This window comes from Protopterus annectens, chromosome 17.part0 (assembly GCF_019279795.1).
Source record: "Protopterus annectens isolate FY-2018-M chromosome 17.part0, PAN1.0, whole genome shotgun sequence".
Classification (NCBI taxonomy): domain Eukaryota; kingdom Metazoa; phylum Chordata; order Ceratodontiformes; family Protopteridae; genus Protopterus; species Protopterus annectens.
The window spans coordinates 449,546,131-449,690,309 of record NC_056751.1 but is presented as its reverse complement, the minus strand read 5'-3'; positions in this window follow the sequence as shown (position 1 = coordinate 449,690,309).

Here is a 144,179-nt window from a genome sequence, read left to right as displayed (position 1 = left end):
TGAACTTCACAGAAACTACACATACCATTTCATAAGCAACATGTTGGTCTTTTGAATCTATATTGATGTTAAGACTTTTACCTCAGACGGTAATTACTACAGACACTACTGCTGTTATCTAACATGTAATGTGTAAAATAGTAACAAAGTGTAGGTGGGCTTGTATGCTGAATTACTCAGGTAAGTTAAACAGCTTAATAAGAACTGTAATTTGGTGTATACAGATATTAGAAGAATGAAAACTGAGTTTAAAACCTTAATATATAATCTGTGTTTAGACCACTTACAAGTCTAACAGTTAAAATGATTTCTAGTGAGTGAATCACACTCACTCTAAGTCTCTCAAACAGCAATGATCTTAGGATTTACTCTGATTTTTTTTTTTTTTGATAATTTATACAATTGATTCATGTCATCAACAAGAAACTGGAAGCTTCTACAGATAAAATAACAGAGGATCTTTAAAAGGTATATTCCTCAGTTACACAGAAAGACCATTGACTTTGATGTGACTGTTCCCTGGAAAAGGGTGTAGTGGATGGATGGACAGAAATAATAAGATATAGGTAGACAAATCCATGTTTGCCAGGAAATGATGAGAGAATATCATGGATAAATGAATACAATAAAAAGCAAAATGTTACATTTAGAAAATAGATAGTCAATTTGGTTTGTAAATAACTGCTGAAGGTCCATAGTTGATTAATTTCTTGTAAGATAATATCCCTAAAGCCTTAAGACTAACATGCAATATGTCCCTACAAAGCAAGACAGTACACAGGGAATTAAAGCCACTGATCTCTGGAGCAATTCAACCAAAATTTATTATGTTTAAATTGAGGAACTGGCATGAGCGATGGACTTGGAAGAATGGTTGAGGTATTCACCTCATAGGCACCAGCTGCAGGGCTTGATTCTGATCTTGGGTTATTGTCTAGGCCTAAAATGGCCATTGAGAGCAGTTAGCCTACAATTCACCTGTGAACTAAAGAGATAATATACCTCTGTTAAGGTCTACATAAGAGGAATGAGCCTTTTCATCAACTGCTCACACTATTATTTTTTTCCTTGACTGCCTCCTAATTAAGACATCTAAGACAGGTATACATTAAGTGGGTAGACGGCTTAAAAAATGTAACCCAGTTGCTGCCATGATTCTTTTTTAAAGTGCCTTTATATAGGAGAAACTGAACAGTCAAACTAAACTAGATAAACAGAGTACCTTATTGTAGGAGAAAGTGAGCAGTGAAGTACTTTGGATTAAAAAAGAGCTGGACAATCAAGTACATCAGGAAGAGACTGATACATGATATACACAACTAAGAAAATAGGTGTCAATGATAAATGTTTCAAACTGTATAAACTTCCAATGAGTGGCAGAAAGTATCTAGTGCAAGATAAATGTTTCCACCTGATGGTCTATTAGTTCCAATGCCCATCATATTTGAAAGGCTACTATAAGAAGAGGCTGAGGTTGTGGATGAGCAGTCTGAGGCTTCAACATGGACAGAAAAATAGGAGCAATGCTAGGACAACAATAGCTGGGGCCATAGGATACTTGGCACCAAACCACTTTAAGCAGACACTTTAAAGTTATTGCCACCCTTTTTAAGCTCTTAATAGTACTTTCCTATAAAATCAAGGAGAGCCATAAATTATAGACCTTACAAAATGTGTCTAGCAATCCAATCAGTAAGACTAGTCTTAACATTAGTCAAAGTAGCACTTTGTTCGACCTAAAGTTTCTTAGTCTATTAGCTTTGTAAAACTATGTTTAGTCCTGAAATGGAAATTCTGTATTAATGCAATAAACACCAAAGGATCCATCAAGCTGCCCAATGCAGTTTAAAATTTGTTAATAGTACCAAGTCTTTCACTGAAATGTATATAGATTTTGTGTGGGTCTATATTACATCGAACTAAAACAAGTTTGAAAGTTGTAATATTGAGCCTTAAAGTCCGAAAGTGGAAAAAAGCGAAGGCACTGCACATCGACTTTTTTTCCAGGGAAAAAAATCAGTGGGCTGTTTTCAGAGCTTTGCTATTTCCTCCAATGTGGTGTGATATTGGAATTGGTATATTTAAGTAGGGGGTGTGTGGGGGTCGAAGCCCCTCACTTCAGTTAAGGTTTAAGGTTAAGTTTTTTTTTTGTCACGGAACAGCGATTTTTTTCCCGTGGGAAAAAAATTGCTGTTCTGTCCTTTCGGTTTTGTTGAGTTTCAAACATAATGGTTCGATATTACAACGATCGATCTTTTGTAAGTTCGACGTTGTGATATAGACTCATTTTGTGTCTTGTCATTCATTCTATTTAGAAGGTCATGTATCTATTTACCACTGAGCTGAGAATTAATTGGTCCAATGGAATCAATGCTCTACCATGGCTGACAAATTCAAAAGAAAGAAAGAAAGAAAGACAAGGTATATAATTCCCTCTCTGAGCCCCAAGTAGGTAGCCTTATTTACAGGTTCACAAAAGTCTACTAAATTAGTAAGTGTAGATCTATTTTTATGAAGACATGCTGGAATAAGTGAATATATGCCATGGAGTTCATATCCCTGTTTAGTAAACCCAAAGGCAAATTTCAAAATATTTACCTAAAATAGATTTGAAACTAATTGATCTTTAGTTGGCCCGCAAATCAGCTGTTCTGCCTTTGTGAACTGGATTCACATCTGCCATCTTTCAAGTCCTGGGTGCAAACATATTTTTCCAGAAGGACTTGTATGTAAAATGGGTAACAATTTGTTTTGGTGGAGTAACCAGGAAGCAACCCGGAACAGATTCAATGCCCATGTTGTGATTCCTTTTAATCTTCTTCAGTATTGCACTATTAGATCAGTGATGCTTAGTATGGTCAATAAACAGTTATCCATGTTTAGCTACTGTATTTGATTATTACAGAATAATTCAGTTGTGTCTGAAAAATGTAAATATAAATTAAATCTGCTCTCAGAGCCAAACAAACCTTTATAACTGGTGTAACCTTTAACATATTTTATGTACAAAAAAACATTTCTTGTAGTCCTCGCACCCAGACTGACTAAACTCATAGTCAAATTTTACTTTCCCAATAGACTACTTTAATGTTTTACTACCTGGTAGTTTGTAAATTGCCTCTGGACGGCCACGGTGTTGCAGTGGTTAGCGTTGTCACCTCACAGTAAGGGGTTCTCCGGTTTGATCCTCGGCTGGGGTGCCTTCTGTGCGGAGTCTGCATGTCCTCCCTGTGGTTGCGTGGGTTTCCTCCGGGTGCTCCGATTTCCTCCCACATCTCAAAGACATGCTCTAGGTGGATTGCACACTCTAAATTGGCCCTAGGTGTGAGTGTGTGCCTTCTGTGGGAGGTTGGGCTGGCAACTCGACACTGTAAAACTCTATTGCCAATCATGAGCAGACAGGTGATCCACTGTAGCAACCCCTAACCAGGAAAAGCCAAAAGAAGACGACGTTTGTGAATTGCCTCTAATACATACATGACATTTTCTCTATTTGGTCCTCAATAACTTAATTAATGGTTGTTCCATCATGCAAGGCACTTCTTTTTAGGGTAATAGTTCAGTTGTTGTGCATTCTTCCAGGGAATTAACAGAGTACTTTCCCAAACATTCACACCAAATAAATATTGTTTCTGCAATTCTTGATAAAATCAGTAGAGCAGATGTCCCAAAAGTAATCACCTTTATATTCTAAGAAGTTCTAGACATTTTGAAAGAAAATCAATTTATGAGAAATTGGGAACTGACAAGATGAATGATGAATTCAGCAACTTGATCTTAAAAAATGTATTTTTATGAAGAATATTTTTCAGCAGGAGGTCCAAGAAATGTCCATGTCTTGTGGAAAAATTAATATACTTAATATTGTTTTAGAAATGAGTAACTCATAAAATTCATGTCACCTAATGGATGCACAAGTGCCAGATTTCTAATGAAAATTTGGAAAATTCAGATCCCCTAGAAAATCAAATTCTCCCTATCTATATGTGCAATATTTAAAACGATGATTGCTCTTCACTGTTCAGTTTACGGGTCTTTTAACAAGACATGAGATTCAAAGTTAAAAATAAACAGACAAAGAAACAAAAATAATTATGTCATGAATAATTTAAATCTGTCAGCTTTTAGTACCAATACAGAAGATGATGAGTATATGCTTATATAGGCTGGGAATACATTGAGTTAGGATCCTATCCCTCCAGTAAGTTGTGTTTATTTACTGATGTAGCTTTAGATTTGTAGTGTGCATGCTTGTAAAGCCACTGTTTTGTTTTTTGTTAAAAAATAGGGGGCCAAATAGGATTGAGCTTTTCATGACTTGAAAAGGAATGCATAGGTCACCTCAGAGCAGCTGAAAGGCTAATGAGTGTAAGGACAGTCATCATAATCTATTAGAATGGTTGATGGATTTAAGATTTATTTATTATTTATTTATTTTATTGTACACTTGTTTACTGGGATAGCCAGTCTGTCTATAAGCCGTTTTCAGCAGAGTCCTGGGGAGAAAAGCTCCAGAAGTACAATTTACATTAATATACAGAAAAAGATACATTGATATAATAAGAGAAATACAAATATACACTGACTTTGAAAACATAACATTAAAAATCAGAGAATAGTATCATAAGCATTGTTTACAGAGTTTAAAACATTTTAAAGGTATGTATAATTATATTAGTCAGATTAGTATAGACTGAGAGAGAAAGAGATAAATTGAAGAGAGTGAAAAATTCTGGCAAGTTAGTAACATGTCCTAAAAGGCTACTGACCTGGGGGGAATAATTAAAACTGCACAACCACACTCCTTGACTCTCCACAAAATATCACAGCTACTATCCAAATGTAACAGCAATTCTGCTCTAAGTATAATACTCCAGGAAACCAAGTAGTAAAATGCAAATATTTTGTTCTAGCGCCTCAGTGTAGCCTCCTTCAAGGAATAGCACACATACAAAAAAGCACACCCTTTTTATATAATCTTAATTTACATTCAATTAATCAAGTAATTAATTAAAACCATTCACTTAAGGCAAACATTTTCAGTTTAACTCATTATTTAAAACCCTAGGAATCAAAGATTTATACTTTTTGTACAAGCATAGTAAGGTCTGTAGTATATCATATGTATGGGGGACTTTATCTACCCTTCTATAGACTAGGAAACCTACATTGTCTCAAACTCACAGGCACAATGTTTCCTGGAATTCATTAATACAAATAACCTGGACCAGAAGGTGCACTCTGCAAACAGACATTCAAACATACTGGACCTAGTACTAATCAGCATGAGGGAGCATTGCACCCTCTTGCCCATATCACACCCTAACTGGTGAGGTCAGATCACAAAGCTATCTCCTTTGAAATAAAAATGAAATGGAAAATGCTAAATAAACCTATAACTTTTAGGAACTATTTCAAAACAAACTACATCCTACTGAGTGACAGCTTGAAAAAATTAAATGCTTCCTACATACAACCCTGAGATCATTGTAACCTATGCAGAATTATTCACTGAAACCCTGTTCAAACATGTGAATGGCTGCACAGAGGCTGCTGTACCTATCAGAAGTAAGCCCATAACAAACAGTAAGCCCATAACAAACACCGAAAGCAAATCACTGGAGGAATCTCAACCTTAACAAGGTAAATAGCAATAGGAAAAAACAAGTCATGGCCAAAATCATAAACAGCTACTCTCATAAAGACAACAGCTCACTTATTAAACTCAACAAGAAACTAAGAGGATTAATTAAGTCCCAAAAGGCCAACTACAAGGTCAAGATGGGTCTATGTCATAACACTGAAAACTCATTTCACTGAAAATCAGACAGTCAAAACCATCTCATTGAAACCTCATTTAGCAGAAAAAGTACAGTTTTGTACCTACCATAAATGTAGATGTTCGAGGATCCACATTGCTGCAGTCCTAACTATTGGGTAGTCCGCTGTCCAGTCGGCCCGAATACCAAAGTATATGGCTGACGTCGGTCAGGGCGCATTAGACTGACGTCAGTACGTCAGGGTACTAATGCGCATGACCGACGTCATATCCTCAGTCTTTTCTTGCCCCAGATGTCAGAAGACCCTGAAAAGATAAGGCCAAAACCAAAAACTCCAAACATACCTGCACCAAAATATGTACAATATATACAAAATTACCAGAATATAACCTCACCTACACAACCACCCCTAAACACAGAGGGAAGGAGGGAGGTAAAGTGGACTGCAGCAATGTGGATCCTCGAACATCTACATTTATGGTAGGTACAAAACTGTACTATGTTCTTCATTCCACATTGCTGCAGTCCTAACGGTAGAATCCCAAAGCAGAGGTAAGGGAGGCTGGCAAATCATAAGGAAGCAGGAACTGACAACATGCCTTGCAAAATAGCTGTGGCAAAACCAGCCCTAGACTTAGAGTAGAGAGGAAGGTGATAATGCTTAGAGAAAGTATGCACTGAACTCCAAGTAGCTGCCTCCAAAATATCCTTAGTTGCCACCCCTTAGAAATGCTGTTGAAGTGGCAGTAGCCCTAGTGGAATGAGGCCTAATCCCAGCTGGAATCTCCTTGCCATGATGGGAATAACAAAATGCAATGCAAAACCCAATCCACGTAGAAATAGTTTGTTTTGACACAGGCTTGCCCTGAACCCAAAGCAAAAGAAACAAACAACTGCTGAGACTGCCTAAAATCCTTAGTCCTGCTCAAATAATAACGCAACTGCCTGTGTACATCTAAAGTGTGCAAAATCTTTTCCCCTTTATTTTGAGGATCTGCATAAAAAGTAGGCAAATGAATAGTTTGGTTTAAAGCCACACTAGAAACCACCTTAGGCATAAAGGAAGGATTAGTTCGTAAAGATACCTATCCTTATGAAAAATCAAAAAGGCTCTACCGCCATAAGGGCCTGCAACTCAGAAACCCTTCTTGCAGAAGTAATGGCCAACAAAAAGCAGTCTTCCATGACAAGTATTTCAATTCAGCAGTAGCAGGCTCAAAAGGTTGTAGAGTAAGTTTCTCCAACACAAAACTGAGATCCCAAGCAGGAGTAGGAGCTCTCGTGGGGTCTTATATTCTTTGCCCCTCTAAGAAATTGCTTGAACAAAGGATGCGAAAACAATGGTGGGTCACAATCATAGTGAGCTGAAATTGCTGCAGCATGAATCTTAATGGAAGAGAAAGACAAACCTTTGTCCAATAACTCAGTAAGATATTGAAGAGCCACACTCAAATTAGGCTCAGAAATCTCCAAATTGTTTGCTGCACTCCAAAATAAAAATCTCTTCCATTTTCGTACACTTTCCTTGTACTAGGTCTTCTGGCTTCCATAATCACATTTAAAACTTGTTGAGGAAGTTGAGACCTGCTGTCTTTCAAAACAGAATATGCCAGGCTGTTAGATGAAGAGAGTGAAGCTTGACATTGAGCAGGTGACCGTCCCTCTGAGACAACAGGTGTGGAATCAAGGGTAAAGGCCATGGAGGCTTCCTTACCAGACTCCTCAGTAATGGGTACCAGTGCTGCGAGGCCAATCTGGAGCTATTAAAATCATCCTTGGCTTGTCTTGTCTGACCTTTAGAAGCACCTTTGGGAGAAGAGGCAGAGGTGGAAAAGCATACACATGAAGATTTTTCCAACTGAAAGAAAGAGCATCCACTTTCCAAGCTGTGTGATGAAATCTCTTTGTGCAAAACTTTGGCAGCTGGTGGTTTAGTGGAGAAGCGAACAGATCTATGTCTGGAGTTCCCCATGACACTGTCAATTTCTGAAATACATGAAGATCCAGTTTCCACTCGTGGGGATCCATGATTTGTCTGCTTAACACATCTGCTAAGGAGTTCTGTGCTCGGCAGAAACCTTGCCTGAAGAGTTAGTTGCAAGCTGGCGCAGTCTCCCAGCCCCATAAAATCATTGCTTGCCTGCACAATGGGTAAGAATGTGCTCCCCTTGTTTGTTGATGTACCACATGACAGTTGTGTTGTCTGTTAGAATCAACACCTGCCCTGGAAGAAGTAACTCCTTGAAAGCCATTAATGCAAACTGGACTGCTAACATCTCTTTCATGTTGATATGTAGATGCTGTAGTCTGGCAGGCCACTTGTCTTGTATCCACTTTCCATTTAGATGAGCTCCCCAAGCACTGTCTGAGGCGTCTGTCGTTAGACTCTGACTCGCCTCTGGCGGGTCACAGAGAGTCCCTTGTTTAGGTGACATTCCTGAGCCCACCACAAAATTCCTTTTGAATGCAAGGTATTATTTGAATGACAGTGTCCAAATCCTGGCAGTGCTGTGTCCATACATTTTGAGATACCATTGCAGCTTCCTCATATGCAGTTTGGCATTGGGAAGCACCAGAATACAAGATGCCATGAACCCTAAGGCTTGAAGGACTGTCCTTGCAGTCAGCCTGGACTGAAGAGATAGTTGATGGAAGTAACTGGAAAGATTCTTTTGTTTGTCCGGGGTTGAAAAGGCCATCTGGGCTGCTGTATTCAGTCTCACACCCAGAAAGCACATGTCTTGAGAGGGTACTAGACTGGACTTTATTTCGTTCACAGAATACCCTAGGCATCTTAGCACTGCTATGACATAATCCAAATGCTGTAGAAGGTCTTCCTTTTCTTGAGCTAGAATCAGGCAGTCGTCCAAGTAAGGATAGATTTGAATTCCTTTTAGCCTGAAGTAAGCTATCACTGGAGCCAGAACCTTTGTGAATACTCTGGGCGCAGTGGATAAGCCAAAGGGCAATGCAGAGAACTGATAATGAGAATTTCCAGCTCGAAACGCAGATACTTCCTGCAACTTAGTCTTATAGGCACATGAAGGTAAGCTTCCTTGAGATCTAAAGTTACCATCCAGTGATCTTTGCCCAGCAGAGGTAAAAGCTGTTGTAACGTCAACATTTTGAACTTGGGAATGTCCAGATAAGTGTTGAGGATAGATAAATCCAAAATTGGTCTCCACGTGTTCCCCTTCTTGGTACTAGGAACAGGCGAGAATAAAATCCTAGGCCCCTTTCTGGCACAGGAACTGGCTGAATGGCCCCTATTTGGAGCAACAGAGAAATTTGCTTGTGAGCCTCTTTTCTTTGTAGAGGAGGAATGTCTGGCATGCCTTTGAAAGGAGGCAAGGTATGGAAATAAAACCTGTAACCGTGGTGAATGATATCCAGAACCCATCTGTCTTGGGTAATTAAATCCCAATTTTCTTTGAAAAGAGACAGCCTTCCTCCCAAAGGTGCTGCCAGGTGAGAATGTACTGGCAGCTGAAAAGGCAGGTCATTGGGTCTGCGAAAGGACTGACCCCTGCCCTCACCAGAAGTCTGAGCAGGGGAACTCCTGTCCTAGGCCTAAAAGAACCTTGAGCTCTGCCCCTACCACGTCTAGACCTACCCCTAGACTGGGAATCATAAGCAGGATAAGTCCATCCCTTAGTAGGCCAATTTCTACTAAACTTCGGAGGCTGCACCTGTAAAAAATCCTTAACAGTTTGCATAGACTTAGCCTTGTCCTCCATTTTCTTTAAAACTGCTTCCACAGGCGAACCAAACAACACATCAGACTGCAAAGGAGCATCCAAAATCCTTGTTTTAACATGCTCAGCTAAATTCTGATCTCTCAACCAGGCATGCCTACGAAGAACAGAACCAGTGGCAGCCACCCTCGAGGAGGCCTGCACAGCATCAAAACCACACTGCAAGGAATGTTTACCCACCTGTTCAGACACATGAACTAAATCCTGCAACTCTTTACACTCAATACCTTCTGCCAGAGCATCCACCTTAGATTTCAATTGTGAAAGGAGGTAATTCTGATATTTTAACATGTGAAACTGACAATTCAACGCCCTCATGGCTAAAGTGGAAGAAGTATACACTTTCTTTCCCCATCTATCCAAAGCCCTTGCCTCTTTATCAGGAGGAACAGGATTTTTAACAACAGAGGCCTTCACACCTTTAGGCCCCTGAGAGACAGTTTCGGGTCTGCCCTAGGACTCTTAAAAGATACTTATGAGCTTCAGGCACCCTATAGTACCTATCCGGTTTAACTGGGGCAGGAGGCAAAGAATCAGGATTCAGGAAGCCTCTGCAAAACATCTTCCACCACATTCAGAACAGGAGGTATAGCTAAAGGCCTATGCTGGGGTAAAAACAAGAATTCCCTAAGCCTCTTCCTGGAATCAGAGAAATCTTGGCCTTCCCATTTAAAATGCTCCCTCATGGAATGCAGAGTCTCTGAAAATGAAAAATCCTCAGGGGCTGAAGGAGTAGAATCATTCACATCAGAATCAGAATAAGGAGGATACTCCTGCAAGTCTTCAGCCGAAGACTCAAAAGCCTCCGAACAGTGCTCAAAACTCTCAAACTCAGGTTCCACCCTAGGCCTCTTATCAGGAGGGGGCATAGAACCTCTAATCATAGTAATCAAATCCTCTGCCATTTTAAGCATATGTTTCTTAGGCAAAGACCCTGAAGCACTAGGAGAAACCCCCACTGAAGCTAAACTTGGCCTGCCTCTCAAAGAAGCTTTGGAAACAGAAGGGAGGCTCTAACCACCTTAGGAAGAGAGGGAAGAACAGCCACCTGAGAAGCCCCTCAGCCTGGCCTACTTCCTGAGAGGATACATCCTGTAACAATAAAGTCTCTCCTGAGACTCCAAAGAAACACCTGGCAGAACCTCCGGCTCCACTGAGCCTTCTAAAGAACCGGCGTCAGGGACTGTCGGTTCTTCCCTTTGCTGCTTTGTCCTTGCGCTTTTTGGGCGCCGGGCCGGAGCATCCGGCGGCATTTTATAATGCTTCCCAAAACTAACCTGGCACAGTCTAACCTTCTCTTAATAGTGCGTTTGTTAACTCTAGCACAAGAGCGGCATCCAACAACGTCGTGCTCAGGCCCTAAACAAGGTATACACAAAGTATGGTAATCCCTATGAGGTATCTGTTTCCCACAAGAAATACAGTTATTCACTTTTTCTGACATCCGGTTAAATACTGAGGCAAGAAAAAACCAAAATATTCCCCAGCTTAGGTACCAACTTTGATTCGGTCTGAAACTCTGACTTCAGAAACTTTCAGAACGCCAACCTGCACAAAATTGCTTCTGCATCGGACCATGCGGCAAAAGACTGAGGATATGGCGTCGGTCATGCGCATTAGTACCCTGGCGTACTGGCGTCAGTCTAATGCGCCCTGACCGACCAGTATATCACTTTGGTATTCGGGCATACTTGTATGACCGGCCGACTGGACAGCGGACTACCCAATAGTTAGGACTGCAGCAATGTGGAATGAAGAACATCTAATTTCATAAAAAATCCTTCCTCACAAGAAATACAACATGTTTTCCCAGGGGGCAAGTCTCCCTGCACCTCTCACATACTCCTTTATTTATATATGTATCCATGTAAAACAAAGCTATTCAAGCACAATTTGGATCTATGGATAGGAAACAAAAAATGTACCCCAGGACTGCCTCCTGTCTTACTACTGGACAGAGGCAGCTCCTAAATGCTTTATTCTATACATGGGTCCTCTCAAATTATCTACGGTATGATCCCAGTTATTCTCATTAGGGGCAATATATAATTGTTGGCCATGGGAAGGATAAGGCCAATTTAACACCAAATAGGACAGGTTAATTCAAGCACCAAAAGGGAAACTGGCTGGGCATTAAATGGCCCACATGGTCAGCTAGTCTAATACTTACCTATGAACCTATAAAACTCAACATACATCTCAGATACATAGTCCAGTGTAACAAACTTAAGAATATTATATTGTCGGATGGGGTGTTATATCCTCTGCACTGAAACATCTACACAGGGCTGCCTCTGTCTACAGCTTAAAATAATACCCAATTTTGAGCCACATACTAATTTGCAATACAAGTCAATTACAGTTCAGCTTCATGGTGCTTGATTGCAATATTGCCATTTGATGCTCTCTAGCACCAGCTTGGCAAAACAACACTATTTCATCTTTGAAACCTAATAGTTTGGATTTTACTAAATCCACCATGTCATGCTCATTAGCTAATGTTGTTCTGTATATTTCTATCCAAAATGAAATGCTGAATGTGTCTTACTCCATGCAGTCCCCCATTGTACAGGAGTTGTAATTCACAGACAGACTGAGAAGACTATCAGCAGACAATCATCTGTACCAGAGCATTTTAATAGAAGCAGATGTAAGACTACTTGTCCATGACAGTGCAAACAAAAAAAAATGCTGTGTTTAACTATAGCTGTAATAAGCTAAACTAATACTTGCCTCTCTGCAGGCCATCATGGCTGGAGGAATGTTCCATATCCCTTCCATATCCCTTACCCTAAATATATACTGATAATCATACAGCTGCTTATTTACATTAAATAGTCACTCCAGAAGCAAATACTGTATTTAGTAGTTTTAGTTTATATTGGCAACAGTTACAGCAATCAGCAAACTATATATCATACTGCTCATTTTATATTGGAAGCTACACTAATCCATTAGCACAAGATAATCTATCAAATTATATTACATTGTGTTTCACACTTAATTAGAAGTTATGTACCTACCATAACGTTCCATGTTAGTTGTCTTCTCTCGCCTTCTTTCTTGCTGGATGGGTTCGGAGCCGATCCTCGGCTCCGACTCGGCACTTGCTAAGCTCGAGAGCTAATTTTACCAGCTCGAGGCAACCCTATATCCCATGATGCAAGGCGGAGATTACTCAGATCTCGTTTGGTAGCTAAACAAATAGCAGTATTTTCTTCCAACTTAAAAGGAGGAAGAAAATAAGGATACTAAATAACATCATAACCCTCTAGAAAGGATCAACATAATCTAGTGACACTAGGAGTTGAACAGCTAGAAAAAGGTAATAACCTCTTAATAGAAGATGTATAATCTTCCCAGTCTGACCAGGCTAGGAGGATGGAGGGCAGGACGCAAGAAAGAAGGCGAGAGAAGACAACTAACATGGAACGTTATGGTAGGTACATAACTTCTAAATGTTAAGTTGTCAATCTCGCCTTCATTCTTGCTGGATGGGACCGCGTCCCTATCACCTCTATCCTGGGCGGCTCAATGGAACAGACTCTTGAGAACGGTGGAACCAAAATTTGCTCTGTCTCTGGAGACCAAATCTAATTTGTAATGTGAAACAAAGGTATGAGGAGAGGCCCATGTGGCTGCTGCACAAATGGTGTCTATTGGAAGTCTAGCTTGAAAAGCTGTAGATGTAGCTAGAGCTCTGGTAGAATGGGCTTTTGGGTTAGAAACCAACTCTTTGCCTCTGAGCTGATAAATGTAAGTGATCACAGAAGACAGCCACCTAGATAAAGTTACCTTAGAAACTGTAAGGTCTTTCCTGTTCTCTGCATAGGATAGAAATAGTTGATCAGATTTCTTAAAAATTTTGTCTTATCCAGATAATATCTGAGCTGACGGTGAACATCGAGATAATGTAACTTTTGTTCAGCTCTATCAGAATAGTTCGGAAAAAATACTGGAAGATCAATGGATTGATTTAGGTTAGTTTGTGATGCCACCTTTGGTAAGAAAGATGGATTAGTTCTTAGGGATACCCTGTCTTTGTGGAATATTAGATAGGGAGGGCGAACACAGAGAGCATGAAGCTCAGATACTCTTCTGGCAGATGTAATGGCAACTAGAAAAAGTGTCTTCCAAGAAAGCAATTTCAAAGAACAGGCAGCTGCAGGCTCGAACGGGGGAAGAATCAAGGATGTTAAAATTAAATTTAGATCCCACTGTGGCGGGGGGTCTCTAATCGGAGGTTTCAATAAAAAGATACCTCGAAGAAATGCCTTGCAAAGTTTATGTGACATAATGTTGTGGTCCAAAAAGCCTATATGAAAATTTGAAATGGCTGCCAGTTGAACTTTCACTGTGGAAGAAGAGGATCCTGAATGAAAAATGTCAGCTAGGAAGTCCAATACCGAATGAATTGGAGCAGTATAGGGGTCTATGTTCCTAGCTTTTGCCCAGAAACAGAAACGTCGCCATTTACTAGTGTAAATCTTTCTGGTAGAAGATTTTAGGGAAGCTACTATGATATCCCGTACAGGATTAGAAATCACAGGAAGCCTGGCTAAGGATGGAAGTGGAGCAACCAAGCAGTGAGGTTGAGAGAGGGTATGGATTGGTGCAGCTGACCCGACTGGTGGGTCAGAAGATCTGGAACCGGGTCCAGATGCCATGGCTGTACCAAGAGGTAATGATGTAGGAACGGAAACCATATCTGTCGAGGCCAATAAGGGGCAATGAGTATCAACTTGGCTCTCAAAGCAGTTGCTTTCTGAATTAGCTGAGGTATCAGCGGAAAAGGTGGCAAGGCATAAAGAAGTCCCCGGGGTCAATCTTGGGTTAGAGCGTCTCTGGGGGGATGGCCTGGAAGGGGGAAGAGAGAGAAGAAGTCTGGGCATTTGCTGTTTTGAGGTGTAGCGAAAAGGTCACAGCAAGGAAGACCCCACTTCTGAAAAATCTCTTCCGTCACTGACTGTTTGAGAGACCACTCGTGAGCCATGAGAATAGCTCTGCTCAATCTGTCCGCTATGATGTTGGATTTCCCGGGAATGTGCATTGCTATCAGAAACCGATGAGAGGAGATTGCCCATTGCCAAAGTCTGAGAGCCTCTCGACACAGTGGATAGGACTTGGTTCCGCCCTGTTTGTTTATATACCATACTACGGAAATATTGTCCGTTTGGACTGCAATAGTTCCCAGGGGAAGAGAGTCGTTGAGGGCTTGCAACGTTAAAAGCACTGCTCTCATCTCCAGAACATTTATGTGCAGATGGTACTCGAAAGGTTGCCAAGTGCCATGGACCATTCTGCCCTGATAATGCCCCACCCGATCAGGGAGGCGTCCGATGTAACTGTGGCAACCGGGGCAAGAGGAACAAATGGTCTGCCTTGATGGATTTGAGGGGACGATATCCACCAAGTCAGATGTCTTTTGCAAGTTGGAGTTACTATGATCTCGTGACGCATGGGAAGTTGTTGAAAGGAACATTGGGTGAATAGCATCCATTGTAGAAGCTGCATGTAAAAGCGGGCGAGGGGAAAAAGTGTTATGGCAGCCACCATAAGACCCAGTACTTTCAGAGCAAATCTGGCCTGAATTTTTTTGCTGAATAGAATCACTTGGATGTGTCTTTGAATGTCCAAGATCCTTTGGTCTGTCAACCTTGCTGAAAGTTGTACGGTGTCCAATCTTGCGCCTATCAAAGTAATATATTGACAAGGCGACAAGGCAGATTTTTCGAAATTTATAGAAATTCCTAGCCCTCTGCAAGTGTGAATGGCGTAATTTCTGGCTTGGAGAAGCTGATGACTGGTGGTGGCAGTGAGGAGCCAGTCGTCTAGATATGGAAACACCTGGAATCCTTGACGTCTCAGGTGAGCCGTAACCACTGCCATGCATTTGGTGAACACTCTGGGGGCTGTAGTGAGTCCAAAGGGCAGGGCTCTGAATTGGAAGTGACTGGTCCCCAGCCAGAAGCGGAGAAATCTTTGGAGCATCTGTGAATTTTTATGTGATAGTACGCATCCTGAAGATCTATCGAGCACATCCAATTGTCCTTGCCCAGAAAGGGCAGAATGGACTGAAGCGTGACCATCTGGAATCTTGATTTCTTTACAAACTTGTTGAGTTTGCTGAGATCTAATATTGGTCTCCAGTCTCCTGTCTTTTTTGTAACTAAAAAGAACCTTGAGTAGATTCCGGATCCTATTTGGTCCACTGGGACTGGCTGGATGGCTCTTTTTACTAGCAGTTTTGATATTTCTAGTACTGCTAATTCCCTTAGACCGGGTGGAACATCTGGAAGGGTTCCCTTTTGTTGAATTGGGGTTTGAATAAAGGGAATTTTGTAACCCTCGGATATAATTGACTGTACCCATTTGTCTTGAGAAAGGGAAAGCCAGGCTATTGGGTACAGCGATAGTTTTCCCCCGACTGCCTCTGAAGGCGGACAATCGGGCAACATCTCAGGGATGCTGGAAGGGTTTGTCAGAAAGAGGCTCTCTGCTACCCTGATTCTGCGGACCACCTCTGCCCCTAGGGTGGCATTTATTATTGTTACCCCCTCTGCCTCTGGGGGTAAACTGACTTCGTGCATCAGGCGTGACTCCTTGAGATTTGCGGAACCACATTTTCCCTCCCTTCTGTCCTTTGGGGTAAGGTCTAGAAGGGGTGGAGAAACGGACTCCTACGGCAGAAAGAGTCTTGCTATCTTGTTCGCATCTAGTCAAAGTGTCTTTCACTTGAGGACCGAACAAGGTTGAGCCATCAAAGGGGGAGTTTGTGAAAGATGCCTTGAAGGGGTCTGCAAAATTACAAAGCCGCATCCAGGACTGACGCCTTAAAGCCACTCCTGTGCCTGTGGCCCTACTTGCTCCATCGGCTGCATAAGAAATGAGCCGCATGGAGGAGTTAGCAATGGAGTTAAGGATTCCTAGCTGTGAGCTAATCTTATCCTGAGAACCAGCAGCTGACGGATCCTGTAAGACTTCTCCCAACTCTTTAAGAACGTCTCTTTGAAGGCGGGTGAAGTGGCATAAGTAGTTCAGCGATCTCATAGCAAAAGTTGCTGAAGAAAAAATCCGCTTACCGTACCTGTCCATAGTCCTAGAATCTTTATTAGGAGGATGGACAGGTACTGAAGGATCAGCTAATTCCTTCTTGATGGCAGCAGCCACCACCATGGCATCAACTGGGACACCCTTTGTCAAATATTGTCTATCCTGAGGGGCAGTAATAAATTTTGAAGGTCTCCTAGGGATAGGTTCCACCGAATCTGGAGCCATCCACGCCTTCCAAGCCACTACCTCCATGAGAGGGTCGAAAGGCAGAGACACCCAGGAGGTGGAGGGTCGAGATCCGAACGCCTCCAGGTATACTGACTCATCCTCGGAGGGATTAAGGGAAGGCCAGTTCCCCCTCTGTTTCAGGATTTCAAGGATGTCTGAAAATGAGACATTCTCAGAGGAGGACCTTGGGGATCCCTCCGACTCATCCAAGTCAGTATCTGATGTAGTAGACTCAGGGGAGTCTAAATATTTCCTCTTACAAGTCCTCTTACGCGGGGGTTCACCTGACGGATCAGGAGAAGCCTCGGAAGAGGAAGATATTCCCAATGGGGAAACCTGAGGCGTTGGATCTCTGGGTCCGGGAGCAAGAGAGTGGGAAGAGACGTCAGCAGGCACTGTAGTGGGAGGAGCTGATGGAACTGTCCGTTGACTAAGCCCAGGGGCTAGTACACTCCTCATCACCTCAAAGGCTCCCCCATCAGAGAGACCAGAAAGTTCCCTCTCTGAAGAGATAGGAACCCCAGGCCTCACCGAGAGGGAAGGCTCCGAGGCAGATGTCGGGGCCGAGCTCACCAACGCCAAAGCTCCGAGAGGGAGAACAGGGTCGGACAAGGGTCCGATGCCACTCGCCCCCTTGGAGCCGACGAGAGAGACTAGACGCCCAGATCCCTCCAATGAAGGTCTCAAGGAGGAAATCGTTGCCGAGGACGACGGAGCTGAAAGGGGTGGTATTGGCTCCAAAGTCACAACGGTACCGGTTCCGAGGAGCTCCAGCTCCGAACTTTGTAAGAGAGTCGGAGGAGGAATGCTCGGTGGATGTGATATAGCTACCATCTGTTGAGATGGGCTATGGAGTATTTGGGCCAATAGTCACTCACCACTCTCTCAAGGTCATGATCAGATAGCCTGGATGACCGAGAAGATCGGCTCCGAAGGCTCTGCTCCGAGAGCAAAGGTGATCTCGGAGCCGAATGTATGGATTCCACTGAAGGGGATCAAGATCTCTTTGAGATCAATGGAGCCATCGGAGCCGACACTGAGTGTCTGGATCTGGTAGTATCGGCGCCAGATGGAGCCGATACTGAGACTGGCATGGAAAGATCGGCTCTGGCCGGAGCCGATCTCAAGCCTTGTGACAAAGGACCTGAAGCCGACGGCTTGAAAGCTTGAGCCGAAGGCTTAACAGGCTTCGAGGGCTTCCCCGGCACCGACTTAGTCGGGGAGCTCTCGGGCTTTAATAAGCCCCTTAATATGAGTGTATTTTTTCGTTCCTGCAGGACTCTTGGGCTGAAAGCATGACAGATAGCACAAGAGTCCTGCAGGTCTGAATCCCAGGCAATAAACACAAGAAGTGTGACTGTCTGTCAGAGACATCTTCTGACAGCACGAGTCACACTTCTTGAAGCCTGAGACCTTAGTGTCCTTCGACATAACTGTGTCGATGAACAACAGTAACACAATCACACACAAAAAACACTCAGTCCAACAAATTAATTTAAATTAATTAAATTAAATTACATTAACCAGGGAAAACGCACAGTCACACACAAACAATCCCTGACAGGAAAAATTTAGGGAGGGGAAGGCCCAAGGCCTGACTAGGGACAAGGGAATATTTAGTCAAAAAGAAGGGAACACTGACAGGAATAGGGCTAAGGTGAGTCGATAATTAACAAAAATATAATATATATATATATATATATATAAAATTAAAGGGGGGTAGACGAAAAGTCTCTGAAAAGTTCACTTACCAAGAGCTGGTAAAAGAAGGCACCTCGTTAGCGAAGTGGCAAATGAGATCTGAGTAATCTCCGCCTTGCATCATGGGATATAGGGTTGCCTCGAGCTGGTAAAATTAGCTCTCGAGCTTAGCAAGTGCCGAGTCAGAGCCGAGGATTGGCTCCGAACCTATCCAGCAAGAATGAAGGTAAGATTGACAACTTAACCTTCTTAATTATACCTTCATTTTGTACAGATGTCTGCCTTACACATTGTTTTTCTCAGTCAGGCTGCACATAATTCAATTGGGCCGTACTCTGTTCACCCTTGCTTTGCTAGGGATCACTTCACTTCTCTACCTTTCCCAAGGTCCTACACACCCCCACATCTTCTATGTTTGTACTTATACTTACTCCAACACTCACACACACATTCTCACCTACCTGTCATAACTTAATATGACAAACCACACCTCCTCAGCCTCTTTTTAAATCATAGTATAGTACTTCACATCCCTAGTAACTTCTCCCTCACATTCCTTCCACTCATCTTATATTTCTACCAGGGTAAGCTCCTCCCACCAAACATCTATTTCCATTTTTTCACTTCCTTATTCTTTCTTATACACAGCCTACACTATCCCACATATAACACACATATACATTCAAACTCGAACCAAAAGCTCAGACATCCAATTGTCTTCAATTCACATTCACAAACAAAAAGAGCATCATGCTTCTCCAACTATTTAATTTCATCCCTTTTATCATTCTAACGCATGTGTACACACATACACACACACACACACACACACACACACCTTTAACAACAGACTTCTGTTCCTTACCTGTAGCACACAACTTGTTTAACATGACCCTTGTATGCTATTACAAACAAAATTACTTAAAGCAAACTAACCCAACTTGCAGGCCAAATGAAAAAAAAATGAATATAAAAAGTAAATGGCTGTTCCCATTACTGATTTCTTAATCCACTCTAAAATCTCTTGACAACATACATCAAAGTCCAGGGTGACCAGTTAGTACAACCAATTCAATCTACCCCCCAACAAGATTAACACACTCCTCCTTTATATAACCCGAGCAATTTGGACTAAAATGTATTAACATTAACTTAAGAAGCATTTGTTACAAAATAATTAAACTTTCAAATTCCACCTCAATACAGATATCCTGATAATCACAGAAACCTAGTTAAAATCACATATCAGCTATACTAAAAATCAGTGATTGTATAACATAATTAGAGATGGATGTGTAAATAAAAAAGCCAGAGGCATTGCTATTGTATATCCAAACAACTTGAAACAAAAATGCTATCATTTTAAAACACCTGAATTTATCAATGTAGAGATGCTTACCGCTACACTCAACCTCAACCTCTATAAATCATTCGTTTTATAGCCCCTTCCACTACTGAAGACATTCTCTCCTGAGTGACCACCTACATTCAGTATGAACCCCTCATATTAGAAGACCTAAACATTAGCTGGGCACAAATAACAGCTGACATCCATGCTACCTCTGTCAACCTGTGTAGTTTCTCTGAAACCATGGACTTTCCAGCTAGATACAATAAATCATCCATCAATGTTTCTCTCTTGGACTGGATAATAACTACAAAACCCAATAATATTTCCAGTTCTGGTACCTTACCTGACAACTTAAGCAACTATTGCCTAACATAACCATTATACACATCACTTCCCTATCCACACCCCGCTTCAACTAATCAGCTCATAACCTATCCAACTTTAAAGCAATTTCATCTCCACACTGAAAAAATGTCACCAAAACTTAACGAAAATCACTTCCCCTTGATGAAGCCAATAATGAATTTAGCAAAACCTTCAATGCTATACTAAATGTTTATGTTCCCTTAAGGAGAAAATGTGTAAAACAAAAGTCTGCCCCTTGGCTATCCTTATATACAAGGCAAATAAGGAAAGCTAGAATCAAAGCCATGGCAGACATTTAAAACTCTTGAAAATTTACTAAAATGTACACATCTAAGAAAAAAGACAAAAAATATATAAAATAAGAAAGAAAACAACTTTACCACAAACTACAACACATTCTCCAAAACAATTCCATACTATTCTGAACATCTGTGCAAAACTTGCTAAAACCCTAGTCATTCTCCTCAAACAAGTCCCTCCTCAGATACGAGTCCAAGATGGCCGCCGAGCACTGAACACACACTTTCTGCTGCTCCTGTATCAACTAAATTTATCCACTCAAAAAAACTGCATCTGGCATCAAATCGAACAGGAAAGGAGTACTTCTTCTAAACTACACTTCATGGAAGAAACCTATAGCAACATTTTGGTCTAAAAAGTAAAATATTATCATTTCTTCTACAAGTGCTTGCTCTAGTGTCTGACTGAAGGCCACAGCCACATGGTGGCATCCTTTCTCTGAAGGACTGAGTTCTGAATTCTAAACAAGAAAAGTTAAAAGAGAAATCTTTAAGCCACTTCTTTGCGGTTTAAACCTACACTATAATTCACTCAGTTATGGCTAACCAACAAGAATCTATGGATGCTATAACTTTTAAAACCAAACTTTCTTCTCTTAGGTCACCTGAAAAGGATGTAACAGCTAAGAGGCAGAGAATAAATAAATCAACACAGGATTCAAACAAAGGAGCTGCTAAATCCAAAGGTGAGACTGTTCTTTCACTGGATGACCTTAAATCAGCTTTACAGCCCTTGCATGAAGACTTCAAACTATTCTCTGACAAATTAAATTCATTTGGAACAAACCTGGACGAAATTACAACCAGAATTAATCTTATTGACAATAAAACTGAGGAGAATTCAAAGCAAATGCAAGACTTACAAACCAAGGTAAATACAAATGACAAAATTATCAGTGACCTACAGCAAAAAATAATAGACTTAGAAGCACTCAGTAGGAGAAACAACGTTTTAATACGTGGCATTCCTGAAATGTTTGACCAAGTCCAACTGCCAGTTATACTAACTGAGATTTTTGAACACATTACTGAAAATAAAATCTTTGCTAAAGAAATCATTACTGAAAGAGCTCATACAGCATTAAGAAGATCACAAGATGATTCTGTCCCTAGACAGATTATGCATGGCTTCTAAATGTTGCACGTTACCACACTTCTCATGGCTGTAAAAAAGAAAAGCAACATTTCATGGAGAGGTCACAGGATTACAATATCACAGGATTTACCTCAGCCCATTAAGGCTCAGAAACAAGCTCTAGCCCCTTTTTGTGCTTTGTTAATCAAAAAACTACACTACACTTTCAGATGAAATACCCAGCCATCCTCTCCTTCAGCTATGGGGATCAGAAGTTCATTATACACTCTGCAGATGAAGCAAAAAAATATTCATGCAAGCTTTCAAGGAACTACTGGCTTAACTAGCTCTACTGTTAAAGCTAATAAAATAATATAAACAAGATAATACAGTATATGATTAAAAGGCAGAAAATACTGGTAAGGCTAACAAATGATATAACCAAAATGAATACAGCTACAAAAAACTATCTCTGCTGGCTTTCTAACACTGCTAACTGATTTTAACTTACCCTGGCATCCTTCCAGCATGTTTTTACCATCATCTGGATGTCCTGCCATTTTCTTTCCTTTTTGGCTCTTCAGTAACTTGTTGGTCTGTTTGCGGTGGTGCACGTCACTTCCTGTGGCCTGTTGAGGCCTTATTTTGAGCTCCACGAGGGTTTCCTAAGCTTCCAGGGCCATTTCAACATTCCACAACCCAGAATGCAACAGAAACATTGGCCGATGGCGTCATAAGGTCGGAGATCGCAACAGAAAAAGCAGTGCACTACTGGGAATGCTAATATCGTGAATTAGATCGTTGGGAAGGTGAAATAGATCTAAAACGACATTTTCAGGACATATAAGGATGGTGGTAATTAAATGGACTATAAAGGGCTCTGGTCAGGGTAATTTATCAACCTAACCAAATGGTTATAGTGTATTTATTATAGTTTTAATTCTATACTGAAAGTGCAGGATATGGATGTTTTGTTCTCTTCTCTCAATGAAGGGTGTTCAGTGGAACTAGTGAGCTTGATATGCTGTATGCTAGTGCTTGGTTTAATTAGCTGACTTGCTAAACTGCTTTATTTTACTTTTTTTTATTTTTCTTACAGTTGTATAATTCAACTGGTCAGTGATGTTTGTGAGTTGTGTAGTTTACTGTGAACTGCATTCAGTGAAAATCCAATTAACTGCCTAGGTTGTCAATTAATGCTCTTGTTTTTGCTTTTCTTTTTCTAATCCTATAGGTATGTAATTCTGTGAGTAATGCATATTTAGTGGATCCAGTTAGATAACTAGATAGGTAAAAAATTTATTTACACTTGTTCAGAGCTATTCTGTTAGTTGACGCATATATTTAACCTGTAATTTTTCCTGGTACAATTATCCCCTTCGTTAACCTCCCTTTATAGCAGTATGCTCAGTTAGAGCTTATTTAAGTTGATTGTCCCATTTCCAGACAGGAGACAAAAACATATTATTAGATTATTATGGTATCTACTGCTACGCCAGTTATAGTAGAACCTGTATCATTATCTGCTGTAAGGGTTATTAATAGCTCTGGATATAAATTGAGTTGGTCTCAATTACTCAGTAACTTTTATTGGTTATATTACTCCAATCTCACTTGCCTATTTATATGAAAAATTTTGAAGTTAACTGTTTTATAATGCTGTATGTATTATGTTTTTGTGGAGGTATTGTTTTGTTATCTCCTTTAACATCTAACTCGATCGTCACCTTGCCTTCATCTGTCCATTATATGTACATGTGTTTTTCATATTCCTTAATACTTTTGGGAGTGGCATGGTGGTGAAGTTGTCCAATGTTTGTTGGCACTTGGACTATCGATATTAGCTTTTATGTCTCCCTGCTCTGTTCTTGTACTATTTTTCATAAGGAAAGGTGTTTAAAAACAGACCATCTGTATCTATTTTGAACTTATCCAAAATTGACTCAGGGAGACTGGTGGTTAGGCACGGGGGTCTATGGTAAGAAGCATGGATGCCAGAATATGATTTACTAACACATTACATTTTTTGTTATATATAAAAAATGCGTTTACTAATTGGACCGTTTACTAATTGGACCGTCTACTAATTGGACCATCCCTAGTAGGGCTTTTTTCTTTGTTTATCCTAGCATATATCTATGTTTTGAATCTAAAGTATGATGATTAGTGTGAATTCCTGGAATGCAAATGGCCTTCAAGAAATCAATAAAAAGAAACTAATCATGCAAGTGATTTTTCAAGACAAATTCAACATTGTCTTTCTACAGGAGACCCATATGACAAATGTTCAATGGGATAATATTAAAAAAAGAAATTGGATTAAACTTGTGATATCAGCAGGGAATAGTCTTCCATCAAAAGGCATTGTAACAATAATTAGAATATCCTTTCCTGGTGAAGTACTAAATACTAAATTTGACCCGAATGGTAGATGGTGATTATTTTCCTGCTCGTACCCTCAGGTAAAATCCCCTTTACTTTTCATAAACTTATATAACCCATGTACAAACCAGCACTTATTCATTTACAAAATACATAATCTACTATTTCAATTCCCTAATCATCTTTTTATTATTGGAGATGACTGGTATGCACTCATAGACCTCTTGAATGACAGTTCAAATAAAAGCAGGAAACAGCCCTTGCAAGTAACTGCATCTATTCATGATTTGATAAATAGCTTCAATTTAGTTGACCCTTTTTAATATTTGACCATGACAGAGAGCTAAATACGTTCACGTTTTATTTGGCTTCACACAAAGTCTGGTCCAGAATTGATTTTTTTTTTTGATGTCTGATATCTTTTCAAACAAAATTAGCAACTTTGCCTTTGAGGCTAGATCTATATCTGACCACTCAGATGTCTCACTTTGTATTAATCCCACTCACCACCTGAACTGAGATGGTAGTAGTTCCCACTTGGTCACTAAACAGTAGCATTCTTAAAAAAGAAGATGTTCTGCAGGAAGTTAATGATTATCTAAAATAATTTGATGTAGAATCTTGTTTATCCACCATCCCTTTATCTATCCAATAGGCTGCTGCCAAAGCGGTCATTAGAGGAATACTCATACAAAAAGCATCTTATTATAAAAAAAAAAAAAGAAAAATTGTACATCAATAATCTCAAAATGACCAAAAGATGACTGTTGCACACCTACAAAAGGGTTTTTCTCCTGAACTGGAAAAGAAACTACATGAGGTACAAAAAAAAAATCTATTCCTTTCACTTACAAAATCAATCCTAGGTAGAACTCAAACTCCTCCGCAGATATTCGGAATGAGCCCAAACCACCTCCAGAACAATAGCTAGACTCATAAACATCAAGGAGGGACCAAACTATATTAATGAAATAAATTATAAAGGGAAAAACTTATACAGAAATGAAGATATTGTTAACTCTTTTGTAAATATCTTTACTGAAATCTATAACTCCAAAAAACAGACCCCAAATGAAATTCACAAAAAATTCCTAAATGAGCCATCTGTTCCAAAACTATCCTTTGCACAAAACACCCTTCTAAACAGCCCCATAACACTGAATGAAATAATGTTAGCTATTAAAAAACTTAAACCAAATAAGGCACCAGGACCTGATGGCTTTACAGGTGAATTCTATAAAACATTTAGTCATCTTTCTAAAATTCTCCTTCCCATGTATAATTATATCATCTCCAATTATTACTGATAAGTATATGAACAATTCTAAAACAATATTCATCCCAAAACCAAACTCTGACAAGTCCAACCCTCTCTGCTATCGGCTTATTGCCCTTATTAACATTGACATTAAAATCCTATCTACCATTTTTGCTAATAGAATCCAGAAAGTTATAACTACAGTCATTTTTCTGAACAGTTGGGATTTATGAAACAGAGGCAGCTTTGTGATAATACTCTTACCTTAAACACATTAATGCTGTTTCTAAAAAGTGATAACCACCCGCAGTATGCACTCACGCAAGATGCTACCAAAGCTTTTGATAACGTTGATCTAAACTTTCTTTACCTAACCATGAAATACTTTAACTTCCCCGATATTATTATCAACACTATTAAGATGCTTTATAACAATGCCTCTACTTCCCTGTATATAAATAAAACTTTATCACGCCCTATTAAAATTACCAGTGGTACTAGACAGGGCTGCCTACTCTCACCTTATCTTTTCAATTTATATCTGGAACCTTTCCTTCTCTGGGTTAAACAAAAGACTTATCACCATATCCCAAAAGTCTTTAACATTAATATAAACTATTCTGCATTTGCAGATGACCTAAACATCTATTTTGAGCTTCCCAACACTGGTCTTCATAAAATCCAAAATTCTATTAATCTTTTTGCTAAGGCTGCTAATTATAAATTAAACCCTGCAAAATCATCTATGTTTCCATGAAATCCTGCAAATCATTTAGAATATTACTTCCCCCTGTCTGACATCCCTCTCAAATATACACTCAAATACCTAGGAATAAATTTCACACATCCTCACTAAGAACTAATAAAAGCAAACCTATATAGAGTCTGGGATCAGATAAATAATGATCTAACTAGATGGAAAAACATCAAACTTTCTTTGTTATCAAAATCCACTGTCATTAAAATTAATACTTTACCTAGAATCCTTTTTCATCTTAACTTCACCTTCTTAAATGTTCGGAAAAATTTCTTCAGAAAAATGGAAACCACAATCTTAAAGCTTTTATGTTTCCCTAAATCAACCAGAATATCATACAGGAAACTAATTACCCCAAAGACCAAAGGCAGATTAAGTCTCCCAGACTTTAATTTATATTACCACATAATGAATGCTAGTCGTCTAATTCAAATAGCCTGCTATGATCCCTCTGCTGAATCTTGGTATCCAACCTGGATCAAAATCTGGTGCAACTATATATATTCGTTAAAATTCAATCCCCATGCTGTCCCTTTTCTTGCACCTGATGGTGACTACAAATTCAAGATATTGTCTACACTAAAGAACAAAATTTGCATCTTCCAAACTCTGATGATTTCCTTAAATCTACACAATACTGTTCCCATTCTCCAACCTATTCACCTAAACCCTAACTTAAAATTCAATAATAAAATGATTGACCTATCAAACTTCCCTATTATTAAGAAAGCCATAGTCGGGCACTTTTATAACTCTAAAAATGTTGCCGAGGTCAAAGTCTTATTTGGTGCTCCTAACAAATATGATCCTATCTTAAGACAAATCAGCTCACTTATAAAACAAAAATTCTCTAGCTATAGAGTGAAGGAGCAAGACATTGCAGTATCACAATCTATCATTAAATCACTTTCCCTACAGAACAAAATGACTTTGAATACCTATAAACTTATGTCAAGCATTAAATATAATCATTCACTTCTATTTTCCAAATATTGGGACGGCATACAAGGCGAAATCTCTACGGAGTCTAAGTGCGAAGCAATCAATAATACCCTGAATCTAACCCCCTTCAAAAACCTAATTTACACTCAACTTATGATCAACAATAATTCCTACTATACCCCAGCAGTCTTACTAAAATTCGGATACAGTAAAAACCTAACCTGTCCGTTCTGTTCCCTACCACCTGTAGATATATTTCACATCTTTTGGAGCTGTAAAAATATTTACTAACTTTGGTGTTCTCTCAGAACTCAGTTGGAAAAAATGGGATACGAAAAACCTACATTTTTCTGGCAAACCATGATTCTAAATATAATTCCTAAATCTCTTAAGGGTATCAATCGTCACATCTATGTTACGGTCTGCGCTCTTTTCACATATTTTATAGCCAAGAATTGGGTCAATCCCTCAGCAACAGCTTGAGAAAACTTTACATCAATGGCAATCAAATATATATCTGCACATAATTTATGCAATAATAACCAAAAGAAAAAAGAATATTTTCAGATTTACTGGTGTAACCTTTTTGACCTAATCCAAGCTAAATAATCTTCCAAAATGCGTATCACTTACTTTATATTTCAGGAAATCCTCCATCTGTATCATATCTGGCTCTATAATCATTAGACATTGGTATCATCGCACTGTAACTCTAGTCTTTACAAAGTATTTTGTTATATTATTTTGTTATCCTCTGGCATCCATGTTGTAAATATGTTATAAATAGTTGCATATGGTGTAAACAGTTAGTTTATATTGCTGTACCCTCCTTACCATTCTTTTCTTCTTAAAACAGTCATATGTTCCTCTCTCCAAGCCATTTTCCATTTATTAGTATAGACTTTAACTGTAATAGGATATTGGGGTTCTGTACAGCTTATATTATTCTCTAAGATGTAAGTTTCCTGAAACAATAGCTGCTGTTTTATAAATGCATAGTTTTTGTATTAACTGTTTTATATATATATATATATATATATATATATATATATATATATATATATACATATATAGGCATACTTTACTGCTTCCTGTAATGATTTACAGTTTTTTTCCTTTTTATGATTGAAAAGTTTGTAAAATTCAATAAAAATATATTTAAAAAAAAAGTCCCTCCTCAGATAACTCTCTAGCCACCATAGCAACAAAGTTTAACTGCTACTTGTTACAAATATTTGCCTAATGATTCAAAGAAAATCCCTCAGAAAATCTCAATTCATCCATCAGACTGATCCAAACATAACCTAGTTCTCATTCTACTATAAAAATATCTGCTAAAACCAACAAACATTACCTAGCTGCAGACAGTCTGCCACACGGATTTCTAAAAATAGCAGTGGAAGCCATAATACATCTCATATCATTATTAATAAACAGGTCCATACTTGAATGTCACATCCCCATCACTTGGGAAAAAGCCTATATACTTCCCCTACACAAAAGTAGATCATCTTCTGACTACTTCAATTACAGACAAATTACAATAATGTATCCATTATCTAAAATCTAGGAATAATGTATACATGCCCAACAACTATACCATCTAGCAACTAATGATCTCATCCCTGCACAAATATAGCTTCTGTGCTATCCACAGTACCATCACTGCACTTCTACAATTCATAGATTCCATCAACAAAATTTGGAACACAGGTAGTCACATCTCCACTATATAACTTGACCTACTGAAAAAAATTCAATATCTTCTCTCATCATAAACGTCTACAAAAACTTTCCAACCTTGGACTCTCATCTTCCACCATCTCCTGGTTTAATAACTAAACAAATGTGGTGCAGGTGTGGCAATTATGTTTAAAGATACTCTTAAATTAGAAAAATTAACTGGTACCTCCCCAGACATCCCCAATGCTGAAATACTAATTGCACACCTGAGTATTAATCCTCACAAATCCATTATTATCATAGCCACCTATTTGCCCCCAGGTAACAACCTCCCCAACATAGAACCCCTCCTGTCTTAGTTTGCTTCCTCTTTTAGCTGAGAGACTATCATCCTAGGTGACTTCAATCTTGACTGGCTCTCCTGTTCCTCTAACAGGTCTACCAATTTTATTAACCTGTACAATTTCACCTAAACTGTCCCACTCTCACTGACAAACATTCCAAAAAACAGCCATTACTTGACTGGATATTAAACAACAAACCAAACTTGGGGTACCAAGCTGGCTGTCTACCAGTCACACTAAGTGACCATGTCCCAACATTTCTTGTCAGGAAAAAAACTGAAACCCAAACCTGCATTCCCTTCAAATACACCCGTAGCAAGAAAAAATTCTCCCCTGATACTTTTAATGTACTGCTTCAAGGCTGGGATTGGTATCCATTAATAACCTGACAACTAGATGGGTAGTCACATCTCTACTATATACCTTGACCTACTGAAAAAAATTCAATATCTTCTCTCATCATAAACTTCTACAAAAACTTTCCAACCTTGGCCTCTCATCTTCCACCATCTCCTGGTTTAATAACTAAACAAATGTGGTGCAGGTGTGGCAATTATGTTTAAAGATACTCTTAAATTAGAAAAAATAACTGGTACCTCCCCAGACATCCCCAATGCTGAAATACTAATTGCACACCTGAGTATTAATCCTCACAAATCCATTATTATCATAGCCACCTATTTGCCCCCAGGTAACAACCTCCCCAACGTAGAACCCCTCCTGTCTTAGTTTGCTTCCTCTTTTAGCTGAGAGACTATCATCCTAGGTGACTTCAATCTTGACTGGCTCTCCTGTTCCTCTAACAGGCCTACCAATTTTATTAACCTGTACAATTTCACCTAAACTGTCCCACTCTCACTGACAAACATTCCAAAAAACAGCCATTACTTGACTGGATATTAAACAACAAACCAAACTTGGGGTACCGAGCTGGCTGTCTACCAGTCACACTAAGTGACCATGTCCCAACATTTCTTGTCAGGAAAAGAACTGAAACCCAAACCTGCATTCCCTTCAAATACACCCGTAGCAAGAAAAAATTCTCCCCTGATACTTTTAATGTACTGCTTCAAGGCTGTGATTGGTATCTATTAATAACCTGACAGCTAGACATTGCAGTGGAATACTTAAACAACAATTGACATCTTAAATACGCTTGCCCCACCAGGAAAATATGTCACAAATCCAAACAATTAGCATGGCTGTAGAATGATACTAAACTCCTAATTAAACATTGGGATAGAGCCTAGTCACTATAGCATACCACCAGAGAAAAAAAGTGAGTTCACCATTTAAGCAACTAAGAATCCAAGCTAAGAAAAAAGTTATTAAAACAAAAAAAATTACTCTCTCACCTGCCAACAAAAGCACCTGCAAAACCCGCAAATGTTCTGGCAAAATATCAACTAGCTCCTTAACCTTGGCAAAACCTTCACCCCTGCTCCCTCCACATCTAAAACCTCTGAACCCTTGGTCTCATAATTCAACTCTCACTTTATTAACTCTGTCACCTCACTCCTACAGAGCAAACAAAACCTACGAGTCACAGTCCCCTCCCCTTCCACTGAGAACACAAACTCTTTCTCCTTTAAACCTATTCAATTTGCCTACATAACGAAACTCCTAAGTAACTAAAACCCTGCTGTCTTGCTGCTGATCAGCTACCCAACAAATTTCTATAAGTAGCTGCTCCATCCATTGCTTACCCCATATCCATCCTAATCAATCACTCTGTCTCAAAGCAGTATGTGCCTCACCTTTGGAAAATTTCTTACATCATACCTGTTACTCGTCTAGTCTGGATAAAACAGACGAACATCTGTGGGTTCTGTTCAAGCAGCTTTGTTATGTACAAACACATCAGGATTGAGGCTCAATAACCTTAACTTAGATAAACTTGTAAACTAACTCACACTGATACATGCTCACTCTCTGGCTGCAATCTCAAAATGGCACTGAAGCTAGCAAGTGCTTGCTATTTATATGCAAGTGCAGTCCTTCTTAAATCTTCTTAAATGTACACCACACACACACACACACTATTCTACATCCTTCCCCTTTGAGAAATGAGTCAAGCATTATTAACAACATTAATTGGCATTTAATTAATACAAAATAATTCTTTGACATACAATTATATATAACTAAATATATATATATATATATATATATATATATATATAAATTATGTCCCGCTTGCTGTGTATTTCACACTAGGTCTGGAAAGATGACCAAATTGTGTGACATAGAAATTAGAACTTGGTCTAGCAACTGGGATTGTCTCTGCTGAATGTTCAACTTTGGGGACATCAGGAATAGAAGTAGAAGTTAAGACACATTCTGCAATAGGAGCATTGTCTGGATTGCTCTAAGATTTAGAGTCTGTATCACAGGAACAAATGCTGCAATATCGATTCTGATACAGGAGGAAAATATCTGCGATTTCTGCTATACTTCACACTCTTAGATTCTACAAAGTAGGATAACAGCTCGGCACATATACCTATTACTTCACCAAGCCATTCAAAACCTTTTGCCATTTGGATCCTCACTGTTTCTCCTTCTTTCAAAGGATAAAGAAATCTGCTTGATTTATCATAGCTGGACTTCTGGAAAGAACACTTTCTGAATAGTTGGGCTTTGACTGTTCTGTTGTTCTTTGCTTTAGGCCTCAACAAACTGGAACTGATAGACGATGTTGTTCTGGTTTGCTTGCATAGACGCCTCTGAGCAGGCAAGCCAAGTATATTCTCATGGGTATGTTTCTGAGATTGAGTAAATTCAAAAAGACATGGTATTATAATGCTTTGACTTCTCTAGTAATTTTTTGCACTCTGTACTGCACACTCAGCTAGTCCATTTGACTGTGGGTATTCTGCACTACTAGTAACATGTACAAAGTCCCATTCTTTTGCAAGTTTCTAAAACAACTGACTGGTAAATTGGGTACCATTGTCAGAAATAACTTTGTGTGGACTACCATGGATTGAGAAATGACATTTCAACTTGATGATAATAGCACTGGACGTTAGGTTAGGTAGTAAATTGATCTCATACCAGTTTGAATAACAGTCTACAACACTAAGTAATGCTGATTGTTCCACTCAAATATATCAGTGGCTACTGTTGACCAAGGTCGTTCAGGAACTTGACTCAGCTGAAGTGGTTCTTTTTGAAAATGTAGTTTAGTATTATTGCATACTGACAAGAAGAAAGTACTTTAGCAATATTTGTTGCCAGAGAAGGCCAACATACTAGTCCTCTTGTCCTTCTTTTGATAGATTCAGAACCTGGCAAAATCTGTATATATTCATGTTGTAAGGAAGCAGGAGCAACAATTTTAGCACCTTTGAAAATAATGCCATCTTCCATCAATATTTCATCTCTGTAAGAAAAATAAGTTGCACTTCAGTGGTACACTGCATTACTTTGATGGCTATCCAACATTAATGAAATAGTTGAGCTTTTGCAAAACTGGATCAGTGTTTATATGATCTCTCAGCTCATCAAGTCTTGTGGTAGAAAAATTGCACATATCCATAACATCAAAGTCAAAATTCTCTGCATTAAGCTAGTCCTTTGTTTTCTGGGTGATCTGGATACGGTATCAGCCAGATAAAGATGTTTGCCTTTTGTATAGACCATTTTGAAGTTGTACTTTTTCAATCTAAGCATCATTCTTTGTAATCTTGCTAGAGCTGAATGCATAGGCTTCTTTAAAATAGTGATTAGAGGCTGGTGATCAGTTTCAATCTGAATAGCTCGACCTTAAATATAATCATGAAACTTTGAACATGCAAATACTATTGCCAAAAGTTCTTTCTCAATTTGAACATATTGCATTTCATTTTGGGTTAGAGTTCTAGCTGCACAGACTACTGCTCTGCTTTCTTGAAGAACAACTGCACCAAGACCAAATTTTGAAGCATCACAGGAAAGAGTTACTGGTTTATTGGCACCACAGTATCTTAATGATGGTAAGTTAGCAATTTTCTGCTTAAGGTCTTCAAATGCTCTCTAGTGCTATTCCAATCAAGGCCATGTAACATTTTTTGTGCATCAGCTCTCTCAAAGGTGCTGTCACCTCACTGAAGTCTGGTATAAACTTGCCTAAATAGTTGACCATACCAAAAAACGTTGTAGAGCCTGAACATTATCCAGTGCTGTCATCTCTAGAATGGTGACTTGATTGGATTTGGTTGCAAGTCAGTGCTAGTAAATAATGGCCCCACATATGTAACTTCTGGTAGTCTGAATTTGCATTTCAGAGGATTGAACTTCAAGTTCACTTGACATGCTCTGTCTAGAAATTTCTTAAGCTTTCTGTCATGCTCTGCTTCACCAATGATGCCAACCAATACATCATCTACTATTATGGCACAAGGATAACCTGAAAAAATTTGCTTCTTTGCATACTGAAAGACTTCACTTACAGAATTTATTCCAAATGGCATCCTGAGGAATCTAGATCTTCCAAATTCGGTATTAAAAGTAGAGAGTAGTGAAGATTTGCGATCAAGCATCACTTGCTAAAATGAACTTTTTGCATCCAAGACAGAAAAAAATAGTGGCACTCAGTATTAGTACTGCAACTTCCTCAACTGTACGCATAGGATGATGTGGTTTCTTTAATGCTTTATTCAAATCCCTTGGGTCAATGCATTTTCTGATTTTGTCTGAGCCTTTTTTTGTGGGGTGCTACCATGGACAACACCCATTCAGTAGGTTCTGTAACTGGACAAATTACATTTTGTGGCACCATTTCATTCAACTAAGCTTTGACTTTATTCTGCATAGCTATCAGAACTTTTCTTTTTGGAGTGACCACTGGACTAACCTCTGGGTCTAACTTCATAGAATACACAGCTGGAAGTTTGCCTAACTTGTCATTGAAAACATCAGCATACTATGAGAAAACAGCAGCAGTAAAATTGGAACTGAGACATCTGCTTATATGATGAACTTCTTTGGTAAAGGAAACCAGATTCATTCTCAAACTGTCTCTGAGATCTAATAATGACTGCACAGGTCTTCAGACTACATAGAATAGTAAGCTGTAGCAGTTCCTAGCCAAATAACATGAAAGTACTACTGAGCCTTTGGTATGAATTTCTTCACCTCCATAAGCAACAAGTTTCACACACCTGGTCACATTAAGTTGCTCACCAGCTCTCACCTTAGCAAATGTGTGTACTGTCATTACATTACACTTTGAACCAGTGTCTACTTCGAGCCTGATGGATTTACCATTGATCTGGACAGTACAAAACACTTCATTCCTTGCCAACAGATTTACTGCATCAAACTTTTCATCAATCACTGAGACACCATCTAAGTAGAAAGTAGGGCTGCAGCTCTCTATATGATCAACTTGCTTTTTCTAAGTGATGCTTCTTTATAGCTGTCTGAGGCTTACTTGATTTGCAAACCTTTTGAAAATGATTCCTTTTTTACATTTGTGGCATTGCTGACAAAATTCTAACCACTTTTCTCTTTTAGACTAATGACTGGCACCACAATTGCAACAGTTAACAATAAAGCTTGATTTGGGTTTTGCTTACTCACCCTTGTATTGCACTGGGGCATGCCCTTTTCACTGAACTAGTCTTAGAACTTGCTCAAAAACTATTGGTTTTACCTGTCACACCTGCAGGGGTCAGAGCTGCCATGTGCTTAGGCCTGCTTCTGTTAGCCATGTGTTGCATGCTGCCTACATTTGCTCTGGAGCCTGCTGAAACCAAACTCATATCACTTGCAAGCATACTTGTGTGCCTTTCTGTAACTTCATGGATGGAGAAGGAGTTAACTTGAGGAAGGTGTTTGAAGAAGATAGACTACACACTTGTACACACACAGCATTTTAAGCCTTTTTAAGCTCATCCTCCTCATCGGGTGGTTAATCCCTATCTCACTTGGATTCCCCAGAAGATAAGAAGCAAAGAAGCAGGAAGGAGTGGCACCCAGGAGGCACCCCTAGCTCCTCCTTAATGGAACGTCTTTAGATCTCACACATACCATACACAAGTAGCTCTACCTTATGATTGGCTCCAACTATAGACCCATAGCTTTGTCCTCACTCTAAGATCATGGAAAAAATGTGTTCACCTCTGAAAAAAAATGGAAATATATCCAGTCAGACTAGCCCGGTTAACAAATGTAAAATAAAATAAATAAATAAAAATAACAAATCTCAATAGCTTCGCTCAGTGTTAAATCACTGTCATGAAGCAAAATCTTTCTTATGCAGCACTATTAATACCACACACACCCACAAGCCTGTCCTTTATTAACTCATCTTTTAAATCACCAAACCTACACATTTTAGCTTTGTTTCTCAGGTCTATAATATAAGCTGCAAAAGTTTCTCCTGGCTTTTGATCTCTTTTGTAAAACAAATGCTTTTCTAATGTAACATTTGTCTGGGGATTGGACATTTTCCTGAATTTGCATTTCAAACACTTGGCGTCTTTCCTTGATTCAACCTGTACAACAATATGTTGGTTTTCTGCTTCTCCTTCATATATTGCTGGAGCATACACAAATGAACGCTGTCTTTCAATGGCCTCTGACCCATCTAAGTTTAGCAAAATTAATGCCTTGGTGCATGCATCTTTGTCAGAATAAGCTGCTTGCATAAAAATATGGTACTCTTGCTCAATTATTCTCCAGTTCTCTGCAACATCCTGATCAAATACAAGTGGTGATGGTTTTTGAAATCCATCTGCCATGCTAACAAATTATAGTAAAACACAATGCAACCCAAGTCCTCTTGTAATTATATGAACATGCACGCATATACATATGATAGAAATTTCTGCTAGTATTTGTAACTATGCTCACTAACACAACAAACCTCTGAATAACTGGTGTTTGTGAAATAAGTGTCCTGGGGACAAGAATACTCTTGAAATCACTGTGCTCTAAGAAATCACCTCTTATCAGTGGAAGAAACATTTAAAAATAACTGCAATGTGCGATCAAACTGGGCAGAAGAAGCTCAGAATAAAAAAAATTTTTAAGTGACTGCACTTTGTGAATAAACAGTACACAACACACTGAAACTTTTCCGTACTTTGCTAAATAACTCTGTACAGTGCAAGACACACTATGTAATGGCAGCACTCTGCCAATAGGCTCACCCAGTACAAGAAACTTTTCAAAATTGCTGTATTTTGACTGCACTTTATCAAATAGTTGCACTTTGAACAGAATAAACTCTTCAAAATAAATGCACAGTAATAAACATACACTGTAAGCACTTTTACACACTTTGAGATACTTCAAATAACTCTAGTCATGCCGTGAATAGCTTCAATCAATGTGAAACAGTAGTTTATGCCAAAAAACAGTAACTTTCCATAAAACATACAGTTACCTTGCTTTATTTATGCTTAATTTGCCCTTTTTGCCCTTATTATATTCATTTTGCTTGTTTAATCTTTTTCCATGCTCATTATACTTTTCTTGTGCTCGTTTTGCTCTAAGCATGCTTGTTTTATAATTACAAAGTAATTCCAAACTCCTTATTTGCTTTTCTGATAATCATTTCATCAAATTTCTTAGTTTCGAACATTTCTTTTAATTAATAAACTTGTTGTGCCTCTCATTTCCTTATTAATGTGTTCTGTACCCTTGTAATGCTTTGTTTTATCTTTTTAATAAAATCGCTCATGCAAGTTGTCATTACCTTTAGTTCGTTTCTGGCCCTTTTTTGTACTAGGTTCACTTAGTTTACCTTCATGGTTAACTATGCCCCTCATAACACTGAAAAGCAGTCTCTGGAATCCCGGTTCTGCGCCATGTTGCTCATCTGATCAGGATAAAACAGACGAACATCTGCGGGTTCTGTTCAAGCAGCTTTATTTTGTACAAACACATCAGGATTGAGGCTTAATAACTTTAACTTAGATAAACTTGTAAGCAAACTAGCTGTTACACTCATATGTGCTCACTCTCTGGCTGCACTCTCAAAATGGCACTGAAGCTAGCACATACTTGCTAGTTATATACATGTGCTGTCCTTGAAATGCTGAATAACTGTTATGTCTTACCTAGGCAGTGACAGAAGGTTGGCTTTCTTTAGTGTGCCTATCTTCCTAGGTAATTCAGCAGCACTGTTTTCAACTAGAGGAAATAGCTTAATCTAAGAAAACCTTCACCCTAATGCCAAGCTATACACAGTTCAATTTTTTTTTATAAAGAATATCCTTGCAATCCCATTTTATTACTAATTTTCTAGACAGTCTTGGTTTACAGATTGGGTGACACGACACCAGTAGTATAACTAGGGCAGGAAGAAGGGTTCAAAGTGTTGGGTGGGTGCAACAGGCAACACAATACATTCTTTTGGCTCCTTAGGTATATGCGACTTTCTAAAAATTGGTATTGTATTTACGGTCAAACCTGAGTGCTGTAGCACTCCCTCTGTGGTCTAAACTATGCTTACTACAACTGTAGGAAGCAGTTTGCTACAATTTAAAAAATATATATACTGTATATATATATATATATATATATATATATATATATATATATATATATATATATATATATTTTATTTAAACCTGAATGCTGCAGCACTCTATGCAGGGCATAAACTGTAGAAATCACTTGCCCCACTTTTAGATTAGTTTGCTACAATTAAAAATAAAAAAAAAGATTTAATTATTTATGTATATATTTATTTATATTAAAATTTGAGAGCTGATCCTCTCCATGTCAGTTATAAACTGTAGCAATCAGCTTGCTACAATTTAATGAAAAAAAAGTCTTTTTTTTTGTTCAAACAATACAATTAAAATGGAATACTGCAACAGATGGATGTTATGCTAACAATTGAAATGCTACAAGAGTTGTTCTCCAACAATAACTTCCTGAACCCAGTGCATAACAAAATGAAAAGATCAACTACATCTTTCTTCCAAATATAAAATAAAAAAAAAACAAAGAAATAAACCCAAAACCTAAAAAGATAACAATGCCAAGATCAGGGACTTCATTCCATACTCCACAGCTTACACTTAAGACACACACACTAACTTTACTGTCACACAATAACTAAATAGAAAAAGTATCATATGCAATGACATTTACAATTCCACTGAATTATGGTAGGCAGAAATTGCATTCACAAACTGCCCCATTCAAAATGCCTGTCAGACAGTGTAAGTGATGAGCTAACTCTGTGAAAATGTATAAAAAAGTGAACATCTAACAGTTAAGACACACACAAGCATTAAAAGTATTATAACCCATGATAACAAGTTAAAAAATAAATACAGTTGAATAGAAGCAAAGGTTATGGTTAATCTGGCAGCGTATTACCTTATTCGTTTATACAGACCATCTAGAAATACCAGTTTCCAACTTTTAAAGAGAAAATAAGACAGATAACGTTGCAACTTATCTCAAAGACTATTCCACAAAAAAATGAAAATGACAAATATCAAAGTAATGCTAAACAATAGATCTCTTTGGGAATTGTAAGGCACATTGCGCTGTGAGCACAGTATCAGAAGTGTTCCGTGCCGAATAGTTAAATTTTCAATGTAAGAAAAATTAACTTGCAAAAGTAACACAGATTGTTTATTTTATACAGTGCATTCCACAAAAGAAAGTGAGATGGTTATATTATCTTTGAAACACTGAGTCAGGAGATCAGACATGATGTGAAATCCTTTGTAGAATCCACTGTGCATATTATAATGCATTGTTTGATATTCATATTTTGAATATCAAAACAAAATTTTAAGTGACAGCAAAGGTGATTCTTTTTTTAGAATACAAACTTTAGCATTTATTTAATAGACTGCATGCAGCAAAAAGCAACAAATTAACAGTGAAAATCTATGCTTAACAAATTCATGTCTTCTAGGCAAATAATTGTGGCTTTTTAAGACAAAGTACACTGCATCTTATAAACTGACTTACATTGTCATTGAGAAGGTAAATTCCGAGTGCAAGAAAAAGTTGAAATTTTGTGAGCAATAAAATTAATTTAATTCATAAATTGCATCTCACAAAAAGGTGAGGAAACGACAAAAATCACTGAAGCTCTCTCTTTAAATATAATAATGCTAAGAAACTAAGAAAATATACTTTGAGTTATAGTGTCATTCTATGTACTTAGCCTTTTACATGAAAGGTAGGATTACATTTGTGAGTTGAATAAAAATATGCAGACAATGGTATTAATGAAAATTAATAAAGTGCCTCAGAAACAAGCAGTGTACAATAATTTCACAAACCCTGCCTGAAAAATTAATTCTGTTAGAAGATCATTTCAGTATTCAACTTAGGCAGTGTATAACTATAGCTTATCTATAAAACACATAAAAATATGAATTTAGAAAACAAGTAACTATTCAGATACTACTGGATGGTTAAAATCTAATTTGCACACTGCTGGATTTATCTGACATTCTGCATCATATTAACAGTGTTACTACTGGCACATCTAGCTTAATCAAAAGTTCTGTCAAACAGCAGTGTGTGTGTGTGTGTGTGTGTGTGTGTGTGTGTGTGTGTGTGTGTGTGTGTGTGTGTGTGTGTGTGCATGCATTTTTGTGTGCATATGTGCAAGTAATAATATTAAGTAAGGAGGTGAAAACAGTAGGGTGCATATGTAGAAAATGATGAGGTGTAACTCCCAACAGAATATAATGCATTTCATTAGCTTTCAGTGAAAGTATTTATCCTCAATTTGATTACTTTTAAAAGTGTTTGTCTCTGCAGCTTTGTCTTCTGACTCTTGAGTTTTCCAGTTTGCTTACCTGTGCCTTGATTCTGAATTCTCAGTATGTTACTGTTTAGTCTGATTAGATGAACAGCATTTGGTAGTACAGGGAGTAAATGTGGTTGGTAACATTTTTATACTAACTAAATATTTCAGCTTTCTCTAGCCACAAGCTATTCATATTAGTTTTCAATAATGGTTATATTTAGCATTAACATTTCAATTTATTCTTTTTCTTTAAAGGTAAAACTGAGTATTGTCAGAACCAAGAAGAACAAACAGTGGCAATAAAAGTGTTAAGATAATAATGAACTTTTCCATTCTTGTGTTGTAACCCAAAATCCAAATAATATCAGCTTTTATGGTCACCCTATCTCCGTTTCGGTACAGAATTTTGATTCTGTCTGAAGTGTCTCTACCCTTCCACTGCATTATATTATGCTATTTTACATTACATTTGTTTAAAGGTGAAGGACAGAATCAACCTATGTAATTTGTAATTTGAGTGCATTCAACATTCTTGTTCTCCATCTCAAGCTTCCTGCCACTTCTTCTCCACTGTCAAACACCTCATTGAATGCATCCATGGATTACCCCTCCCTCTCCCCACTTTTGCATTCCATTTCATTCCATGTGTCCTTAACCCTCTCCTTGAAAGAATACTTTCATAGACATAACAATTGTTATCTACAATCTGTACCTCTTCTATTCCTTTCCCTTTCTGCTCAGTATAAACCTTTCTCTTCAATGTGGCAAGATCTTTTGGACCGATTTCACATTCTTTGTTCTTTGATTATCTTGAGCATTGACCCTAATAATAGTAGTAATGCAAATTGAATGTATGTTAACAGAATAAACACAGGTCCATTTCACAATTCAAACTATAATTTTTCAAAAGAGATAAAGTAGACATATCAGACTGATTACTGAGAAGTATATTAACCTCAACAAAAGAGGTATTCAAAATAAAAAAGTGACTTTTTACTAATATGTTATTGTTGACAATTTACCAACAGATTTAATGCAAGATCGACATAGATACGTAACTGTAAGTAACAGGTAATCCTTCATTAACATTTCAGGTATTGTATTGCAAGATTCTGAGTTCATCTTAAATTCAGTCCTGCAGTACTTCCATAAATGCACAACTTAAAAACTGGTTACTCAAACTGGTGAGAATGTTAAACTGTTTATTATAGTTTTCAAACAGTTACAATGAAATGGTTTTCAAGTGTGTTCATGTTAGTCCAATAATGTTTTTGAGGAATTAATTAGATAATATCTGTTTTTAACTAGGTCTGTGTACACCATATTCTGTCGATTTGTTGATTAGCAGCGCATTGACACTACTGAAATATCAGGCTCTAGTCAAGTCATGCCCCAGTGTACAAATATAGCAATTAGACGTTTCTCAGTTATAACATGATGTGGAACTTTAGTATAATTAATTTAAAGGAAAAAGTCTAATATTACATAAACACTAAAGAAATTAATGGATGTAATTGGTCAACTGAGTCAAGTTTTAAGATCATTTTTTGTTAAGGTTAAATGTAAGTTATTATAAATGAATTCCAGCATTTGTCTAAACATTATGAGTATTAAATCGATACTAGCAGCAATATTAAGTTGACTTTTAAATATTATTTATTTATTAATTAAATTAATAAAACAAAGAGACCTTACACATAATGGAAGAGACTGGACTTCTCTGAGCAAACTGATGCTGATAAAATTTGTTTGCAGAATACTGAAACATCTAACTTTTATTGTATTCCCAAAATGTGTAACATGTATATAATCCATAACACTATCAGACTGTTTGAGGCTGCCAAAGATATTTAGAAAATGTGGGTAAAATCATTACCCAATATTTAGTGAAGTTAGTCATTTTGTTAAATCATTTAATAGAGAATTGTATCAGTTGTTGCAGCTAATTCAGAATGTAGTATGGAAGGAGATATGTTTTGCAGGTAAATTAATGTTGTTAACCCGTGCACAAATACTATACATTGTTATGGCTTAAAAGAAATAAAGCCTTTTCTTAATAACAGTTACTAAGCTATATACATTATAAACAATGACTTCCTTTCATTTACATAATAATTTGTGTTTAACAATGATCTTTACCAATGATTATTTTGTACTATGGGTGCATTCCTTGCATCATTATATACTAATTTATTCATGAATTTAATATGACGAATATTTTTATGCTCATTATTTTATTAAATTTATTGTGGTGTGTTAATTTTATTATATAGATTCATAGATTACTAGACTAGTACTAGGCTAACTGCCCTTGTGGACCATTTTAAACCTTGCCAATTACCCCATGAGAGAATCAAACCCTGCACCTTGTGTTTGTAAAATAAACACACTAACCGTTATGCCAAATGGATTTACTACACTTAAACGAAATCTCACAACATCAACTTTTAATTCACCAAGCCCACACCACTGACCCTACACAAAACCAACACCTCACATACCTGACAAACACAATCCCGACACTACAGAATCCTGACAAACCTCCCTACAATGTACAAACAACAACACACACAAACATGTAAAAGAAAAAACATAACATTCCAAATAAAATTACCTATTTTGCCTCACCCACACCCCACCCACTATCTAAACGAATCTAAACCCTTTCCATTAACACATAAAATACACTATAACTTAAAATCCTTATGTACAAACCTGTACATTTTCTGTTTTTTTAAGGGGGCTATGCCCCCCTGCACCCACCATAGGGGGCCGCACCCCACAAACCTCCTGCTACTTATAGATACCAACTCCAAGATTGGACTACAATGTCCACAAGAGTGGATTACTTGTTCCACTCAACTTGGACTGTCGAGCATTTGGAAGTCGGCATTCTACAGTTTTGCTCATGTAAAACGTCGAGCTTTCTGGCTTGGTGTTTTAAATTTCGGTCTACTGAGATTTTGGTGATCTCCATTAGTCCTATATATATATATATATATATCTATATATATATATATATATATATATATATATATATATATATATATATATATACACACACACACACACACACACACACACATACATTATATATATATATATATATATATATATATATATATATATATATATATATATATAGGGGATCTGGACACATGCTCGACTAGCATATGTGCGAATCACAAAACATTGAACACACATACACGAAAGTGCTTAACATCGACAAGGGCTTCCATGTATGTGTGCCTGTTTCGCAGATTGGACTACAGTGTGGGTAAGGGAAAATTCCCTTTTCCCCACTGTAGTGCGATCTAGGAGTGAGAATAAAGTGGGGGTGTGTGGGGGGCACAGTCCTTCATGTGGGGGGTGCAGGGGGGCCAGAAACGTAGAATTTTTTTTTTGAACTACACACACACATTCAATGTTAAGCGCTTTTGTGTATGTGTGTTCAATGTTTTGTGATTCGGACATATGCTAGTCGAGCATGTGTCCTAGTCCCATATATATATATATATATATATATATATATATATATATATATATATATACATATATATAGATAGATATAGATATATATATAGATATTTTTTTTCTTTTTTTGTTTGTTTTTTTTTTTTTGCAAGAATGCCCACACAAGCTCCTATAGATTTTCTTAATTACATTTAGTATAGTATCTGTATTCTAACATTTTCATGTTTCATGTCGTGTCATGCATGTCCAATTTACTGTTGTCCCAGCTGTCTGTTTTGCCACCCTATATTATTTCGCACTTCCTTCCTGCCACTGCCCATAACTACCACAATATCATACCCAAAGTTCTTGCAGTTCATGATAATACTACACAATCGTACGGTAAATGACTATCGTGTTCATCTGGGATTTAACATACTTTTTTGGCTTTTTTTTCTAATGCTTGAGTCCCTACTGTATTTCTTTACTTCTGATGTGATCTCCACATGTTCACCTTCTTTTAACGTATAGTAATTTAGACATACCATTTGGTTCCATACCATTCACAATGTCCTTCTGCAGAAAAATAGATTCTATCCATGGCATACAGCTCATCCTTCTGCCAGGTCTAACTCCATTCTTGCTCATTACATCTGTGTCTGACGTTCATTTTTTAATGTTTGCATGCCGGACACCATTTTGAGTCTTAATACAGTGTAGTCCCTTTCTAGATTCTTTTCTTCTAAGTAGGGAGAACAATATCCTCTATAAGCACCTAATAAATTAATTATGTTAGCATGAAATTACATCCATTTTTAGCAACTTTAGTATTGTCATCTGACATCTGACTAAAAACAGCTCAGACATGATGTCTGAATTTGAGGCACACACTGTATCATTTAGCTGTAAGTGTAATATACACATTCAGTTAAACAAATAATAAGACTTGCCACTAATTTCTGTAGATATTGTAAGGTCCTCCAACTATCTGTTTGTCTGAACAATTATTGGACCTGCAGCTTATTGTCATTTGTACTGGACTGTTCATGGCATATGCATGAGAACATATTTGACTTATACTACAGGTATTACTAAGGAGAAATCTCAGTTACTCTGATAGTCATTAAGCTGTCTGTGATGCATTATACGCCCTGATGAATTAATGATATAACCTCAAATGCATTACCCAAAGGACCTTGTTCTTCTTCCTTTGTAGGCTATCACTGGATACATTTAGCCTTTTAAAGCCAGCTCCCTCACCTGAGTTGTTCCAAAAATCTCTGGCAATATTCAAGTTATAAAGCATTCCAGAAGCTCATGGACACAAGAACAGACCACCCTTAGAATGCCCCATTCGGTATGGACCTAACCAGGCATATCCAACAAATGGAACGTCCACAGAGGTTCATCATTAAAAGAATACAGGACATAAGTAGCATGTCCTATGCAGACCATCTCGAGGCCCTTTGCCTGTATTGTGTCTCCTACAGGTTGCTGAGAGGAGAGCTATCCCTGGCATACAAGGCATTGCTAGACACCACTTTGATGGACCTCCTGCAGATCTGCAAAACAAACAGCACCAGAATTTCCAACTCTAAAGACTTAAACTTTGCCTAACATATAAATAGGACTTGCTGGAGAGAAAGTATGCATGCCAGAGCCTATCCCTTCTCTGGAACAGGCTCCCCATTTATGTGAAGAAGGGTTCCTCCCTAATCCAATTCAAGTGTAACTTGTACAGTTGGATAGGGAACAGGACATTCATCCATGGTTTGCCACTTGCGTCTCCATTCGACACAGCAGCCTGTAAATGGTTAATCTCCCAAATCTCTTCTTACACATATCAATGGTACGTAAACTTGTCAGAGATTTGGGATGCATGGCTAGGCTTAAAAAGCCCTTGTGGCCATTAGCTTAGTAAACAGCTAGTAGCCTATGAACTTGCAAGACTTCATAGCAACAACTTGTGTATGAAATCTTTTGTGTTCTTCATATGTTTTCCATCATTAGCTGTATGTAATCTGTAGCCTTTTGAGTCACAGGACACTTCTCTCACCCTTCTACTTTTTTCTCATATCAAGCAGCACAAAGTAGAGAACTCCACTTGTACAGCCCATTTTGATATTGGAAATGTTTTCTGTGGTCTATTGGTGAACTTTTTGGTGCAACCATGGTACTGCACTTATGTCTGGACATTTTAATTCTAGTAATGCCTGCCTTTTCCTGACCCTTTTCCATCCTAAGCAATGTGATCCTAAAATAGCCACAACCAGACAAAACAAAGCAATCAGATAACTAAAAGATAGACCAATAAAGTGTTGATATGTAACATTAAGCATTACCCCATTCTATTAACACTTTCATTTATAGAGTGCTTGGTGTGCTTTAAATACCATACATCTTGTATGAAACTACATGGCTTTTAATGCCCAGCATCAGAAATATTGTGTCAAAGTAAAAATGATTCATTAAATTACATTAGAATTGTTTATAGTGCAAAATACGAACAACATCATTATGCTAAAACTATTTTCTTCTCTGCTAAGTTCCCAATAAATCACAGACAAACAAAGTTGGAAACATGTCTGTTATGTATTGCATGCTTCACAGCCCACTGCATTACTATTTGCTGGTGATAGTCATCCAAATCAAGGTTATCACTGCAAATAAATATTCATTGCTCCGCTAAACAGTCACCTCCTCCACTATAAAAAAACAGCCCACATAAACACAAGATCAGCATATAGTAAAACTAGTATAATTCATAGCTGGCTCCTGCTTTACCAGTAATACTTCCCAGTTTCTAAAGTTTGGTTGAATGGGTTGAATTGTACATATAAAGACACAGGACAGAATTCAGAAAGGCATTCCATGAAGAGGAAGCTTTAATATGGCCATTTTACCCCCTTGCATTAAGCTGTTCTGAGACCACCCTATCACAGAGGATTCCTCCTACCAGGGTCTCAGCACACACAGCAATGTGGCAGGCAGAAATGCAGATTAATGTCATGGTTTTGGGGAATGACTAATGCTAATTACCCATGTGTTTTCCTGCAGAAATGCCAGTGGCTCACTATGCTTTGGAGCAATTCAGAGAATCACTTGGCATTTGTAACATGTCACTCCTGATGGGAAAAGTGAATGCTATCAAAAGACAGCAGTCACCCATTCACTTATATGGAAGCAGTTGTTTTACAACTAAGTAAAATGCAGATTTGGGTGCTTGGGGGGCATGCGTGTGTGTGTGTGTTACAGTGTGTGTATGACTGAAGGAGTAAGTGTTTCCATGTCTGATTAACTGTGGGGGAAATTGTATCTTGATGGGTCAATGTGTGTGCACTTGTCTGTTAATCTTTCTATCTGTTTGTATTCACAGGTGTCTAAATATGTGTTTTATTGTTTATAGGGCACAAATCTCTGCCAATGAGATGCATAGGCTAATAGGAAGAAGACTGCCAGTGCCAGGTCTGACACTTCTAGTGTTGGCAATTCTTAGGCTCAGATACGTGATAATGAGCAGATGATGAGGGCTTTGATTGTGGTTATTGCTGATCTGAATCTCATTTTCACGGCAGAATAGTAACTGACCTACCTGAAATAAGCAATTGCTGCAAGCAGTGAGTCTTTTTCTGAATTCCAGAGCTTGAGTTTATCGCGCATAATTATAATATCTTACACGTTGACAGGAACCATTAGAATGTTGGTGAGGTTGCATTTTCACCTGCATCTTACTCAGTGATCAGTTTAGATCATCTCTGCAAAAAGATTCTCAATAAATCAAAATTACTTAAAGTGTCATGCATGCACGTATGACAAGGGAATGACTAATTATTTACTAATGGATCTCTTCACTGTCTCACTAAAAAGTCAAATCTAAGCTCATTTTTGTCAGTAATCTTTATAGAATGCCTGAACATTTACTGGAAACTTTCAGCCCATGGACTCTCTCAACCTCATATTCAACCACAAGCTGTCTGTCATCTTTTTCTCACTAGGTCACAAACAGACAAAAATTATTGTTAAGAAAGTATCCCTGAATGAGCTCTAGTATTATCTCTCTATATCACTGCATTTATGTTGGGTCATGGTTCACTTATTTACTACCTCTCTTAATGTGGGATACTCTTTGTACTGTCTGTCTGGAAAGAAGATACTAAACATTTAAATTTTGCCTTCTCTACAGTTGATGTGTCTTTTCTTTTGTAAGATATTCCTATATGTACAAAGACATACACAAATGCATGGACCTCGCCATATCCAATAGAACCAAGATGCGCTCCTCCAAAAAAAGAAAGCCAATCTGGTGAACCAATGCCATAAACAAACTCTACAACAGAAGGAGGAAACTGATGCGGAATAAGGTGAATTCCCAAGACTGGAAAAACTCCCTTATCAGCCTCAACAAAAAGTTGAGATCCCTCAGCAAATCCTCTAAAGCTAGCTATAAAAACAGAATTGCAGCAGATAATAAAGACAACCACAAGGCCTTCTTTAGTTATGTAAAGAATCTTCACGGCAATACCCAGATCTGCACTGAGCTACTGCACAATGGTACCTCCTATACTGAGCCAACAGATATTGCCAATATACTGGCCGACAGATTCAGTGCCAACTTTACACCTCCCTCCCCCAAGGACCAGTCACAATAATAGTACACTGCGAGGCACCCAGTATTACTGCTGCATAGGTTAAAACAGCAGGCCAAGAATACAACTTCCGTGAGACCTGACTATATCCCTGGCTGTGTTCTACATGAACTACAGAGTGAACTGGCACCTCACCTGTGTGCCCTGTTTAATCACAGCCTCACCTCAGACTTTGTCCATACCGAATGGCGCACTGCTACAGTCATCCCTCTCCACAAAGGAGGAGGGACTACAGACCCTGGGAACTATTGTCCCATTAGCCTGACGAGTCTGATATGCAAAGCTATGGATCGCATCATCATGGACCCAATAAGCAAGGATATAGGGAATCTCCAAACTCTGGAACCCACACAGTTTGGCTTTGTGAAGGGTAGATCATTTCTGCTCAACTTGGTCAACTTTGAGTCAGTCACAAGAGCTGTGGATGAAGGCAAGGTGGTTCATACAGCCTACCTTGATCTGGCCAATGCCTTTGATACCATTCCCCACTCAGGAATCATAGAAAAAGTCACTAATCTAGGCATCAACCCCTATATCACTAGGTGGGTTGCAAACTGGCTCACAGAGAGAACCCACAATGTGAAATTAGCTGACTCTAATTCAGACTGCTGACCAGTCACGAGTGAAGTCCCACAGGGTTCGGTCCTGGGTACTCTCCTGTTTGGTATCTACTTCTCTGAAGTCCAGACCAAGACGAAGGGACTCTGGCTGACAAAGTCCACAGACAATTGCAAGTTGGGAGCTATTATTAACTCCACAAGTGATGTTGACATCCTACAGAAAGGCCTCACTGAGACCAACAACTGGTATCAGAACCATGGCCTTAACCTGAAAAACTGGATAGTCTGCAAAAGTACCTCACAAAGAGGATCCTAGGCCTTAAATACTTGTCCTACATGGACAGACTCAAAAAACTCCAACTATTCTCTGTCTCATATCATCTACTTAGAGGTGATCTCTGCTTGACTTACAAATCCATGGCTGACCCAGATCTGTTAGAAATGCTACATCTGAAGAAATCCCAATCCCTGCGCACCATACACAATCCAGAGACCTCAACCTCATTATCACAATCAACAGAATGTGCTGGAGGGACAGGTTCATAACCCAGAGACTGCTCATGCTACGGAATAAACTTCCCATACATGTCAATCAGAGCACCTCACTGGCCCTGTTCAAGAGATATCTTGATGAGTGGATGGGAAATAGTAAATTCACCCCGGGGATCACGCCACTGGTTCTACTCGACAGAGGCACTGGGAACTAAGGTCTGGTGGCATGATGCCACGGTAAACCTATGGGCTAGGCCTGAAAAGGCTCCAGGGCCATTAGCCTAGTACACATCTATGAACCTATGAACCTGTGTTGTATTTTCATACTTTAACTGTGGGCTGGATTCGATAAAGCCTACATGCATTTATATCACGTTATCGAAAGATGAAAATAGCAAACGCTTTTTCATCGAAGCTAAAATATCTAAACCACATAATATCGAACATTCAGAACAGTGAATTATTTCCTTGGGAAAAAAATTGCTATTCCGAAACACATACACACAACACAAGCACACCTAAAAACATCAATACACACACATACACTTATAATCCTACAACTAACCCTACACTAAACTATACATACACTACTATCTATCCACTTACCTTAACCCAAACCATAACCCTAAGGTCCGTCACTATCGCACACTCACCTAACCCGCGCCCTAACTCTAACTTACCTAACCCGAGCCCTAACCCTAACTCACCTAACCCGAGCCCTAATCCTAACAACCACACAATCACCTGAACCTGACCCGTACATTTCCACTGCAGCGCTGAAAATAGTGAAGCCACAGAACCGGCCAACCAAATTCTTTCCCTAGGAAAGAATTTGGTGTTCTGCAGCTTCGCTATTTTTAGCATTCACTCAAAACGGGTCGATATTAGAACATTCAAAGTTTTAAAACTTCGATGTTCTGATATAGACCCGCTTACACTAAGTGTAGACTAAGAGTATGCTAAGTGTACATAATATGTATTCAATAAACTTCTTATCACATTTCTTGTGCTTTCTATTAACTCAGAAAGATTACATTAAATGTACATGTAGTCAACACTTTGTGATAACCTTTATAATCCCTGTCAATATTTAAAGCTGTACGAATATCACTAAGAAAACTAAAATTAGGAGGAAGAAAGTATATGTTATATTTGTGTTGTCCGTTCAATCAGAACAGTGTACACTTAGTGTGCACTTAGTGTACACTTAATGTAGGCTTTATTGAATCTGGCCCTGTATGTTTGATTGGCAGCCTGGAGAAATGAGTATGTTCAATGCATTTTTAATGGGTTATGTTTAAATTTAAAAACCATGACTACACCAAGTGATCTTGATGCAAAGTCTGGGGGAATGAAGAATAACAAGCACAATGTTAAGTCTAGAGAAACCTGTAAACAACAGAAAATGGCTATATCTGTCAGTTTTACTCTTTGTGAAGTCTCTGCAAGATGACCCATGTTGATGAAATGTTCATCCTCCATTCCATTAGTACTACATAGTAACCTTAACCCTGCCCCTTAATGTGCATCTTATTTTTAAAAAAACTGCTTCTCATATCACTGCCACTACACAAGACAACTCCGACACTCACCATGCATCACACACACACGCACACAAAGTCTATCCCCTAACCTAACAATGACCATGACCCTAAACACTCACAATTGCACTCAAACCCAATCTATCTCTTTACATAACCCTTACCATAACCCTAAATAACCCACATTCTTACAAATGCACACATACCTAGTATACATCCCATTTATCTTTATCGGCAAAGCAAGCATCTGACATAAAGCCCACTTGATAAACCAGATGTTTAAACTAAGAACCCTGCAGTTTATTTTATTTATTTATTTTATTTTACATTTGGGCTAGTCTAACTGGATATATGTCCATTTTCAGTAGAGGCCCAGGGAGAAAAGCTCCAAGACAAATACAGTGAAATAATGTTTAAGGTTACAATAAAGTTAACATTGAAGAATACTAAAATACATTTTACAACACATTGTTTAAAACTATTTACAAAATATAGAACACGATATTCACACAAAGGCTATCATAACAGTTCTAGCTGTCAGACAGGCTACACAGCATTGGAAGTTGAGGACTGCCACTGACCCCAAACATACACTTTCATGAGTTCTTTTTATGCTAGCTACTTTCTTTGGGGGTTATTTTTTGTAAGGGAGAGACTAGCATGCGATTGTCAATAAAAGGAAATCTGGCAAACTGTGATTCAGTGGTTCCTCTGCCAAAGATGCATTTAGGCAATTATAAATGTTTTTTGCTCTGTCTCAGTTTCTAAAGGCAAGACCACATAACACTTATGGTCATTCTCTCTGTACTGCTGTCTTAATCTTGTGTCTTTGCAATTATGCTTTCAAGACATCAGATATATTCATATCACCTTTGTCTCACGTGTTTGCCTAATGCAGAAAAAAGGTTTGGAGTACACAGAAAATGCATCTGTTATCAATTCTGCTCCTCATTAGGAAAGCAATTATTCTGAAGAGCTAATCAAATAACCTGCTGATAATTTATGGTCTACACCTCTCTGTTAAAGAAGCCTTTCACATCGTAAGTATCATGAAACTGTAATCAGTGGTCAAATGTCTTTGTTTCTTGCTACTTGAGAGAACACTGTCTTGGACAATCTTCTGTGATCTAAGCTTCTCTTTTTTAACTAAACATCTAATTTGCTGAGACTCCCTACCATGCCCAACTGTGCCACTTTATACACAGAGAAAATACGTGTTTTCTTCCAACGCAATATATGCCATGCTTACAGGAATACCCAAATGAGTGGGTAATATGTTAACCTAAAAATACAACATCCCTGGAGCACAGAGTCTGTTATTGCAGACTATTTAACTTTTATCTTGTATGCATGAACCACCTTAGACAAGCAGTCTGACATGGTAACGTTAAACTTTCATTACAGCTTCGTAACTCTGAATATGGGCAAGAAATAAATGGAACAAACACACAATAAAGTTGTTGCCATTGATTCTACTTGTAGCTAAGAAATTATTTTTTTTTTTGTAAAAAGAAAACCAACCCACACTTTGGTCCTAAAATAGTTGCTCAATTTGGTTAAGGGACATTACCTTTTTGGAGTTTTTTTCTATGCTTATTTATATCAAAAACGTTTAACATCTAGCAAGTATCTGTATCTGTCTTGCTTAATGAGTGCTTTTTGAATTCACAAAAGTACAGGGAAAATCTGGCAGTTACTTTAGAAGGCTAAAGTTTTCAGTTACTATCAGGTTTCATACTACAGTTCTAAATGTTACTATGTCAGTCTCCATTTGCTTACTGTGTTACTATGAGCAAGTCAATTAGACACACAGCAGTTCCGAGCCTGCACTGACAATGGAGAACAGGCCACGTAATGAGGCATACAAAAAAAATCTTGAGTCTCAGTCATCTTTTGCTAAATAATCCTCTAACTTCCAAAAGGCTCTTTGTAATGTTCAAAAGTGTCACTTCATTCCAGAAGATATTGTGAGTTTGGTTTCAACAAGGTAAGCCCACAACATGTGCTCCAACTTCCATCCTCATTTCAAACACATGCCACAGGGAAATGTTGTGGACACATATGTACGTGTGCATTACGTGTGTGCAAGATTTGTTTCAATACCTTGTACCTACAGAGTACATGAATAGGTTTTGGCCTACTTCACCCAGAACTGGTTAAAAGTGCTATTAAAAATGAATGTGTGAATGTCACTTACACAAACTAATATTATTTAGACAGGTCATTCTGAATAAAGAATAGTAACATTTCATTAAAATGCTAAACCAGAACTATTCTATGTTAAAAGAAATATAATTATAGTCACATGCAGATGAACGCGCACACATACACACACACACAAAAACACATGCATGTCCATGTATAAATAACTGTATAGTTGTGACATATCTTAAATATGCTAGTTGTACACAAAGTGTTTCTCTTCTGCCAGATTGTAGCTATCTTATCCTCTCTAGAGCATTGAAGACTATTTCAATAACTTTTATTGGAAACTAGAGATGCCCCCCAAAATTTGATTGCGTCTATAGTTGCATGACATCCTCTTCATCTTTTTGAAAAGCAATTTCATCTTTTCTTCTACTTCTGCTAAAAGACCTCTTCCACATTAGGGGTGAAGGTAAGGTAGTGAATACCTGTCTGCTGTGCAAATCTGCTTCTAATCCTTAAAAAAATATTCTTTGCCTTACTTAATAACTGAAATGGTGACAAGCTAAATCTGCTTTCTATGTTTCTCCATGCACTTCCATTACATATTCTATTTTCAGCTCAAAACAAAGTTAAATATTTATTTTTATTAGATGGATATGTATGATAGTATGGGAGGAGAAAGGATTGAAACAAATATCTGGACCATATACTCTTTGCAGGTTTTTATCCACCTTACAGCGGATAATGCACATCAGGTCATACTTGCAGCATCTAGTTGTTTTTTTTTCAGTCTACAGCTACCTTACCTATTGTATTGGATGTTACGGAAGAAGGTCTGTAATAACGTTATGAAAAGCCATGAAATATTCTAAGAAAACAGCATCCTTGATCTCTTTCCATGGTTTGGGAATTTGAAATGAAGACTTATTGATGCTGCCTTTCACATGCATTAAGCAGGTTTGCAATATCTACTGCTGAAAGAGCCATGTGAGGGCAAATCTGTATTACTGCACCTTCTGGAAATTGCAAGTTTTATTTTTAGTGCTTAAAAGTAAATGCACATAAATTGATAAGATAAGTAAGCATAGAAACAGACACTAATAAAGGCAACCACAAATGAGGCAAATCTCATCAAAAGGGTATTGAATATGCTAAAATCAAAACACAGGGGTAACAATCAAAAGTAATTTGAAAAAGTTGGTCTTTAGGGACCTTTTAAAACATCTCCCTACCACAGACTTCCTTACCCACCTGGCGATAAATTCCAAAGATAGAGAGCGTAGTAAGAAAATGACTTATTGCAGGAGTGCTAATGGCATACACTTGTAGGCACAAGTAACATCAAAAGTTAAAAAACAGAGGTCAAAACTCAAATGATACAGTACCAGCAGTTTGGTTAGGTAGATGGAACTTATATCATGCAGGGATAAGCAGACCAATGTTATACATAACACAGGACTGAATGGGCAGCTAGTCACAGCAAGATGATATGACTTTTTAATCAGATAAAAGCCACAACAGAGATGCGAGGAGATAGCTGTCCTGAGATGTAAGGTAGAGGATTGACTTCACTTCCATGTTATTTGTGAAAAATGAAAAAAAAAATTACAATATTAAGCAACAATAATAAACAGTCCAAAACTTCAGATGTTAATTACTCTTCTACTAAGGTAGTGAAGAAAGAAACTCAAAGCTGGCTTAGTCAACAGAATAACTCAGCTTTAATTTATAAGTGGTTTGTTCCACCAACTGGACTTCATCAGATCAACTTTTCAGTAACAGCTTTAACTCCTGGAAAAGTAATATATACTTAAAAAGCACAAAGCATCATAAATCATGATTGACAGCCTCATACATAGTAATGAGTCTAACCTACAAATAAAAATCTAACCTGATGTAGCACAAGTCATTTTATACAATGCAAACTAAAATAAAAACGTCTATTAATAAAACAAAGTCCAAATAATCTGAAGTGCAGAACTAGTAATTAACTCATAGTCTGCCTCCAGATTTGATCAAGGTGTCACAAAACTCCATTCGCTAAAGGTGATTTAGCACCAAGGTGACAAATAGATCCTTCCAAAAGGAGTGGTAAAATAAAAAAACTAAAATGAAACAAAACAAAGAAAAAAATCATAGAGCTGAAGTGAAAAAGAATGTGTGCGTGTGTATGCATGTGTGGCAACAAGCAAATGAATCAAGAAAACAGCCCCCACAAAAGTAACCTTGAAAGATATAAAATATAAAGAAATACCACAGATAACAATACAATCAAAATAAAAACTGTAACCGAAGTGTATTAAAAATAAACAAAAAAGAAAAGCACTTTCACCCATAGGGCTTCAACAGATCACTGTTAAAACTGAGCATCCATAAAAATAATCTACACCAAAATAGGGAAAAAAATCAATAAAATGTGTGGTATGAAATGCTAATAACTATGCATATGTATATGTTGTAGCATTGGGTGGCAGCAGTGGTGCAGAAGTTAGCATTGTTGCCTAACAGCAAGAGGTTCTCCAGTTCAATTCTCAGCTGGGCTGCCTTCTCTGCAGAGTGTGCATGCCCTCCCAGCAGACATGTGGGTTTCTTCTGGGTGCTCCAGCATGCTGCAGGTGGACTGGACACTCCAAATTGCCCCTAGGTAGTGAGTATGTATGTGAGTGAGTAGTATGAATGAACTACTGTGGCAGGGCTAGCCACCCAGCATTGTAAACCTTGACTCAACATGATTGTCACTACTGAAGTGACACCCTGAACCCATGCACAAAAATGGGAAAAGGGGTTTGGGATGGATAGACAGATATAGTAGAACAGAAAACAAACAAAAATCATCAAAATATAGTCATAAAAATGTCTAAGAAAAGTAAAGAGAGGAGCAAACATGTCATGTTAAAACACTGATAAAATAATTTGCTGTCCAGTTTCCTAAGTGGAAAAATGCATTTAATTGAACAAGCAGAATTAAATCCAGGCAGGTTGTAGGAGTTAAGGTGAATTTGCTATTCTGCTCCTTTTCAAAAATGGCATTACAATTCCCCTCAACTGGACTCATTCTGATCATGTCCAAACAGTGAAAATTGAAAAAAGAATGACCTGATGATTATATGCCATTTGTAATTTCAGACATGTCTTGGGCTATCCTTTTAAACTTAGAAACAGTCTTCCCCACATAAAAAAACTTGACCTCGGTGCATTCAGCAGTGTAAAAAACCTTTTCACTGTTACAGTTCCCAGTCACCTTACTGTTATATTTCTTATCTGTACTGGGGCATATGAAAAAAATGTCTACTGCTCATGAACTCTCCATGTTGTCCTTGTTGAACGTGCCTTCTAAATAAGGCCTAATGTCCCTACCTTTTTTGAAAATATAAGAAGGGCCAGGATGCAAAATCTTGCTGACTAGTCTGTCACCAGACAACACAGAACAGTTGTCACAAATTATCCTTTTAATCTCGTGGGCATCTTTACTGAAAGTTAAGGTCATACTTCTTTTCATTTTCTCATTCCTTTGGTAAGTGTAGGGACTTCTGAAATCATGTAAAAAACTTCTTTATGTTTCATATAAGGAAATGTCCTCCTTTGCTTTCAGGTCCTTAATAGGATCAAAAATATGTATGATAGTTCCACTTTCATACACCATCTTTATGGAGGTCATTCAGTTCCTTTAGAAAATTAGCTTTTTCTCTGGACACTCAAGCAATCTGCATACCTAGGATTTTTTTTTTACAATCTGCTTAGTCATTTGTGGTTGTATGCTGCTGACATGAAACAGTAAATTTACCCAGTTGGGTTTGCAAAATAAATCATTGTAAAGTTCTTGTGACTGTGTATGCTTAAAAACAGTGAGATCCAGAAAAAGTACAGTTTTGTACCTACCATAAATGTAGATGTTCGAAGATCCACATTGCTGCAGTCCTTACACTTGGGTAGTCCGCTGTCAAATATCAAAGTATAAGGCTGGCGTCGGTCAAGGCGCATTTGACTGACATCAGGATGTCAGGGTACAACATGACTCAGTCTTTTCTTGCCCCAGATGTCAGAAGACCCTAAACATAAAGGTCAAAACCAAACAGCAAACAAACATCACCCTTGCCCTAATTACATGTACAAAATATATATTATATACACAATATGTACAACACAACCCACACAACCACCTCTAACTACAGGGAGGTAAATTGGACTGCAGCAATGTGGATCTTCGAACATCTACATTTATGGTAGGTACAAAACTGCACTATGTTCTTCATCTCACATTGCTGCAGTCCTTACACTTGGGTAGAATCCCAAAGCAGAGGTATGGGAGGATGGCAAACTATAAAGGAAGCAGGAGCTGCCAAAATGCCCTGCAAAACAGCAGTGGCAAAACCAGCCCTGGTTTTAGAATAAAGTGGCAGGTGATAATGCCTAGAGAAAGTATGTACTGAACTCCAAGTAGCTGCCTCCAAAATATCCTTGGTTGCCACCCCCCTCAAAAAGCTGTCAGTGGCAGTAGCTCTAGTGGAATGAGGCCTAATCCCGGCTGGAATCTCCTTGCCATGATGGGAATAACAGAAAGCAATGCAAAACCCAATCCACTTAGAAATAGTTTGTTTTGACACAGGCTTGCCCTGAGAACTCAAAGCAAAAGAAACAAATAACTGCTGAGACTGCCTGAACCCTTTAGTTCTGTCCAAATAATATCGCAACTGCCTGTGTACATCTAAAGTGTGCAAAATCTTTTCCCCTTTATTTTGGGGATTTGCATAAAAAGTAGGCAAATGAATAGTCTGGTTTAAAGCCACACTAGAAACCACTTTAGGCATAAAGGAAGGATTAGTACGTAAAGATACCCTATCCTTATGGAAAATTAAGAAAGGCTCAACCACCATAAGGACCTGCAATTCAGAAACCCTTCTTGCAGAGGTAATTGCCAACAAAAAAGCAGTCTTCCATGATAAATATTTCAACTCAGAAGTAGCTGCAGGCTCAAAAGGTTGTAGAGTGAGTTTCTCCAACACAAAATTGAGATCCCAAGCAGGAGTAGGAGCTCTGTGGGGTCTTATATTCTTCTAAGAAATTGCTTGAACAAAGGATGAGAAAACAATGGTGGGTCACAATCATAGTGAGCGAAATTGCTGCAGCATGAACCTTAATAGAAGAAAGACAAACCTTTGTCCAGTAACTCAGTAAGATATTGAAGAGCCACACTCAAATTAGGCTCAGAAACATCAAAATCTTTTGCTGCCAAAATAAAAATCTCTTCCATTTATCTGCGTACACTTTCCTTGTACTAGGCCTTCTAGCTTCCAAAATCACATTCAAAACTTGTTGTGGAAGTTGAGGCCTTCTATGGTTCAAAACAGAATATGCCAGGCTGTTAGGTGAAGAGAGTGAAGTTTGACATTGAGCAAATGGCTGTCCTCCTGTGACAACAGGTGTGGAATCGAAGGCAAAGGCCACGGAGGCTTCCGTACCAGACTTCTCAGTAATGGGTACCAGTGCTGTCGAGGCCAATCTGGAGCTATTAAAATCATCCTTAGCTTGTCCTGTCTGACCTTTAGAAGTACCCTTGGGAGGAGGCAGAGGTGCATACACATGAAGATTGCTCCAATTGAAAGAAAGAGCATCCACTTTCCAAGCTGTGGGATGAAACCTTTTGTGCAAAATGTCTGGAGTTCCCCATGACACTGTCAATTTCTGAAATACATGAGGATCTTGTGGGATCCATAATCTGCTCAACACATCTGCTAAGGAGTTCTGTGCTCTGGCAGAAACCTTGCCTGAAGATTGAGCTGTAAACTGAGAGCAGTCTCCCACAAAATCATTGCTTGCCTGCATAGAGGTTGATGTACCACATGACAGTTGTGTTGTCTGTTAGAATCAACACCTGCCCTGGAAGAAGTAAATCCTTGAAAGCTATTAATGCAAACTGGACTGCTAACATCTCCTTCAGGTTGATATGTAGATGTTGTAGTCTGGCAGGCCACTTGTCTTGTATCCACTTTCCATTTAGATGAGCTCCCCAAGCTTTGTCTGAGGCATCTGTCGTTAAAATCTCTCTGGCCGGGTCACAGAGAGTCCTTGTTTAGGTGACATTCCTGAGCCCACCACAAAAATTCCTTTTGAATGCAAGGTATTATTTGAATGACAGTGTCCAGATCTTGGCAGTGCTGTGTCCATACATTTTGAGATACCATTGCAGCTTCCGCATATGCAGTTTGGCATTGGAAGCACCAAAGATGCCATGAACCCTAAGGCTTGAAGGACTGTCCTTGCAGTCAGCCCGGACTGATGAGATAGCTGATGGAAGTAAAGGGATAGACTCTTTTGTTTGTCCGGGGTTAAGAAGGCCATCTGGGATGCTGTATTCAGTCTCACACCCAGAAAGCACATGTCCTGAGAGGGTACTAGACTGGACTTTATTTCGTTCACAGAATACCCCAGGCATCTTAGCACTGCTATCACATATTCAAATGATGAAGAAGCTCTTCCTTCCTTGAGCCAGAATCAGGCAGTCCAAATAAGGATAGATCTGTATTCCTTTTAGCCTGAAGAAAGCTATCACTGGAGCCAGAACTTTTCTCTGGGCGCAGTAGATAAGCCAAAGGGCAATGCAGAGAACTGATCGAGTGAAACGCAGATACTTCCTGCAACCTAGTCTGATAGGAACATGAAGGTAAGCCTCCTTGAGGTCCAAAGTTACCATCCAATGATCTTTGCCCAGCAGAGGTAAAAGCTGCTGTAACGTCAACATTTTGAACTTGGGAATGTCCAGATAAGTGTTGAGGGTAGATAAATCCAAAATTGGTCTCCACGTGTTCCCCTTCTTTGGTACTAGGAACAGCGAGAATAAAATCCTAGGCCCACTTCTGGCATAGGGACCCCCTATTTGGAGTAACAGAGAAACTTGCTTGTGAGCCTCTATTCTTTGTTGAGGAGGAGCGTCTGGCATGCCTTTGAAAGGAGGCAAGGTATGGAAATAAAACCTGTAACCGTGGTGTATGATATCCAATACCCATCTGTCTTGGGTAATTAAACTCAATTTTCTTTGAAAAGTGCCAACCTTCCTCCCAAAGGTGCTGCAGGCTCTGGCAGCTGAAAAGGTCATTGGGTCTGTTTACGAAAGGACTGACCCCTGCCCTCACCGAAGACTGTGCAGGAGAACTCCTCTAGGGGCCTGAAAGAGCCCTGAGCTCTACCTACCACGTCTAGATCTACCCCTAGACTGGGAATCATAAGAAGGATCGTCCACCCCTTAGTAGGCCAATTTCTACTAAACTTTGGAGGCTGGACCTGCAAAAATCTTTAACAGTCTGCATAGACTTAGCCTTGTCTTCCATTTTCTTTAAAACTGCCTCAACAGGAGGACCAAACAACACGTCAGATTGTAAAGGAGCATCCAAAATCCTTGTTTTAACATGTTCAGATAAATTTTGATCCCTCAGCCAGGCGTGCCTGCGAAGAACTGACCCAGTGGCAGCCACCTAGATGAGGCCTGTACAGCATCAAAACCACATTGCAAAGAATGCTTACCCACCTGTTCAGAAACATGTACTAAATCTTGCAACTCTTTACAATCAATACCTTCTGCCAGAGCATCAACCTTAGACTTCAATTGTGAAAGGAGATAGTTTTGGTATTTCAACATGTGGAACTGGCAATTCAAAGCCCTCATAGCCAGAGTGGAAGAAATATAAACTTTCTTTCCCCATCTATCCAAGGCCCTGGCCTCTTTGTCTGCAGGTTCTTTACAACAGAAGCCTTAACACCTTTAGGCCCCTGGCTAACAGTTGGGTCTGCCCTAGGACTCTTAAAAGATACTTATGAGCTTCAGGCACCCTGTAATACCTATCCGGTTTAACAGGAGCAGGAGGCAAAGAATCAGGATTAAGAGAAGCCTCTGTAAAACATCTTCCACTACATCCAAAACAGGAGGTATAGCCAAAGGCCTATGCTGGGGTAAAAATTCCCTAAGCCTTTTCCTGGAATCAGAGAAGTCCTGACCTTCCCACTTAAAATGCTCCCTCATGGAATGAAGAGTTTCTGAAAAGAAAAATCCTCAGGAGGAGAAGCAGAAGGAGTAGAATCATCCACATCAGAATCAGAATAAGGAGTACTCCTGTAAGTCTTCAGCCGAAGACTCTGAAATATCTGAAGCCTGCTCAAAACTCCCTAACTCAGGCTCCACCCTAGGTCTCTTATCAGGGGGCATAGAACCCTAATCAAAGTAATCAAATCTTCTGCCATTTTAAGCATATGCTTCTTGGGCACAGTTCCTGAAGAGCTAGGGTAACACCAACTGAAGCTAAACCTAGCCTGCCCTGGGAGAAGCCTTGGAAACAGAAGGGAGGGCCTAACCACCCTAGGCAGGGAGGGAGTATAGTAACCTAGCCCCATCAGCCTGGCCTGCCTCCTGAGAGGCCACATCCTGCAATAACAAAGTCTCTCCTGGGATCCCAAAGAAACTTCCGTGGAACCACCTCCACCGACACCTCTAAAGAACTGGCGTCTGGCGGTTCTTCAAGCCTAGGTTTAACTGCTTTGTCCTTGCGCTTCGGAGCATCCGGCGGCATTTTATAATTACCGCTCAAGACTAACCTGGTACAATCTAATCTTCTCTTAATAGTGCGCTTATTGAATCTAGCACAGCGACACCCAACAACGTCGTGCTCAGGCCCTAAACAAGGAATACACAAAGTATGGTAGTCTCTATGGTATCTGTTTCACAAGAAATACAATTATTCACTTTTTCTGACATCCGGTAAACCACTGAGGCAAGAAAAACTAAAATATTACTTTGACTCGGTCTGAAACTCGAAATCGAACAATTTCACGCTGCTTCTGCATCGGACCATGCGGCAAAAAAGACTGAGGATATGACGTCGGTCATGCGCATTTGTACCCTGTCGTCCTGATGTCAGTCAAATGCGCCTTGACTTACTTTGATATTGACCGAGGACAGCGGACTACCCAAGTGTAAGGACTGCAGCAATGTGAGATGAAGAACATCTAACCTTACAGTAATTGCAATGAGTTATAAATTTCATAAAGGCGGTTGATTGTGCAATGCGTACAAAGAAAAATAAATTCTTAAGAGCTTCCACTGAGCCTTCCCACACAATAAAAACATTGTCACAAATCTAAGGATAATGTTTGATGAAGCACCAGAACTGAGTTGTAGACTGTTTCACTTTCCCACTTGGCTAAAGCGTTATTAGCAAGGCTAGGGGCCATAGCTCCTACCATTGCAATTCTGTACTTCTGTTTGTAAACACTATTACATCTAAAACAGTTATCATTCAGTGCCAAATGCAGTAAGTTAGAAATAAGGGTAATGTCACCTGGGAGGGTTAAGGTTTTCTTCATCATGAAATCTCTCACAGTCTCTGTACAGTACACATGAAGCAGCATAGCACAGAGTGCCTCTACACTTATAGTCACCAACATGTAATTGCTAGTGACAGGACCTGATTTACTTTTCCTCAAAAAATAAAGAGTGTCCAACAGAAAGGAGTTACCCAAGGTTTTAATACGATATTCCAGAAAAATCATTGCTGGTTTAGTAGTTCATTGATGCTATCTACCCCTGCTACCACTGTCCTTTACTGGCAGTCCTGAAAATTCAGGCGTGGCTTGGGAGTCCCAAAAAATCTTGCTATCTTAAGATGGGTTACTGCTAGGAAATCACAGAGCCTTCCTTTGATGTCTTTCTCATAAAGCTGTTGCAGGGTGCCATGTATGTTCTCAGATGCAGAACAGACTCAATGTTGACTTTATGATAACAGTCAGTTTTACTAAACATTTTTTTCAATCTTTGAATATATTTGTCAGTGTCAGTAACAAATATGACCCCTCTCTTGTTAGCTTTCTTGAACCAAAGGCATTTATCTGAACTCATTTCCTTGAGGGCTCTAATTTCTTCTTTGCTCATATTGTAAAATGTCTTGCGGCAAGGTCTGCTGAGGGCTCTTCTGAACTATGCCCTGCATTTACTCTCAGAAGCACTCAGCATCAAATTAATGGAAGGGCAGACATCAATTGCTTTTTTTTCAATGTACCCCATTCTCATTGTTATTGATGGTGTTTTTCACTTTATCATGAAAAAAATATTTGCAAATTCAGCTTCTGTACATATGGCTTTAAGACAATGATGGTGTTTACCACCTTTCTCAGGTCATGGGGAATAAAAGCCATGCCTTTTTCCAGGATATTTCTTTCTGGAACAGAGGTGTAGAGAAGACTGGTTTAAGACGTTAGTCTGGGGTTTGAGAATCCTGTTGTTGGGTGAAAGATCATAAGCCCATTCAGTCCTGTCTTCACTGGGCAGGAGTGGTCCCTGTGAGGGTAAAGGGATTCTTGCCAACCCTGTTAAGCAAACCATGATCTCCGATTCCTCAGAGTGGTGGAATGCATCCAAATTCTTAAGCGTAGATTTCCATTTCTGGGGAACTGGGGTGTTGTTTTTTATGTTTCCTGTTGAAATGAGGTCACCATCTGTGCCTTTCTCTTGCTAGTCCCTATAAACCCTGATCTCACGTTCAGGTTTTTGCAGTTTAATTTCTTTGATATTCATTTCATGGGAAAGCATTCTGCCTCAAATCTCATTGAATTTGCTGTCAAGTACACCAGACTCTCTTGACTTTTTCTTCAAGAGTAATACTTTCATTAGCAACCAGATTTTGCATTTTTCTATTGTGTTTAATAAGAACACCCACCAGTTTCAAATCTGCTTCTTCAAGAATGTTGCTCCAATCAGTTATAAGGTTCTTTTCAACATTGAACTTCACATTGGAATTTTGCTAAGATTCAGTCCTCTGGGTATTGTCTTGTTGTCAAAACTTGTGTTAAGGAGAATTTACTCCCATTGTAAGCTTTTCGTTTTTTTCAGACTTTTTTTCCATTTGAAACATGACAGTTTCCAGATTTCTGGTGTTGCCATTTGTATCCACAGTAAAGTCTGGTATGTTCCTGTTCAGCAATTGTATTTTGTCCCAGCATGGACCCTTCAGGAGACTTCTAAACTCATTATTCATCAGAGGATGCAGTAGTCCTTTTGTATTGTCTTCATTGGTCATTTTGTAAATAAATAGAAATTCATAGAAAAATAGTGTGTAAAGGTCAGGAACCCACACACTAAAACAACAGACCAGTGATATGAACCACGGAATGAATCTCCAGACAAACAAAAGGCAAATCAAATGTCAAAGATCACCAATGGCTCTGGTAAACCCGCCTCATGTCCAGGTACTCTATTTATCATAAAAAGTGAGTCACAAAATAAACAAGTACAACAACCACAACGAAGATGTGAGAAGATAACTGTCCCCAGCATTAAGGGAGAGAACTGACTTTACTTCCTCGGTATTTGTGAAAAATGAAAAATAAAAACACTTAAACATTACAATACTAAGCAACAGTAATAAACAGTCAGAAACCTCAGATGTTAATTCTTCTTCTATGAAGGTAGGGAAGAAAGAAACTCAAACAGATTTAGTCACCAGAATAACGCAGCATTTCAATAACAGCCTTAACCCATGGAAAAGTATATCTAAAAAGCACAAAGCATCATAACTAAATCATTACTGTTGTTTAATATTGTAATGTTTAAGTGTTTTTAGTTTTTCATTTTTCAGAATTAACAAGTAAGTGAAGTCTATCGTCTATCTTAATACAGGGGACAGGTATCTCCTCACATATCTGTAGACATACAGTAGCAAGTAGGTTTAGATAGGCAGACCCTAAGAGGCCACCTAACTGCAAGGAGTTTAAAAATTCCTGTCATATTTTATATTCAGCCCCAACAAAGATTATAGATATAAACTGAGAAAAATCTCATAACTTGCAACTAAGCCTGAAGAACTTTTAAAAGTTATCCTTAATGACCAGCGTAACAGAAAACTCACAGCCTCCATAATAGGATTATTAATTATTATTATTATTATATCCCGATGATCACCCAGAATGGGAAACACCATGTTTTTTTTCCATCTGTAAGCAATGTCCTTCTTTATTACTTTCATCATTGCCCCAGCTGCAGTCGTAAATTATTAAATTGGCATGTACACAGATTATGAAGAACCAAAGAAGAGGAGACTGTATTGAGCCATACAGGGCCTATAGATCTTCAAATGAGACACAGTCCCTTTCATTGTGCACTTGTACGCATGTAATGCATGTAGGGCTCTCATCGCAGTGCATATAATGCCGATAATCACAGTCTGGCTATATGACAGGTTGCAAGGCTAAAACTCATACTCAGGAAGTCATCAAGGCCTCCACTCAGCTATGTTGCCATGACCCCCATTTTTTTTTGGTGGGGGGAGCTCAAATAAAGCTAAGTATATTAATATTCTGGGTATTAAATGTGCTTGGAAAATTTGGATAGATGCATTTGGAGCATGTAAGTGATTTTAGATAAACAACTACTGAACAAAAATTCTTCTTTGTTTGATAGGCATATACAACTGCAGTCATCTAACTGTGAGGGCTTCTATTGAATCAGTAATCTGTCTAGTATTAAAATATCTGCTCCAGCGACCTGGTGTGAAAATCTGATTTCTATGTATCTGAAGCTGCCAGCATCATTAAGCAAAGAGAAATTTCTGTTTAAAATTTGCTGATTTGCTGGGTTAGATTAAGTTTTAGTCCATGCACGCCATTTTATCAACATTAATTCTAAAACCAGTCCCCTAATAAAAACTAGAATGTTGCAGACCGCAAGGAGTACCTTTTCTGGTCTCTGATATTTGAATACGAAATTGTCAAAAAAAAATGTCAATGTTACAACCAATGACTTCAAGGGTGGAACCTATTATTGAAGGAAGGTATAAAATGCCTCTAAGAGAAATGGCCAAGGAATTATTTGCTTAGATAATTAGTATATGTGACAACAGGTATCTTTTTCGATTAGCTCTGCTAGTGCAAAACAATGAAAGATGAACAGGCCTAAATTAACCACGAAAAAGGCTTCATGTTAGAGCTTTTCCAGAGAGGTGACTACATTTTCTCATACAATGGACTGCCTCAAATCCAAAAATAAATATTGACACAGAATGGTGTCAAACACATTTTCATCAAGTGTCAAAGTCAGAGAAGAAGCTGTGTTCCACTTGCCAGAAGACACCAGGTAGGCCACTATACGTGCATTACCCAGGTATGTCTGTCAGGTACAATTCCATGCAATGACCCATATGTATTAGTACAAGAAGAAGGGTTTGATACTTCTGGCTCAAAATCACATGTATACCTTGTAACAGTATAAAGTAGAGAAATAGGTCTGCAAGTGACCAGATGTATTTGGTCTTCTTAGACTTTATTATAAAAGTGAGTTTGCTTAAAAAATGGGAGGGCTAATCTGGACACTAAAGCATGCATTCTGGCCTTTTATTGTAGTCCCATACACATAATGAAAGTTTCTATGTAGCTTGTCAGGAGTCATTCATATGAGGTACTATTAATGGTTTCAGCTTAGAAATTTAATGAAGTCATGTGACTTTGGATTTGAAAAACAAAAGCTATGATTTTTTTTTCTGATGACATTGCATTGATCATATTCATTTATACACATTAGGACTTGAACTTTCTATCCATCTATCTACCTATCTATCTTATCCATCTGTAATTATGCAATCAATTCAAAATACTTTTAAGATCATAACTTAAATTATTGTGCTACCTGATATGATTTTGCAAAAAATATTTAATCTGTATACAGAATATTCTTATTTTCCTTTGTAATTGGTGAAATACTGTATACGTATCTAAGATGCAACATATAGTCAGATATGGATTATAATGGCATCACACAAGTAAACTCTCGGTCTTGCTTCATTTCCATGGCTGATCATCTCGCCACAGTTGGTATCACTTTGTGGTCTGTAGCTATGGTTTCTTTAGGTTTATTCATGGCTTTCAAAACAGCACATTTATAAGAAATTGTCAAAAAATTAAAAGCAGTATGAAGATAAAACTGTGAATGAATTTAGAATCTGGCTGGTTTAACAAACGATTGAGATTTCTGGAAAATTTCTGATAAGAAGTGAGGCAACATGAGTTCAATACTTGCACTGGTACTAATTAGAATATTCTTGCCTGATACTCCACTGGGAGTGGATAATATAATTTGCTTATTGGCTAATGACACCAACTTTGGCTCTGTTGGCGCTGATGGATGAGACTGTCTCCAACAAGTCTTTGTGTAGGATGTGCAGAGGAATGGGAGCTAGAATATAATATGAATCAGTATGAGTTAATGCACATCAAGTGAAAAAATACATATCTGTTTAGAGGGGTGGTACTGCAAAGAATGTGGAAAAAAAGATTTGATGATATGAAATGAATCATGCAATACTGTGTGAAAACACAGTGACAAGGGCCCATAAAACACTGAGCTGTATAAATAAGAGACTAGATTCCAATGATTCTATGGTGCTTCTTCTGGTGTACAAAGCATTGCTAAAGCCATCTAGCATACTGTATCAATTTTAATGTAATTTTAAAACAATAAAGATGAGTGTTGTAAAAAACATGCTTTATTTATTTATTTTTGATGGCCAGGCTGTCCCACTAGTTAGGTCCTTTATGGACATCACCGGAGGCAGTATTTATAATGACTATAGAGTGTTTGACTAATGTATCTGGAAATTGTCCTACTCTTCCTTTATATATTATTTTTGGTACTGTTGTGCTTGTGTTATGAATAAACATTCGCAGTCTCCCATTCTTCTTTTTGACATATTGCCATGGGAACTTTGATATGCACCTAAGCTATCAGGTAAATAGGAAAGCAGTTTAAAGTCTCTTATGAATGATGGTGCCTTTAGAGTGTTGTACTCCTCTAATGCTGACCTGCAGTATTAGTGCTGGTACATATTAAAGCAAGTGCCCAGTGTGGTAATAGAACCCATAACCTTCTGATCTTTCTAGCATAAGCATTTAGTGTCCTTCCTGCCAAGATATTGTTGTACAAAATATATGACAACAAATGGCAAAGTAGAGGGATTAAGGCAGTTTGAAAAAAGTCCCTTCTAATGAAAAGATAAAGAATAAAAAGGAATATAGTATGTGGTGCTAGCAAACTGTTCTGGCATTTTTTTATAAAGTAGGAGGAATTATATGCCTACCAGATGGGAAAGGTGGTAGTTCATTTATTTATTTATTTATTTATTTTACATTTGTTAACCGGGCTAGTCTGGCTGGATACATGTCCATTTTCAGCAGAGGCCCGAGGAGAAAAGCTCCGCTATAATACTAATTATACAGTTAAAAGAAATTAAAACACTAAATCAATACAGTTAAAACACTAAATCAATACAGTTAAAAAGAAACTAAAACACTAAATCAAGTAAACACTCAAACAATAAAAAAGAGAAGTACAAATGAATATAAAGTATTGCTGATAGGTGTCTATTTTCTGCAGAGGGTTAAGGAGGGAAACTCCACTGTCATACTAAAAGAAAGGAACAAACATTGTCAAAGAGAGAGATACTATATAATATATAATATACAGTGTTAGCTATGAAAGCAGGTAGTAAAGCAGTTTTCAGTCAGGATTGGAGCATGGGCATAGCCAGTGATTTTGTAAATGATTTCTAATCTTTTTGAAAAGGTAACATGAGCTTAGGGAGGTCAGTTCAGTGGGAAGTTTATTCCAACATGATCCGACAGTATTTGCAAATAAGGAGTCACCTGCTTTATTATGAGATTTGAGAGTAGTTACTAGGAGCTTGTTGGATGAGCGAAGTGTACTAAGATTTTTATAAGGTGTGATTAGGTTGTTCAGTATGGGTGTGTTGGAGGGTAATGTAGAATTTTAAAAGTCATGACTAGTTGCTGTAGGAGTATTAGGTTTGGAAGTTCTAGCCAGTTAAGTTTCTTTAAGTTAAGACAGTGGTGAGTATGGAAAGGAGAGCCAGTTGCAAATCTGGCAATACTATGGTAGGCTAGATTAAGTTTCTGAAGGTTAGTTTTAGAAATGTTGATAAAGGAAGGAGAGGCATACAGTAGTGTAGAGATGAGGTGAGTTTGGGATACTCGGGATGTGGCAGTAAGAAAGGGTTTGAGTCTGTAGAGGGCACCTATCTTTTATTTACTGTCTTGATAGTTAAATCAATGTGATGGTCAAAGTTTAGCTGATTGTCTATGGTAACACCTAGCAGTTTTGTGGAATCATCAGGTTTAATGATAGTGCCATTGCAGGACACAATGGAAAAAGTGATAGGGGTGGATTTTAGGGTTGGGGTGAAAAGTAGAAGTTTGGTTTTGGGATTTAGGAGGAGACAGATATGTTTAAACCATTTTCTGCAGCTGTGAAAGCCAATTGGGTAGAGGAGTGGAGTTCAACTGGGGATGGAGCAGAGCAGATGAGAGTAGAATCGTCAGCATACTGTATACAAGTGGATGTAGGGAGGGAAATAGGCAGGTTATTTATGAATATAGAGAAAAGTAGGGGACCTAGGATGGACCCTTGTGGGACGCCTATAGTCACTGGGAGTTGAGAGGAAAGATGGCTGTCCCAAAGGACTGCTTGTTTTCTGTTTGTCAAATAGGAGTGAAACCACTGTAGTGCTAGTGAGTCAAGTGACAGGGATTGTAGAGTGTGGAGGAGAAGTTGATGGTTGACCATATCGAATGCTTTGAGAGGTCTAAGAATAGTGCAGAGGAGAACAGGTTGTTGTTGCGATTTTTGTTGATTATGTCAGTGAAGGAGAGAAGGGCAGTAGAGGTACTGTGGTAGGGCCTGAAACCATGTTGAGAGTCTACAAGCAAGTTGTTATTCAAGAGATGATGTAAGAGTTGATGGTGTATGCAGCGTTCCATTATTTTGGATAGAGGAGATAGAAGGGCAATAGGCGAAAATTGGAGAGTTCATTAGAGTTACCTCCTTTATGGAGTGGAATGATGTGGAGATTTTCCAACAAGAAGGGATTTTGGACTCAGTTATAGTTCTGTTTATTAAGATGGAGACCGGGTAGGCTAGTTCGGTTGCAGCTAGTTGAAGATATTCAGCTGGTAGCTTGTCGGCAGAAGGGGTGCAGGGTTTAAGTTTAGATAGTAGTTTATGTATAAAAGTTGTGGAGACAGTATTAAACTTTAGCATGGGAGTGCTGTTTTGGGTAGGGGTTATTTGGAGGGATGGGGGGGAGACATGGTGTTTGCCAGGGAGGCGACTGTTTGAGAGAAGAAGTCATTGAAGGTGTTGGCTATTATGTCAGGTTGGGTTTGGGCTAGGCTAGCTGGGGTAGGAGTTTTGGTGTTTCCTGGATGGAGTAGTTTGTTTATACCTGACCAAAATTGTTTGGGGTTTTGGTTATGTTGATATTTAAAGTGATAGTTTTTATCTAGATAGATAAGTTTCTTTGTTGTGTTTCTGAGGTGTTTGAAGTTTTGGTGGTCGGTGGGGTTTTGTGGACCTCCATTTAGTCCATAATTTATTTCTAGCTCATATTTTGCTTAGTAGTTTTGGAGAGCCATGGGGCAGCCTTGGAGCTTAGTCTAATTAAGCGGGGTGGGGCATGATGGTCAAGAATTTGAAGGAAGGTATTGTTGAAGTGGGTAACTGCTTCGTCTATTGGGAGGTGTTTTAGAGTTGACCAGTCATATTCTTTGAGTTCGTTTTGAAAGGATGCTAGGTTAAAATCTGTTTTGTTGCGTATGGTACGATAGGTAGCTTGCTTGGGATTGTAGTATTTTTGTTTAGTGATAAAGGTTAGGAGATGGTCACTGATATTGTCAGGGAGTATTCCTGTTTTATAGGAGAGGATTGTTGTTCACTAGTATCCAATCTAGAGTGGTTTGTTTGTGGGTTGATTTGTGTATTCTAGTAGGGGAGTTAATGGTTTGCTGAAAGTTGAAGAGATTAATGTGAATGGAGGGTTTGGGAGATATGCAGGAGTTCCAGTCAATATTGAAATCTCCTAAGATTATGGTTTCTTGGGGAAAGCTACTGGAGACCCAGCCTAGGATATTTTCTAGTGTGTTAATGTTCTTGCCTGGAGGGATGTAAGAACATATGATATAAATAGCTTTGGTTTTATTAACTTGTAGTTTGGCACAAAGTATTTCAGCATTGGCTGGGGAGGGCAAGGAGTCAATTAAGGCTACCTGTAGTTGGGATTTGTATAAAGGGCTACTCCACCACCCTTTTTCTAAGACGATCTTGCCTTAAGGTGCTATAACCTGGGGGAGTAAATTCGTTGTCTTTGGTACTAGGTTTAAGCCAAGTTTCAGTGAGACAGAGAATATCAAAGGCATAGAAATCTATTAAGGCATGGAGTTGTGTGATTTTATTGTTGATGCTACGAATATTTAGGTGAGCAATACAGAGGAGACAGAGGAGAAAGGTGAGCTAAAACAGTTAGAAGTTAAGTTTGATGGGGTATGGCTTATGAGAGTATTTGGGCCAGGGTTGGGGTGGATGTCACCATATATCAATAAAAGTGTTTGTGGGACTTGAAATACTTTTAGGATTTTACAGGCTGTTAGATAGAATCGTTTAGAGGTTTGGGATCTGTAGTAGTGTATTTTGTGGTAGAGAGGGAAGGTAGGGACCGCTTGATAGTATATTAATATGTATTTGGTCAGGTAGAGGAAGTGTAGATGTAGTGTGTTTGGCTATTACAGGAGGTTGGCTAAGGATAGGATATTCATAGGAGGTAAGAGTATAGTAGTAGAGAAGGATGTTAAGAAGAATAAATGAATAGATTGAGTTAAGGTTTGAAGGCATGCTCTTATAGAGATGAGCTTAGTAAGTATAGGACTGTGTGGTGAGAACAGTAGAGTAAGGTGAGGCAGTAAGATAAATGTGTGGAGAGAGGTGTGGTTGTAGGATTAAGAGTATGGTGTGAAATAGGTGGAGTGTGCAGGGAGAGAGATAAGTGGTTAATTAGTAGGGGAGTGTCTAAGCAAGTATAAAGGTAGGACCCCTGGGGTGGGTGGGAATTGGGGGTAGGGTGGGGAGCGGAGTGAGAAAGAGAGAAGTTCAGCAGGAAACAATCAGAGATAGGGAGAAAAACAGGTAAGACAGTGAGTTAGAGAAAGAAAATGATAAGTAATTTCTGTAATGAGTACAGGTAAGAATGTAGAGGATATAAAGTGAGAGGATAACAGGTAAGGTAAAAAAGATTATTTTAAAAAAGAAGAAAAAAAGCAGGTCAGGAAGAAAGCTTACGATAAGAAAGTGTAATGAAGGCAGAAGATAAACAGGGTGGAAGAAAAAGGAGAACACAGGAGAACTATGATGGAGGTGCCCCTATGTGGAAGAAGTATGTTTTCATGACCTAGAAGTATTCATGACCTATATGACATGGTTTTAAGAATCTTGAATTATTTCTCAGATAGAGTAACACATCGGAGATCAACAGTGAAGTTTAAGTGGAATAAATGAAGAATTAATGCGGCAACTGAACTGTAAGCAGACGTAACACACAGAAAAGAGATAAATCATTGTTCTTCTTATGTAAGCATGCTTTTTGCATTTATTAACAAATCATCACGGCAGGACACAAAATAATTGCTAATGAAAATTTGTGTGACAGCTATTCAATAGAATCTCAGTATTATTCAAGGGCACATCTTATCTCTAAGCTGCTCAGGAGCTGAGTTTTGTATATAGTCACCCCACTGCAGTGTAATAGTGAGAAGTAATGTTTCTTTATCATATATATTCCTTATTCAGTATTTGCCTACTCAGTGATCCAGGAAGATGTTTGGACTCACAGCTTTACAGTCTGACTACAGTTTATCAAAGACCCTTATGCATGAGGCTTCATGCATGTATCAGGACATATAATATCTATAATAATGTGCACCTTGCATGCTGTATTGCTGCCAACATTTAGGAGACCTTGACAGACATGATCCTTGAATCATTTCATACGCACACACGCACACACACACACACACACACACACACACACACACACACACACACAAATGGCTATGTCATTGTCAAGTAACACCATGGAACAAGATTTAAAACTGTTATATATGCTTTATGTATAATTTCTATGGCACAATTTTACATATTTTCATTGCAGCTATAATGCAGTGACTGTAACCATTTTAAATTCTGAGGGGGTACATATGACAGTGAAAAGTACAGGTTGATAAAGGTATAAATAAATACAGTATTGTCAGATCAGCTGTTTTGTAAAGCTTTAGAAGATGTTATATATATAGAAAACTTGTATATTCCTCAGATTTCATACTTATAAAATAATTCTTCTAGACAGAAAAAATAATAAGCACATTCTATTAAGTGAATATGTTATTAATGGTTGATGTTATTTAACCTTTGTGAATCATGTTGGTATAAAGCAGTAGTAATTACCAAAAATCTGTAATTAGTCCTAAAATAGCAGAGCACAGTTAATAAATACTCTTTCTAAAATGTTATTTGCCAGCTATAGGTATTTTTATGTATGCCATTAAAATTCTAATATAAAAGCATTTTTTTTTGTTTTTTCCAGATGCAATTACAGCTGCATCTTCAGAAATACAGATCAGTTATTGATAAATTCTTATTCTTAGCATATGCATGAGTCGATTAGCATAGATTAGCCTCGTGTTGATTACGGTCATTGATATTAATCTTGTAAAATGCAGGCTTTCAGAATAATTACATCTACTGAAAAAAATTACTGCATACGTTCAGTACTAATAACAGCAGTACAAAATGCTGATATTGAGATAAGTATTAAAGGGAATAGTAACTGATTAGAAAGGCTTGATAACTGACAAAAACAATCAAGGTACAGGCCCTTTCTCGCACCCTTAATTAAAGGAATTTTAACAATGAACCCATTTCTAATCATATATGTGATATTCTTTTTAATTTATGCCTTCTATTCTTCACACGTGTTACTTTTCTTCTTTTAACATTTGAATCAGTTGCCAAATATTCTTTGTTCCACAAGTCTATGCCTCCAGAAAATGACACATGCACCAACACAGTGATTGTGACCATTTTATAGGAATTATTACAACCAATCTATTCCACAAGTCAGCATTAATTTAACCAAACATTTAAATATGGTAGGGTAAAATAGTTAAACTTCCAAAAATATGGACAGTCTGTGCTGGCTAGTTTGAGAAAATGACCCTTTGTGTGCTCATCCAAACACCATGTCTCACAGCACTCCAAAGCATTACAACAGTGCAGTGTTAAGACTGCTTATTTGCCCAATCAGAATATTTGTCAAATGGAACAGGAAAGTAGGGGGAAATACAAGGAGTAAGGCCACACAACAGCCACCCCATGCTACCTAAATGTGAGGTGGGAGGGGGGATTCATAAGCCACTCTACCTAATTGACAGTGGCTACCAGAAACTCATTGGTTAAATACCAGTGTCCTAGTCCCATGTCCTCTTTTTCACTTACAGCCAAGGTGACAGAAATCTCTTTAAGTGAAAATTATTTGTACCACAAGTCTGCTCACCCCAAAAATAATACATACACCACCACAGCCATTGCAAACATCTTTTACTGAATTATTACAACCACTTGTTTCACTCTTCAGCCCCTTGGCATACATTACCATGGTGCAGCATTGAGGCTGCTTGCTTGTCACAACCAGAATACCTGTCAAGTGGCCCAGGAAATCAGGTGAAATACCAAAGGTGGAAAGACCTACAATCAACCACTATGCTGCAGACTGTTCTTCCCCTTTCCTGTCTGTAGCCAAGGAACAGCTACATATGGCACTAGGCCAACCTGGTTTGCCTTGAAAGCCAGCCTTATGTTTTACTTAATTCAACAACAAATCAACTGACAGTTGTCCAAAGATTCACATTGTTTCTAGCTGAAATTAGCAACAGTAGAAACAAGCTAAGATTGAACATAATGTAACGCATACTTAAAAGAAAGTAAAAGGCACAGATTACGTAATTCCAAACCAATATCTGACAAATTAACCCTGTCTACTTGAATCCAATCAGGGTCGCTGTCCACAAAGTCCCAAAGCTTGATGATATGAAATCCAGTATAGGGGCAGCCGTGGCTACTCTGTGGTTGATAAACTTGTGGGTCATTTTCAGCATTTGCTGAAAAAAAAAACACTACAAGCCATTTATGCCTAGCAGTTACAACTGGCCAAATCAGGACAGTATTCTGTAGCTGCCGTTATACTTACAAGAGATCCTGAAGTTGCAAGCCAGAAGATGGGGGCCATACCTATATTATTCTTCCCCTAGCTGGATCAAGAAAAACATTTTCTTGGCTGCTCAGTTGAGTAATGCTGTTGATAGTTGGAGACAGGGGCTCCATGCAAATTCCTGGAAAATCTCTTCACATCACATCCATTGTCAATGGGTCAAGACCCAAATTTGTACCATTCATGCATACTGTTGCTCTGTTAGCTGCTGTTGTTGTATCTTTCGGCTTTTCCTGGTTAGTGGTCGCCACAGCAGAACTCTGGCCCGCTAATGATTGGCAGTAGATTTTTTTATGTACCGAGTTGCCAGCCCTGATGCACAACCTTCAACGAAGGTATGGCCATTCACGCATGTCTCCACACAAAAGACTCTTTAGCTGAGAATCGTACAGCACAATGTCTTACTGTGAGGCGACAACGCTACTGCAGCACCACCACTGCAGTAGCTGCTAATATAATAAAAAGCAGCCAAGAACAACAATGCAACTGCAACCTGAAATGTAAAAAACACAGACATCACACGGGTATTACCCGATAGTAACACTTAATGAATATATTTATGAAAAGCTGAAGATGACCACTGCCAATTCTCTTAATAAGTGCTATCAACTGAACTTCTATGGCTAGATCTGAGACCCTGCCAATGGAAAAGGAAGAAGTAGACTAACTTGCTATATGCAGGCCCTGAAAAGTTAGTGCTTTATGCAAAAGGCAGTGCAGGTCTGTGGCAGTAATATCCCATTTGTCAGAAAGCTCGAACATTACCTCTCTGGTAGAAATTATGTCTCTTATCATAATAAGGATGGAAACCTACTGTACTGGACATAACATTAAGCTGAGGAACTTGTCAAAAAATATCTGTTGTCTACATTCCAATAAGCTGCAGTACAGCTCAGGTCAATGAGCTCATTACTTTACGGACTCTGTATGCACCACAGTACAATCAAAAATGCAGCACAACTCAGACCGCAAAAAGTTAAGAAGCAGGCACCTACTAATAGACCTCCTGTAGTCCTAGGGGAAAACATTAGCCTTCTTCGACTCTATATGTAACTTTGAAATGAATCAGTACTTGAAAAAATCTGGAAAACCTAACAACCAGTCAAAATGAATACATACATTTTTTGTGGCCTTGTTCAAGAAATATCTCAATACAGAGTACTGACTGATCAATGAAAGAAACCACAACCTATCACTGAATAGTAATTCTCTGTAGAACTCGAAAATGGACAAAGAGCTGCCTCATACATTTTTTATACTATCCACTCAAGAATTAGAAACTAGCCAGCTTATTACTCCTCCCCAATCAGCCACAGGTAATCGATGCTGCTGCTGAGAAAATTTTGCAATATGGGGCCAAGCTACAAAAGCTTGAAACCTGCAGAACAGAGAGTATGTTCCAATACCATGGCCCCTGTAATATCTGCAAATAGCTAAATAGGTTGAGCATAAATTTATGCATTTTGAAATAAGTAAACTCCATTGTTGCTAGAAAAGAACAGGTCCCATATGTGCAAGTTCTATTTAACCCTGCTCATAATGCTCCCCCAGTGGTGTATTTGTCACCCACCCTATCTTTAGAAGGTTAGATATGGCTGAAATAAATATTCTCTCAGGTGCAACCAAGATGGATGGAGAGTTATGAACACCCAATAGACCCTGACCTTCAGTATACTGACTTTTTTGACAGCTGAACACTTTTCTATGTCTCCCACTGGGATGATTAGCTTAGCAGCTTGAAGCCTGAATGTAGATGAGTCTACATCAATGTCTATTCTAAGAAATACCAGAGCCTTGACTAGACCTTTGATTTTATGTTTCACTAGTGGATGCCCAGTTCGCTACACAGCTGAATGAGATGTGGCATGCCCTACTTGGTACCATCTACAGTATTTCCTGCATTTCATAGGTTCATACGTGTCTACCAGGCTAATGGTCCTGTGGCCTTTACAAGCCTAGTCCATAGGATTACCCTGGCATCGTGCCACCTGACCTTAATTCACAGTGCCTCTGTCGAGTAGAGCCACTTGAGTTATCCCCGGGGTGAATTTTGTATTTCCTATCCACTCATCAAGATTTCTCTTGAAGAGGGTCAGAGAGGTGCTCTTCTTGACATGTATGGGAAGTCTGTTCCATAGCATGGGCAGTCTCTGGGTTATGAATCTGTCCCTCCAGTACGTTCTGTTGATTGTGGTAATGAGGTTGAGATCTCTGGAGCATGTGGTGCAGAGGGATTGGGATTTCATTAGATGTAGCATTTCTAATAGAGCTGGGTCAGACATGGCTTTGTAGGTCAAGCAAAGATCCTCTCTAAGCAGGTGATATGAGACAGAGAATAGTTGGAGTTTTTTGAGACTGTCCATATAGGACAAGTGTTTAAGGCCTAGGATCCTATTTGTAAGGTACTTTTGCAACCTCTCCAGTTGTTGCAGGTGTCTACTGAGATAGATGCCAAATGTGCCATTGTTCTCGATGATTAGCCTAATGAGGGAAGAGTAGAGGGAGACAATGATCTCTTGCTTCCTGGACGCAAAACCCTTAGTAATTAGATGTGCCACATAGAAGGACTTTCTGACCAGAGTGGAAATGTGGTAATCAAAAGAGAGGTTGCTTAACCTGTGTTCCCAGATCTCTTATAATATCTTCTGTGTTCAGTGGACTACCATCAATGTGGTAATTCATGGGAACTGGGTTTTTCCCAAAGGGGATGATGACACATTATTTGGCATTGAGCTTAAGGCCATGGCTCTGACACCAGTTGTTGGTCTCAGTGATGCCATTCTGTAGAATGTCAACATCACTTGGGGAGTTAATAATAGCTCCCAACTTGCAATTGTATGCAAACTTTCTTAGCCAGGGTCCCTTTGTGTTGGTCTGGACATCAGAGAAGTAGATACCAAACTGAACCAAACCCTGTGGGACTCCACTCGTGACTAGTTGGCAGTTTGACTTGGATTCAGCTACTTTTACACTGTGGGTTCTATCTGCGAGCCAATTTGCAACCCACCTAGTGATATAATGGTTGATGCCTAGCTTAGTGAGTTTTTCTATGATTCTTGAGTGGGGAATGGTATCAAAGGCCTTGGTCAGATCAAGGTAGGCTGTATAAACCACCTTGCCTTCACCCACAGCTCTGGTGACTGACTCAAAGGAGTCGACCAAGTTGAGCAGGCATGATCTACCCTTCAAAAAACAAACTGTGTGGGATCAAGAGTTTGGAGAGTCCCTATATCCTTGTTTATTAGGTCCATGATGATGCATTCCACAGCTTTGCATATCAGACTCGTCAGGCTAATGGGGTGATAGTTCCCAGGGTCTGTAGTCGCTCCTCCTTTGTGGAGAGGGATGAGTGTAGCAGTGCGCCATTCAGTAGGGGCACAGCCTGACGTGAGGCTGTGATTAAACAGGGCAGCACACAGGTGAGGTGCCAGTTCACTCTGTAGTTCATGTAGAACACAGCCAGGGATACTGTCAGGTCCCATAGAAGCTCTATTCTTGGCTTTGGACAGTGCTGTTTTAACTTGTGTAGCAGTAATACCGAGTGCTTGGCAATCTACTGGTATTGTGGTTGGTCCTTTGCAGAGGGAGAGGGTTAAAGTTAGCACTGAATCTGTCGGACAGTATCTGTTGGATTGGTATAGGAGGTACCATTGAGCAGAAGTTCAGAGCAAATCTGGGTAGTGCCGTGGAGATTCTTTACATAACTATGAAATGCCTTGTGGTGTCTTTACTATCTGCTACAATTCTGTTTTCATAGCTAGCTCTAGAGGATTTGATGAGGGATCTCAGCTTTTTGTTGAGGCTTATAAGGGAGTTTTTCCAGTCTTGGGACTTCACCTTATTATGCATCAGTTTCCTCCTTCTGTTATAGAGTGTTTATGGCAGTGGACCACCAGATTGGATTCCTGTTTTTGGAGGAGAGCATCTTGGCTCTATTGGCTATGGTGAGATCCATGCATTTGTGTACGGGTTCGTACAGTGCATTGGTGCATGATTCTGCTGTCATGCAACTATTCCCCATTTGCATGGGTGCTGTGAAGTATGCCACCTCTGTTTTTAGAAGCCCAAAGTTAGCTTTGGAGAAATTTTTCATGGCGGTTACCTTTACGGTGGGGTGGGAGGGTGGGAGGGATGTGAATTTCCAAGGTGATTAGTTTGTGGTCAGATCTAACCAGGGAGGAGCTGACTATTTGTGTAGAGCAATGGTCACCCATGTTAGTAATGAGCAGGTCAAGGATGTTGCTACCTCTAGTGGGGGTACGAACGAGCTGGTCCAAGGCACTGGAATTAATGAACTCCAGGAAATGTTGGGCAAGTGTGTTGGTACATGAGTAGTTTTCCATGTTAATGGAGGGGTAGTTGAAGTTGCCTAGTATGAGAGTGTTAGGTTGGACCCTAATATTCTCCAGAGTGCTTAGGAACATGAAGTGTTTAGGGGACCTCTAGCAGGCTACGACCTGAATCGCTGTCTTACCCAATGTTAGCAGCACCTGAAGTATCTCTGATGGGCTATATTGTGCTACCAGTCTGGAGGTGTGCTCATCCTTTATGAATATGGAAACACCACCACCTTTGAAGCTTCGGTCCAAGTTCTGGGGCTGAAAGGTGTGGAAAGAGTTATAGCCTGGTAGTGTAGGGGTGCTTTCTGCTGCCTTGAACCAGGTCTCTGTTACAGCACAAATGTCGATGTTCTCCATTTTAAGGAGTGCTTCAAGTGAGTGCATTTTGAGATTTAGACTTCTAGCATTGAGCAGCATGACCCTCAGATTGCATTTGTTTGTAGCTGTTATGGTGGTAATTTGGTCTTTGGAACATTGCCTAAAAAAGGCACTATAGGAGTGGCAAGAACCTTAGCCAGTATCCGGAAGCCCAGGGGTGACAGATGCAGGCCATCTCTGTCAAAGCATCGAGGTCTGTCAATCATGTCATCTCAAGCAGACAGATAATGGATCTCCTTAGAATGATACCAGAAACTTAGCCAGCTGTTGAAATCAATCATTTTCTGCTTGTACTGTGGCATCATTCTGGGTGATGGTATGATGCTGCTCAGGGCTAGGGTCATAAACGCCTGGGCTACATAATCTGAGAGTTCCTACGTCTCTTTTCATATTGTCCAGGGAGCTATATCTCAGGTCATTCACACCCACATGTACAATGACCGAGTCATATTTGTACCTGTTGTTGAGAGACCTGAGTGTGTGCGTTATGTGGTGGATCCTGGCACCTGACAGGCAGCTGACTGTTATTTTCTCCTTATTCAACCTAGTGAGTGGGACAACAGTGTGCCTCACTATCAAGTCACCTATGATTAGTGTGTTGGGCATGCTGCTTTGCCTTAAGGGCTTTGGTTGATTGGCACACTGTTTAGGAGAGTTATGTGTCACGTGATTAGTGTTGTGTTGTGGTGGTCCAGTGTGTTTCTGCCTTGGAGTTCTCCGCTGCTTGGGTAAATTTTTATTGACAGCCTCAATGAAATTGGATGTGTGGTTTGTGTTTTTATGTGAAGGCAGTGGTGGTGTGTGTTCTGGAGGGCTATGTGTTCCATGTGGTGTGGTGCAAGTGGTGGCCTTCTCCTCTTGACCAGCTACTCCAGTCTTGACTGGGGAGTGCGTGGCTCCCAATTTGGATATATAAGTGCATCTCTCGCAAGTCTGAGTGTTGGGAGGTAGGAGGAGAGGATTGTTGGTGTACATGAGGCAGTTGCTACATTGCCTCAGGATGCCCGAGTTCACCAGGTTAATAGGAGAAAGCACATGGAACTGACTTTTCGACATGCCTGGAGGGGTGGACATTAATAAGTACTGGATCTGTTTCCTTGTAGAACATTTAGTGCTGGTACCACTTTTGTGTGCTACAATAACTGTTACAAGAAGTCTGGTAAAGTGCTACACTAATAAGCTAGTAGATGAGGAGAGAACTAGTAGATCTAAGGAAAAAATTGAAGAGCAGACTTTGGCACTGCTCAGATGCTTACAAACAGTCCAGGATACAGCAAGTCTGTATCTGGACTAAACTAGTTACACAAAAGGCGGGAAACAAGTCCAAATGCAAGCGTTTAAACCAGAAAGTTGAAAGATATGGAAAAACTGCCCAAAACGACCAATAAACTACAATTTCTGGGCCAGAAACCACTCCTCTTGTGGTAGATAGGCTACCTCGTGCTTACCCTCCCACTGACAAGCTAGAAGGCTTCTCTCCAATACAGAAAGGCTTGAGGGCTCAGAAGCTTACATACAGTCCTGGATACAGCAAATCGGTATCTGGACTAGACTAGCTACAGGAAAGGCGGGAAACAAGCGCAAATGCTGGCTTTTACACCAGAAAGTTGAACAAGATGGAAAAAAGTGCCCAAACGGCCAATAAACTACAATTTCTGGGCCAGAAACTACTCCTCTTGTGGTAGATAATCTACCAAGTGCTTACCACTCCCACTGATAAGCTAGAAGGCTTTCCTCCAACACAGAAAGCCTTGGGGGCTCAGAAGCTTACAAACAGTCTTTGATACACCAAATCTCTATCTGGACTAGACTAGTTACAGGAAAAGCAGGAAACAAGCTCAAACATGGGCTTTTAAACCAAAAAAGTTGAGAGAGATGGAAAAAACTGCTCAAATGGCCAATAACTACAATTTCTGGGCCAAAAAACACTCCTTTTGTGGTAAATAGGCTACCTAGTGCTTACCACTCCCACTGAGAAGCTAGCAGGCTTCCCTCCAACACAGAAAGGCTTGGGAGGCTCAGAAGCTTACAAACAGTCCTGGATACAGCAAATCTGTAACTGGACTATACTAGTTACAGGAAAGGCAATTAACAAGCTTAGAAATTGTTTTTTCAGAAAGGCAGCTAAAACAGCACTAAACACAATTCAAGTGCAATGCAAGCTAGCGCACTGGAGTGTGGAGCAATATTAGAGCAAATGCAATTTAAATAAATGCAATTTATTCAAACTGTATTCTAAACTGAATTAAATTATTGTTTTATTCAACTCTGAACAGTTAAAAAGTGCCAAAAATATACTTATCAGCTGAGAAGCACACTCAGTCAGAACACAAGTAGTTTCTAGCAATTTTTTTTTTTAATCATCCAAATAATTAACAGCTGTCTATAGACAATCCACTGTTATCAACATCACTGGTGGGATTAAATGAATTTTTCAAATGTGGAGCACACCATAGGTGAGCCCACTGATAAGGAAGTTTAAACTTAAAACTGGACCACAAAGTGTATGCCTAAAAGAGGCCAGTCTGCCATGTGAATGGTAAAGAAATGAAATGAAGCCTCTGTAACAAGTTTGGTCAGCCATGGATCAGGGAACCTCTTAATGATGCAAATAACATCATCTAAGGATGTCTGGTGAATCTTGGCTTCCCCCCTGACAGATGCCATCATGGACTGAAGTCTCTAGTAGAGATGACAGGTAGTGAATGCCTGCACTGACCCTATTTTTTCTTTGGGGACCAGGCCCAATGCGGAGATACTGAAGAATGTGAATGGTGGAACTTCAAAGGGACACACAACCCTGCCAACTGAAATAACCTTGTTAAGCAACCATTTAACAATATCCCCCTTGCCCAAAATTGATCATAAATTCTGGGAGGGTCAAAAGTACAAGTACCATGAGACTTTAGCACAAAACATGATGAGAATCTGATGAAATTTCTTGTTAAAATCAAACATCTGGATATCCAACAAACAGATTATGTGATCGCTCCACTTTAACAGAAGAGCGTTACCATCTACTTGTGAAAGAAGTAGAAGCTAATACCTTGACAACCTCAAAAGAAGCTCATACCCTTGCTAGTGAGCTCCTAGGAGGAAGAGAGCTGTCTTGTGTCTCCCCTGATGCTTCACCTAGAATATTGCTGACTTTCATCTGCCATAAATTTCAACACATGGTGCCCATTCCCAGAGTTTGAGGAATCAATCACAAAGTCAATGCTTGCACACACTGCTGGAAGGAGTGTGAGTGCAAATATTATCAGAGTGGCTTGAAGACCAAATGCTTATAACAGTATTATGCAGCATATCTTAGGTCCACCTCTCTGGTCATCCAACACTATAGGAGCTGTGAACATCGGCTTATGCACTATAACTCTGACCCATATATCCACAAGCCATTCCTCCCACTTTAAGGACTGATCCACACCCTTCAGCTTCCTAAGATTTGGATCAAGCCAGAACCATGCATGTCTTCTTATGAAAGACTGGGCTTCCCAATCAGTGAGAAATATATATCAATGGGACAAGCCTTGTCATGTGTTCTTTTGTAAAATAACAGCCATGGAATACAAAATTCCCACTACCCATTTGTTCCAGCTGTGAAATCTTGCTTATAGCCACTGGTGCAGATGCCAAATTATTGGGTTGTGCAGCATCCACCTCTATAAGATGATGGATTCTCCCAGTCACCTAGATCAAAAAATGCTCACATATTTGCCCCTAATGATCTTGTATTTTATTTATTTTATTTAACATTTGTTTACCAGGAAAGTCCAACTGGGGCAGAGCCCATTTTCACCAGAGGCCTGGGGAGAAAGGCTCCAGATGCATGTCTTTGGAATGTGAGAGGAAACCAGAGCACCCAGAGGAAACAAACGCAAATGCAGGGAGGGCATTCAGACTCTGCAGAGAAGGCACCCCAGCTGAGAACCGAACCAGAGAATCTCTTGGTGTGGAATGACAAGGCTAAATGCTGCACCACCCAGTCTGAGTGCTGCAGGGATATAAACTGTAAATGAAAACTTCTGCATGCCCTTGCATCTTATCAGGCTAAATATATTGTCCCAAACTGGGATAATCTACAGGGCATGGCTTCAGCACACAGACTATTAGTCATTGAATACAACTGGGCACCTGTAGAAGCCAAATGAGTCACTTGAATCAAAACATCACTCACCCAGCCTGTTGTCTTAACCCTCTGTGATGAACTCAGACAGTCTCAGTAAGCAAATCAAATGGCCTAGACCTGTTGTTGTCTGACAGAGCATCCAAAAATCTCCCTATGTACTTCTCTGCTGATTGCCTTTGAAATGCAGCCTCAACTAAACCTTCCACCTAGGCTTCATTACCTGAGTGTGACAAAAGGTTGTTCAGTAATGGCCAATGATACAGATAGTTCCCCTCAAACAGAACCGATACCAATTATCACTGGACTCTGGCTATTCACCTCATCATCACATGCCCTTATGCCCTTGTCCTCTTGATCATCATCAATGAAGACATGTTTTTACTTTCTTTTTTGTTTTTCTAGAGCTTTTTTTTCTCTCCCAAATAGACATGCCTTAAAATTCTTCTTCACTATTTCCATTTATGTGCATTTCTAAATGCTAAAAGCATTTTTGCAGACTTTCCATAATTTGCTAGCAATTCTGCAGGTCTCATACTAAATCCGCGATTTTCAATGACTGATACTTTCACTTCCTAAGCAAATCTATAATTATTTTGAGTTACAAAGTAGTTAATGACAAACCTGTGCCAGTAAGTTTTTGAACAGGGTGGATGAAAAACGAATCAATCCATCCATCTACAACTCCCTTTTGTCATTTTTTTTCAGTTGAGTTTGGTTTGTCACTTTAATAGTAACAATTATCTAGAACCAAGGTACACACCTCCAGAGCTAGTATTTTGAAATGTATTTCATTGTAATGTATGTAAGGTATCTTTACACCCATAGTTGCTATTCTTTGTATATAATTTGCACCTCAGTAAATGGAACCACCTTCTTTCTAACAATGACTACTGAGAGCATATCTTTTAGTTGTATCTCTCTTTTACTATTTATCCTTTTAATTTTGTTGGCATTCAGTTAATAAATAGCTTATAGCCTAAAGGAATTACTATAAAACAAGAAATGTACTTCCTCTCCTTTTGGGCCTCCTGTGGATTATCAGTGAGACTTTCATCATTATCAAGTACATCATAAAAAAACACACATTGAACACTGATCCATTAACAAAAAAAAAAACAAAAAAAAAACTTGTTTACAGGGTACAATTCCCCCCAGCAACCCCATGTCTGCACTTCTAAATATGGCTCACACAATAGTGAAAGAAAGGCCAGTACGAGTTACCTGATCTTGGTAATAGTCATAGCAAAGAACATGTATACACTGACCTATCAAGAAATAAGAAAAACGCAAAATGTAGTTTTGTAACACTTTTGCGTCTCTAAATAAGGAAATCCATGGCAGAACTGCTGTGATCAGGTGATCTGACAAATGATAAGTTAGCAAAGACATCTGAATTCAAAGAGCTGGAGTTGCCACAAAAATGCTTAAAGAACTTTTTTTTTTTAAAGCATTTATTCTCGATCACTTTTAGTTTGATATTTTGAGGATACATGAAAAGCTAAAGTATTTGACATGTTGTATGTGTCAACAAGGGAGTCTTTAAATCTCAACCAATATTATTTTTAAAACTCCACAGCTAAGTGTTCATGGGTCCTGATGAGAACCCACTTTAAACTGAAATGATACCCTAACTAAAAAAGGCATGGTAGGTTTTCTAAAATTACTTATAACCATCAGAATACTCTGGGTTTGCCGAACCACATGCAATTCTTTTCAATATTCTAAATTTTGCAAACAACTGCAAAATGTTTAAAGCCTGTTCAAATATTGCTGGAGTTTTCAACTTGAAAAGGCTACAACAAGCCTACAGACCCTTGCATCATCTGGGAAAAGACTATGGATCACCAAACAGCCTGTGACCTGCTTCTCATCTTGGGATTGGGGCTACTGTTTTGCTTCTGGTGAGAGGAGAAGCAAAGGAGCATTGTATCCCAGCAGCATGAAGCTGTGACGAGTCAAGCACTAGTAGTAGCCAGGCAGTAGCCATTCAGTTGACACCCCTCTTTCCATCATTCTTGGCAAGCACTTTTTTTCTTTCAGTAAGTACTGCTTGATTTTCAGTTATCTAGCCTAACATCAGAATATATGCCTAAATATTTAATCCATAAATCATCAGGGTCTACTTATTAGTTTCCCCTCAAGTGTTTGGCAGTATCTTGTATAGACACAGATACCTTACAATTACATTTTTCCTGTTAAAGCACCATTGAAATTTCAAAAATAGCTATTTGCACACAGAATAGTTAGTTTGCAGTGACATGCACTATCCCCAGAGCTGCAATCTGGGTACTCCTGACATTATTTTATATTCTCACTCCAACTGTTTAATCAATAAAAAGGGTCTGTTGCCATGGATATGAACTTTCCCGCTATCTCTGTTACCAGACTGGTGAAAATGGGCATTGTGAGGAAAGGTAGAAATTGCCTTATGTTTACTGACAACCAGTTAATTCTTAAACAAACTGATATGGTATGTGAGAGATGCATTTACACAATGTGACTGGAGGCAAAGCTGTCACATAAAAGGACTCCTAATCTCAGTAAGGTTGTCAGTAGTACAAATGCTGCACCAATCACACACAGTTCAAAGTAGACACATAGACCCACATATGCTCAGGGACTTAAATGCAACATTCCTAAATCCCAAAGACCTCGTAGATGAAGTACACATAACAAATACACTCAGCACTACTGAATGCACTCATTCAAAGCAACACCCACATCAATCCATACAGCCACATCTCATGGAACCTCTACTTCTAAGGCCATAAGGCAAGCCACAATCAAACATTTTTGGTCATTAGAGATTCCACTGTATGCACTGATGTCCCTCTCACCACTCTGAGTAAGGAAAAAGTCAGTTGCTTATCAGGGGCCAGGATCCATCACACTACACAACACACTCAGGTAATTGGACCACAGCAGCTAGTACTGACTCAATCATAGTCCGTGTGGGGGTAAATGACTTGAGATTTACCTCCCTAGACTATATAAAAAGAGACATCATGCAGTTCTGGGAACATGTGTCCCAGGCTCATGTGCGCCTAGCATTGAGCAGCATTTTACCTTCTCCATAGATGAAACTAAAATATGAACAAAAGAAAGCTACCTTTAATAACCAGCTTAGTTCCTGGTGACATTCTAAGGGGGTACAATATTTAATAGCATGGAAAAAAATGCTCAAAAAACATGCTGCTTTGCCAGGGATGGTCTGCACCTCTCCCCTCTAGGTTTCTGAAATAGAAGTTATGTCCTTACCATAACGTTCCATGTGGAGTGTTCATCTCGCCTTTGTTCTTACACATGGGTTCGGAGCCGATCCTCGGCTCCGTGTCGGCCGCTTGCAAGCTCTGCATCGAGAAGAAGCTCACCTAATACCCACAATCCCCCTCTGCCTTTACCTCAGATCTAGTTTGCAAGCAAACCAGTAGTCAGAGAGAGCACACTCATGCTTATATCACATATGCACAGAACTAAGAGTCTATATATATATATACACATATACACATATATATACATGTCAACTATATACACAACAACTGCAATGCAGAAGCAGAATGCCCCAGGCCAGGCACCAAACTGAACGTTCTTCCTAAGGGCGGGAGGGTGGGAATGTAAGAACAAAGGCGAGATGAACACTCCACATGGAACGTTATGGTAAGGACATAACTTCTATATGTGATAGTGTTCAATCTCGCCATTTGTTCTTACACATGGGTAGCGTCCCTAGCTCCTTGTTCCTGAGGAACTCACGGAAGGACGTTCTTGAGCACAGTGGAACCAAAGGTTGCCCTGTCCCTAGAAACCTTATCTACCTTATAATGAGAAATGAATGTATGTGGTTTAGACCAAGTAGCAGCCGCACAAATAGCGTCTAGTGGTAGGCGAGCTGCATGAGCCAGGGATGTAGACACTGACCTTGTGGAATGTCCTTTGGGTTTGTGCAAAAGAGTTTGATCTGAAGAATCACAGACATAGATGATACAATCAGTTAACCACTTAGAAAGAGTTCTTTTGGTAACCGCTACTCCTTTCCTGTTGTCACCAAAGGCTACAAAAAGTTGATCAGATTTTCTGTGATCTTTTGTTCTATCCAAGTAAAACCTTAGTTGTCTGTGGACATCTAATTTGTGTAACATATACTCCATTTTATTGGAGTGATTCTTGAAGAAAGTGGGTAATTCAATGGACTGATTAATATTGTTAACAGAACAAACTTTAGGAAGGAAGGATGAATTAGTGCGAAGAGAAACTCTGTCAGAGTGAAAGATCAAATAAGGGTGTTTAATGGAGAGAGCTTGAAGTTCAGATACTCGCCTAGCGGATGTAATGGCTACCAAAAAGAGAGTCTTCCACGACAAAAATTTCAATGGGCAAGAGGAGGCTGGTTCAAAGGGGGGTAGCATCAACTTAGATAATAATAAGTTTAGACTCCAAGGTGACGTAGGAGATCTAATTGGTGGTCTAATATGAAAAGACCCTTTTAAAAAGGCTTTACAAAGTCTGTGGGCCATAACAGGAGCCCCACATTCTTCCACATGGAAATTAGAAATGGCAGCCAATTGAACTCTTAATGTGGCAGGAGAAGCACCCTGATGGAACAATTCTGTTAAAAACTCTAATATTTTATTCAAAGGAGCTATGACAGGGTCCACTTGCTGCGTATTTGCCCAGAATACAAAGCGCTTCCATTTACTAGTATATGTTTTAGTAGTGGAAGCTTTATGAGAAGCCACTAATATACTTTGAACTGCAGGTGAGAGAAGATCAGACCTGGCTAAGTTGGGAATTGGAGCAGCCAAGCTGCTAGATGGAGGGACAAGAGCGAGGGGTGGGGAGCCCCTGACGAGTGAGTCAATAGATCTGGCTCTGGGTCCAGGATCCAGGGTCCCCGAATGCAGTGTGTCATGAGGAAGGGGAACCAAATTTGACGAGACCAGAATGGGGCAATGAGGATTATTGTCCTGTGTAGGTTGTTGGCTTTCTGGAGAAACTTTGTGATCAGGGGGAAGGGAGGAAATGCATACAGGAGACCCGGGGGCCAATCGTGAATCAGTGCGTCCCTGGGGACTTCCCCTGGAGGGGGTAATAGGGCAAAGTAGCTCCTGCATTTGGCGTTCATTGGAGACGCAAACAGATCGCAGGAAGGCTGGCCCCACGTGCGAAAAATCTTTTCCGCAACTGACTGTTTTAGGGACCACTCGTGCGGTAACAGTATTGCTCTGCTCAGCCTGTCGGCTATGACGTTGGATGACCCCGGGATGTGCGTTGCTATCAGAAAGCGACCCGTGGACTCCGCCCATTGCCAGATTCTCATGGCCTCTCTGCATAGCTGATAGGACTTGGTTCCTCCTTGCTTGTTTATGTACCAGACTACAGACATGTTGTCCGTCTGAACTGCAATAGTTCCCAGAGGAAGAAGGGGAGCAAAGTGTTGCAACGCTAGAAACACTGCCCTCAACTCTAGAACATTGATGTGCAGATAGTACTCTAAATTGGTCCATTCGCCTTGTACTGTCTGTCCCTGAAAGATGCCCCCCCACCCTATCAGGGAAGCGTCCGTGGTCACCGTAGCTGTCGGAGTGGGTAGCACAAATGGTCTCCCCTTGGAAAGGTTGCAAGTCTGAAGCCACCAGTTTAGGTGTGATTTGCATGTGTTCGTTATAAGAATCTCGTGTGTCAGAGGTAGTTGTTGGAACGACCATTGTGCAAACAGTAGCCATTGTAGGACTCTCATGTGCAGTCTTCCCAAGGGTATTGCAATAAGAGAAGCTGACATGAGTCCCAAGACCTTCAGTACCAGTTTTGCTGGAGATTTCCTGGACAAGAGAAGACATATATGAGTCTGAAGTGAAAGTATCCTTTCTGGAGGAAGTCTTAGAATTAACTGATGTGTATCTAATTCCGCTCCTATGAATAAGATACGCTGTGATGGCTGTAGTAAGGATTTTCCGAAGTTTACGGAAATTCCGAGGTGAACACACAGTTGAAGAGTGTAGTCTCTGGCCTGTACTAGTTGACCCTGGGTGGTGGCAGAAAGGAGCCAGTCGTCCAGATACGGAAACACCTGGAATCCTAGGCGTCTCAAGTGAGACGCTACCACTGCCATGCATTTGGTGAAGACCCTGGGGGCTGAGGTCAGACCAAAGGGCAGGGCTCGAAATTGAAAGTGACTGGCACCCAGCCGGAAGCGCAAATGATCTCTGGATGCCCTGGCCATTTTGATGTGGTAGTATGCATCCTTCAGATCTATTGAGCACATCCAGTCGTCCTTCTGTAAGAATGGAAGGATCGATTGAAGCGTGACCATTCGGAACTTTTCTTTCTTGACGAAGGTATTGAGGTGGCTTAGGTCCAGAATGGGCCTCCAGTCCCCTGTTTTCTTTGGAACTAAAAAGAACCTTGAGTAAGTTCCGAATCCTCTTTGGTCCGCTGGGACTGGTTGGATGACTCTTTTTTCTAGCAGCTTTGAAATTTCTATAGCTGCTGGCTCTCGCAGATGGGGCGGCACATCTGGGAGTCTTTTCTTTGGAATGGGATAGGACAGAAATGGTATATTGTAACCTCTGGCAACCACGCTTTTTACCCACTTGTCTGTAGTTATGTTTTGCCAGGCCTGAGGGTATAAAGCTAAGCGACCCCCGACTGCCTCCAGAGCAGGACAGTCGGGCCTCCTCTCAGGAGTGCTGGAAAGGTTTACCAGGGAGTGTATCCCTGTCACCTTGATTTTGCGGACCCCCTCTGCCACCAGGGCAGCGTCTTCCACCTCTGCCCCCTCCTCTGCCTCTAGAAGGGGCATCACCCTGTGTGCCTGGGAAAGATCCTTGGGGTTTTCGAAACCACATTTTTCCACCACGTTGCCCTTTGGGGTACGGTCTGGTTGGGGTGGAAAAACGGACTCCGACAGCAGACAGAGTCTTTCCCTCCTGCTCACACCGGGTAAGGGTCTCCTTTACTTTGGGGCCAAAAGAGTGGCACCGTCAAATGGGGCGTTAGTAAAGGAAGACTTGAAGGCTTCCGCAAATGAACATAAGCGCATCCAGGATTGTCTGCGAAGAGCAATCGCTGAAGCTGCTGCCCTACTCGAACCTTCGCTGCGTAAGAGATCAGCCTCATGGACGAGTTCACAATGGATGTAAGGGTATTAAGTTGCGCTGTCACTTTCTCTGAGACAGCAGCATCTGTAGTACCCTGGAGGGTATCTCCCAACTCTTTGACTAGATCCTCTGTAGTCGTGTAAAGTGGGTCAAATAGTTCAGGGATCGCATGGAAAAAGCCGCTGAACTAAAAATGCGCTTCCCATACCTGTCCATAGTCCTAGAATCTTTATTAGGGGATGGACAGATGAGGAAGATTCCGACATCTCCTTTTCGTGGCGCTGCCACCACCATAGCGTCCACTGGAACTCCTTTTGTCAAGTAAGTCTTGTCCTGGGGTGCAGTGATATACTTATTGGGTTTCCTAGGGACTGGTTCCACTGTGTCAGGAGCCTCACGCCCTTGAGCAATAAGTTCCATTAATTCATCAAGGGCGGAGTGACCCAGGAGGAGGAAGGGCGAGCACGAATGCCTTCAGCAAGACTGACTCATCCTCAGAAGGGGGGAGGGACTGCCAGTCACCTCTCTGTTTCAGGATCTCCAATATGTCAGAAAAAGAGACATCTTCTGAAGGTGACTTAGGGGACCCTTCTGACTCATCTAAGTCAGTATCGGATGTCAAGGATTCTTGTGGAGAATCTAAGTGTCTCCTCTTACACAATCTTTTCCTAGGGACTTCTTCATGGGGAGCATCCGAAGAAGCCTCCGAGGAAGAGGGGACACCCTCCAGGGGTGGCTGAGACACCGGTGCTCGACGCTTGGATGTGGCCGTGGGTGCAGAGGAGGATAACGGCCCTTTATGGGGAGGAGAGGTTGCTTCTACTGATGTGGTTGTCTGGGTAGACAACACCTTCCTCATTAGATCGAAAGCCCCTGGGTCCCGAGTCGAAGAATCTCCCGGTTCCGAAGAAATGGGAAGAATCCCCGAAACAGGCACCAAAGGCATCGACCCCGAGGACGGAGCCGAATCGATCCGCGCCGAGGCCCCGAGGGGAAGAGTCGGAACCGAAACGTCGGTTCGACTCTCGGCCCCGGAACCAAGGACAGATCGTCGGCTCCGAGACTCCGGTACCGGGTCCGACGGAGTCGAGGTGAGAGGAACAGACCGAGAAAAGGGCGATTCTGGACCCGAGGGCTCCACAATCAGAAGATCAACCTCTTCCGGCTCCAAAGACTGGACAGGTCTCGGAGGAGGAATGGATGGAGACAATGGGAGGCCTTCAAGTTTTGACACCAACTGGGTGGAAACCGAAATAAGTTTGGATAGGGCCGAATGCTCCAATAACTTCTGCACCACACGATCCACATCGACATCGGAGAGCTTAGAAGAAGAACGGGTCGAAGGAACCGAAGATGGAGCCGACCTCAATAGAGTCGAGGGAGGGAGCTCCATCACCGGTTCCAAGACTCGAGGCTCAGGAACTGACACCAGTTGAACACTCAGCCCCGAAGTCTGTGGAACCGGTGATCTAACTTTACTCGAAGAGCTCGGAGCCGATGACTTGGGCTCCGACGTCTTCGATTCCTTCGAGGATTTGGATGCCTGGTCTGAAGCATCCAGAGCCTCCTGAAAGGAAGGTTTTAATAACCCCCTGTCCATGAGTTTCCTGCGCCTATCTGTCATGACCCTCCCACTAAAAGAGTGACAAATTGAACAGTCCTCTTGTAAGTGGAGAGGGCCAAGGCAGTAGACACAGGAACTATGGTTGTCAGTAACTGACATTTTTTGGCCACACTGGCAACGTTTAAAGCCTGATTTAATTTTCTCAGACATCTTACAGGTAAGAGAAAAGTCAAGACCAGTATAAGAGACAAATCCAATAGAAAAAAGTCGAATCCGATGTATATGTCAGTCCGGTTGTCAAATTTAAGTAAGGGGTGATAGGCCCCAAAAAACTCTAACCAGTTAAATAAACTTAACGGTACCGAGAAATTCTACCTACACACACACATACACTATGTCTACCAAAAGGTACTTTTAGAACAAATTTTTCTAAAATATAACAAAATTAAAGTTATATCTTATCTCAAGTTGCTCGAGCTAGATCCCAGCGATGCGAACGCAGCAGCGGCAAACTAGATCTGAGGTAAAGGCAGAGGGGGATTGTGGGTATTAGGTTGTCTCGAGCTTCTTCTCGATGCAGAGCTTGCAAGCGGCCGACACGGAGCCGAGGATCGGCTCCGAACCCATGTGTAAGAACAAACGGCGAGATTGAACACTATCACATCATCAGTTAAAACACTGTCCACCTCCACGGTACCTTTTTAGGCAATCCAAACTAAAAGTACTTTTGACAAAGCAAATCAAAACCAAGAAAATATAAAGGTGTTACTGCTGAAAGCTAGGAGTCTAAACAAGAAACTCCAATCCTTAGAAGATCTCTTCACCCTAGAGAATGCTGATGTATGTGAGATCAATGAGAAATGGTTTAAAACCATGGAGAGCACACTGACAATGCAAAGATTATAATGCCTTCCCCACATTTAAACCAGCTATTACACATACAGGAACAAAAGGTGGATATGTCTCGATTCACATCAAAAATAAATATACCTCAAAGCTGGTCAAACAGAACAATGCACTTGAGTTTCCCCAAATTCAAATCACCATAGGAAAAATCTCATACCACTTCCGTGCAAGCTATAGGTCCTCCTCTATGAGCAGGAAACCCATAGCATGTATTTACACTTATTGTAAACACTCACCATCCCATCTAATAGCATATTCATGAATTTAATTACCCCTCTATTAACTGGTAATCATATATGACACCAAACTGACAGGCAATGAGATTCCTGGATTTGGTAAATACAAACTCCCTGAACCAGATTTTCAGTACACCAACCAGGGCTGCAACCATGCTGGATCTGGCACTCATTAATATGTGACAGTGCTTCACACCCTCTAGTGTAATGTTTTCTCTGGTAAGGTTAGAACACAAAATGGTCTCCTATGAAGTAAAAATAAAACTTGGAACTCCAGCTAACCTTGGAATATTCAGAAACTACTCTAAGGCTAACTTCCTACTATTAAGTGATAACCTGGCAAAATGTCAAGCCCCCATAAATCCTGAGAACACTGCTGCCTATGGAGAACTGTTCACAGAAACCCTATACAACTGCATAGAGGCAGCTGTACCCATCAGGAAGAAGTACACTCAAAAAACAAGCCACCCGGGTGGAATCATAACATCTATAGGCTGTATAACAGAATGAAGAAAGTCATGGCAGAAAATAGGGGGTACAGCTTCCAGCAGAATAAATGCACCCTCATCAAACTAAACAATAACTCAGAGGACAAATAAAGGTTACCAAATCCAAAGTTGCAGTAAATTTGGCCTCCCAGGCCACGGTCAACCACAAGGCATTCTATAGCTATGTCCACAACCTCAAAAGCAATTGACAATTGTATGCAGATCTCACTGTTAATGGAACTACCTTTACTGAGCCAGAATATATAGCAGACCTACTGGCCGACAAATTCAGTTTCAACTTTACCCCTCTCTCTCCCTCAAGTTTCCTTCAGAAAATCTAATCATATATAACTCCCCTGCAATCACTAGAGTACAGATCCTTAATTTGTTTTATTTATTTATATTTATTTGTCATTTGTTTACTGAGAAAGTCCGATTGGGCCAGAAAGTGCCCAGTTTCAGTGGAGGCCAGATGAGAAAAGCCCCACAATAACAATATTTCAGAAATCAAATACAGATATTTTAAATCACAAAGTAGCATGTTACATTAAAAAAAAAAAACAAGTACAAAGATTTTAAACCACAAAGTACCATGTTACACTACAAAACATGAGTGAAAAATATTGCAATGAGAAAAAACATAGAACATATGTTTCACAGAAGAGTGCAATGAAAAACAATGACATGAGTTGGAGAAAATATGTGAGGAAAAGCTCAATAGTCTTATTATTTGTTACCTAGATTAGTATGTGATAAATGAGAACTGAGACAATTCTAATAAGACATTTAAAGAAATATCAGAGATTACATGATTATTGACAGTGAGGTGAAGGTGATATTCAGTGATGTCTTAGTATGAGAGAGGTGTTCATGTTACGGTTATAGAAGGAAGAAGGATGAAAGAAGTAGATAAGAAGATTGCAGGGTAGGTAGCTTAAGTAAGTAGGGAGGAAAGAGAAAGAGGTAAAGGACAGGTCTGCAGAGATGAATTAAATAAGGTGAGGTAGTAGGGAAAAACACGAAGGAGTGCAGTGGGAGGATGGAGAGGGTTGTGAAGTGTGATCGAGGTCAAAGAGGGTGAGTGAAGAATAGTGAGCAGGTTCTGTGAGGATTGGCACAGGATCAGGTCCAACATTTTGTAAGGTATTATTTTAAGGTGCATTTAAAGGCGGTAGGTTAGAAATAGTTCTGGTAGTTGGAGGTAAGGAGTTCCATTTTTTTGTTACTTAACACAAGTATAGGCTTTGTCCTGGGGATTTTTTCAGTTTATTTATAGGTTCATAGGTAGGTACTAGGCTATCTGCCCTAGGGCATTTATAAGCCTAGCCAGAATGTGCTGGCTTTTGCCTCCCTTTTAGACTAGATTCCTGAGCCTCTGTCCAGCAGGGCCATAGAAGTGATCCCAGGAGAAAATTTACGATTTCCCATCCACTCATCTAGATTTCTCTTGAAGAGGGTCAGTAAGGGGCTCTGCCTATTCCAGAGCGGTGGAAGCCTTTGAGATATGAATCTATCCATCCAGCATGTCCTATTTATTATTGTGCTAAGGTTTAAATCCCTGGAGCGTGTAGCTCTAATGGATCTGGTTTTCTTGAGGTGGAGCATGTCCAACAATTCCGGGTTAGACATGGCCTTGTACGTCAGGCAGAGATTACCTCTGAGTAGGCGGTAAGCAACTGAGTAGAGCTGGAGCTTCTTTAGTGGAGCTGCATAGGGCATCTGTTGGAGGCCCATGATCCTTTTGGTGAGGTATTTTTGAGGTCTCTCCAGCTGTTGCAGGTGTCGGGTAAGGTACATCCCAAATGGGGCATTGTACTCAATTATGGGCCTCATAAGTGGAGGGGCACAATGACCTCTCTTGATCTAGATATGAACCCTTTTGTGATTAGGTGGGCTATATAGAAGTTTTTTCTAACCACTTTGGCAATGTGACTGTCAAAGGAGAGGTTACTATCTACTTGGGTCCCCAGATCCCTAATGACTTCTTCCATATTTAGTGGATTACCTCCTATGTGGTAGTTTGTGGGCACTTTGTTTTTCGCAAAGGGGATAACTATGCATTTTGTTTTGCATTTAGCTTGAGGCCATGGTTCTGACACCAGGTATCCGTCTTCGTAAGGCCCTTCTGGAGGATGCTTGTGTCAGCCGGAGAGTCAATTATGGCTCCCAGTTTGTAATCATCTGTGAACTTGGTCAGCCACAGTCCTCCCGTGTTTGCCTGTACCTCAGAGAAGTATATACCGAACAAGAGGGCTCCCAGGACTGAGCGTTGTGGGATGCCACTTGTAACTGGTTTAGAGTCGGACATGGCACCTGCGACTCCGATCATGTGAGTTCTATCCCTGAGCCGGTTTGCAACCCATTTTGTGACATATGGGTTGATATTTAAGCTGGTAAGCTTATTTATGATGCCAGAGTGGGGTATTGTGTCGAAGGCCTTTGCGAAGTCTAAGTAGGCTGCGTGGACTACCTTTCCCTCATCTAAGGCTTTGGTAACTGTTTCAAAGAAGTCAACTAGGTTTAAGAGGCAAGATCTGCCCTTAAAGCCGAATTGGGTGGGGTCCAGTGTTTGGAGGTTCCCAAAGTCTTTGTTTATGAGATCCATGATGATGTGCTCCATAGCCTTACAGACCAGGCTAGTCAGGCTCATAGGGCGATAGTTCCCGGGATCCGTTGTGGCGCCACCTTTGTGGAGCAGGATCACTGTTGCTGTACGCCATTCTTTGGGTACATAACCTGTGGTGAGGCTGAGTTGGAATAAGAAGTTATGTACCTATCATAACGTTCCATGTCAGTTGTCTTCTCTCGCCTTCTTTCTTGCTGGATGGGTTCGGAGCCAATCCTCGGCTCCGACTCGGCACTTACTAAGCTCGAGAGCTAATTTTCCTAGCTCAAGGCAACCCTATATCCCATGATGCAAGGCGGAGACTACCCAGATCTCGTTTGGTAGCTAAGGAAATTATGCAATATATTCTTCCAACTGGAGAGGAGGAAGAAAAAGTAACAATACTAAAAATGACAATCATAATCATCATAATCCTCTGAAAGGGATCAACCTAATCTAGTGACACTAGAAGCTGATTAGCTAGAAAAAGGATAAAACCTCTTAAGAGAAGAGGCATAATCTTCTCGGTCTGACCAGGCTAGGGGGATGGAGGGCGGGACGCAAGAAAGAAGGCGAGAGAAGACAACTAACATGGAACGTTATGATAGGTACATAACTTCTTAATGTTAAGTTGTCAATCTCGCCTTCATTCTTGCTGGATGGGACCGTGTCCCTAGCACCTCTATCCTGGGTGGCTCAATGGAACAGACTCTTGAGAACGGTGGAACCAAAATTCGCTCTGTCTCTGGAGGCCAAGTCTAATTTTTAATGTGAAACAAAGGTATGAGGAGAGGCCCATGTGGCTGCTGCACAAATAGTATCAATTGGAAGTCTAGCCTGAAAAGCTGTAGATGTAGCTAGAGCTCTGCTAGAATGGGCTTTTGGCCTAGAAATCAACTCTCTGCCTCTGAGCTGATAAATGTAAGTAATCACAGAAGACAGCCATCTAGATAAAGTCACCTTGGAGACTGGAAGGCCTTTCCTGTTCTCTGCATAGGATAGAAACAGTTGATCAGATTTCCTAAAATGTTTAGTTTTGTCTAAATAATACCTGAGTTGGCGGTGAACATCAAGACAATGTAGTTTTTGTTCCGCTCTATCAGAATAATTTGGGAAAAAAACTGGAAGATCAATGGATTGATTTAAGTTCGTCTGCGATGCCACTTTGGGTAAGAAAGACGGATTAGTCCTTAGAGATACCCTGTCTTTGTGGAAGATTAAGTAGGGAGGACGAATGCAGAGAGCATGAAGCTCAGATAGTCTCCTGGCAGAAGTAATGGCGACTAGAAAGAGTGTCTTCCAAGAAAGACATTTCAATGAACAGGCAGCCGCAGGTTCGAAAGGGGGAAGAATCAAGGATGTTAAAATTAAATTTAGATCCCACTGTGGTGGGGGGTCTCTAATCGGAGGTTTAAGTAAAAAGATACCTCTAAGGAATGCCTTGCAAAGTTTATGTGACATAATGTTGTGGTCCAAAAAACCTATATGAAAATTCGAAATGGCTGCCAGCTGAACTTTTACTGTGGAGGAAGAGGATCCTGAATGAAAAATGTCAGCTAGGAAGTCCAAGACCAAATGAATCGGAGCAGTATAGGGGTCTATATTCCTAGCTTTTGCCCAGAAGGAGAAACGTTGCCATTTACTAGTGTAAATCCTTCTGGTGGAAGATTTAAGGGAAGCTACTATGATATCCCGGACGGGATTAGAAATCATAGGAAGCCTGGCTAAGGATGGAAGTGGAGCAACCAAGCAGTGAGGTTGAGAGAAGGTATGGATTGGTGCAGCTGCCCCGACTGGTGGGTCAGAAAATCTGGAACCGGGTCCAGATGCCATGGCTGTACCAAGAGATAATGATGTAAGAACGGACACCATGTCTGTCGAGGCCAATAAGGAGAAATGAGAATCAACTTGGCTCTCAAGGCGGTTGCTTTCTGAATTAGCTGAGGTATCAGAGGAAAGGGGGGAAAGGCATAAAGAAGTCCCCGGGACCAATCTTGGGTTAGAGCGTCTCTGGGGGGATGGCCTGGAAGGGGGAAGAGAGAGAAGAAGTCTGGGCATTTGCTGTTTTGAGGTGTAGCAAAAAGGTCACAGCAAGGAAGGCCCCACTCCTGAAAAATCTCTTCCGTCACTGATTGTTTGAGAGACCACTCGTGAGGCATGAGAATAGCTCTGCTCAACCTGTCTGCTATGATGTTGGATTTCCCGGGGATATGCGTTGCTATCAGAAACCGCTGAGAAGAGATTGCCCACTGCCAAAGTCTGAGAGCCTCTCGACACAGTGGATAGGACTTGGTTCCGCCCTGTTTGTTGATATACCACACTACGGACATATTGTCCGTTTGGAAGGCAATAGTTCCCAGGGGAAGAGAGTCGTTGAGGGCTTGCAACGTTAAAAGCACTGCTCTCATCTCTAGGACATTTATGTGCAGGTGGTATTCGAAAGGTTGCCAAGTGCCATGGACCATCCTGCCCTGATAATGCCCCCCCCACCCGATCAGGGAGGCGTCCGATGTAACCGTGGCGACCGGGGCAGGAGGAACAAAGGGTCTGCCCTGATGGACTTGAGGGGACGATATCCACCAGGTCAGATACCTTTTGCAAGTTGGAGTTATTGTGATCCTGTGACACATGGGAAGTTGTTGAAAGGACCATTGGGTGAATAGCATCCATTGTAGAAGACGCATGTAAAAGCGGGCAAAGGGAAGAAGTGTTATGGTGGCCGCCATAAGACCCAATACTTTCAGAGCAAATCTGGCCTGAATTTTGTTGCTGAGAAGAATCACCTGGACGTGACTTTGAATGTCCAAGATCCTTTGTTCTGTTAACTTTGCTGAAAGTTGTATGGTTTCCAATTTTGCGCCTATAAAAGTAATAGATTGACAAGGCGACAAGGCAGATTTTTTGAAATTTATAGAAATTCCTAGCCCTCTGCAAATGTGAATGGTGTAATCTCTGGCTTGGAGAAGTTGATGCCTGGTGGTGGCAGTGAGGAGCCAGTCATCTAGATATGGAAACACCTGGAATCCTTGACGTCTCAGGTGAGCCGTAACCGCTGCCATACATTTGGTGAACATTCTGGGGGCTGTAGTGAGTCCAAAGGGCAGGGCCCTGAATTGGAAGTGACTGGTCCCCAGCCGAAAGCGGAGAAATCTTCTGGAGTGCCTGTGAATTTTTATGTGATAGTACGCATCCTGAAGATCTACCGAGCACATCCAATTGTCCTTGACAAGAAAGGGTAGAATGGACTGAAGCGTGACCATCCGGAATCTTGTATTCTTTACAAACTTGTTTAGTTTGCTCAGATCTAATATTGGGTCTCCAGTCCCCTGTCTTTTTTGGTACTAAAAAGAACCTTGAGTAGATTCCGGATCCTATTTGGTCTGCTGGGACTGGCTGGATGGCTCTTTTTGCTAGCAGGTTTGATATCTCTGGTACTGCTAGTTCCCTTAGACCGGGTGGAACGTCTGGAAGGGTTCCCTTTTGCTGAATTGGGGTTTGAATAAAGGGAATTTTGTAACCCTCGGATATAATCGACTGTACCCATTTGTCTTGAGAAAGGGAAAGCCAGGCTATTGGGTACAGCGATAATCTTCCCCCGACTGCCTCCGAAGGTGGACAATCGGACAACATCTCAGGGATGCTGGAAGGGTTTGTCAGAAAGAGGCTCTCTGCTACCCTGATTCTGCTGACCCCCTCTGCCCCTCGGGCAGCATCTGTTGTTGTTACCTCCTCTGCCTCTGGGGGTAAACTGACCTCGTGCGTCAGGCGTGACTCCTTGAGATTTGTCGAACCACATTTTCCCTCCCTTCTGACCTTTTGGGTAAGGTCTTGAAGGGGTGGAGAAACGGACTCCTACGGCAGAAAGAGTCTTGCCATCTTGTTCGCATCTAGTCAAGGTGTCTTTCACTTGAGGTCCGAACAAGGTCGAAACATCAAAAGGGGAGTTTGTGAGGGACACCTTGAAGGGGTCTGCAAAATTACAAAGCCGCATCCAGGACTGACGCCTTAAAGCCACTCCTGTGCCTGCGGCCCTACTCGCTTCATCGGCTGCATAAGAAATGAGCCGCATGGAGGAGTTAACAATGGAGTTTAGGATTCCTAGCTGTGAGCTAATCTTATCCTGAGACCCAGCAGCTGACGGATCCTGTAAAACTTCTCCCAACTCTTTAAGAGCATCTCTTTGAAGGCGGGTGAAGTGACACAAGTAGTTCAGCGATCGCATGGCAAAGATCGCTGAATAAAAAATCCGCTTGCTGTACCTGTCCATAGTCCTAGAATCCTTGTTAGGAGGATGGACAGGTGCTGAAGGATCAGCTAGTTCCTTCTTGGTGGCTGCAGCCACCACCATGGGATCAACCGGGACACCTTTTGTCAAAAATTGCCTATCAGGTGGGGCCGTAATGAATTTATTAGGCCTCCTAGGAATAGGTTCCACTGAATCCGGGGCCATCCACGCCTTCCGAGCCACCATGTCCATAAGAGGGTTGAAAGGCGGAGACACCCAGGAGGTGGAGGGTCGAGATCCGAACACCTCCAGGTATACTGACTCGTCCTCGGAAGGATTAAGGGAGGGCCAGTTCCCCCTCTGCTTAAGGAGTTCAAGGATGTCTGAGAAAGAGACATCCTCAGAGGAGGACCTTGGGGATCCCTCCGACTCATCCAAGTCAGTATCAGATGTAATAGACTCGGGGGAGTCTAGATGTTTCCTCTTACATGTCCTCTTACGTGGAGGTTCACCTGACGGATCAGGAGAAGCCTCGGAAGAGGAAGATATTCCCAATGGGGAAACCTGAGGCGTTGGATCTCTAGGTCCGGGAGCAAGAGAGTGGGAAGAGACGTCAGCAGGCACTGTAGTGGGAGGAGCTGATGGAACGGACCATTGACTACGCCCAGGGGCTAGTACACTCCTCATCACCTAGAAGGCTCCCCCATCAGAGAGACCAGAAGGCTCCCGTTCTGAAGAGATAGGAACTCCAGGCCTCACCGGTGATCTGATGAAGGGTTAATACCCGAAAGCGCTCATCCATTTTATCTGTTTGTTTGTTCAAGAAAGGATTTTTAAATAAATACTTGTGGTACGTAGCTGTGTTCTGCTATTGATTATTTGTTTTCGAGAGGGAAGGCTCCGAGGCAGATGTCGGGGCTGAGCTCACCAACGCCGAAGCCCCGAGAGGGAGAATGGGGTCGGACAAGGGTCCGATGCCACTCGCCCCCTCGGAGCCGACGAGAGAGACCAGACACCCAGATCCCTCCAATGAAGGCTTCAAGGAGGAAATCGGAGCGGAGGACAACAGAGCCAAAAGGGGGGGGGGTGGTATCGGCTCTGAAGCTACAACAGTCACGACTCTGAGGAGCTCCGGCTCCGAGCTCTGTAAGAGAGTCGAAGGAGGAATGTGAGGTGGATGTGAGATAGCTACCGTCTGTTGAGACGGGCTATGGAGCATTTGGGCCAATGCCTGAGACTTTAATAGTCTACTCACCACTCTCTCGAGGTTGTGATCACACAGCCTGGACGACCGAGAAGAACGGCTCCGATGGCTCCGCTCCGAGAGCAGGGGTGATCTCGAAGCCGAACGTATCGATTCCAATGAGGGGGATCGTGATCTCTTTTTAGAGATAGGTGGAGCCGAGGATACGTCGGCTCCAGCCGGAGCCGACACTGAGTGTCCAGATCTGGCAGTATCGGCGCCGGATGGAGCCGATACCGTGACTTCTAAAAGGGAAGGATCGGCTTCGGCCGGAGCCGATCTCGACACTGAAGAAGCAGAACCAGTAGCCGATGGCTTGGGACTTGAAGCCAAAGGCTTGACAGGTTTCGAGGGCTTCCCCGGAGCCAACTTAGTTGGGGAGCTCTCAGGCTTTAATAAGCCCCTCAATATTAATTTATTTCTGCACTCCTGCAGGACTCTTGGGCTGAAGGCATGACAAATAGCACAAGAGTCCTGCAGGTGCAGAGGTCCCAGGCAGTAAACACAAGAAGTGTGACCGTCTGTCAGAGACATCTTCTGACAGCACGAGTCACACTTCTTGAAGCCTGAGACCTTTGTGTCCTTCGACATAGCTGTGTCGAGGAAACACAAGTGACAAGAAAACACAGACACACACACAAATAACACCCAATCCAATAATCTAAACTAAACAGGGATACAACACACTCAAACACACACAAAATCCCTGACAGGAAAAATTAGGAAAGGGGAAGGCCTAAGGCCTAACCTAGGGAAGGGGATAAATAACCCGAAAAAAAGGGAACACTAACGGGAATAGGGTTAAAATAAACGTTAAGGTTCACAAAACAACTAAGGATATTAAATTTAAAAGGGATGAGACTAAAAGTCTTAATATGAAAAAAACTTACATAGAGCTGGTAAAAGAGGCACCTCATAAGCGAAGCAGCAAACGAGATCTGGGTAGTCTCGTCTTGCATCATGGGATATAGGGTTGCCTCGAGCTGGTAAAATTAGCTCTCGAGCTTAGTAAGTGCTGAGTCGGAACCGAGGATCGGCTCCGGACCCATCCAGCAAGAATGAAGGCGAGATTGACAACTTAACATCAGTGAGTTTATGTGAGGGTTTAGTTCATTTTGGAGCTCGTGTAAGACGCAGCCCGGGATAACATCCGGTCCCATTGATGCTGTGTTTTTTTTACTTTGGAGAGGGCTGCTTTCACCTGTGTGTCTGTGATGTCTGGGGGACTGCATTCTTCTGGGATAAACACTGGCCCTTCTGGGGGGGAAGGGGGGGTAAGGTTTGCACTGAACCTGTCTGCCAGGATGTTGGCAATGTCAGTGGGTTCAGTGTATGCTGTGCCATTTTGCACCAGCTCGGAGCAGATCTGAGAGCTGCCAACCAGATTCTTGACGTAGCTAAAGAATGCCTTGTGATTATCTTTAGAGTCTTTGGCGATTTTTCTTTCGAAGCTGGCCTTTGATGATTTTATGAGGGATCAAAGTTTCTTGCTAGTACTGATCAAGGATGCCTTCCCTTTTTGGGATTTTGCCTTGTCATGTAATAGTTTCCTCCCTCTGTTGTACAGCTTATTTATGGCCGGGGTCCACCAGACTGGTCTCCTATTTTTGGAGGAGTGAGTCTTGGTTTTGCTTGTGATGGCACGATCCATGCATTCCTGTAGGTGCTCATAGAGTACATTTGTAAAGGATTCTGCTGTTTGGGTAGCATTTTCCATTAGCCCGGGGGCTTTGAAACTTTCCACCTCTGTCTTGAGAAGTGTGAAGTTTGCTTTTGAGAAATATTTCACAGTGGTTTCCTTGGCTGGGGATGGAGTCGGTATGTGGATGTCCATTGTGATAAGTTAATGGTCTGATCTTACCAACGAGGGATTTATCTCTGGTGTGGAACATTGAGCCCCCATGTTGGTGATGACCAAGTCCAATATGTTGTCTCCTCTTGTGGGAGTGGTGACCAGTTGTTCCATGGCATTTGAGTTTATAAACTCCAGGAACCGTTGGGCAAAAGAGCTGGGACTTGAGTAGTTTTCCCAGTCAATGTTTGGGTAGTTGAAATCCCCCAATATCATGGTGTTTGGTGAGACCTTCATATTCTCCAATGTTCTCAGGAATGTCAAGTGGGGGTCCTGAGACAAGGTGAAATGTCTGTAGCAGGCTATGAACTGAAAAGCAGTTTTACCTACTGTTAGTTGCACCTGGATGGTCTCCGCTGCCTCGTGCAGTGCCACTAACCTTGATGAAAATGGATACTCCCCTGCCTTTAGTATTATGGTCCAAGTTCTGGGGCCGAAAAGAATGGTATTTGGCCGAAAAGAATGGTATGTGTTGAATCCTGGTAGTGCTGGGTTGCTCTCTGGAGCCTTGAACCAGGTTTCTGTTACTGCACAGATATCGATTTTCTCCATACTGAGGAGTGCCTCAAGTGCGTGCATCTTGAGGTTTAGACTTCTGGCGTTGAGTAGCATTACCCTTAGGTTTTTGTTTCTGGTATTATCTATGGAGGTGGGTGTGTCTTTTGAGCCTTGCCTAAAAAAGGCACTATGGGGGTGGCAAAAGCCTTAGCCAGTATTCGAAAGCCTAAGGGTGACGGGTGCAAGCTGTCCTTGGTGAAGCAACATGGCTTGTCGAGCATGTCATCCCAGGCTGACAGACACTGGATCCCCTTTGAATGACACCAATAGCTTAGCCAATTGTTAAAATTTATCATTTTGTCTTTATACTGTGGCATCATTCTTGGTGAGGGCAATATGCTACTCAGGGTCAGGGTCATACCGGCCTGGGCTACATGATCAGAGAGCTCCTCTATGTCTCTTTTCATGTAGTTCAGGGAGGTATGTCTCAGGTCATTCACACCAACATAGACAATGACAGAGTCATATTTGTACCTGCTGTGGAGTGACCTGGGTGCCTGTGTTATGTGGCGGATCCTGGCTCCCAACAGGCAGCTTACAGTGACCTTCTCCTAGTTCAGTCTGGTGAGTGGGACGTCAGTGTGCCTGACAATAGAGTCTCCAATTACTAGTGTATTAGTTGTGTTATTTAGCCTTAGGGGCTGCGACTGTGTGGCACACTGACTTCTTGAAGTATGTGATACGTGAAAGTTGTCGTGGGGTAGCGGTTGTTTGGATGTCTGCTTTGGAGGTCTCTGTTGCTTTGGCAGATTTTTATTTAGAGCCTCCGAGTATGTTTTTGTGAGTTTATGTGTCTTGTTTGCTGGTGAGTTTGGTCTATGTGAGACTGGTTTTGTGGTGCAAATGGTTTCCTTCCCCTCCTGACTGGCTGTGCCAGTCTTGGGTTGAGAGAGCTTGGTGAGAAGTTGTTTGTCTTTTAATCTAAGAGCTTTCTTTGGAAAATACATGTTGATTAAATTGGTATGAGCTTGGAAGGCTAATAGTTTGTGCATGATTTTATCTATTGTTATAAGCTGAATGTAGAAGAGGTGGAGGGGCTGTTCCAGCCAGCTAAGGGTATGCAGACCTTTACAGTGATGGTCAAAGGATGATGAATTAGTAGCAAACGTGGCAATTTTGTTGTAGCAGCTTCCAAGTTTGTTTTTTTATGGAGGATTGTAAATTGGTTAGAATTGGTGCTTCATAGAGTAGGGAGAGCTCTCTCTAAAGTTAAGATTATTGTATCAGTGGGGCAAGGCAATATTCCAGAATGCCTTCTAAATAGCATGAAACATGACCTAGCAGGACCTCTGGAACTGCTATTTAACAGTAGTCTCCAGACAGGCTTTGTGCCTTAAGAATGGAGCATAGCAACAGTCATACCTCTGCATAAAGGTGGGCCATCTACAGACCCTGGTAACTAAAGACCCATAAGTCTCACTAGACTCATATGCAAAGCCATGGAAAGAATTATCATGGAAATGATCAGTAATGACATAGAAAACCTTCAGACACTGGATCCAACCCAATTTGGTTTTGTCAAGAGCAAGTTATGCGTACTCAACCTGATGGACTTCCTTGAGAAACTCACCAAAAGCAATGGATGAGGGCAGAATGGTTCACACTGCCTACTTTCACCTGGCCAAGACATTTGACACAATACTCCACTCAGGCATTATTGACAAACTCAAGAGGTTAGGTGCAAACCCTGATGTCACCCAGTGGATAGTTAGCTAACTCACAGACAGGACCCAGGAAGTTAGGATGGGGGAGTTCACCTCTCCAAAGAGGTCAATCATAAACAGAGTCCCTCAGGGATCACTTCTGGGATCGCTCTTTTTTGGTATTTACTTTTCTGAAGTCAATGCCAATGGTCTCTGGCCAACTAAATTTATAGGTGATTGTAAATAAGGACCGGTCATTGAATCGCCCACTGACACAAATGTTCTCCAGGATGGGCTGACACAGACATACAACTGGAGTCAGAGCCATGAACTAAAACTAAATGTCAAGACATGCATAATAGTATGCTTTGGGAAGTCATCCACCCCAAGTAACTATCATACTGACATCATATCCCTAAGAACTGACACAGCAGTCAGGGACTTGGGGACACTCATAAACAGTAATCTAACCTTTGACCATCACATAACTACAGTACTGAGGACATCATTCTATGTTGTGCAACTTCTAAACAAAGGTATGGCATCTAGGTCCAAAGAAGTTACTGTTCCACTGTATTCAGCATTCATCAGCCTATCACTGAGTATAATGCCCCCTTTGGTATGTACTTGACCAGACATATCCAATGACTGGAATGTCCATTGAGGTTCCTCACTAAAAGAATACAGGGCATAAGTAACATGTTCTGTGCAGACAGCTTCAAGGTCCCCTCACTGCATTCTGTCTCCTACAGACTGCTGAGGGGAGATCGATGCTTGGCATCAAGGCATTGTCAGACCCCACTTTGATGGACCTCCTGCATATCTGCAAAAGAGTAAGCACCAGAATTACCCATTTTAATGACTTAAACCTTGCCTGTGATATAAGTAGGACCTGCTGGGGAGACAGATATGCATCCCAGAGTCTACACCTTCTCTGGAACAGGCTTCCCATCCATGTGAAGCAGAGTTCCTCCCTAACCTAACTGATGTGTAACTTGGACAATTGAATGGGGAACAGGAAATTTAAACCTTGGTTTGGCACCTATGTCTCTAATGGACACAGCCTGCAAGCGGTTAATTTCCCAGGCCACTGTCTGTAAATACTTTATCTCCTAAGCACCTGATTCCACTTATCACGAGTAAAAGAACTTGTCAGAGATTTGGGATTAATGGCTAGGCTTATGGCCATTAGCCTAGTAAACACCTATGAACCTGTAAGTAAGGTGACATTCACCCATAGACATTCTTCAGAAAAAGTTGTAGAGACAATGATACTTCACTAGGAATTGCCTCACTTAAGAGTTCTTATTTGAGATTTGTCTATGTGTTGCTGTAGGAAATTCTGCTGACTGGAACTTTAACTTCTTATAGAAGACTTCCTAGAGGTAGCACTTATTCAACCATCTGTACTGTTTTCAGATCCACCAATAAGTGCCAGTCTACCAAATATAAATCCAATTTATTGGGACATAAAGACGAACTGACAATGACAACAGTATAAAACCAATGACATGAAGAAGACCAGCTGTTATGGTTGAAAGCACTTAACTTTGTATCTTCATGTCATTGGTTTTATACTGTTGTCGTTGTCAGTTTGTCTTTATGTCCCAATAAATTGGATTTATATTTGGTAGACTGGCACTTATTGGTGGATCCGGAGGCATCTGCTGCAGTTTTAATTCACGTGGATTTTGTTTATCTGTACTGTTTTCAAATGAGGGCTCCTCCCCCTTTAACATTGCTGAAATCTACATAATTGTCTTAATAGCTGGATTGATTTATGCATGTGGCAAAGCACATTCTGGGACACTTTCTAAAAGATTTGCTCTCAGTGCATGAGACTTACTCTGATGTAAGCCTGCCCTGATTCCAAAAGACTAAGTTTCAGTTTAAGTGGCTTACTTCAGTGTGAGGCCTATCAGGGGCCAGATTCCAAAAGACCTGCTCATAGTGTAAGCAGTCACTTACACTGACACCAAGTCTTTTGGAACTGGGCCCACCTTATTTAGGATATGGCTTCATATCTACATAGGTAATCTGGGTAATACAATCATTTCTAAACTAATCTGGATAGAGGCATCTGACTGCTTGTTAACAGCTCTGCAGGCTAAACTCACTACCCAGTAGTGACCCCCTTGGGAAATGCATTACATGCATCATGTCATTTTATGTTGTTTTGGAAGGCACCTACACATCACAACAAGTCAGTACACTTTTGTGGGTAGCAGTGATGTAAAAGAAAACTTTTGAGTAAAGAAATTCAACATGAGCTAAATGGATAGGTATGTCTATAAAAAAAGGTAATTAATGTGGCAAAGGGGGAGAAAGAAAGTACAGAACATACTAAACAGATGAAAAAATATTTCAGGAAATGATATGTAGAATTAGCCAAATGCTAACAATTGTTATAGACACTATTACATCATAGGATCATAGGAGGTTACTAGGCTATTGACCTGGAGGTCATTTCAAGCCTAGCCATTTCATCCAAATGTAATGACATAGATACCCTTGTCAATACCCAGGATTGTATTTAGTAATGACTGCCCATAACCAGGAAGGTTGTCGGCACTATCCCTGGTAAGAATTTATGGTCTGTTTATAAAAATGGTTCTTTTTTCATTGAAAAAGTCACAAAAAGACACACTTTTTTTGGCGTGCATGAGGCATACTCATTTTAAGATTTCATTATATAGTTCATTATGCTGTTACAGCATTTTCAGTTATTATACAAATCCAGCAATGTGACTGAGTTAACTACAACTCACTGAAAATCTAATTAGGATAACTATTTTAATAGCATCTGCCAAAACAAGTAATTGATAGATGTAACGGTTAGCATGCAAATTCATTTTTAAAAAAGTAACACCTTTTGTATTAGCCCCACCCAAAATCAGACTCTTCAAAGATAGCAATACATATTGCATTTCTATTTAATGACAACATGCTACACTTTTCATTATACTAGCTTCAGAGAATGAAATGCAGTATCATCTCCTTTAGAAAGCAACAAATTCCGTTCAATTTTCGGCTGGAGCACCTTCTGTGTGGAGTCTGCATGTCCTCCCCATGGTCGAGTGGCATTCAAAAGACATGCGTGAATGGGTGTGCCTTCGTTGAAGGGTGGGCATTGGGCTGGCACCTCAAAAATCGACTACCAATCATTAGCAGACCAGAGTTCCGCTATGGCGACGCCTAACTGGGAAACGCCGAAAGAAAAACAACTACTGTATCAGTTACACCTCACTGTTGTGTGAGCCTGTGATCAGGGACTTGAGCAGCTGGGTTGATGGTTCCCTATCCATTGATCATCGTGCAGCAGCTGTAGTCAAAACATCCTGCTATATCTGACAATTAATCACGAAGGACATCTTATCTAGAGCCATGGAAGTTATTGTTCCCCTGCACTCTGCCCTTGTTAGCTCCATTATATAATATAAATCACCCTTTGGAATGTATCTCACTAAGCCATTAAAATCTTTGAAAAAAGTACAGAGGTTTCCAATGGAAAAAAAGATTTTAGGCCACAAAAATCTTAGTTATCAGCAAAGGCTGGCATCATTGTCCCTGTACTCTGTGTCATATAGGCCCTTGATGGGAGCTCCATACCTTTCTTTACTTGCCTTTAGGGACATCATTACTTGAGATCTTCTCTTTCCTGACATATCAAATAGTGTATCCAACACTAGAACAAGAGATCTCAAGCTACATAAGGGGATAAATAAATTTAAAGGAGAGATGGGGCCATTAAACAGCACCTCCCCTTGCTCTTGAATAGAATTCTCTTACATATCAAACAATGTGACTCCATGTCTGCCTTTAAACATACCTTAGACAAATGGATGGGTGCCCTGAAAAATACTTTGCAACTTACAGGCCTTGTCCAACTTGAAAATGTTGGAATGGAGTGAGGATGTTTATTGGCAAGGCAGGCATGCAGTCTGGTCAAATAGCCTTGTATTTCCTTTGATTTCTGTGAAAGAAAGCGATTCCTATATACAGTAGGACCAGTCGGTAATCTAATGACCCACCATGGAAAAACTCTTTGCAACCTCAGCTTTTCAAAACAATGAGTTTAGCAATACTTTTTTGTTATTGTAATGAAGCACACACACACACACACACACACACACACACACACACACACACACACACACACACACACATACACACACACACACACTGATATAATGTGTGGCAGCTTCACTGTTGCCATAACTGACTGCCTCTTACAAGATTATAGTCACCAGAAAGGCAGAGTTCTTGTGTATCCTGAAAGAGTATACTTGTATTTACAGGAGACTTCCCTGTACTCCTGAAACTAGTTACTGTTTTCAAAGTCTAACTTCTGATGTATTGTTAATGATACATGAATAAAACTAAAGTAGCAAGGTGCCATCTACAAGTACAAGCTGACATTATTTGTTAAGCATGACAGTAAAATGGTCAGAATGGGATTTTCAGAGCTGACATATTTGCAATAGGTTAAAAAATTGACAAATCTCCATATTTATATTACTAATGCAAAAACAGAGTAAAATACTGTCTTGTTTGAGGTTAGTGTATTCAAGCAGTGGGTGTTAGCAAAATATGGCATTAAAACATGGCGGGTTATTATGAAAACTTTCTGAGATATACATTCTCTTTTGGTAAAGCAGTTATGATTATTACCTATATTTTCATATGTGTGTTAATTTCATTAAAGCAGTGTGAGCTACAGGTGAACAAATGGTCCCATCTTATAGAAAGCATTAAAACACACAATAATGTTGCTAACACTTGCCATCTAATACAAATGATTGTGTAGATTGGTGTTGCTTTCAATTACTGTGACTTTATTATATGCATAATTTGCATAAATATAATAATATCAAAAACAACAGTACGCTGCCCCCTTTTGTCACACATCACTGGAAAGTTCTTGAACAGATGAATGATTCTGTCATTAACATCATGGATCTGTTTTGCAGACTTAGAGATTTAACCTTTGACCATAACACTAGTATTTACTAATTATTTTATTTATTTCAGTTTGATGACCGGGGGGGGGGGGGTCCATTGGGCTCAGGAACCCTGTCTGTTTGAGAGGTAGGTGGAGAACCAGGATAGAGAAGAGTCGGTGAAGTTAAGAGAAGCAGTCTATGGGAAACAGTGTCGAAGGTTTCAGATAAATCGAGGAACAAACAGGAGACTAACTTATTATTATCACGGTAATGTGCAGTGGTGTTTATAAAAGACATGAGAGCAGTAGCAGTACTATACTTTGGATGAAAGCCATGCTGAGAGGGGGTAAGGAGATTTTCTTGGAGGAGGTGACTAAGGACCTGTTTGTGGATGCATTTTTCCAATATTTTTGACAATGGAGATAGTATAGCAGTAGGTCTAAATATTTATAAATATTTCTTGTAGGTCAGTTATTATTGTGCTAAGAAGTTGAGAGTTATGACATCCACATTACCAAGACCCATTTTTATTGCAAATTTTATTCCAGCTATAATTTATAATCCCAATGAAATCATACTTCTCAGTACAACAGTACTGTCTTTGCACCAACACCATTAGTAATTTTCCACCTCATACAATCAAAATAAGCACATATCACTTCATCCTCACACTTTTATTGCAGTACGTCCCTGTCCATGATTCTCAAATGAAAGTATCTGTTAGGATAAAATATGCATATTCCATATCTGCTGTTTGTATGCTAATAGTACACGGCACATATACTATAAACTAAGGGTAAATGATCAGTTGATGAGTGTGAATTTTGTGTGCTGTATATGTTGCTATGCTAGAGAGATGTGTCCGAGTTTATCATGCTTCAATACTATATAATATATTTAGCATGATGATCAACTGTTAAGTTATGTAATTTTTAGTGCAGTTGAACTGGAAAAAAGCTAAATAATTTGCAAAGGACTAGAATCTGAGCAGTTGGAATGGGCTGAGAAGGGTGGGTTTTGGTCACAGAACTAGTAACAAAGCATGATTAAGCAGGATATAATTTGGTATCTCATTGGAGACAATATACCGCAATATATTTCATCTTATTAATGAGGACTACTAGTCCAGTTTAGGTAGGACTGATTTTTTCCCCTTACTATGTAACACAGTATATCAATAAATGCAATTATTGCATGAAATTTGCTCTTTGTCTACAAGTGATCCTTGTTAGTATTTGACCCCTTAACCACCACAGAAGAAAGTCAGTACACTAGCTTGCTTATATTATATTGACAACATTCTTAGATGGAAAAAAAAAAAGCTTTGCTATAATAATTTGCTTCTTTGCTGCTTTACACTGTAGCTGTTATTAAAAGTTTTACATAAAATGGGAGTCATGGTGTGATGATTGGGGAGAGATGGGCGAAGGTTGCCAGCCTAGTCAAATAGAATTTGATATATAATTCTGGCATTTGCAAATAAATGTAAAATACAGGCATATTTTCTTGAGTGTAAAAGAATAGACAACATTGTACTCTATTGGCCCAGTGAAGCATGTTGTGACCCTTTCATGTTAGAATTCAGCTCTACTGTGTCTGGATGAAGGTTTCATGCCCATTGTTTTAAGGCTAAAGTTTATGACCAGAATTTAGATGGGGAATGTGCTTTATTGTTCTGGTTTCTGTTAGAATATATATGTGAAATGCCTTGTATTGTTGTAAGTTTCTGAGCAGGTGTTAGATTGCTAAATATGCAGTTTGTGACCTGAGAACTCAGACCAGGTGTTAAGATGATGCAATATGAATACTGGGAAAACCTAAGTGTCAAAAATGATGTAATGTGGGAGGGCCTTAGAGACAAGTTTGTTAGTAATGTTTAAATACTATTTCTCACAAGAGACTGGGAGCATTTTGGTCTTGGATATCTAACTCAGCACTCTGCCTAAGCTCACATGTAAGTTTCTAGCACTGTGATTTCTTGTAGGAATAGTTAAAGCTAGTAAAGATTAAGTAGGTATTTTTCATTGAAATCAGACCTGTAATACTGTATTATTTTAAGTTTCTGTGTGATCTCTGAACTCTTAGATATCTCTGTGGTGTAGTAGTTTTGTCTTGTGTTTTAGTTGTTTATTATTAAATATTTTAAAGACCTTTACCTGTGGCTGGTTTGTACAGAGATAAGCTCTAGAGTACATTGCATATTTATAGAGGTTATTGCAATAGGCCACTCTAAAATAAGCCTAGACTGAATAGTCACATTACCATTGGATTATAATATTGCACAGTAATAATTGGACACCCTTTTAAGGGCCTTTTAGTAGCTGATATTAGCTGGGTGGTGGCAGGGATTACTACTGTATGGTCTGAGTAAAGGGGCACAGCTGGAGAATCTGTGTCAGCCTTTCCCAGGAGTGTCTGTGAAGTTGTATAAATACTTATCTCAGTGTGTGTGTTGTGTCAGCTACATGGCAGGGACACAAAGCACTGGTTGGACAGAGAGGGTACTGGAGGTTCTAGCTTGCCCAGCTAGGCTGAGCCCTTGAACCTACAGCTGTGCCAGTGGGGAGTCTTACTGGGGATCTGGTGAGCAAAGAAGCAACCAGCCCCAGACTGACTGTGATCTCTGTGTGCACTTAAGAGAAATTGTACTTTACTGTGTGCATTAGTTATCCTTTCCTCTCTTCTATGAGATGACCTCCCTGGTGTTAGCGGTGAGGATTGAGGCTTCTTGATTGCTGGGCCAGGGTGTGGTCATCACACATGGCTTCTATCAAAACACAAGCATTCAAATCAGACAGATATGAACATTGTGCTTCAGAAAATGCTGCACTCCCCTGAATTTGCTGAAGGAGGAGAATACTTTATTTATCTGATTACTTATTTCTGTATAAAAAAACAGCCATCTGATATTTCTCTGACCAATGGTAATACTGATAGTGATTGTGTTAAGTAGGACATCTAAGAAAACCAAACCTCCAACAAAAATGATATGGGGGCTTTTCCACTGATGAAACATTCTTCTGATCATAAGCATGCAATTATGACAGCTACTAAGTAGGGCAGGACCAGCTCAAATGTCACACTGATGGGGCAAGGGATGAGAATTTAACATGTATACCAATAACACTTTGTTTTACAGCACAATAAACCACTTCCTTGCCTGATAAAACATATGTATTATATATATATAGTTAGAGAGCTTGTGAGGAAACTATTACTCTGTTATTTTTGTTTTACTTGGATCGCTTGTCTGTGTACTTACTAAAGGGTTTTTGACTGGAAACAGACTGCCTACCCTGCTTGGATTACTTTTGAATACTTAGTATTTCTGTACAATATTTTAATTATATATTTTTTATTATTTTTTTGACTTAAGACGAGTTTAAGTTTGCTGCTTCTACTACCATTATCTGATTTGATTAATATACAGTGATTAACTAGATATATATGGATTGAAAATCTTCCACACAGAGAAGTTTTTTACACTGTTTTGTTTATGCTATTCTTTAATTCCTTTGTTTTTCTGATTGTGCTGCAGTTTGTAATACATGCATATAATGCTGCATTGTACAACGTTGTTATGCATTTTGCAGCTTACACTGTCATACAACTGATGGTCATGTATTGCAGCACTTGTCCAGCCATTTATTTCTATATATTATTGCATGAAGATATACATAAATTTCATAGTCTGTTTTTATATCTCTTTAATTAGGAAAATGCCTGAAAATGTGAAAATATATATCTGAAAAAAAGCACAAAACAAATCAATGCTGCATTAGATGCAAAACCAGGAAAATACAACATTCCATGAAGATACATTAGTGTATGTGTTACTTATTTACAGTTCTCAGTTTTGTTTTTTTATATGTGAAAATGTCCTTTGCTACCACTGGTGCTGATGTCTGAATCTACTAGAATTCATTAAACTAGTTACTGGCAGTTATACTCGCTCTCAGAGTGTAATTTGGATAATGGAGTGCTAAAATAATTAAGATAGACTATTCTAGTGATGTTTCTTTAACTACACTGATACTAATGCTTGATCTATTTTCTTCACTTTTTATTAGTCAGCCACAAAAAAGTTCATTTTGCAAACCAGTTATAATGTGAGGCTGAATGAATAGAAATTACTAGCCTCCTTCTTTTGATTCTGAGCATGTGGATATGCTTGCAGCATGCTCTAGATTTATTGCTTTCTTTAGTTAATTACAAAAAACAGGGACTGATCAAATTTAAAGCTGTCAGTCATTCATCACCAGTTTTGAACTTCAGGAGTTGGCCCAGTTCCCAGATAAGACTGGTTCAATCTTCTCATCATAGTTTCTGGGTAAAATAAAAAAAAAAAACAGAAATAATGATAAAGTACATTCTTTTGTGAGTGCACATTCACTTTTGATATTGATCAGCAAAGTCCTTGGATATTAATATTAAAACAAACAAAAAAAGAAACACTATACACTCCTTGAATTGTGAAGGTAAATTGGTATGCAAGCAGATTAAGTAGTAATGGTAACGTTCATGTTTAGCAAATTTTTTCCCTGATTTGCATAATAAAAAATAAGCTAAGCTTTAGCATTATCATCACTGTCTCATGGTACTTTAAAAAAAAAAAAAAAAAAAAAAAAAAAAAAGGTAGAGCTACTCCTTAAATCCAAGTTTATTTTTCTCCGTGGGAAGGGAAATGTTCTTTTGCTACATTTAATGACAAGCATTTTAAGGATGGCTTACCTGTAAGCCTGTTTGTCCTCAAGCTGAGTGGGAGAGGGGGACATAAGCTCCCCTTTGCTATTTATTTTTTGAGAGCCACTTTCACAAAGTGGCTTTTTCAGCAGAGGCTAAGAGGATCAGGACCATACCCGCAGCTTACATTGGAGCAATGGAGCCATCTGTCAGTGACCATACAGATAGCTCCTAGTTCTAGTCAGTTTCCTATATAAAGGATTGTTAATTAAAAAAAATGGAAACGAGAGAGAGAGAGATGACTTCCTTTCTGGTTTTGGGTTTGGATTTTTCCATTGGGTAAATTAATTTGGGTTGTTGATTTCGGTAACAGATAATGGCAACAGGAGAGAGGAAAGTGTTTCCAGTTTGTTGTTTTTTGGAGTCTTTAAATGGACAGAAGCATCCAGTCATTTGGCTGAGTGCCATGTTAGATAAGCTTAATACTGGGAATGAATCTACATTTAGAAGCCAAGATGATGGAAAATTTTGTTAGGGGGCTTTCAACAGCAGGATATGTTATTAGGCAAGTTGCAAGTGTGCCCATTTATGCTTTTCCTGTGGTAAGCTATCAGTTAGATGCTGGTTTAAGTCAGACCACTCCACATACAGCAATTTCTCTCTTTATCACAAGAATGACGCAGTCTTGCTGCGGGTTAACCTCATTTGTGGCCACAAATTTAATGCATCCAGGTGGCAGGCTCAGCTGCTATACTTCCCACTCCCCAATCAAACTAAATAAATTGGTTTGAATGTTGGCAGGTTACCCTGACACTAATGCTGACGCTTTTTTTTTTTTTTTTTTTTTAAGGTTTTGAAAAAGGATTTGAAATTAGTACTTCAGTTCCACTGGATTTTAGATTAGTTACAAATATTTCATCTCTCAAGGTCCATGAGGGCATCATGTCATGATTAACTGAGAAGGTAGCATTAGCAGGTAGGGTAATAGGCCCCTTTTCATAGTCCTGTGGCATATTTTCAAAATGACTCCAATAAGCCTGGTCGACAAAATGAAAGGAGAATAAAGTCTGATTCATCACTTTTCTCAACCTGCAAGTTTTTCAGTCGATGGATTCATTGATAAGGACCAATAAAAAGTACACTATTCCTCACTGAAGCAAGCAGCTGAGGTAATTTTGAAGTACTCAAATCTCCGGCATTGTAATCTAGATATCCAGTTAGATTTTACCTGCTTCCCATCAGGCAGGATGACTGGCCTTTGCTAAGATTTCAATTTATTGATAAACTCTTTTTTGATACAGTGCCCATGGGGTGCTTGGTGGCTTGTGCCAAATTTGAAACTTTTAACAGGGCTCTACATTGGTGTTGGCAGTAAAGAACACCTCAGTAATCATAGATTTATTATCTAGACAATTTTCTGATAATGGGGAAAGCAAGTAGGACCTGCCAAGGGGATGTCAATATTCATGGACCTTTGTGCTGCCTTGGGGTAGAGCTGAGTCAGTAGCTGACATTCTTAGGTTATTAGCTGAGATTCCAGTAAGGTCCTTCAAACTCTTGGCAAACAAACTGGATCAAACCAGAGATTCAATTTTGAAATGTCTTTGGCATTGTAGCACTCACATAGGAGACATTATGCAGGTCCATGGGTTATTAGACTTTGTCTGCTGGACCATTGCTCCAGGCAGGACTATTCTTCATACTGGATCTATTTTGCTGAAAGGTAATAAACCAAGCACTATAGGGCACATCTAATGCACACAGTCAAGGAATACCTGTGGTATACCTTTTTGTGCCAGTTTAACTGAGTGTCCCTTTGGCAATTATCATCCAGAGGACACCCATTCACAGATGTAGCAACAGGCATTGGAGTAGGTGGATATTTTCAAAGTAGTTAGTTTGCTGCCAAATGGTCTGCTGAAAGGAAGAAGGATATTACCTTCCTTGACATTTTTTCACATCTCGGTTGCTTCTTTGGTGTGGAAGTGCCAGTTGAAAATTGCAATATGTCCTTTTGTTCGGGCAACCATGTAGTAGTCCATGCCCTGAACAAGCACACTTCATAGTCCAAATGGGTACAATCAGTCTTTAGGCTAGTAATTTTATTGAGTTTTCAAATTAATGTAACTTTTTCTAGCACTCGTGTACCAAATTGTGCAAAACGAATAGCTGATAATCTGAACCATTTTCAGTTTACCAGGTTTCACCAGTTGGCCCCAGGTACAGAGCTTCTAGGAACTTTCATTCCTCCAGAGATGTGGCTAATTAGAGAAGGACAGATAGATCACTAATGGCAAATTCTTGAGGGCAGAGTGCACAAAGAGCTTACTCATCATCAGTACAAACCTTTAAGGATTTTTATCAATCAATATCCCAAAGTAATAGATAGTGAGGACTTCCTACGGTTGTGACATTTTTGGCACACCAATGTTGCAAGGAGAGTCTTTAATATGCTGCAGATATATTTGCCAGCCCTAGGCTGGTTGGCATGGTTACTGGGGCTTAAGGATTATTCTAGTCATTGGGTGACAAGCAGAATTCTTAAAGACTAGGGAAATGCCAGGGGGACAAAGGATCCCAGAAAGCCAATAAGGCATCATCTCCTGGCTACCATAATTAGGGATCTCTTTCTTTCAACCATCAGTTTTTACACCTTTACCATCTAGGGAAACATGTTTGTATGCCTTTATGCTGGGGTTGTCTGTGCTAGTGAGATGTTAAACTTGCTATGATTTGAAGATGTGGTGATTTACAAGGATTTTCTTTTGATATGGATGGGAATTCCATGAGCGATCATTCAGGTTAAGGACATAAAGTTCATCTGGACAAGTCTCACATTCTGGTAATTTGCCCAGTCCACTAGTTTACCTTGTTGTCCAATATAATCCTTAAGACAGAACAGGTAGGCCTTGTATTAAATTAATTTGATGGTAGGCCCATTACGTTAGTTGGCACTAACTCATCCTTAGCTAAAGCTCTTCATGTCAAGGTATAGTTCCACATGGGTGCTCTGCATATTTTTTTTTTTGAACACGGTATACAGCTGATCTAGGAATGGAAGGCCATTCCACCAAATTACTGAAAAGAAATGGAAGGTAGTTGTATGATGCCTTTTTATCATATATGGGGCAGTAATACTGTGACTTTGTGTTTACAGTGAAGGAAGATATCTGGATCTTGGGACATTCCTTCATTTGAAGAGCAGCCTGTCAAGTTTTGTCTCATCTGGTTGAGCATAATGGGTCATTGAAATATAGTCACCGATTAGTCCAGAATTTTGTTTTTTCCAGGTTTTCATGGTTCCAGTTTTGGGAGGCTTGGTGCCAGTTGTAAACACAAAAAAGGTTACACAGCACATTGATGATTCATCCTGGGGGGGGGGGGGGGTAACTCTATCCCTTAAAAGAATTATTTTAGCCAGCGTTTTGTCTAATCTTCACAGGCTTTGCTTGTTGAATACTGAACTATTGTTGCAAGGGTCTTTGATTGTGCCAAAGCTACAGCAGCAAGGAGCTAGAAGGAATGCAACTGTCAAAATCTCCACATGTTTTATTAATCACAGAGTGGCTCATGTGGCCAGTCAGATTGGGTTCCAAGTGATCAAACTCAACGATCTTGAAAAACCCGATGTAGACTTTAATAGCCTTGATGATATGAAAATAAACCACCTAGATTTTGAATTATTCAATTTGGGCATTACTCTGGCATCTGAAAAATTCATTAAAGGGGTATCTTTATATCCCTTATAATGTAGAATGACAATGAATCCCGGATGAGAGGCCTTTTGGAGGTAATGGCATGTCATCCATTGCAGTTGGTTGCTGACTTTCAGTTTTTCTCCCTTGTTGCTCCCACTGTTGTATTTCAGCAGCCTCTTCATTGTGGTCAAGTTGCTTTCAGTATTAATTTTTGGCCAAGGCAAGTTGTACTTTGGCTGGTAGGCAAGCCACAAGGGGCATTATAAGCAGGTCTGAGGCTGCTTGGGTAATACACCCAGTCCCAAATCTTTAGCCTGAATGGGCTTTGTTAATCCAACTGGCAAAAGGACAAAGGTTGCAGTCTGTGTTATGATGTAGTTATGATGTTGTTTTGACCTGTCATTGACAATATTGTCTAATTTTAACCAATAAATGGCCACATTGTCATTATGGTTTCTTCAGTGACTCAGCTTAGAGGACAAGGATGGCTAACCTGTAAGCCTTTTTGTCCTTTAGTTAGTGGGGGTGTAGTGATAAGGTCACCTCCACTAATTACTCAAGAGCTGCTTTCACTGAGTGGCTTTTTCAGCAGTGGCTCACAGGATCCAACCCATTAACCCTTTAAATCAAGTGTTTGTTTTTTTTAACACAGGAGTGGCTGCCTTATTGTTTTCTTTCCTTGTTTTCTCCCTTTTGTATTTCAGTCATTTTTAAATTTTTTCCTCATTATATAATACACTCTTTTACTGTTTTACCCAAATTTGCAGATACCTTCTCCTGTCTACCTTGTAAATATTTCTGAAAAACAGCAATGTCTTAATTTTTCTTGATTTTTTTCAGACCATAATAGTTTCTTTTATTATTCTCTAAGTTGTCTAATAATTTTGTATAAGTGTTCCCATACTTCAAATTTTCTTCCTTTCTTACATAGGTTCATAGGTAGGTACTAGGCTATTGGCCCTAGAGCCTATATAAGCCTAGCCAAACGGTAGCCTGGCTTTTGCCACCCAAGAAAATTATTTTCCTGTGCCCCTGTCAAGAAGAGTCACAGAAGTGATCCCAGGGTGAATTTCCTATCTCTCATCCAATCATCAAGATTTTTCTTGAAGAGTGCTAATGAGGAGCCTTGTTTGATATAGACAGGTAGTTTGTTCCAGAGTATGGGAAGTCTCTGGGACAGGAATCCATCACTCCAGCATGTTCTGTTTATTGTGGTGACAAGGTTTAGGTCCCTAGAGCGTGTAGCTCAGAGGGATTGGGATTTCTTTACGTGCAGCATATCCAACAGCTGTGGGTTTGACATAGCTTTGTATGTTAGGCAGAGATCGCCTCTCAGTAGGCGATATGCGACAGAGTAAAGCTGGAGTTTTTTGAGATGGTCTACGTAGGGCATCTGTTTGAGGCCAGTAATCCTCTTTGTGAGGTATTTCTGTGGCCTTTCCAGTTGTTGTAGATGGATGTCTTCTGAGGTACATACCAAAAGGGGCGTTGTACTCTATAATGGGTCTAATGAGTGATGAGCAGAGGGGAACAATGACCTCTTTTTTCTTGGATGAGAAACCTTTTTCTGATGAGGTGTGCCACATAGAAGAATTTCCTGACTACTGTGGTGATGTGATTATCAAAAGAGAGACTACTGTCCACCTGTGTCCCAAGATCTCTTATCATACTTTCGGTGTTAAGTAGACTACTGTCTATGGGTTAGTTCATGGGTACAGAGATTTTACCAAAAGCGATGACAATGCACTTTTTGGCATTGAGGTTGAGGCCGTGGCTTTGACACCAGGCATCTGTCTCAGTGAGGTCCTTTTGTAGGATATCCACATCATTAGGAGTTTTGATTATGGCTCCTAGTTTGCAGTCATCTGCAAACTTTGTTAGCCAAAGACCTTCTGTATTAGCCTGTACTTCAGAGAAGTAGATACCAAACAGGTGAGGACCTAGGACTGAATCCTGTGGTACTCCACTTGTCACTGGTCTGAAGTTGGATTTAGAGTATGCTACTTTCACAGTGTGGGTTCTGTCAGTGAGCCAGTTGGCAACCCATCTTGTGACATAGGGATTTATACCTAGTTTAGTGAGTTTGTCTATAATTCCAGAGTGGGGGATGGTGTTGAAAGCCTTGGCGAGATCTAGATAGGCTGTGTGAACCACCTTATCCTCATCTACGGCTTGGTGAGTCTATCAAGTTTAAGAGACATGATCTGCCTTTTACAAACCCGAACTGGGTAGGGTCCAGAGTTTGGAGATTACCAATGTCATTGTTTATAAGTTCCATGATGATACTATCCATAGCCTTGCAGACCAGGCTTTTCAGGCTAATGGGGTGGTAGTTCCTGGGGTCCGTGGTGGCTCCCCCTTTGTAGAGTGGGATAACCATTGCTGTGCACCATTCAGTGGGCACAAAGCCTGAGGTGAGGCTATGATTGAACATTATACTTAGGTGGGGTGCCAGTTCGTTCTGTAGTTCAGGTAGAACGCAGCCTGGGATGTTGTCAGGTCCCATGGATGCTGTGTTCTTTGCTTTGGAGAGTGTGTTTTTTACCTGTGCAGCCGTGATTACAGGTACTTTACATTTTTCCAGTATAGAGATGGGCCCTTTAGGGGATAAGAAAGGGGTAAAGTTAGCACTGAACCTATCTGCCAGGATGTTGGCAATATCAGTTGTCTTTGTATATTTATTGCCATAGGTAAGAACTAGGCTATCTGCCCTTGCAGGTTATTTTAAACCTAGCTACTTTCCCTTTCTGTGCTTGCATTAAGCTATCCGCATTGGTAATAGATTGGCCTTACCTATCCCATGGTCAATATTTGTATATTGCCCTTAATGAGAATAACTAGGATCATACCATAGATAATCTGAGAGGAACCAAGCACGGCATAAAATATCTAGGACCATCTGTCCATTAATATTACAGGGGGCAGTCCTGGGGTAAAATTTCTGTCTCCCTTTCATAGATCTAAGTTGCACTTGAAAATGGACAGTGAGTCCGTTCCACAGCAGCGGTATCCTCTGCAAAATATACTTGCCCCTTCAAACCACTGTACTGACATTGCAGAAGGGGCTTAGACTCTAGGCCAATTATTTCTGATGGCAATTTACTTATAATGTGTGGCAAATCCATCAGTAAAGAGCCAGTGAATGCATTTTATGCCATACACAGGTCACATCTTACAGTCTGTAGGATACCGAGTACAGGCTTTGAATCAGTCTATGTATGACATGTTGCTTAGGCCTAGATATAGACACAATCCCTTTGTTTATAAGCTTTGAAATATAGAAGTACTTTCCTACAACAACATATATTCCCAAATTCTGAACACCTGGATCAAGACTTAGGGGGATATTGTCAGTGCAGTAGTTCCCTGGGGTAGATGACTTCCCAAAGGACACAATAATGCATTTATAGGCATTTATTTTCTGACCATGATTTTGACATCAGTTATTTATTTCAGGCCAATCTTCCTACAGAATGACTAAGTCATTTTGGTATTCAATGACTGCTCATAACTTGCAGTCATCTGCAAACTTGGTCAGTCAGAGCCCTTTGGCTTACTGGCTTTCACTTCAGAAAAATAGATGCCAAACAGGAGAGGTCCTGGCATAAAACCCTGGCAATCCTCTCCTATTTTGATTATTTACATTCTATTTGTGAACCAGATGGCAAGCAAATGGGTGACAGAAGGGATAATTCCTAGTTTCTACTATGCTTGAGTGGGGAATTCTGTCATGCTGCCATTGAAAAAAATATATACTTCTTTTTGCATTCAATGCACTATTTGGAACAGCTTTTATAGAAGTCCTTCATAGTTATATGATCCTTCCATAACTGCAATACTTCCCACAATTCAATTTTATCCCATAATCTCTCATTCCTTCTTTTTATTCCCTTTTCTATTTTTATATACTCCATTTCTTCTATCACCTCCATTCATAATGCTAAATTGTCTAAGAAAAACAGTCACAACTGTATCACCATCTGGTACCCAAAACCTTCTGATAATACAAAATAATCAATTTCAGATTCAAATGCCCCTTCTATAAATCCATTGTCTTTTATTCCACACAGTTAATTTGCCACATTTTATCACTTCCTGCATTTTTATACATTTTTTCTTTTCACATTTCCCCTTAAATCACAATTAAAGTCAACTGCAGTTATAATATTCATGCTAACCAGCAAATAGTAAAATATTTGATAAACCAGATTCTCCCTTTCCTTGCTAGTTACATATGCATACAATGTTGTAATATTATAACTTAGTTCTGTCCACCTCACATCCACGACAGTTAACCTTTCCATCTTGACAGCATGGCAGCTAGTATTTTCAATGTTTTTAAATGGCACAGCGACTCCAGAACAATTTTCACTTCCTAAATTCTGCATTATATTTCCACCCCACAATTTTTCTGTTTGTGGTCTTTCTTCACTTGTCAGGAATCTTACATGCTGTAACAGAATTACATCCATATCACAATTAGCACACTATTCCAGTATCTCCATCCTTATTACATTGTTAATATTATTGTTTACATTTACTGAGAGTACTCTAAAGTTTTTGCTTTTCATTCTTTTTCAGTTTAGGGGAAAATATTTTAACATTTTCATTTTCTTATTTTTACTCTTTTCAGAATTGAATATTTTTCCTGGATTTAAGTAAAAATAATCCTTGATCCTGAGAATGAGATTTTTCACTGGCTATAACTTCAAAAAATATTACTATCAATCTCTTCTCCTAAACAACATTCCTGAGTACAAATTTTCTCTTCATTTACCCCTCCATATTTTTTCTTTTTCTTCTATAATTCCATCTTCACCTATTTTACCCTCTCCTCTCTTTAATCATGTTTGTTTTCTTCCTTTTACTCTTTTTTTTTTTTATTATAAGCTGCTTGCTCTTGGCAATCCATCCAAAACTGTCCCTTTTTTACCTGCATTCAGGAACATACTGTCTTACTTTATGTCCTGTCTCCCCACACTGGTTACATTGTACCTTGTTGCAATCATTAATTAAATGAGAAAAGTCCCTACAAAAGATGCATGGTTTAGACTGGCCAGCATATCTTAATTCTCCTCTATGACAAGCCACAAAAAATAACACCTAGCACAAGTTTCACCATTTTTTTCACATTTCATAAAAGCTTCCAAACTCCACCTTCCATTGCATAAGCTTCTCTCATCTCTAAATTTCACAATATTATTAACAGTTTCACACAGACCGTATGGGCATTTTTAACAGAATCCCTTAAAGTTCATCATCTCTATACTGCAAAGTAACATGTCTTTAAATTTAAGTTACTACCACAAACAAATAATTTTTCTACTGATAAACGCCTTTTTTGTTGTTACACAGTTCCAGAAATGTCATCAATCTGTCTGTTTCAAATGTTAAGTCACAAAATGTTTTTGTTGCAATATATTTAAAAGACAGAATTTCTTCAGCCTTAAAACCCAGAACAGTCCCATACTTAGCATCTATCTCATTGTCATTTTTTTGTTTTTATTCTCAAAATTGGTCTTCTCTTCATTTTAAAAACAGATGTATTCACAATTTGTTAATGTTGTTAATTTCAGCCTGCTGTCAGTGCTGCTTAAGTTTTAATTACTGCATTCTTTGCTGCAACAAAGCCAGACACGTTCTTGGTTTGTTATTGCTTTCCTCTTTTACTTTCTGTCACAGCTGCAGAAGTTTTAACTGCTGCATTCTCTGCTGTCACATCACCTGGTTCTTTTTCCAGATGATCATCTTTAGCACTTCCAAAAAAGTTATATGCCATCTCATCCCATGAAACAGCAGAACTGTCACCTGGATTATGCCTCTTTATTATTTTTAACCGATCATCACCTGGAAGCAATACTGACACCAGTTCTGTTATCTGTAGCACTTCAAAAATCACTTACTTACTTCTCCATGGAGACAGATAAACAATACTCATTTGTAACATCCACCACACAAGAATCTTTATTTACATTTTGAAGTGTCATACCGAACATTTTTTTCTCGAAATTCTTACTTTCATCCTCCAAACTCTCCATAATGTTTCTCTCCTCCTCCATGCTGCTGCTGCTGCTTCCCTTATGTCTCTTCCTTGCTGATGCTGTGGGAGACCTCTGACATAATCTAGCAGCTTGAAAAAGTAGGGGTCCTTTATTATATACAAGTATTTACACAAATTTACATTATATACAACTTGATATATTCATATATCTACATTTTTACAAAAGTTTACACTAAATTTTCTTTCATTCATACTTTTCAAAATTTCCATATCACATGCATATGGACCCCCGCTTCTTTTTTCACACCACCATTTAATTTTTCGTTGTCTATTTGGTATTACCCAATTTCCATTAAACCAAATCTCAATCAGTCTTTCATTCCAAATAATGCAAAACATTTTTTGTCTAAACCTTTAACATATGCCTCACTTATAACCTCATAAAATCCATATTCAATCATATCCATATTTAGCTGTTTATAATCTTTTATGTAATTCAAAATATTTTTCTCTATTGTTTTCACCACATTTTTTTATTCTTTTACAAGTCAGAAAACCATGATCTGCAGTTTCTAATTCACTGGAAAAAAGACATGTTCCTTTCACTGGCATTCTATTTAATTGTAATCCCCATAGATAATCCTGGCATTGCACATTCTCCATACACCATCTATTTCTTTATTTTATAATTTTTATTTTTTCTTCTATCAAATTATTCCATGAATTTACACAATCATTTTCTATCATTATATTCTTATACTATAATTTCCTATTTTTTCCACTTTTTCTATATTTTATTTCCACATTTTTTGTTTTTTTCTTGCTACATTTTTATTTCTTCATTACTCCATTCTCCTTCAATCTTATTCAAGTTCATTAAATTCAACTCTCTATCATATTTTGTCTTAAACAATCTTGTTACAAAACTACTTTCTTTTCCATTTATACATCCTAGCACCCTATACAAATTTAAAGATGCCCCATATTATTCTTGTCCTTATACAACACTCCTCTCCTCATTGGATTTAATCTAGAACCCCAAATAAATCTGAATATTAGAATAAGCTGTTTTAGAGGTCTTTTGACAACATATGTATGTTAGCCATATATGCTATTTTTCTCATCCATATAAAGATTATCAAGTGCAACTTTTCCTATACGATAATCTGTATCTACTCCATATAATACTAATTTCTCATAATTTCTTGAAAAAATTTCAGCCATCATTTCTTAACCAAAATTATTGAGCTGAATATTATATTTAAAACAGATATTTCTGTTTTTCAAAATGTAATACTTTCTATTTCTCTTCTGATCCAAATCCTTTACCTTTTTCTCTGATAACATTGCCATATATTGCAAACTATTATTTACATTGAAAATCATTTGTTCCATTATTTTACTTAAGTTAGTCACAAGAATGATATCATCCACATAAGCCATAAAAATTGGATATTCAATATCATTACTCTGTATAAACCATGCATTTTCATTTTTTTTAATTTAGTTTTTTTAACCATACAATTCATAACTATCACAAATAAAATATTACTCACTGGATATCCTTGTTTTAAACCCCTATTCACGTCTATCTCTCCACTTAACTGACCATTTGTTAAAACTTTTATTTTACAATAGTTATAGACTGATTTAATCACATTCTGTATCTGTTTGCTAAAATTATATCCTTCCATTATTTTCCATAATATGTTAGGATCTGTCATATCAAATGAATTATTTATATTCCCTACCAATACTTCTGCTCCATTAATTTTTTTTGAATATCATCTATAATTTCTCTAACAATCATTAATACTTCCTGATGTCCTTTTCCATTAATACCATAACCTCTATTATTTTTGTATTATTTTCATAAATATTTTATAGTCAGTATTACTTAAGACAACTGGCCTCCAATTAGTCATTGCAACCTTCTTCTCTTTTTCTACGTAAATGTCATAATACCACTATATATATATATATATATATATATATATATATATATATATATATGTGTGTGTGTGTGTGTCTGTGTGTGCGTATGACAAATACCATCTTTTAACCATTCATTAAATATACATATCGAATTTTGGCCATAATTCCACATTCTTATACATTAAATAACCTATGCCATCTGCAGAGTTAAGATTTACTTTCTTTATTACCATATCTAATTACATTAGAGTAATCTGTTTATCTATGTCTTTATTTATTCAGTAGATGTCTTAACATTCCCATCATTTTCATTTTTTCTCTCTCTTTTCATCACCATCTCTTTAATATACTGTACTACAATTTCCATAATTCTATTTTGTTCTTTTTCCACTTACCCTTTTTCTTTTTCATTACCCTCATTATGTTGCTTTCTTCTTTTACCATATTACTTATATAAGGAATACCTCTTCCTTTTTTCCTTGCAAAGACATTTTTCTTTATACAGCAATCCCTTTGTTTTGTCTTGATTCCTGTTATATATATCTTCTTCTTTTACATAGTGTACATTCTCATATTTTTCTAAACTTTCTAATGCTTTACTCTAACTACATATATTCTTATTAACCACCATTCTCTCTAGTTTTTTTATAACAGATTCTCACAGTTATATGTTCTTCCCATAATCAATATATATTTCTTTTTCCTTTTCATTTCACACTTTCTTGCATATCTTTTCAAGTCCTTTGTTCTGTATTTTCTTCAATGGCTATTCGTATTTCCATGTGACCTGAAAAACCTGTTTTTTGCTGCTTTGTCTAATTATCTTTATACCTTTAGAAACTAAGAAATGGTCAGTCTCTTATACATGCCTGTATTTCTGTTCCCTAATACCAAGCTTCCACATCTCATGATCTCTCTCACTATTTTCTTGCCTGATCTATCTTTTCTCTTTTTATTCCTTAATCATCATCATCATCAACAGCCCCCTTTTCCCATTTTTCTACATGAGGTTGGGGTGTTGTGTTAACTGCCGCCATCTCTGTTGATTCAGTGCCACACTCCTGCCATCTTCATTACTCATGCCTGACTGTCACAGATCTTCTCTGACACAATCCATCCACCTCTTTGCTGGATGTCCTTATTTCCTCTTACCGTCTTCCTCTCTGTCACAAATCTTCTTCACTAGACCGTCTTCTGCTTTTCTGTACATGTGTCCAAACCACTATAATCTGTTCTTTCTGATATCTTCTGCAATTGGAGCTACTTTGGATTCTGCTGTTATATATTTCTTCGTCTGTCGCACAGTGTGCATCCTACCACCCTTCTCAGGTAATTAATTTCCATCATCTCCAGCCATACCTCTCAACCTGGAAACATCAAAAATCTGGACAAGGCCCATGAAAATAAGGTACAAATCTGTACGCTGATTAATGTAAAATTTGCATACATAATTACACAACCCTAACCACTCCAATGGAATTGTGGGATACCAACATTCAAAAGCAAACTGAAGAACAGAACGAAAATATAGCACCAGAGGCCCCCTGCAGCTATTTCAATGTCCCATTACCTGGCTATTTCACACAGTTTACCATAAACACTAATCTGTGCATACTGCTTTACTTCTACAATGATTATATGGATTTTATTTTTTACATTCTATATCACAATGCACAACAGTAATAGATATCTGGCTGCTAAACAGAGCAATACTGTCTCACAATGAAAATAGACTTGGCATTAAAACTTCTCTGCCCATGAAACTCACATTCAATGAAACAGCACTGAAACCCACAGAATACCTTTGGGCTGTTTTCATATCAGAAGTCACTTAAACACAAAATAAGAAACATACATATGTTCTTTGGCACACATTCCTGATTTTATTAAATTATATTCCTTGTATAATACAGCACACTTGTTAGACAAGTTAGAGCACTTTTTAAATGTATTGGTTAAACATTTTTTCATTAGACAATGAAACAAAATTCAAGAATCAATAATGACAAAACTGCCCTATCATTTCCATCATGAAAGTCTACTTCCACACACAACTGCATTTTAAATTTATTGTTTGAACATTTTTCCAGTAGGCAATGATGCAAAATGCATGCACCAATAATGACAAAACTGCCCTATTCAGAACATTTCTATTATAACAGTCTATATATATATATATATATATATATATATATATACATATATATATATATATATATATATATATATATATATATATATATACATATATATATATATATATATATATATATATATATATATTAGACATGCCCCTGGACCAGTAAATTGACATACGGCAATATCTAATAAAACTGCTGTGGCTTCTAGTCCTTGAATTGCTCCCTCATGGTTTGTGTTTTAAAATTTTTACACTATTGCTGCAATGTTCCTAAGTAGTTTTAACTTTTTTCTGGTATTTATTGCTTCACAGATTGGATTCATTTACTTAATTTGCATTTAACACACTGGATATTTGTATAGCTATGAAAATGACAAGAATCATATTTTAAAATTAGTTGGGGGAAGATATACAAATGACAAACTCCATGAACCACACAGCATCAATGATTTTAGGCTGAAACCTAAACTATCACAGAAACAATGAATCTGAATGATATGTTGTCTTCTTTCTGTTATTTTTTCATACCTGCTTTAAATTGATCTCCAAACTGAGCATTCAATAATCTGCATGCACTAAAGTTAGTCTGGCTGGCTGCCATGTCTTCACTACTTCCATACAAATCCCTGTTGGTCTGTTAATAGTTTGCTGTACGCAGCTGCTTAATGTTCTGCCTCCTTCCTAATGATTCTTAAACTTTAATATCTTGCTTGCAACATGCATTCTACATTTGTGATAGCCCAAAATTAAGGATTTTTACACACACTCACACACTCCGTTTTTATATGCAATAAAGTCCAAATCTAACATAACAGCACCTTCTGGCTTACATACACACACTCCATTCTCACAGCAGCAAGGAGAAACAGAATAACAGAAATCAAACTTTGTTATGCAGCAGCTAACAGAAATCAAACTAAACTGCGAGAAATAAAGTCCATGTCCTTAACACAGGCAACAGCAGGGAGAAATCTAATGTAACAGTATCTTCTGGCTTAAAGCACGGAGAAATTGAAAATGCTACCATTCTCCATGCATCACAGCAGTTGAGAAACTCAGAAAACAGTCATGCTGCAGAAATAAATAAACTCCTTTCTCGCAGCAGTTGAGAAACTCATGAAACAATACCTTTAAAGTCAAGTCCGTTTTCCAGTCTCCATGCAGAAATAAACTCCATATTGCCCATGCAGAAATAAACTCCATATTGCAAGTTGTTTCCTTGAAGATAGATCCATTCAAATAGACAGTCAAAACAGCCGGAAATGTGTGGATGTGAGCCCTTGAGCTCAATTCCGACAGGCTAATGGAACTGACGTCATCATGCACGTGACTCTGATAAATGGATTTGCGATTACCCAGTCCAGAACTTTCATGTAATATGACAGGAGTTTGATACCGGTGTACTGCCCACAGTTGTGGATGTCCCCTTTGTTCTTTTACACTGGTATGAGTATTTATAGTCTCCACACTGCTACGAGTACCCTCCAGAGCCATTTCTATCCTATCTCAGCCAGTATTTTTATCATATCTGCCATGATCCCATTTAAGCCTGTTGCTTTCCCTGACTTTATTATTCTTCTTCTAGTTTGGGCTCCTTTTCTTATCTCTTTGTGGGCTGTGTCTGGAGCAGTACAGCTTCTGTGGGATTTTCTTCATTCAGAAGCTGCTGGAAGTACCTCATTCATCTGCCTTTGATGTCCTGTGGACTGGTGAGCAGGTTGTTGCTGGCACACCCTTATGAAGGTTGTCTGAGTATCTTTTTATTTTTGTCTTGCAATCTGATATAGTTTCTTTTTGCCATTAACTAAGTCACTTTCCAGAAGCTGATAGAGTTTCTCTGATGCCATGTTCTTTGCTATTGTAACCATACCTCCCAACCATACCAAATTACTCAGTTTTTACCAACTTTTGGGGTCCAAATAATGGGATGTCACAATTCCTGAGTGGCATCCCTTCATTTCTGAATTTTCCCCAGCTTTTTTTTTTTAATTTTTCGCTTTTTGAGATGACGTCATCACTCATGTGATGACATCAGCTCTATCAGCCTGTTGGAATTGAGCTCAAGGGCTCACATGCACACATTTACGGCTGTTACTAGCAAGCGGGAAACATTTATTTTATGCTGGCTGCTTTATGTTATGAGCGGGAAGGACTGCTAGATGTTTATTTTATGCTGGCTGCTTTCTGTTGCGAGTGGGAAGGTCTTTATGCTGGCTGCTTTCTGGATACTAGCAAGGCTAATTTCACGAGCGGGGACTGCAGGAAGAGAAGTCTGTAGAGCTGCTTATGGTGGATACTATCGAGTGAGTTGAGATTGTGAGTACTAAGAAGTCTGCAGAGCTGCTTTTGCATGTTATGGTGGATAGCAAGCACCAGGGACTGATTGTGGGTATTGCAGAGGTATCTTCTTCTCATGAAAGGTTGGTATGTGTGTGAAAATGCCCCAGGTGAATACACCTGGTGGCTAGAGAGGTACTCAGTCAGGATCAAACCCTGTAAATTGGGTACAGGTAAAAAGAGTGTAAAGTCCCTGGCCACCACCACTTGTGAATTTATGCCTCATATTTTTGTTCTGTTCCTCATAAAATCTGTGGTTTTCAGGATTTTTGTGGCAAATCACTGAAGGATTGAATTCATTAAAATTTCAGACTTCATATTCTTCAGAAAATAAATGGTAGCACAAAACCTTTTATTCTAGCAATTTTCTTTTTTTACTAAATTTTTTTATTATTTCAAAGAAGATGTCTTAAGAAACATTACATGAAATAAAGATAAATAACATATTTACAATTTTAGAACATTACTAACTTCAAACCATTGCATAACTATTTATATTGGTGTCTATGCAAATAACATTGAAATTCTATATTATATAAAGTAAGAAACATAAGATTATATCTTCATCGATTTTTTTGAGTATTTCTAGTACTTTCATCCAAGAGTAATAGTAAGAAGTAGATCTTTTAGTTCTGTTCTTCACTGTTAATATTTCCATATAAGCAACTGTTGATGTTAAATTCTCAAATTCCTTGAACGTAGGAGAAGCCTCATTTTTCCAGTGTATAGTTATGATTTTATGTGAAATTGCCAATAGTGACCATAGGATTTTAGTGTCTTTTTTTAGTACACAGTTTGGAATAGGAGACTTGAATAAAATTAAAGACTTTGTTAATTGAAAATTATTATTATAAACAGTCTGAAAAAAATAGTTAATGGACTTCCAGTACATATTGAGACATATACATTCATAAAAAACATGCTGCCAATCTGCTTTTATCTTGGTATGGCATCTCCAACATTGATCTTCAATGGAATACATTTTGGCTAGCCTATGTGGCGTATAGAAACTTCTGTGTAGATATCTCCAAGTGAATAATTGCCAGTATTTTGATAATGTAGAAAAATTGGAAGATTTTAGAATACTACTTTTTTCTTCTTCAATTGGAGGATGGTTGTTTATTAAAGTATAATAATCCCAGTATGATTTTTCATGATAATGTTTTGTTTTTTTAACAATTTTATAGATATTAGACAAATAACCTGTACCCTGATAAGATTGTTTTGTGATAAGAATAAGGTATTCAATACATTTTGGAGCTTCATGTCTAACTGAAGGTTGCATTTTATTTATAAGAAAATGTCTTAGATTTTGTAAAAGCAACCAGTAGTCTTTATATTATAATTGTAAGTTATCTGTTCATTTGTTAGTATTTTCCCTTTCTCTATAAGTTGATGCCAAAAGAATAATGATTTTGTCTTGAGTATATTCATTTTAGAGATTTGGGATGTATCTAGAATATTGGGTGCAAAAGCTATAGGGAAAATAAGAAAAATCCACAAATTAATATCTGCTATTTTGTTTATATATGTTTTGAACATTGAAAGTGTAGAGCATATATAGTTTGATGGCAATTTATTAATATTATTCCTTTTCCCTAAAAAAATAATCTTTTAACATCCATATGAGGGGTGATGATATTACTGTTAAGTTGTCTTGTATGTGATTGTAATTGATTTCTATGTAAATCTGCTCATGGGCTTGTTTCCATATAGATGTGTATGAATTATTTAAACATAGTGTTATATTTTTAATAACAGATGAGGTAATATATAAATCAATAGCCGGCAAATTAATTCCACCGTCTTCCCAATCTGGTAAATGTTTATTTAAGGCTATACGGGGTTTATTTGGAAACCATAGAAAATTTAAAATTAGTTTATTGTATCTTTGAATAATATTTTTGGGAGGTGGCAATGAAAAATGTTGTATTAAGTTTAATATTTTGGGAAATATGATTACTTTAATAATATGTAATCTGTCTGCTGTTGAAAAGATGTATTTATTCCAGTAACCAATTGTTTGCTCTATTTTGTCTAGTATTTTATTATAGTTAAATATTAGAGAATCTGTTAATTCATTGAGTAGATTTATTCCCAGATATAATAATTTATTTTCTGTTACTATATATTTGGAAAATTTTTCTTTATATATATATTTTTTTACAATTACAGGGCATAATTTTAGTTTTGTTTTCATTAAATTTTAAGCCTGAAATATTTTGAAATTTATTCATGGAGTTAAATAGAGCATTCAGAGACTCAATGGCATCTGAGAGAGTTAATAGTATGTCATCAGCAAAGAGTTGGATTTTAAGGTTTAACATTTTATTAATACAAATGCCCTTTACGTTATTGCTTGATCCGATTTGACTTGCAAAGGGTTCTATGAGTAATGCAAATAATGGTGATAACGGCAACCTTGTTTAGTTCCCTTTTTGATTGTTATAGGGCCTGATCTATGCGATCCTAGTTTAACATACGCAATAGATTTTTCATATAGTATTTGGATAAGATTATTAAAATTAGAAGGAAAGTTATATTCTTTTAAAACTAATGAAAGAAAGTTCCAGTTAACCAAATCAAAAGCTTTATTAATATCTAATGAGATTACATTTAAATCTAGGACTTTATGTTTGCTATAGTCTATTAATGTTAGTATTCTTTTAATATTATCTGAAGTATTTCTTCCTTTAATAAAGCCTGTTTGATCTGTGTGAATTAAGAAAGGAAGAAAGTGTTTGATCCTATCTGCGTATATAGCCATAAACATCTTATAGTCTATATTGAGTAATGATATTGGCCTATATGAGGAGCACTGCTTCTCATCTTTATCTGGTTTGATAATTGGGGATATCAATGAATATTTCCAAGAGGGTGGCATGTTCAAATCTTTCTTGGCTATATCATATACTTTTAATAGTAAGGATATGGCTTGATTAGGTATTAATTTATACATTTCTGGTAGCATATTGTCTGGGCCAGGTGCTTTATTTGTCTTGAGCTTTTTAATTTGTGATTTTAATTCTGTTATATTCATTGGTTTGCTTATAATGTCTATTTGTTCTTGTGTTAATTTAATATGAATATTATTTTCTAAGTATTTTTTTATATCCTTAGTATGTGTATCTTGAGTGTTTATGGAATTATTGATGTTAAATTGAGGTCTGAATGCTTCTAAAATATAATTTAGATCCGTAACTCTTTTGTTAGTATTAGGAATGCATATTTCTTTTATTTGCTTAGATTTGATTATTTTTTTTGTTCTATTAGTTAAGTGTCTCAGGTGTGCTGAATTAGTAGAGTATGAGTTTATTTTTATCTTTTCTAAGTTAATCATAATATTATGATGTAACAATTCTGCATACTTCTTATTGATTTGCGTAAGTTCTTGAACTTGAGTAATATTACCCTTTTGTATTTCCAGTTTCAATTTATCTGCTTTGTTTTGTAAGTCTAACATATCTTTATTCCATAACTTCATTTTATTTATGTACCAGGATAATATTTTTCCATATGTAACTGCTTTTAATAAATCCTAGACATACATTTCTGAAATATCTTCTGTGTAGTTTATTTCTAGAAAGTTTTTGATTGTTTCTTCATAAAATTCTTTGGAATCTGTCAATTTTGTGATACAGGAAGGTATCCTAGTGATGGGATTTGAAAGAAAGGTGTAAGCTCTATCTCAAAGACTATGGCATTATGATCAGATAAGGGACAATTTATCATTTTGACTTTGTCAATTTTTGTTATTAGGTCATTGGCAACATATATTCTATCAATTCTGGAGTTAGTTTTATATCTATGAGAATAAAATTTGAAGATTAGTGAGTCTGGTTCTGCAAATTCATTTATATCTTTTAAATATAATGTATCTATAAATTTTAATAGTGCTTTAGAGATAGATTGTTTTCTTCTTTTAGATTTATAATCTGTATCTTTTTCATTCATTATACTGTTGAAGTCTCCTGCCAATATCAGGCTACCCTTAGTTAAATGAATTATCTCTTCAAAGTGCTGTTTAACTGTTCTTAATCCTAGTCCTGGGATCCAATACAGATTTACTAATGTACAGATTCTCTTATTTAATTCTATTGAAGCTAGACAAAACATACCTGATGTATCTTGATGAGTAGTAATTATTTTAGGTGTTATAGTTGAGTTGCGAAGTAGTATAGCTACTCTTTTTTTTTTTGTATTGAGAGTTTATTAGTACGGTGTAATTATTAATATTTAAGTTGTTTATATATCCAATAAGTGTGTCTCTTGTAAGAAGACTCTTTGTGGTTTATGTACTTGAATAGGCTTCTCCTTTTATTACTATTATTTAGACCATTAACATTTATGGATAAACATTTCATTTCCTAGTTTTGAGTTTGTTTTATATGTGAGTTTATGTAAATATTGTTTATTCTTAGTTCCATCTTGGATACAGAATTTAAAAAGTTTTTCTTGTATGTTTTTTGCATGTTTCTGAGTGACACCAAAGTGATAAAATACAAAAAACAAAGAACTTCCAAACTTGTAATTCTTAACCTTAAAAAACATTCCCTATCACTATGATGTAATATACCTCTTTGTTTGGTTAGTGAATCTAACCAAACAAAATATTCTAGCAATTTTCTAAGTTTATAAGATCAACATTTGAAACTTGTCCCTATTTTGGGGCTGTATTCCCCCATTATTGGCTTTGTCCAGGTTTTTTGTGCTAAGACATTGAGAGCTATGGTGAGACGTAAGAACTAAATTCTGTATTCCCCCATTATTGGCTTTGTCCAGGTATTTTGTGCTAAGAGGTTGAGAGCTATGGTGAGAAGTGAAAACTGAATTGACTAAATGATAGCCATTTAAGTGTCAGTCTTTCTGTCTTTCAGGAAATTGCTGATTTGGCATAGTGGTATGTTGCTCTGATTGTAGTGCACAGGGTCCTGGGTTCAAGACTTGGCAGTAAAATGCATTGGGTAACATAACATTTTATTCTAGCAATGTTCCAAACTTATACAAGCAATGTTTAAAATGTGTCCCTGGTTTTTGGCCTTTTGCCCCCGCCCCCCAAAATAAATAAATAAATAAATAAATAAAATTGAAAATAAGTGTGAGAAGCTGTGCAAGATGCCTATGGCTTACACTACTGTCAATCTCTCCATGTATATATATATATATATATATATATATATATATATATATATATATATATACATTGTGTGTGAAAGTAGACTTTTATGATGGAAATATTCTGAATTTGGTAGTTTTGTCATTATTGGTTCATGCATTTTGTCTCATTGCCTACTGGAAAAATGTTGAAAAATAAATATAAATGTGCTCTAAGTTTAACAACTGTGCTGCATTATACAAAGAATGTAACTTAATAAAGTCAGGAAGGTGTATCAAAGAAGATGCATTTTCTTTGGATCTGGTGTGGGTTTTAATGCTGTTTCAATGAATGTGAGTTTCAAGGGCAGAAAAGTTTTAATGCTAAGTCTATTTTCATTGTGAGACAATATTCCTTTGCTTAGCATATTTCTATTAGTGTTTGTGCATTGTGCTATAAAATGTAAAAATAAAATCCAAATGATCATTGTAGAATAAAAGCAGTATGCACACATTAGTGTTTACAGTAAATGGGGCAAAATAGCCAGGTAATGGGACATTGGAATGGCTGCAGGGGGACTTTGGTGCCATATTTTTGTTGTCTGTTCTTCAGTTTGCATTTGAAAGTTGGTATCCCACAATTCCAATGAAGTGGGCAGGTTATGAAATTATGTATGCAATTTTTATGTTAATCACTGTACAGATTTGTACCCATTTGTCATGGCCCTTGCCCAGATTTCTGATGTTTCCAGGTTGAGAGTTCTGATTGCAACTCCTCTATTAGCTTCTTTGTTAGATAACCAGTACTCCTTCCTAGCCTGGTCAGTCTTTTCTATCTCCCACTTTTCCTGCACTTTGTCTATCTTTTGCTGAGCTATTATCACTTAAATCACAATTAAAAATCACCTACAATTATGAAGTCCATATTTTCTATTATATAATGAAATGTTTCTTTACACTTGTCTCTCTCTTTATTTGATGCAAATGCATATGCTGCTATAAGTCTATAAACTTTATTTTCCCATCTTAAATCTATTACAAGTAGTCATCCTAGTCTAACTAAAGTCTAATGTTAAAATTGCTCTACTGTATTTAACTCCTATTCCTGAACAAGTTTTTTCTCCCAAGCTTTAAATTGTGCTCCTTTACATAAGTTTTCTGTTTGTAATCTTTCTTCCTTTGCTAAATCTGTATCATCTTCTAATATTATAATTTCTACATCACATTTATTACACCTTTCCAATACCCCAGTCCTTCTGAACCTTTTATACTGTTCACATTAACTGCTGGAATTCTAAGATTGTTAGCTTCTTTCCTCAATAGTCTGCATTACATTATTTTGCTATCTTTTCCTTTCTTTTTAGCTTTTTATCCTAAATACTGAGATTTTCTTTCTATCCTTCACTCTTTTTCCAATAGAGTTTTTCTATTTACCCACTTTCCATTCAATGTCCCTCTCAGCGCTAACATCTGACTCAAGTTCTAATTCACATGCTTTATCTTCTTTTGTTTTTAACTCTTATATTTCATTAAATGTTGTCACATATTCTGTTTGTTCAACTTCTTGTAATTTTGATTCCTTATTCTTTTCATTGTCACTTTATTTCCTTTCACACACTACTTTTCTTGTTTTTTTTTTCACAGTCTGCCAATGAATGCCCCATTTGTTTACATTTATAACATTCCATTTCACATTTTCTTTCACCATGACCCTAACCAGACATGTAAAACATTTCTTATTGTCAAAAATACCCACAGAATGATCTTCTTTTCCACAAAAGAAACATGTTTTGGTTGCCCACAGTATCTTAAAATAGCTCTATTTCCTTTCTCACTAATCATACTAGGAATATCTACAATTTTGTATTTTTTCTATTTTCTATATGATATTACAATTACAATCCCAACCCCCATTCCATAGTCCCCTGTTATCTACTACTGTTGAAAAGCTTTTACATTTTAAATTCTTTACAAATATTTTGTAAAAATGGTCTTCAACTGTCTATCAGTATCTGTTTGAAACTAAATGTTCACTTTATTTTGTGTTTCATGATGTCATAACGGTGTAACTATTCCATAGATAGATATTTTTTTTCATACTTTTCCAAGAAAGTCTCTAGCCATGCAGCAGTTTCAAAAGAATGCCACAATATGTCTTTTTTTATAAAAATAAATGTTACCTCTTGAGCCTTTATTCCTAAAGGCACAATTACTGTGTCCCATATTTAATACCCATCCAATTCCTTCTTTTTTATACTGTAAATGTGTTTCAAACTTCTGTCTTCCTTATTCCTCTTTTCTTATTTTTCCCATTTCTCTTCTTTCTTCTTTTGTACTAGTTCTGCAAACAATTTTCTTTTTAATTCCTTTGCTTCTCCCTTCCAATCCTTTCCATTGCTTCTCCCGCATGATATATCATTTCCACTCTAGTTCATTATCTTCAAACAAATTAATTAATAAATCATCCTGAAACTCTCTCGATCATAGTTGTAACCATAACTCCATCTTGTGATCACTCATCTTCCTTTCAACTGCTGAATTACTGCTTTTGAAATAAACCCTCCTAATCAAAAATAACCTCCTCTGATGTCTCTATACTTCTGTCTCATTCTCCTCTCCTGAGCTGCCATTTGCCACAGCTCCTCACTCTCTGTCTGCCACACTGCATCATTCTCTCAGCTGACACTGTGCCAGGAGCAAAATGTCGACACATACACGCTTATCAGGCTTCCAAACCATGAGTATAGTAAAGAATGGGGGTTATTTATTGTATTTACAAATATATACACCTTATGCAGAACTTTTCAACACATATTTACATTATTTACAATATTTATAACGAGTCTTACATTTATAGTAAACTTTCATTTTTTTAATCCCCTTACTCTTTTCTCCACAACCAATGGCTTACTTTTTTCAAAATTTCTGGTAATAACCACTTTCATTACATTTTACTTCATTAATTCTTTCATTCTATATTATCTATATTATACAAAATAATTTTGCATCCAGTTTGCTAATGTCCTGTTGCTTTATATTTTCATAATACCCATATTCAATCATGTCCATATGAATACATTCAATATTCTCCAATTCTTTTAAGTATCCTTTGTCAAATATTTCCTTCCACAGTTTAAATGTCCTTTTACAGTTTATAAAACCATGTTCAGTTGTCTCTAGTTCACCAAAATGTAAGCAAATTCTATCTTTTATTGTCTTATATGGCATGTTTGTCTTGACCAGTAACTTACTTATTGATAACCTCCACAAAAAATCTGTACATTCTACATTTTTTATACCTTCTTCATTATATGTCTCCAAGGGTAAACATAATAAAATGTTTCTATTATATTTTCATACCACATCCATCTTTTTTTTCTATCTTTCCTATATCAATTTGTAATAGCAGTGTTTCTCTTGATATAATTGCATGTCCATACAATTAACTTTTTGCTTCTTTTTAAATATTCCAACTTTCCCAATTTGCTTTATGTTTCCCTTCTATGATTTTTGTTAATAACTTTTCTTTATCTTCCCTTTTACTAAGATTTTATACAAGTTTAATGACAAAAACATGCACAACTGGGTGTAACAAGCTTGACCTTCCTTATTTGTTATTTACATAAAGAATGCCTGTTTTCCTGGGTTTCGTCTTGACATCCAAATGAACCTAAAATTACATTCATTAAATCCTTTTCTAATATTAACACAATTGTACATACATTAGCTAAATATGCAATTTTACCTAATACTATGGAGTTAAATTTGCCTTTTTTTAATTTCTCCAAATCATTTGGACTTCTAATACCATGACTGGAATGGACCCCATTCCTAAGTCAAAGTACAATTAAAGCTCATGAAATTAATATTGTTTAAATCTTTGATGTCAGCTAAAAGTGCTCTTTGCAGCACCTGTAATGTGCCTAGTAATGCCTTATTCTGCAATTTGTACAGGGTTACATGAATTGGTAACATATCTAAATGCAACTGTAGATTCTTTTTTATAAGACACCATTGTTCCTACTACTACTGGAACTGTCTGGGTATCTATCTTCCACATTGCTCTCATTTTTGCCTGCAGATACTCATATTTTATGACTTTTTGTCTCTCTATATATGTAAGAAATGGTAGTCACTGGGTGTGGTGATTTCAATGATCAATGCTACTTTTGCCTTCTTTTTATGGACCACTATCTCCAATTCTCTAGCATCTATCTTTTGAACTGTTGGTAATGGGTAATCCCGTGTGATGTAAACTTCATCACTTTCTATGATGCTTGTGGCACATATTTCCAGAAATTTTCAGTCACTTCATACCATAATGTTTGTACAATCCCCAGTGCAACAGTCTTGCCATATTATTATGCCTTTCAGTATACAGTCCTTCTGCTATTAGTATGTCACAATCAGCAATGAAGTGTGCAACTGTTTCCAATTTGGCTTTACAAAACCTAAATTTGCCTGTTTCTCCCACATGTTCAATGGACTTTGGAAACCAACATGTACACTTTCTTGGCTGCCAATATTAACCTTTCATCTCTTGATTTGAATTCACCTCTCCTTAACCATTCCTGCATTCATTCATGATCAACATGAGATTTTTCCAGGCATTTTCTATACTTGAAACTCTATTTATGCATTTTCCACATTTCTTTCCTTCTCATCTGGTCCTTTCCTTATATTCTTTCTTTTGTTTTTTTTTTTTTTTTGGCACATTCAGTTGCTGCCTGATTTTTATCCACTTCTGGCTTGATTTCTATTCCTGCTTGATGCCGATATGCTTCTGCTAAATTAAGCATAGAAGTTATCTTAGATTTACTCTCATGTCTTAAAACTTTCACTATGTTTGGGTAGATTTGCCTTTTTCCTGTAAGATAGCCTACACTTTTTCCAAAATATACAAATACCTTATATGCTAACTATTGCATGTATCCACTGTTGTTCTCTTAATTGTTCATTCCCAAACTTTATTCATAAGATTTCTATTCTTCCTTACATTTAATGCCCTGTATCACCTTCAGGTCTTTATTGAGCATTTCTATGGCTGTATCATCCATTCTGTATTCTTAACTGCTAACACTAAATCATCTGCATATGTAAACCTAACTGGAATAATAATTCCTTCAAGTGTTTTGTATCTAGCTTTCTGTAATACTGAATTAATCTCAGTGACCACTGCATTCATAATTAATGCAAATAAGATGTTACTGGCTGGGCATCCATGTTTTATACCACTTCTTGGTCTTATAGTTTCACTTATCCATCCATTGACTACCAATATTACCTTGTTTTCCATGTAAACTGACTTTAGAACATTTATTATTTTATTACTTATGTTGTATTCTTCTAAAATTTTCCACAATGTTTTATGTTGAATTTTATCAAAAGCTTTGTTTATATCTCCTATTAATATTTTTAATTCTGTTTTTCTAATTTCTAAACTTCTAATTAAACTGCATTTAGAGGTGACTAGGAAATGTTTAACACAAACAAAGCCAACATCTTATCTCTTACTCCTTCCTCAAAGAGTCTCCTCTTCTCAGCTTCTTCCTCAACTCTTAATCTGGGAACTACCTAAGAGCAACTGTACACTGAAATGTCAAAATGGCCCTTTACTATTACTCTTCTACCCTGCTGTGTGCATTTCTAAAAGTACTTTCCTTCTGTGCAGAGAAATGTGTTGTAAACAAGTACATAAAACTGTATTACTCTTTTAAGAGTTGCTAACGAGTATGTTAAACTATATTACTGCTATGAATTGTTTGCAATGCAGGTTACATGAAATATTCAATCTCTGCAATTTTTTAAGAAAATGCCTTTGCCATGAAGCTTTTTTGCTATGTATAACCTTTATTATTATGAGATATACAGTAACTCTGTCATAATCATTTCAGAATTATCAATGAAAACATTTATGAAACATAACCTCTGTTACAATCATTTAAAAAATACCTTTGTAATAATCAGTTGTTATCATTGCAACAAACTGTGAGATTGCACCCAAGTTTGTGGCTAAAAGGCACCACAGACTAGTTATGCTACCCAATCCCCAAAAGAAAAAGAAAATAAAAATAATTTATGAACCTTCTTTGTCAGTCTTTTCCTAGCAATACTTAGCAGAGTTGCTAAGAATGTTATGGGTGCCATGATTAAATGTCAGACATTAGTGATTGGCATTGTAAACATTACGTTTGAATTACTGCCGTGAAGAAAAAAAAATAGACAGAAGAAAACACTAAAAAAATATAGTAACACTGCTGTTCTGATTGCCTAAAATGAGGTTTTCCTCTTCACCATGCAATGCTGCTCTACACTTCTTGCCAGAGGATCAATGTCTCTGTTGATGGTCCTCTGTTAATCTTCTGCAGTCCTCAAATCCAAGTAAAGTACTTAAAAGTGCAGTTGTATAAAAGTATTCAAAAATGTAACTCCAGCAAACTCAGTCCCCTTTTTGTATGCTGTATCATACTTTGTCCTGCACTCCTGTTTCTTTTATGACCGTCCTCTTGTGTCACCTGTGGAGAATGTGAGATGTATTGCCCAATGACCACTCTCATTTAGAACATGCCATACAGAAAGTGACCCTGACAGGGATCCCCTTTCCAAAGCTAGGACAATACTCTGCATGCTCAGGATTATTATATATCAACAGGCCACCAGTGTCACAGATGGGTCTATATTACAACCTCGAACTCACAGGAGTTTGAATGTTGTAATATCGAAAAGTGAAGCTTGAAACCCATTAAATAGGAAAACGCAGAACAGCAAATTTTTCCCAGGGAAAAAAAATCACTGTTCCGTTACAAAAAAAAACAAAACAAAACACTTACAACACTTTAAACTTAAAACAAAAGTGGGGGGCTTCTTCACCCACACACACCCTACTTAAATATACCAACTCCGTGATCACACCACAGTGAAGGAAATAGCAAAGCCCCGAAAACGGCCCACAGATTTTCTTCCCTGGGCAAAAAATCAGTGTGCCATGGCTTTGCTATTTTTGTATTTCAGACATTTGGGTTTGATATTACAATGTTCGGACTCCTGTGAGTTCAACATTGTAATATAGACCCTCTGAGACAGAGTCAAAACTGCTAAAACTTCTGAATTTCAGCATCTATACCACAACATATACTATTTTATAAATCCAAATAAACTTCTTAACGAACAAAAGACGAAGGAGCAAGTGTTAATTAGCTTTAGTCCTTTTATTGTAGCAAGAACTTCTTCAGACAATTAGTAATGTAAAAAACATGGTATATATAACAAATGGGAGGTAGCTAATTATTGTAATTCATCTAAGTAATGAGTGACAGGGAGGCTAGTACCAATAAGCTTTTCAAAAATGTAACAAATAAAGAAAACTGTATATTGAGAGCAAAAATAACTGCCAGTCCTGTTTGTAATAACA